General features: G+C 40.0%; 1 protein-coding gene and 1 long non-coding RNA gene across 5 annotated transcripts; one reads left to right on the top strand and one right to left on the bottom strand.

The window, feature by feature from the left end:
- Positions 1–26,323: 26,323 nt before the first annotated feature.
- LOC134323123 (uncharacterized) lies at positions 26,324–73,784 on the top strand. Of its 4 annotated transcripts, XR_010014014.1 has the most exons (8): positions 26,324–27,100; positions 33,546–33,643; positions 41,619–41,712; positions 42,255–42,351; positions 42,597–42,785; positions 42,877–42,971; positions 62,749–62,826; positions 73,569–73,784. It is a non-coding gene; the product is annotated as an uncharacterized LOC134323123 (long non-coding RNA). The 4 variants fall into 4 exon arrangements; XR_010014012.1 differs by lacking the exon at positions 26,324–27,100 and having other exon boundaries at positions 32,867–33,643; XR_010014013.1 differs by lacking the exons at positions 26,324–27,100; positions 33,546–33,643 and adding an exon at positions 41,265–41,349.
- Positions 73,785–82,450: 8,666 nt separating this feature from the next.
- Positions 82,451–125,448, bottom strand: LOC134323518 (spondin-1-like). Its single transcript, XM_063005053.1, has 5 exons — positions 125,419–125,448; positions 109,460–109,593; positions 87,779–87,852; positions 87,363–87,485; positions 82,451–82,623 (listed from the first exon to the last, which is right to left on the bottom strand). The coding sequence occupies exons 2-5, from the start codon at positions 109,564–109,566 to the stop codon at positions 82,451–82,453; spliced, it is 477 nt and encodes a 158-aa protein (XP_062861123.1). The 5' UTR covers positions 109,567–109,593; positions 125,419–125,448.
- Between the last annotated feature and the right edge of the window lie 10,491 nt (positions 125,449–135,939).

Below are 135,939 nucleotides of genomic sequence, written 5' to 3'. Positions count from 1 at the left end.
AAAACTAAGACATAATTTGTTAGACCTGTTTCCATGTTCCAGAAAAAGCTCACCACCACTAACAGCGGAATGGCTTTAAACAGATAAACTTTAGTTCTTTAGCACATTATTTTTATTATTATATACAATTATTTTTATTTACAGGGCACTTGCTTAGGGCTGCCACTGACGACTATTTTCCTATTCATTAATCTATAGACTTTTAGCGATTGGTCGATTCATCTAAACGATAAATTTTTCTCCAAAAATGTACTTCAGAATCTCATTTAAGCTTCTTTTCTTTTAACAACAAACTGTATGGCATAATAATATGGCACAAAACTAAATGTAAACAGGGTTTTGTCTATATCAAATTCTCAAGTGCTCCATATTAAACAAAGTGCAACATGTGTTTCTGGCATTCCATACACAAATCAAAGTGCTTACACTTATAGCAGAAATAAAACAGTTAGAGGTGGGCACGTCTCATTAAGTCCAACGTACAGTAATGACAGAATGAGCCCAGATTCTAACCTACACATTCACTCAAAAATGACTTACCACTGTGTTTACATTGCATAGGATGTGAAGTGTTTTACATAAGAAGTGCTTTGCGCTTTGAGTGCCGCGGCAACCCGCAAAAATCGCGAGCCCAATGCAACAAAGTGTGCGGTGGTCTAACTGAATTCGCTAAGAAATACAGTAATCCAAGATCTCTGCGATTAAGAAGCGTGAAATAATATAGACGTGCAACATTGTACTAGTGCTGCTGTGGTACCATCAAAGCTTTGCACAGTGTACAAACCACCTTTTTGTTTTGTGCCAGTTTTAAGTATTCCTGAACTTTTGATGATTTGGGTGGAAAACTTGTAGCTTTTCTTTGAAAGCTCTCTTCAATCGGCCTCTGACTGCTGCAGACAGCATTTTTAAGACTGCGCTTAATGCCACCAACCAGTGACTGGACTAAATACGACTTAAGTCATGCACACAGCAAGTAGTGGTGAGGAAATCATATGAACGGTTATGAATGAAAACTTTGTAGAAATTAAAAAGGATCATTTATAAGCATAGTTTTAGAAATGATGCATCGACTTAAAATTTTGACTACACTTGCTAAATTAGTCTGTTTATTGATGTAACCTCATAGATAGTAATGTTCATTAATCTGCATGTTAGATTTGCTGTGCTCAACATGAAATTTCTAAATTAATTTGTTTATTTAACTTTGCACATTTACACAAACTCAATGTTGTAAATCTGGGCTTTGGACATTGAACAGGTTAAACACTATCTGGGTAAAAATGATGAAAGAAAAGTAAGAAAAAATAACAAAGCTCAGGGGAAAAGAACAGCTTGGACAAAAGTAAAAAGCACTGAAGTGTATGAAGGTCAAGAAGAAGGGACATAATAAAGGATAAAAAAATTTTGAAGCCAACAGAAGGTTGTAAGTCTCTCCGTCAATCAGAGAGAAATAAATAAATAATGACAGTAGCTAAAGGTGAGGAGGAGAGGCCTGAGAGACAGAGAGGTGGTGAGAGGTCAGAGTAGAGTGGAACTAAAAGAATATCTAAAAGTCAAAGACATTCAGAGAAGTAGATGTACTGGGCTGTAAAATCTGGCCTACATATTCTGATCAACCAATGAATCTTATGATGCACTAATTTACATGCTAATCCTTTTTATGTCAGTGCATGGTATTGTGACTGGCAATGCTAACTAATTGCAAAGTGATTGGAGATTTCTAATTGTAGGATAAGAACTAAAGTGGAAGGCTTTAATTACATAAATTGGTTCTTTTTTTGGATTAGGAAGAAAAAAAAAAAAAATAGGTCTTTAAATTTTGTGAAATTGAACCTTTAAACTATATATGTTTAAATGTCTAGCTTGGATCAAGGTTACTTTAAATTTTTACTTTTGTCATCTGCTGCTGAGAGATAAGTTTGCATTCAAGGATGAAGCGTATGAAGACCCACCCACCCACACATAGTCCAGCCCCCACCTTGCAGATACGGTGGCCAATTAGTATCTGCTGCAGGCACTGCCAAATTATACCTGCCAGATGGCACCCAGCCGACCAGTGGCAACACCAAGATTCGAACCAAGGAGATCAGAAACTCAATGCTGGTGTGCTAGCGGAAAATCCCGCTGCGCCACCTGGGCCACCTGGGCCACCTGGGCGCCGGCCAGGATCCTTTCTGTGTGGAGTTTGCATGTTCTCCCTGTGTCTGTGTGGACTAGAAAGAAACTGGAGCACCCGGAGGAAATCCAAAAACTTGCAGTCAGGGCAATTAGTAGTAGCTCCAGTTGGCCTAATGTGTGTGTGTGTGAATGTGCGTATGTGTGTTTTCCCTGTGATTAAATGGTGTCTTTGGGCCAATAAATCAGACCCTGACCAGAATAAAAATGTGGTAAATCAGAAAATGAACGCACAAATGAGGTCATTGTAATAACGTTTTATGTTCTCACATTATCACATGGATTTACTTGATGGTGTAGTTGTAAATGATACTTCTACCTGTGTCTGTGTAGCGAGCAAATATAGTAATTAGGAACAAGCAAACCTGTGCATTGGTTATAAAAAAAAATGAAGGTCAAGAAGCCAGAACGAAGAAGTAATTACATCTAATGCCAATTCTTTGTGATCTCTGAGATTAAACTACAAATTAATTTGAAATAAAAGACATTTTGCCGTCATCTGTAGCATGGTAACTTGGAAAACTAGGGAAAAGTGACAATGCATAGTGACCATGTATAGTATTGAAACGCACCACTGAATGCGTAAACTAGTGCTGGGCGATTTTCACGATTAATTCGATTAATTCGGTTAATTCGAATGAACGTTTTCACCCGATGTTAGAAATGTCATAATCGCGATTGTTTACATACTTTATATTTTAATTAAAATACGAACATTTCACGAGGCAGAAACTGAGCAGACGCTCGCGGAATATATATCAAGGAAAGTTTAATATCAAAAAGTAATACATACATAAACATAATAGCAAAAACAGTGTACAAAATCAGCGAAAACTAAAACAGTAAACGGAAGACAACAAGCGTCATACACGGTAACGGTTAGATTCAGTAATAAGGAGCGCAAACACAATCTGCAAAACGAGACACGAACAGAAGAGTTTAATTATCATCTGCGTTCAAAACATATTTTCCAGCTGACTCAGAACTGTGTCACATGTTTGGTGTTTTCCATGTTTGTAAATGTGTATTTTATTTATTTTTGCTTAGTAAATGTGTATTTTATTTATTTTTGCTTAGTAAATGTGTATTTTATTTATTTTTGCTTAGTAAATGTGTATTTTATTTATTTTTGCTTAGTAAATGTGTATTTTATTTATTTTGCTTAGATTTTCTATATTTTTATTGTACAGTGTCCTTGGGTGTCATGAAAGGCGCTTTTCAAATAAAATTTTATTATTATTATTAATTAAGATTCACTGAATCGAACACAGCTGAAATTAATCAAAACTCCGGAGCCGATGAGCGCGATCAGGACCGGGGACATGTGATAGTCACGTGACAGTCTGTGGGAGCAGGGGAATTGTAGTCTATACTGTTAGAAGCTGATCTTAAGACCTCCATCCACCCCCCAGACACAAGAGGACAAAATCTAAGCTGAGCTGAGTAATTACTTGATGTCCGCCCCCCCCCCCAAGTGTAGATACTGATACAGACTCATTTATATGGTGGAAACAGTATACAGGCTTGTGTTCCTTTTAAGAAACCTGTAAAGAACGTTTTGTAGTTTTGCACTTTTCTTAATGTAAGGAGGTTCTGCTGCACATTATTTAAAGTGAGTTGTTTGTGAGTTATTGTTATAAAGGATATAGCTAATTAAGATTTCTATTTTGTTTTAATTATTGTTAATTATTGTTATATCGTTACTGTTATAAAGTTTGAGTTCCTTGAAAGGATAATTAAAGGTGGTGCTGTTACTATTTTTGCACTTCCACAGTCTTTTAAATGAAAATGTAAAAAAAAAAAGAAATTTTTTCAATTGCATTATACAACAAAAAAATCGTAATCGAGAATCGGTAATAATTTTAAAATAATCAAGATTTTTTTTTTTTTTTTTTTTTTTTTGCAAAATCGCCCAGCCCTAGCGTAAACATAAAGGATCAAATGCGGTCAGCATCAGAATTATTACAATCCTTCAGGGTGAAAAGGTTTATAAACAATTATTTAGAACATGACTGAAAATTAATTTCCATTTACCCAGGAGGGCAATAGTGGGCTTGGGGACTAATGTTGGGTGATGAGTACTGGCTTTTTGCACTTTCTATGAGCATGCGTGGGCTGCTACATCATGCCTGGGCTGTTTTCATTTTAGATTTTATTTTTTTACTTCAATAATTATAGCATTTGACCAGAACACTTTTATAAACTGACTTGATGATAGGGTGGCTTGCTACAACTGTCTGGTAGGGCAGTGGTAGCTCAGTGGTAGCTCAGCAGTCAGGTACTAGACTAGTAATCAGTAGCTTTAAGCTTTACCAGTGGCAAGCTGCCACCATTGGTTCCTTGAGCAAGAACTCCTAACAGTGTAAATCTCTATGTAAGTCTATTGGCCCACACAGAGTCCAGAACTCAACCAAGAATAAACTGGAACCAATTTTTAACCAGTTTTTTTTGTTTAACATCAGTGTTTTGACTCCTGACTAAATGGGCCATAATTTCAGCATACGCTTTTAAATATTGAGAAACGCCATTTCAGAAGAAGAGTTGTTGTAGCCACAAAGTGTGGGAGCACAGTGACACTGACATGGTGGTGGTGTGTTAGTGTGTGTTGTGCTGGTATGAGTGGATCAGACACAGCAATGCCGCTGGAGTTTTTTAATACAGTGTCCACTCACTGTCCACTCTATTAGACACTCCTACCTAGTTGATCCACCTTGTAGATGTAAAGTCAGAGGTGATCGCTCATTTATTGCTGCTGTTTGAGTTGGTCATCTTCTAGACCTTCATCAGTTGTCACAGGACGCTGCCCATGGGGCGCTGTTGGCTGGATATTTTTGGTTGGTGGACTATTCTCAGTCCAGCAGTGACAGTGAGGTGTTCAAAAACTCCAGCAGCATTGCTGTGTCTCATCCACTCATACCAGCACAACACACACTAACACACCAAATAATACCTACTCTGTAGTGGTCCTGTGAGAGTCCTGACCATTGAAGAACAGCATGAAAGGGGGCTAACAAAGCATGCAAAGAAACAGATGGACTACAGTCAGTAATTGTAGAACTACAAAGTGCTCCTATATGTTAAGTGGAGCTGATAAAATGGACAGTGAGTGTAGAAACAAGGAGGTGGTCATAATGTTATGCTTGATTGTGTACATTCATTATATAATGTACTTTTATACAAAGACTTGCACATGCAATAAAGTTAAGACAAACCATGCTGCTAATCTGAGGCTCATCCTGCTCTGACTATCCATTATTTTTAGTGTCTGCATGTCAGCACCCTGCTCATCAGTGAAACTGCCTTCAACAGCTTGTGCCAAAATGTGTGTGGCACCATTGTGTGCGTTTCCAAAGCACAGTGAGAATCTTTACTAAAAATATTGCCACTGAGTCACAGCCGTAGGAAAAGAGGACAAAGACGACAAAGAACAAAGAAGGTGACTGAAAAAAGGGAATGTCCTATTTTCAGAGCTTTATGGGTTGGAAATACTTGTATAAGAACAAAAAACAAGTGATAGATGTCTTGAGGGTCTGGCCTTCCTTTTCATAACAGTCAGCAGCTGTTTTGTCTCAATAAAAAGTCTAGCCATTAAAGATTAGCAGTACAAAAGTGGGATTCAAAATCATCTCAATTGCTAATAATGACTGGAACTCATAAGTCAACAAATGTCTGGCTGTCTTAACCAGGTAAACATTGATTTCAGTGGAATTGTCAATGTTAAATTCCCTACTATTAAACATTAAAGGATATGCTGTATGCACTTTGTAGATCTATTAAAAGTAGGGCTGGCTCGATACCACTTTTTATGTCCGATACTGATACCAATACTTCAAATTGAGTATCTGCTGATACCAATCCGATACCGTCATTTCTCCTCTCGAACAACTAAGCAATAATAATACATCTCAATGCACCATGGTTAAACTAGCTATCTAAATAACAATGCTCAGAATGTGAAACAAATATTTTAAAAGTATAAATACAGAACCTACATCACACTTATGCAAAACTGCTGTTTTTATTTTCACTTTTACACACAACATTTAGCAGCATTTTTGGCTCGTTTAACAAAAGTGTCCACAATTGGGAGATGTGGATGTCAATCAAACGCGATGGACCAATTAGAATTGACGCAGAGTTGAGATTGTCTGTTAAAGTTCTGTCATGTTTTTAGATTATTAAAAACCAAAGCGCATTTATTATTAAACCCTGCTGGATTTTAAAGAGGGAAACGGTGTAGTTTGTTTATTTCATAACATTAATTAATTAATCGTTGAGGATGTGAGCGATCTCCAACCCGGACGAGATCTCAGTTGAGCGATTTATCATTTATAAAGTGATTTTTATTGTGTTTAAACAGTGTTTTTATATGTGGCAGTAGGAGATGATTTTTTAAAATGCTAAAAGTAGATTAATCCGTGTGTGTTAATTTCTGAATGGCTGTTGGGGATGAGTTGTAGATCAGTGGCACATGGTAATGATGTTAATGATGTCATCAAGAGTGAGTGGCAATAAAACGCACTCTGTTGGAACATATCTCCGTGTGTTATTTGCTTTACACACAAACAATGACCTTATTTACATGAAGTGTTATTTACATTAAGCAACAGTATCTGATCGGATTACACGTTTTTTTCATTCTGATATCCGATTCAGTGATTTGGGCCAATATCGGACCGATACCGAGTATCGGATCGGTGCCAGCCCTAATTAAAACCTAATTATTTTGTACCTTATTCTGGATTTGGTTTTAAAGTAGGCAGATGGATTTTAGTCTAGTGTAGCATTTTTGTTCAGATAACACACTGCTCATATAAAATACATTTTAAAACTGGTCAAAACAATAAAAATGCATTATTTTCAGACCTTTAATAATGTATACATTAGGTCAAATGCGATTGTGCTTTACACCACTCCAGTCAATGCTTGGTATTGCACACAGCAATTTTTAGAACAGTATGATCTTTATTCAATCCTTATCTACTACAGGATTGCTTGGCTGTTTGCATGGTTTTGTGTACTTGTTAGTAATGTGCAGTATAAGCCAGATTCTCTGTTGTAAGGGTAACATCAACATTTTTAAATAATGGCCATAAAGTGTCCATTATTACAAGACTCCGCATCGGACACCCCAAGCTAACACACAAACACCTTCTTACAGGGAAAGTTGCACCAACTTGCCATCTATGCAAAGCTAGACTAACAAAAAATATGGTAAGATGATAAATAAAAATAAAGATTGTAGTTGACTGGTTTGGATTGAATTCCTCCGGGTGCTCCAGTTTCTTCCCACAGTCTGATGAACCTTGTGTAATGAGTAACTACCGTTTCTGTTGTTAATTTAACCAAAGTGTAAAACATGACATTAAAATCTTAATAATAAACAAACAAACAAGGAAAAATGGTCTGGTTGCTTTTAGGAGAAAAACTGAGCATTGTCATATTTTGTGCCCTCCGGGAACATCTTGCAATGATTACACTTTGTCTACATTCAAAATACGAACTAGTGATGTGTATAATTAAAGCAAAGTGCACATTTTGAAATCAGTCTGTGGCTATCCAACCTGATAAAGTATTTCAAGGTGAATGATAAAACATGGTGTGTAAGGATAGAAGAGGTTCAACTCTGTAACACAGGTAGTTCTACTGTGTTTTGACTCAAGGGTGTTGTCGCAAATGAGAATTGTGAGTCATTTGTAGGTAATTATAAAGGTTACATTAGAATTGATACAAATTTTGCACATTTAATGGAAAAGCTTTTAGTGATTAAAATAATATTAGATTCATTTTAATTCCTGATTTAAATGTCTCTGTGTTACACAATAGTGTTAAAAGGAAGTGGGCACGGAGGGACATATATTTTTAAACATTCTAACTGCTGAACACTAATAAGTGTCAAATTGCAATAAAATAAAGCTGGTGGAGGTGGATTAATATTGGACATGTGGGTGTGATATGATGTAAGGATGGAACAGGTCTGGGCATGATATGATGTAAGGAGAAGAAATAGTGCCAACTATGTAATAACCTGACATCCAATACAGGTATATGACTCCAATAAAATCCGATACACCTTGTTACCTTGATCTAATTTTTTTAATTAAAAAATAAATCTGTTGTGTGTTATTCTGGGTGCCAAACCCATCTGGATATAGAAATATAAATTGGTTCATGTTTTTTAAGTAGAGTGCAACTTATCTGACAGATCAAATTGAAGTCATGACTTCTTTTATTTGTTCTGAAGGAGTTTATATAAAGTGAAGGAAAGAAACCAGTGCCATACAAAATCAAATCTTCAGCATGTTCATAGGGCGGCACTATGGCAAAATGGGTAGCACTGTTGCCTTACAGCAAGAAGGTCCTGAATTCGATCACCAGGTGGGTCGGTCCGGGTCCTTTCTATGTGGAGTTTGCATGTTCTCCCCGTGTCTGCATGGGTTTCCTACGAATTGCCCTGTGTGTGTGTGTGTGTGTGTGTGTGTGTGTCTGCCCTGTCCAGGGTGCTAATGTGTGCCTCGTGCCCATGAAAAGCTGGGATAGGCTACAGCACCCCCGCGACCCTGATCGGATAGGTGGTTAAGAAAGTGAGTGAGCATGTTCATAAATGAAGATGTGATCAGCATCACAAAGAAGAATTATCAAAATTGTGTGAACCAAATAGGAAGCCTTGTAACCAATGATGGGTAAACAAGTTATTAACTTAATACTGCATGCTGACTCTTTTTAAAAACAAGTTCATTTGTGTAATGTCATGTTTTGTTATATTTTACTTTTTTTTTAACTTATGTTTTGTGTTTTTTACTTATTTAATGGACACATTTTGCAAAACACCCATATTATATGAATTGCTATTTCTGTATACTCAGCTCTGCCATCCGTCTGGGCTGGGCGGCTACATGAACAACAATTGGCTTGTTGTTCCTACAGGGTGGGAGCTGAAGGTGACCCCATAACTGATGCAATTACAACCTTTGCTGTTGAGGGGAAATGCGTTGATCAGGGTGTGGCTCTCTGGACACAAAGCTGTCTCGCTGTCCTCAATCAGCAGTGGGGATTAGCATCAGTAGAGAGGAAGAGTAATGCAATCGGGTAATTGGATACGACTAGATTGGGAGAAAAATTGGCACAAAAAAAAAATGCTTTAGTGCTCCCAAAAAGACCTGCACCCTGTTTAGTGTGTATGCCCAAACATTGTAGTGCAAAAAAACAACACCGGTAATACAACACTGTTCACAAATTTTAATATTATCCATCACATTGTCAGCCTTTGCCAACTAGCATTTTAAAAAGATCTTGTAAGCAAATATAGTTTAATGAGATGGTTCATGTGCTAAAAAATGATACTTTAACTTCAGCTGAGCAGCATAAATAATAGCCTACACTTTAAAATGCATTATTATAACCCCTAATTTAATTATTGCCAGAGCTATCACAGGCCTATCCACAATCATAAATCTAAACAGGCAAGAGTTGCAACTAACAGAACTGCAGAAGAAATAAGAGAACAGGAACAAAGAACCAGGAAGACACTGTAAATGCAGTATAGTATAGTGTATGTGTTTGAAGTATTTCTATTGTGTTCCTGATTCATAGACAGCTGTCCTCCCCTGCAAACCAGTTGTTACTGGGTATTATCATCTGTTGTTTGGTTATTATAGTCACAGTGCTCTATGGAGTTAAAAAGATACATCATCTTTTCAAAGCTAAAAAGATACATTTTTATAACATTAAAACCACCTCCTTGTTTCTACACTCACTTTCCATTTTATCAGCTCCACTTACCATATAGAAACACTTTGTACTTACAATTACTGCCTGTAGTCCTGTTTCTCTGCATGCTTGTTGGCCCCCTTTGTTACCTGTTCTTCAATTGTCAGGACCACCACATAGTAGGTAATATTTAGGTGGTGGATGATTCTCAGCACTGCAGTGACACTGACAATGGTGGTGGTGTGTTAGTGTGTGTTGTGCTGGTATGAGTGGATAAGACACAGCAGCGCTGCTGGAGTTTTTAAACAGCTCACTGTCACTGCTGGACTGAGAATAGTACACCAACCAAAAATATCCAGCCAACAGCGCCCCGTGGGTAGTGTCCTGTAACCATTGATGAAGGTCTAGAAAATTACCAATTCAAACAGCAGCAATAGATGAGCGATCGTCTCTGACTTTACATCTACAAAGTGGACCAACCAGGTAGGAGTGTCTATTAGAGTGGACAGTGAGTGGACACGGTATTTAAAATCTCCAGCAGCACTGCTGTATCTGATCCACTCATACCAGCACAACACACACTAACACACCACCACCATGTCATTGTCACTGCAGTGCTGAGAATGATCCACCACCTAAATAATACCTGCTCTGTGGGGGTCCTGACCATTTAAGATCAGAATGAAAGCAGGCTAAAAAAGTATGCTGAGAAACAGATGGACTACAGTCAGTAATTGTAGAACTACAAAGTGTTCCTTTATGGTAAGTGGAGCTGATAAAATGGACAGTCAGTGTAGAAACAAGGAGGTGGTTTTAATGTTATGGCTGATCAGTGTATTAATCAGAAAAGCTCCCACTTTTTTTTATCTCTCAACAGTTACTGTTATACAAAGATGTACCGAAAGCAAAAGTGGGATTCATTGTATTTATTAAAAAAATTTCACTAACCAATTAATGCAGGGCGTCAGTATGTTCTAGGTCAAGAAAAACACATTGTCATTAGTCATTTACAACTCACATTGTCGATGTAGAGTAGCCAATTCACATTTTGCAGTTTCCTTACAATTACGGGAAGGATCAAACCTAGGCCCCTTAGGCAACATGTTACTGTGTAACACCCACTCTGCTTACTGCACCACAATCTTGTTCTTAATAGTAATTAATTAAAAAATAATATTAACAAGTCCACCAAATGACGACATTTTCTCAACTTGTCCATGGTGTTACTGGGTTCAGACTCATTATGCACCTGACCAGCATGAAGCCACTATGATGACTAAACGAATGAATTAATAGATTTTGACACCTATTTTTGTCTAAAAAAGATGCAAAAGCTTTGCATGTGCTAAAGAAAAAAGTCATTTTTTACACTGAGACAAAGACTGGACACAATGGTACTTACACATTAAGAGGCTGCCATGCCGGCCACTGTGCCTTCATCTTAATTACTGTCAACACCTCATCACCCTGTAAAGAAAGAAACAGGCAATGTCACTATAATGAAATAAGCAGAACTGGTAGACAGATGGTACAACAAGTGCACAGATTTATTACATCTGTAATGTTAGCATGACTTACAAAGTGTAAGGCAAGAGGCACATTTATTTTGCTGGTGCTAGCTCTCTTTGCATTTCTTGCTGAACTTGATAAATGGAGCTGCTTTCACTTTTTACTGAATAAATAATAGCATGTGAAATATTTAATAAACTGCTCAAGGCATGCCAGTCCACTGTGTGAAGAAAAAAGTACAAAAATAGGGAGAACAAACAGAGCAAGACAGGAAAGTTTATGCTAAAAAGTAGAAGGAAAGAAATACAAAGTTTTTACTTTTAGCTGAGATGGAAATAATGGTCTGTCAATAATCACGGAGTACAAAGAATGCAAAAAGATTTTGAGTGAATGATAATCCTTGGGGCTGTGTGTTTATAACAAATGAGCAGCTAGTCTGTGATCTCACATGGAGAACAATGGATGGTTATTACTTTTAGTAAAGTTTTGGAATAAATTTGTATACTATTCTGTGCATTATATAGTTATAATAAATACTAGGGCTGGAATAAATATTGTCCTGGATCGGATATCGGAGAGAAAAAAACGTGTCGTCCAATCAGATACTGTTGCTTAATGTAAATAACACAATGTAAATAAGGCCATTGTTTGTGTGTAAAGCAAATAACACACAAAGATACGTTCCAACAGAGCGCCATTTATTGCCAGCTCACTCGGCAACTGCCGTAACAAGGTGCATCTTGATGACATCTTTAACATGTGCCACTGATCTACAACTCCTCTGCAACAGCCATTCAGAAATTAAAACTGATCTACTTAAACTTTTAGCATTTAAAAAAAATCATCTACTACTGCCACATATTTAAAACACTGTTTAAACACAATAAAAGACGCTTTATAAATGATAAATCGCTGTCCCGGCTTGGAGATCTCTCACACCCTCAATGATTAATCCATTAGTGTTATGAAATAAAACAAACTACATCATTTCCCGTTTAGCCACAGACGTCATCTACAAAATCCAGCAGGGTTGTAATAAGCGCACTTTGTTTTTAATAATCTGAAAACATGACAACTTTAACGAAAAATCTCAACTCTGCGTCAATTTTAGTTGGTCCATCGCGTTTGATTAACAAAAGTGTCTTCAGTTGGAAGATGTGCATGTCAAACCAGCCATAAATGCTGCTAAATGTTCTATGTGTAAAAGGTAAAATAAAAACAGCAGTTTTGCGTAAGTGTGATGTTGTAGGTTCTGTATTTATTCCTTTAGAATATTTGTTTCACATTCTGAGCATTGTTATTTAGATAGCTAGTTTAACCATGGTGCATTGAGACATGTATTATAACTGCTTAGTTGTTTGAGAGGAGAAATGACCGTATCGGATTGATATCGGTATCAGCAGACACTCAATTTGCAGTATCTGTATCGGACATAAAGTGGTATCAAGCCAGCCCTAATTAATACCTAATAAAGCCAAAAGTATCTTGACATGGTGTCTAATGTAAGTTTCCACTACACTTGCTGCTAACAGGTTTATAAGAAAAAAACATATGAAAGAAATTTTACTTTATAGAAAAATAGAAAATAAAAAAAAAATTTTTTTTTAATAAACAAACAAACCAATACAAACACTACAATGTCAGTAATTTTGCTGTTTTTAAGAATGTTTTACCTCCCAAAAAAGTATGTGGTCATCGTGCTCCTGTTGTTCACAAGCTTTCCAATAATGTTGTCCCTAACAATAACCAGCTATTCCACAAATGACCATCCCTGAATTGAAAAGTATTGAATAACGCTCTGATTCTTTCGCCACCCATTTCACCACACAATAGAACGTCAGTGAACAGGACCTTGGTGTGGAATGCATTATTCATACGAGAGATTTAAGTGTCTTTAACGCTGCTCTTTCATTGACTTTTCCCGCTAGCTTGGGTAGTAATTTTGGTCCATATTTGCCTACTTCAGTTCACTGTCTTTGTGCCGAACAATGGTCTGCCAGGTCTATAAGCATTTCATAACAAAACAGATTATGGTATACAGCCATCAAGCCTTGCTCCATTAGCCTTTACTTGCTGAATAGGCACTATTTCTTTAAAGCTGTCAGCTGATTATTATGATGAAGTTCTTATTATTTTCTATTAATTTTGTGTTATGTTGGTCTTTTCAGTTTGACGATTTGAGATTTATTGGGCGAGAGGGGGCTTTGCTGTTTAGTTTAAGTGGGTGCATTGGAAGCAGTGAACATGAGGTAAATTTTTGGGGAAACAAATCAAAAACTAGCATATAATAGTGTCACCCATTACCCACTGCCATCCTGACAATTAATTGGATATGCTAAAGATGTCTTTATTCTGTTTTTTATTATTTGCTAACAACCAACAAATAACAACTAAATACTACTGATACCCCGCAACTCTACTCTACTACAGTATATACACCGATTAGGCATAACATGCCCCATACGCAACAAACTGTGGTGCACTGTGTACTCTGACACCTTTCTGTCATAACCAGGATTAACTTCTTCAGCAGTCTGAGCTACAGTAGCTCGTCTGTTGGATCAGACCACACTGGCCAGCCTTCACTCCCCACATGCATCAATATGCCGCCCATGACCCTGTCACAGGTTTACCACTGTTCCTTCCTTGGACCACTTTTGATAGATACTGACCACTGCAGACCGGGAACACCCCACAAGAGCTGCAGTTTTGGAGATGCTCTGACCAAGTCATCTAGCCATCACAATTTGGTCCTTGTCAAACTCGCTCGAATCCTTATGCTTGTCTATTTTTCCTGCTTCTAACACATCAACGTTGAAGATAAAATGTTCACTTGCTGCCTAATATATCCCACCCACTAACAGGTGCCGTGATGAAGAGATAATCAGTGTTATTCACTTCACCTGTCAGTGGTCATAATGTTACGTCTGGTCGGTGTATATAATTTCAAAAGCTTAAATAACAGATTCCAATACATTTAAACTGGTACGATAACTGGTACAAACATTATTGGTACCAATTTAATACCACAGCAAAAGCAAAAATTCAAGTAAGGAACATTTTTTAATTTATAAATCAAGTATTTAGCTATTTCTGATTTGTTTTTGATATTTGTCCAGTATACATACTGTACCTATGTCAAATTTACACACAACTCGCATAAGTCTCTGTTGTTCATGCCATTTTAAGTCATTTTACAATTCTGACTACTGCAATTCTTGCCTTAATTATCATTAGTTTAAAAGCACCAAGATAAACCATTTTTGCTTATTCTTAATAAAACATACTCTTTGTTCATATTTATCAGATATTATCTGATGGATATATGATCTGCGATTACAGACTTTGATTATTTTGTGTGTATTTGATTTTGAATAAACACAATTGGCAGTTTTACTTACCAATCTGAACTTAATCTTGAGAATAATCAAGTGAAAATGTTTAGAATTTTTTTTTAATATATGTAAAAATCAAATACTGAACAAGATTTAGACAGTTTATTCTATTCTTTAAAGCAGATCTTCTCGCTCTGTCAGATAGGATGGTGAATGTCTGTAAACTGCAGTTTTCAGGTCTCCCTATCCACTGAGAAGCACACCAAACCCAGTGCTTGCTGATCTGCCGAAAGAGTTCAGTTTGCATCTCATTAAACCAGAGAATTTCTCCTCATGTTTCCAGAGTCCTTTACATGCCACTTAGCAAACCACAAGTGGGCCATCATAAGCTTTTTACTCAACCGTGGCTTTTATCTAACCACTCTGCTAAAAATGCCTGATTTATGGTATGCAGCAGATATGGTTGATTCCTCTTTCTTCCATTTCAAAAATACTCAGGCCACTCTGATACCTTAGGTACTGATTCATATCCTTGCCCTGATCTTTTTTTCTTGTCACAATTTGACCTTTACTTTAACTGCAGTTGACACTCCGCTGGTTCTGTCTGGCACCTGTATAACTTTTTGACAAATGGTAATGCATAATAACATGGGCAAGTTTCCACTCTGCGCATAGGAACTGATGTTTAAATCTTGTATTATATCTGTCGACAGGAAGTCGTTACATGCTGAAGTTAACCCTGATCAGGGCCTTTTATTCATTCAGATTTATTCCAGTTTTTCTATTGCTTTATCAAAGCAAATTCTGTCTGTGTAGTATTTATCTTTAGGAAAATTTGGTATGTCTGTGGGCACTGAAATTACATAGTATACTGGATTATCTAAATATAGAAAGAGATAATGGACTAAAATACTGGAGAACATTGGGTGTGCTGCCTAAAAACATGATTCATTGCTCTGAAACATTTTTCTAAGCACAACATAATTGGGAACAATTTAGTTTCCTTAAAGAAGGCTGAAAAACACCAGTATGCACCAGAATTTACATACATTTGTGGTATGTAAAACAGAAATCTGCCAATGATATCTTGTCTTGGCTACCTATCTTGTCATTAAAACCACATTGTATGTCAGCAGTGCTATAATTAAAGTTTCAAAACGTACAACATTTATTTAATCATTTTAAACTCTGCATACACTATTTAGAGCATAACTGCTCAGACAGTTATGTGTGATTCCCTATCCGTGGAGTGTTTTTCAGGTGGTCAAACAGCTTTTAGGAGGAGAGTTATGTACTCGAATGAAACGGGTTGTTGTCAGTCAATATGGTTTTAGTGTTATGCTGACACACGCCCCAGCCGACGTGTGCAGTAGCTGACTGCTTCTTTTCACCTGCATAAGGTGAGTTCATATGAGGCTCGGTATCACGTACAGAGAGTCATGCGCTGATATTCACTATCCCTCGTTTCTGTGCTGGTGCCATTGATCAGCAGTTATGAGAACTCCCTTCAAGCAGTCTAATCCAAGTCAACCCAACAGATGGAGCCAATCATTGTCCATGTAGGCACCCAGCCTGCTGGTAGCAGAGGTGAGATTCAAACTTGTTTGTTATCAGCTTTGGTGTGTTCAAAAAAGTTTTCTTAAAAAATATAAGTCGCTTGCAAACCAGCACCGTGATTGATTCTGAACTCCCAGGTTCGAGTCTCGGCTCTGCTACCAGTCGGCTGGGTGCCCTCTAGCAGGCATAATTGGCTAATGCCTGCAGCAGACAAAATTGGCCTCCAGTCTGCTAGGGTGGGAAATGGCTGGATTAAACAGAGGGGGGGCTGTGTAAGGATCCTGGTTGTCTAGGGCGCCTGCACAGAAGTGGAGGAGCGCAGCGGTCGGGGCGTGGCTCTCAGTGAGCGAAGCCGGCCTCACGTGCAAATCTACCGATGTGTGGGTGTATAAGAAAGGATCAGTACACATCGGAGGGAGTGATTTGACTAAGGGTCCCCAGCAGCAGATTGACTATGCTAAAATTGGGAGAAAAGGGGGTAAAAAGTAGTTTTTTTTTAATGCACAGTTTAAACTTAAGATAATTTTTTTTGGAAAATTCAGAGTACTTTATTGGCTTGGATTGTCTTGCCCTTTTAATTTAATGATCTCCCTTTGATGCTTTACATTTATTACTGCTTCCTTGTTTTATGTGCTTTTTGCATAAAAATAACAGTTGCAAGAATTACTTAAAACATGTTTGTGCCACGACAAACATGTACAGTAGAACTGTTGGCAACTATAGTCTGCAACTTACCTAAATACACACTTTTTAAAAAAAAGTGCCATGTCTAAATATGGACCTATATAATTACCAGCTATTTTCTGACTGTCTTATTTACCCTTCAGAGTAGACTTTTAATGACAGATATAATTTTCTAAAATGAAAATTAAAGTAAATAAACAAACATATTTCTAATGGACCATATTGTACCAGTCATGCAATTCTGAGATAAAAAGGAAATGCCATAGAAACGTAGCAAAATGTACTGTAAGTTCTGTAATGTTTTAGAATAAGCTTTTTAATGAAGAACCTCTGAATGATCAGATAGCACTTACATATTCCAGCCCAAAAAGCTTTTTATAAGATATTTTTCACAAATGGAGGCTAAGGTTGTCCAGGTGAAGAGGTACTCCTGTAGCTCAGCTTCCAGAAAAGCTCGAGCTCCCTGCTGCATTACAATGCACTTTGGGCTCATAACCACTTTTCTAAGCATCTGCAGCTTATGACCCTGCCACTTTAAAATCCATCAGATTTAATTGACAGAGCACAAGATCCATTTTCCACTATAAAAAAAGCGAGAGAGTGAGAGTAATTGATTTTTTAGCAAAAGGTACCAAATGCGGTCACTGATGCTTCATTGCAGGTTGGAAATTGGGGTAGTTACAAACACCAAGAGTCACAAGGAAAAGAAGATTGGAGAAATTTGTAATGTACATTTTTGGGGGTCAGTTAAAAAAGAAATGCTTAATTAATCTAAAGTAAAATCAAACACCAGATAGCAACTGTATGTCCTTTGTGTGTATTGTTTTGTATATCAGCATCTGAATTTTGTATACAAATTAAAATAGAAAGGTGTATCTTTTAATTTACCTGGATTTCAGAATTTCTTAGAATATGATATGGTTATATTTGAAGTAGGCCAACAATGGCTGCAAATGTATTAATTAAACAAGCTTCGCTCTAACAAGTAGATTAAATTTATATGCTCAAAGCCATTTATGAAGGTGCTTCGAGATCAATTTAAAAAGCTGTGTATAATTTTGTCTGAACAATATGCAGTGAAATTCTCAGGCAGTCATCTACACTCATACAAAAATCCTCTGCTAATAAGCATAGGTAGCTTGTAAGGTCGATTGGGGCTTTGTATGCCAGCATCATTGTTGCAGTTTCAATGTGGGCAGCTACAGGAAGCCAGTGAAGAGATTGCAGCAGTTGGGTAATGTGGGGTCACAGGGGTCTTTGAGATGAAGTGATTGGACATAATTTTGAGTGACTTCCATATAGAGGAACGAATAAACCACTCACTGTGTCCTCACTGTCCACTCTATTAGACACTCCTACCTAGTTGGTCTACCTTGTAGATGTAAAGTCAGAGACGATCACTTAACTATTGCTGCTGTTTGAGTTGGTCATCTTCTAGACCTTCATCAGTGGTCACAGGACGCTGCCCTTGGGGCGCTGTTGGCTGGATATATTTTTGGTTGGTGGACTATTCTCAGCACAACACACACTAACACACCACCACCATGTCAGTGTCACTGCAGTGCTGAGAATGATCCACCACCCAAATAATACCTACTCTGTAGTGGTCCTGGGAGAGTTCTGATCATTGAAGAACAGCATGAAAGGGGCTAACAAAGCATGCAGAGAAACAGATGGACTACATTCAGTAATTGTAGAACTACAAAGTGCTTTTATATGGTAAGTGAAGCCGATAAAATGAACAGTGAGTGTAGAAACAAGGAGGTGGTTTTAATGTTATGGTTGATTGGTGTATATCAGCTCTGTCTTGCTTGTGTTAAGTTCTAGGGAAAATAAAGAAAATTTACTATTACCATATGACATTCATGTTTATTAAATGATGCTTTATTGTTTTTATAAATACAAAATTAAAAGCTCTGGAATTTAATGGAAATATTTACTCTATGAATAGTAAATTCCTTACAAAAAAGTTGAAAACTTGTTTCTCCTGCATGACTGCATGATTATTCTAAGAGGCTGGTGATATGAAAGAGTGTGAAGAAGAACTGTCAACTGAATTTACTGAATTGACAAAATGATGGCTGGCATTTACCAGCTGTGGCATTGTAATGGTAATTATAAAGTCACTTCTTAGTGGCATTAAATGTGACATCCAAATGCCATTCCATCTCCAGAGAGGATTCAGCATTCATCAAGGTTCTAAGTGCTAAGTGAAAGTGCAATGAGGCGATCATAAGACATCATCTTTAGGTGGGCATTTGAATTATTTGGGTAGACAATACACAAAAATGTTGCTTTTCCTAAAAAGGGTATGCAAACAAGAGCGTAAATTAATTTTGAAAATGGAATACAATTACAGCATCCAATTGTAAAGGGATCCAGAATCTCATAGCCATGCTGGAAGATTTACCTTGCTAACCAAATACAATTAATCATGAGCTTCCTTTAAAACTACAGTATTTTAAACCTCACCAACAAGCCAACTCCAGTGACTGGCAACAGATCAGCTATAGCTAGCCCTGAACTTGCTAACTAGCTGGCAAATTACTAACCCAGTGGCCACCAAGTGAACTGGTTACTTAAAAGAAACACGCAGTTTGCATTCAACATTCAACCTCAACTGTGAAATTGTACCAGACTACTAACTTATAAGAACCAAAGCAAAGTTATGAACAGTTTTACTTGGATTGCTGAGAGCAACTCACTACAAACAGGTTTAGCAGTTTACTTAACCAAGTCGCTGTGGTTTGGTGATCAGGGTTACCAGGCCCAGCCCAAAGTCTATCTGAAACCTGCTATACAGAAGCTGAAAGTAGCCCAAAATTTAATATACAGTTTGAGGAAAACAGGCTAGAAAAAGCAAAAGAAAAACTCTTAGTCCGGCCCGCCAAATGAAGTGCTGATGCATTTTTAAATAAATGATGCCGTCACTTTAAATTCACCAGGTAATTCCATGAAATTGCGACTGAAAATACAACTAAAAAGTGATTGCTAAATTAGGTAAATACAAGTTACTTTAGCGGTACCATGTCTTTGTCCAAACCAAGTACGAGTACAAAAAAAAGGAAAGTGGATCTCGAGCATAGGAAATTTAACCCTGAATGGACATACAAGTCTTCTCATGTCTGGTGTGCTTGGAATGCATGGCAGTGGCAAAGGAATATAATTTACGGAGGCATTACAAAACAAAACACCCAAAACTCCGAGGTGAGGACAGAAAGCAAAAGATTGAAGCACTAAAAGACTTGCGACCACCACATTAATCAGTTGGTGTCAGAAAGACGCTGCAATATCTCCCATTGACCAAGACATTTCTTGTAAGTACCTGATTTTATGTAACTGTATTACAAATTCATGTGGACAGGTCTGTAAAAATAAAAATGTGTGGCCCTCTGGTGTAGGTGTTTATGTGAAATCGGCCCTTGGTAAAAAGAAGTTGTGCACCCGTGCTCTAAATATTTGAGCTTGTTGTTTCTTCGTCTTTATTTTTTCTTCTTCTAAATATTTGTGATCTCTTCATTATTCTTAGTAAGTGCTGAGTGGATATTGATTTTCATTTATAATGAAAGCTTTTTGACAGCCACAGTAAATTTGGAAAATAGCCCAAAAAAATCGCACTTGCGTCCATTAAATTTTCACCCGTGACTGCTTTTCAAACAAGCCCAATATGCCGGAAAACTGCATATCTGCCTGTTGGTGATAATGTAAAGAAGGAGCTCTGACTAAGCCCACCCACACATTCAAAACAGCCAACAGGAATGCAGTGCATTTTTGCTGTACTGTTCTGAAGTTTGTTTGTTTTTTTTCTCCCACTTTAGCACATCCAATTTCTACCCATCAATCATATTCTCACTAATGCTTGTCCCTGCTCCTGATCATTCAAACTTGAAACTTCTATTTAAAATGTGATCTACTTTTTATATAAGTATAATAACGGTTCTGTTTGTTTTTCAGGGGTGCCAATATTTGGAGGTCAGATTTAAACCATAGTGACTGTCTAAGTTTGATACATTCTCCTCATATCCACATGAGTTTCCTCTTAGTAAACTGATTTCCCCCACCTTCCAAAAACTTGAAGTTGGGTAAGCTGCTTTAAATTGCAGTTTATATTTTAGGTTTGAGTAAGCCAAAGATTTTTTTAAATGTGATTTTTTTTTTAAGCATTAAAATAATATAAAGCAGAGAGTCAAAATTTTGCTCTCACATTTAACACCACTAGCAAAGTCAAATGTTATTTTATTGTACGATGAATGCCAACAGTGAACCTCTGTTGGATTGTAGATTTGTTTTGGGATTATGTTTGGGATTATAGATTAGAAACTGCACACAGAAAGAAGCAGCTTATAAAACATTTTGCTACAGGAAAGATTTTCTTTTGCAGTTAGGATTCCACCCAGGATGCCTCGAATTAACGTGCATGCAGCTCCAGCCAAATTCATCCTGGCAGCTTTCAAAAACGATCTGGAACATTACGACTTCCATCAAACATAACAGGATAGAAGTGTATAATTTAGTGTTTTATAAATAGCTTCTGGCATTTCGAAGTTTACACCAGTAAGCATTAATATTGCCGCAAGCGCATGAAAATGTAAAGCTTTTTCCGCTTTAATGTGAATATCAGCGCACACAGAGTACAACATAGCTGTGTTATCTGGGTAAGCTGGAGAATTTGATAGTAGTTCACAGTAGAGAATGCATTTTACTTGTTTATGCATTCTTAACCACCATGTGTTCATGTACAACATTCATACCCTTATACACCATATGACCAAAAGTATGTGGACAGTTGTAATTATTGACTTCTGGTGTTTCAGCCTCGATCATTGCAAACACGTATAAATATATAAATTATAGAATGAATAATATATTGTGGCAACAATTTGTATAAGGGCTATTTCTGCTCCAGTATGTACCCCTGTGTGTAAATGCTGTGGTACGTCAATTGGTTCTGGGAGTGGCGTTGAGTTTAAAAGGCATTTCAAGTTTTGTCACATTGTCTTACCTCAGTTTCTTCCAGGTGGTTTGGTTTGAGTTTCCTTCCACCCTTTTATCCACATGCCCTTAAGTAAATTGGCCGCTCTAAATATCCAATTTAGGTGAGTAAATTGGTAAGTGTGCCCTGTAATGGATTTGCATCTAGACTGCATTCCAACCTTTCAGCCTGTGTTATCAGAGAGAGCCCTAGTTATAAGGAATCAAATCAGTGCATGATTTCTATTACATGTTGAACTTTTAGGGTAGATAGAGACATACAAGACCTCAGCCTAGCTTTAAAAACTAGTATTTAAACCCATGGTAGGTGTGACTGATGGCTCATAGTAGTGGAATATGATTACAATCCTGAGTTTCTCCCCTGCAGCAAGGTAAAATGATGTGATTAGAACTCTCTTGCTCTCCTCAGATACAATAAGGAGCTCAGTGTTATTTTCAAAAGAGGCAGTGACATTTATTTATCTGTTAGAAACTGTGATACTGAGACAGCAAAAGTTGATATGCTTGATCGGAAGTCTTTAAGACAGGGTACCTAGATTATAAGCATGCTACATGTTTAGCTGCCTGGTTTATAAACCTTTATTAGAGAAAGTTAAGATGTTTGACTTTATACAACTGAGGATGAAGTGGTACATTTTGTCATGTAAGTTTTATTATAAATAAACCTTTAGAAATGTTATCAGTTCCAGTACAAATGTGCTATTGTATTCAAGTAAGCAACTTTTTTTGCTTTTGTGTTAATATAGACCAAAATGAATTACCCATATAGAGTCAGCCAGTTAGATGCTACTGTTAAAATTCACTATTTAGATATAAAGACTGTCACAAGAAGGTGGTTTTAATGTTATGGCTGATCGGTTGATGTTCCAATTCATTCCAAAGCGGTTCAGTGGGGCTAAAATCAGGTGTTTCTTTAAAACAAGCTTTTCTTCTTTATAGAGAGAGCGAGATTTTTTATAACGGGCATGTTTTGGCTGATCCACTTCATTTGGGTGAGAACAATTCTGTAAATTGCACTTTTTGGCCAAATAACTCTATTAAGGATATGCTTATGCACATTCACATCTCTCCAAATCTGAGTTTTATTAGTTCATTTTTTAAAGTACATCGAGTCCTGGCCAAATATAAAAGATTAGACCCCGACTGGCTCGTGCGTAATAATTAAATCAGTCCCATTTATAAACACTAGGATATTAAATACAAAGTAAAAGCCCATACTTTGGCTGAAAGGGTTTTCAGTTTTCTAATCAGCAGGTTTTGTTCAAAAAGCCTGAACCGGTATAACAAGATTTAAAATGCTTTAATTACATTGTTGACAGTAAGAATAGTGGAACTGTCAAATATTTGCAATGCAGCATTGTTCATTTTTCTATGCCTTCAGACACCACGCTGAAAGCCATTAATTTGTGCACCCTTAGGGAAAGAGTAGTATGACTATACAGGAAATACATGAAGAAACACAACTAACTACAAATGAATAATCTACCAAAAAGTTGTGTTTGGATTTTGTGAAGCAAGATTAGTTTCGTTTAATTTGCACTGTGGTTCTGTGGTTTATTTATTCAATTAGAAAGCAAACAAATGGATGTCGTTGCATCCCAATGCAGTAATTGTGTAATGTGGTGTGTGGTTGTGGATTGCATGATAAGCTAATGATCTGTGCTCCAATGTGTCATTAAGGCAATAAATCCTGGAGATGTTGGTCATTAGTGATAATAGTAAAGCTGGAGAGAGCAATGCTTTAAGCTGAATGTGTTTATGACCTCTGTGTTATAACTGCAATACAAAAAAGTACACACCCTGCCTACCTAGTGAGTTTAGGGGTTTTACATTTACCAACTGCTAATTGGTGTATAAAAACACAGCCATAACATTAAAACCACCTCCTTGTTTCTACACTCACTGTCCATTTTATCAGCTAGACCTACCATATAGGAGAACTTTGTAAATCTAAAATTACTGACTGTAGTCCATGTGTTTCTCTGCATGCTTTGTTAGCCCCCTTTCATGCTGTTCTTTCAATGGTCAGGACTCTCCCAGGACCACTACAGAGCAGGTATTATTTAGGTGGTGGATGATTCTCAGCACTGCAGTGACACTGACATGGTGGTGGTGTGTTAGTGTGTGTTGTGCTGGTATGAGTGGATAAGACACAGTAATGTGTTTAAAACCTCCATCAGCATTGCTGTCACTGCTGGACTGAGAATAGTCCACCAACCAAAAATATATCCAGCCAACAGCGCCCCGTGGGCAGCATCATGTGACCACTGATGAAGGTCTAGAAGATGACCAACTCAAACAGCAGCAATAGATGAGCGATCGTCTCTGACTTTACATCTACAAGGTGAACCAACTAGGTAGGAGTGTCTAATAGAGTGGACAGTGAGTGGACACGGTATTTAAAAACTCCAGCAGCATTGCTGTGTCTGATCCACTCATACCAGCACAACACACACTAACACACCACCACCATGTCAGTGTCACTGCAGTGCTGAGAATGATCCACCACCCAAATAATACCTGCTCTGTGGTGGTCCTGTGAGGGTCCTGACCATTGAAGAACAGGGTGAAAGCAGGCTAAAAAAGTATGTAGAGAAACAGATGGACTACAGTCAGTAATTGTAGAGCTACAAAGTGCTTTTATATGGTAAGTGGAGCTGATAAAATGGACAGTGTGTGTAGAAACAAGGAGGTGGTTTTAATGTTATGGCTGATCAGTGTGCACACACATTCACTGAGGTCATCAGTGCTAGTCAATAAACCTTGCTTATGTGTTCTGAGTATCATAAAGCTGTAATACTATAGTATATGGCAAGAAGTGGCCACCTGATCATCAGCTAGTTGGACCCTATTTCTGCATGATGTTCACATATTCCAGGATGCTACTAAATTAGTAGTTTGACAAACACCAGGATAAAGGCAGCTCATTTTGTTGCTTCCTTTGTGGGAAATTCAGACAACAAAGGAGACCCCTATCCTCATGATTAAAAAAAAAAGATAAATTAATTCTTTACTACTCAAACAATTTAAGATGTGCGTGACAGCATTCTAAAGATTAAAGCTATTCTATATGAAAGCTTGACTCTGCTTCTTATAAGCCTATTATTAATATAGTGTCTGAATTAATCCATTGTCTGTATGATTACATTAAATCTCAAATTAATGAGATTTGTAATGACATTACTGCTCTCAGCTTCCATAAGTGAACCTGGTAGGTTTCAAACCACACATTATTACACAGTAAATCCCATAGTTCCCATCGTCACAGCAGTATTAGAGATTTCGAGCAGAGAATGATATTGTGAGCTTCTTGCAGGTCATTATTGCAATGTGGTTTCTATTCATCACTCGCCTGGAGAGACCGTCAAAGGCTCTCTTCCATCAGCATGACCAACAAATCCTAATAGATGAGATAAAAAGAGGCAGCAGGTATTTGAAGGATTATGTTAAATCTTTAGCTTGTTATTCTGTTTACCTACACAAAGGTATAAACATTCCTTTTTAACATGTAGTTTGGAATCACATTGTTTGGTTTATCAGTTATGGCCAGATGGAGAAAGCCTTAAACTGCTCTGGATTTACAATTACAATATATGGCCAAAAGTATGTGGACACTCCTCCTAATTAGTAAGTTTAGATATTTTAGCTACATTTATAACTAACAGGTGAATAAATGTAGTCATACAAAATACACTATATGGATGAAAAGATTGGACCCCCCTTCTAATTATTGAATTCATGTGTTTTAGCCACACCAATTGCTAACGAATTTAATCAATTATTTAATCAGGTATTCAGGTCTCTGGAGCTGTATGGCACCCACAACAAGTTTCACTTTTTGCCATCATTTTAAGCTATGTATGAGACATAAATCTAACCATTTTTTTCTTTCCCCTTTTTCTCCCACTTTAGCGCATCCCATTTCTGCCCGTCAATCATCCTCTCACTAATGTTGGTCCCTGCTCCTGATTGGGGAGGACGAGGCTGCTCCACGCCCCCTCAGACACGTGCACAGCAATCGAACATCTTATCACCTACACTTGACGAGTGCAGTGCAGTACAGCACTGTGTACAGAGAGCCACACCCTCTACCGCACTCCTTTCCCTTCTCCGTGCAGGCGCCACCAACCAGCCAGCAGAGGTCGTAATCGCACTAGTCTGAGAGAGAGACCCCATCCGGCTTAATCCCACCCCTATCTGAACAATCGATACGATGTATTCGAGATCTCAGCTCTGGTGAACAGCGTGTGTTTCTACTGCTGCGCCACCTGAGCGGCCAAATCTAACAAGTTAATTAAGAAACAAACACAAAATTCATTATTTCTGAAAGGCTTCACCTGAACAGCACAATGTAGTAATGCATCCTGCAGAAGATCCTAATCATTTTTAAGCAAGACAATATATACTAGTACATTTACTTATGGAAAATTAGGTAATACATATACATGTTTTGGGGGGATATGGAGGGAAACAGACGTACCCAAAAGTATGGGAAATAGAAAATGTTTGTATAGTTTTGTGGGTTCATAACAGATTAGCTAAAATGACATTTTAGCAGTCATTTTACAGTTATTCTTTGGTTTGAAACACGGCATGCCACCGGTCGACTGGGTGCCATCTAGCGGGCATAATTGGCAGTGCCTGCAGATAGGGATGACCAGACTATGTGGGTGGGGTCTTCAAACGCTGTGTAAGGACCCTGATTAGCAGATAGAGAGGCGCCTGTGCAGAGTGCATCTGTGAAAAAGGGTTCCGCTAAGGGCTGCACGTTGGTCGGAGGAAGCGTGGATCCCCCAGCAGCGGGAGACAAATTGACTACGCTAAATTGGGAGAAAATGCTTAAATAAAATAGAGAAAAAACATGGAACAAGGGTGCGCCTTCAACAAATAATAAACTAAAAATTTATAAAATCCTTAATGTTTTTGCCAGTTGTGTTCATTAATACATACATTGTGTTAATAAATGTTAATAACAGATCTGAAGGCTTAAGTGGTACATGATTTTTATTACTATTCAATTTAATATTTTCTTATTTTCAGTTCTGCCCACAGGTCCAACTTTTTCCTACACCCTTGCCGGAAGGAAACCCAGAAAAATAAGGAGGACATGCACAACTCCTCGCATAAAGTGGCCAAAGGTAAGGATTAACCTACAGGACTCCAGCTGCTTATGTGACCACATTACCAGCTGCCCCTGGTTGAAAATGCATGTAATATCTCACTCTGTTCATGCTAACACTGTGAACAGCTCCTACTATTTAATTCCATGCTCTCCAGTTGTGTAATAGGAGTAATTTGGCTTTTGGCTCTACTGTGCTTTAAAAACTACTCTTGAATAAATGAGACACGGGCACAGTGTGCCCATTATCACATTATTCCAAACTGAAGTGCTTTAATTGCTTTAACCTATTACGGCTATAGATCCTTCTCATTAAAAGCTTTGAACGAGCTTGACTGAGTGGAAAAACCTTTGCCAAGTCATGTTTCGTGTCGGACACTCGAGTTCTTAGGGTCACACATGCCTGCGAATTAAAGAAGTGCAGTCGGTCATCTATCAAATTTCAAATTAACATCATTATTTAAATGCTCTATTGTCCTTTTCTTTCTATTTCTCCTAAATCATGAATCATTAAGGCTTTTGAATGTCTTGTTTGTAAAATTGAATTCTCATACTTTTATCAATGTATTATAATAATTATAATAATACTTTTACATATTTGCCCAAAAAGATCGAGAGGCACGGTGGCTAAGTGGGTAGCACTGTCGCCTCACAGCAAGAAGGTCCTGGGTTCGATCCCCAGGTGGGCCAGTCCGGGTCCTTTCTGTGTGGAGTTTGCATGTTCTCCCCGTGTTTACGTGGGTTTACTCCGGGTGTTCCGGTTTTCTCCCACAGTCCATACATGCAAGTGAGGTGAATTGGAGACACTAAATTGTCCATGACTAATGTGTCCATGATATAACCTTGTGAACTGATTAATCTTGTGTAATGAGTAACTACCATTTCCTGTCATGAATGTTACCAAAGTGTAAAACATGAGGTTAAAATCCTAATAAATAAACAATCCCAAAAAGATCCATTTTCTTGTTTACTGCTTTAAATTTGCAGAGGAAAACATATAAGCTGTTTACCTGGGTGCTTAGTTGGTGCTAGCTTAGTATTGCCAAGACCTTGTCTTGGGGTTAAAAATTGGCTGTGCTACCATCCTGGTGCTTAACAGACGATTGAAGTGTCTGAAGAATGATTGGTGGGATGGGGAATTGATTGCTGAAAAGGACATTGCTTAAACAGTCCACTACAGAGTCCTACAATCTTAATGCCATCTTTTCTTCAATTTTGACTTCTCCTCAATCATCCTCTCCTCCAGCTGATAACCAGAGATGGGGACTCGAGTTGCACGTAAGTTGCACACACAGAGACTTCAGACTCAACTCGGACTCGTTTCAAATGACTCGGACTCGACTCATGACTCGCAAAAAAAAATTAATCGTAAACAACAAGAGTTCCCCTGTCATTTTCTGCTCTCTAATAATGCTCCGGCCGTCTTAAGCACAGATGATGTCAATGAAACGCTTGATTGCGAGTTCGTGTTTTACTTCACAACCGGGGAAAAGTTTGGAGATTTTCAATTATAAGCACATTTACAAAATAACGGATTATATTCCTAATGGGACACACGGTTATGAATTTAATAGCATCTGGAAGAACATAAGCTAAGGTGAGCAGTGGTTATGATTTTTTTGCTGTGTTTTGGATTTTGGCCGCTGTGTTGTGATTTATCGCGCGCTTTTGTTTTGCAATGAAAACAAAACGTATCAGTTTAAGCTTTTAACTGCTACCTTCTTGTTACAGAAATTACATTCATTTGCACAATGACTAGGAAAGTAAAGGCACTAAGTAAAACGGCAAAATACAGTTGCTAATCTGTTGTTGTTTTTTTATCTGAACGTACATATTATTTGTTTATTTCTATGCTACATTTCCAATATATGTTTGGTGTATATTACCCTGTTTCCCCGAAAATAAGACGGTGTCATATTAATTTTTGCTCCCAAAGATGCGCTAGGTCTTATTTTCAGGGGATGTCTTATTTTTCCATGAAGAAGAATTCACTTTTATTGTTGAACATTTATTATATACTGTGTGTATATATACAGGGGTTGGACAAAATAACTAAAACACCTGTCATTTTAGTGTGGGAGGTTTCATGGCTAAATTGGTCTGGTGGTCTGGTGGCCAATCTTCATTAATTGCACATTGCACCAGTAAGAGCAGAGTGTGAAGGTTCAATTAGCAGGGTAAGAGCACAGTTTTGCTCAAAATATTGCAATGCACACAACATTATGGGTGACATACCAGAGTTCAAAAGAGGACAAATTGTTGGTGCACGTCTTGCTGGCGCATCTGTGACCAAGACAGCAAGTCTTTGTGATGTATCAAGAGCCACGGTATCCAGGGTAATGTCAGCATACCACCAAGAAGGACAAACCACATCCAACAGGATTAACTGTGGACGCAAGAGGAAGCTGTCTGAAAGGGATGTTCGGGTGCTAACCCGGATTGTATCCAAAAAACATAAAACCACGGCTGCCCAAATCACGGCAGAATTAAATGTGCACCTCAACTCTCCTGTTTCCACCAGAACTGTCCGTCGGGAGCTCCACAGGGTCAATATACACGGCCGGGCTGCTATAGCCAAACCTTTGGTCACTCGTGCCAATGCCAAACGTCGGTTTCAATGGTGCAAGGAGCGCAAATCTTGGGCTGTGGACAATGTGAAACATGTATTGTTCTCTGATGAGTCCACCTTCACTGTTTTCCCCACATCCGGGAGAGTTACGGTGTGGAGAAGCCCCAAAGAAGCGTACCACCCAGACTGTTGCATGCCCAGAGTGAAGCATGGGGGTGGATCAGTGATGGTTTGGGCTGCCATATCATGGCATTCCCTTGGCCCAATACTTGTGCTAGATGGGCGCGTCACTGCCAAGGACTACCGAACCATTCTGGAGGACCATGTGCATCCAATGGCGGTGCCGTGTATCAGGATGACAATGCACCAATACACACAGCAAGACTGGTGAAAGATTGGTTTGATGAACATGAAAGTGAAGTTGAACATCTCCCATGGCCTGCACAGTCACCAGATCTAAATATTATTGAGCCACTTTGTGGTGTTTTGGAGAAGCGAGTCAGGAAACGTTTTCCTCCACCAGCATCACGTAGTGACCTGGCCACTATCCTGCAAGAAGAATGGCTTAAAATCCCTCTGACCACTGTGCAGGACTTGTATATGTCATTTCCAAGACGAATTTATGCTGTATTGGCCGCAAAAGGAGGCCCTACACCATACTAATAAATTATTGTGGTCTAAAACCAGGTGTTTCAGTTATTTTGTCCAACCCCTGTATATATATATACAGTGTATCACAAAAGTGAGTACATCCCTCACATTTCTGCAAATATTTCATTATATCTTTTCATGGGACAACACTATAGACATGAAACTTGGATATAACTTAGAGTAGTCAGTGTACAGCTTGTATAGCAGTGTAGATTTACTGTCTTCTGAAAATAACTCAACACACAGCCATTAATGTCTAAATAGCTGGCAACATAAGTGAGTACACCCCACAGTGAACATGTCTGACATGGTGGTGGTGTGTTAGTGTGTGTTGTGCTGGTATGAGTGGATAAGACACAGTAATGTGTTTAAAACCTCCATCAGCATTGCTGTCACTGCTGGACTGAGAATAGTCCACCAACCAAAAATATATCCAGCCAACAGCGCCCCGTGGGCAGCATCATGTGACCACTGATGAAGGTCTAGAAGATGACCAACTCAAACAGCAGCAATAGATGAGCGATCGTCTCTGACTTTACATCTACAAGGTGAACCAACTAGGTAGGAGTGTCTAATAGAGTGGACAGTGAGTGGACACGGTATTTAAAAACTCCAGCAGCATTGCTGTGTCTGATCCACTCATACCAGCACAACACACACTAACACACCACCACCATGTCAGTGTCACTGCAGTGCTGAGAATGATCCACCACCCAAATAATACCTGCTCTGTGGTGGTCCTGTGAGGGTCCTGACCATTGAAGAACAGGGTGAAAGCAGGCTAAAAAAGTATGTAGAGAAACAGATGGACTACAGTCAGTAATTGTAGAGCTACAAAGTGCTTTTATATGGTAAGTGGAGCTGATAAAATGGACAGTGTGTGTAGAAACAAGGAGGTGGTTTTAATGTTATGGCTGATCAGTGTGCACACACATTCACTGAGGTCATCAGTGCTAGTCAATAAACCTTGCTTATGTGTTCTGAGTATCATAAAGCTGTAATACTATAGTATATGGCAAGAAGTGGCCACCTGATCATCAGCTAGTTGGACCCTATTTCTGCATGATGTTCACATATTCCAGGATGCTACTAAATTAGTAGTTTGACAAACACCAGGATAAAGGCAGCTCATTTTGTTGCTTCCTTTGTGGGAAATTCAGACAACAAAGGAGACCCCTATCCTCATGATTAAAAAAAAAAGATAAATTAATTCTTTACTACTCAAACAATTTAAGATGTGCGTGACAGCATTCTAAAGATTAAAGCTATTCTATATGAAAGCTTGACTCTGCTTCTTATAAGCCTATTATTAATATAGTGTCTGAATTAATCCATTGTCTGTATGATTACATTAAATCTCAAATTAATGAGATTTGTAATGACATTACTGCTCTCAGCTTCCATAAGTGAACCTGGTAGGTTTCAAACCACACATTATTACACAGTAAATCCCATAGTTCCCATCGTCACAGCAGTATTAGAGATTTCGAGCAGAGAATGATATTGTGAGCTTCTTGCAGGTCATTATTGCAATGTGGTTTCTATTCATCACTCGCCTGGAGAGACCGTCAAAGGCTCTCTTCCATCAGCATGACCAACAAATCCTAATAGATGAGATAAAAAGAGGCAGCAGGTATTTGAAGGATTATGTTAAATCTTTAGCTTGTTATTCTGTTTACCTACACAAAGGTATAAACATTCCTTTTTAACATGTAGTTTGGAATCACATTGTTTGGTTTATCAGTTATGGCCAGATGGAGAAAGCCTTAAACTGCTCTGGATTTACAATTACAATATATGGCCAAAAGTATGTGGACACTCCTCCTAATTAGTAAGTTTAGATATTTTAGCTACATTTATAACTAACAGGTGAATAAATGTAGTCATACAAAATACACTATATGGATGAAAAGATTGGACCCCCCTTCTAATTATTGAATTCATGTGTTTTAGCCACACCAATTGCTAACGAATTTAATCAATTATTTAATCAGGTATTCAGGTCTCTGGAGCTGTATGGCACCCACAACAAGTTTCACTTTTTGCCATCATTTTAAGCTATGTATGAGACATAAATCTAACCATTTTTTTCTTTCCCCTTTTTCTCCCACTTTAGCGCATCCCATTTCTGCCCGTCAATCATCCTCTCACTAATGTTGGTCCCTGCTCCTGATTGGGGAGGACGAGGCTGCTCCACGCCCCCTCAGACACGTGCACAGCAATCGAACATCTTATCACCTACACTTGACGAGTGCAGTGCAGTACAGCACTGTGTACAGAGAGCCACACCCTCTACCGCACTCCTTTCCCTTCTCCGTGCAGGCGCCACCAACCAGCCAGCAGAGGTCGTAATCGCACTAGTCTGAGAGAGAGACCCCATCCGGCTTAATCCCACCCCTATCTGAACAATCGATACGATGTATTCGAGATCTCAGCTCTGGTGAACAGCGTGTGTTTCTACTGCTGCGCCACCTGAGCGGCCAAATCTAACAAGTTAATTAAGAAACAAACACAAAATTCATTATTTCTGAAAGGCTTCACCTGAACAGCACAATGTAGTAATGCATCCTGCAGAAGATCCTAATCATTTTTAAGCAAGACAATATATACTAGTACATTTACTTATGGAAAATTAGGTAATACATATACATGTTTTGGGGGGATATGGAGGGAAACAGACGTACCCAAAAGTATGGGAAATAGAAAATGTTTGTATAGTTTTGTGGGTTCATAACAGATTAGCTAAAATGACATTTTAGCAGTCATTTTACAGTTATTCTTTGGTTTGAAACACGGCATGCCACCGGTCGACTGGGTGCCATCTAGCGGGCATAATTGGCAGTGCCTGCAGATAGGGATGACCAGACTATGTGGGTGGGGTCTTCAAACGCTGTGTAAGGACCCTGATTAGCAGATAGAGAGGCGCCTGTGCAGAGTGCATCTGTGAAAAAGGGTTCCGCTAAGGGCTGCACGTTGGTCGGAGGAAGCGTGGATCCCCCAGCAGCGGGAGACAAATTGACTACGCTAAATTGGGAGAAAATGCTTAAATAAAATAGAGAAAAAACATGGAACAAGGGTGCGCCTTCAACAAATAATAAACTAAAAATTTATAAAATCCTTAATGTTTTTGCCAGTTGTGTTCATTAATACATACATTGTGTTAATAAATGTTAATAACAGATCTGAAGGCTTAAGTGGTACATGATTTTTATTACTATTCAATTTAATATTTTCTTATTTTCAGTTCTGCCCACAGGTCCAACTTTTTCCTACACCCTTGCCGGAAGGAAACCCAGAAAAATAAGGAGGACATGCACAACTCCTCGCATAAAGTGGCCAAAGGTAAGGATTAACCTACAGGACTCCAGCTGCTTATGTGACCACATTACCAGCTGCCCCTGGTTGAAAATGCATGTAATATCTCACTCTGTTCATGCTAACACTGTGAACAGCTCCTACTATTTAATTCCATGCTCTCCAGTTGTGTAATAGGAGTAATTTGGCTTTTGGCTCTACTGTGCTTTAAAAACTACTCTTGAATAAATGAGACACGGGCACAGTGTGCCCATTATCACATTATTCCAAACTGAAGTGCTTTAATTGCTTTAACCTATTACGGCTATAGATCCTTCTCATTAAAAGCTTTGAACGAGCTTGACTGAGTGGAAAAACCTTTGCCAAGTCATGTTTCGTGTCGGACACTCGAGTTCTTAGGGTCACACATGCCTGCGAATTAAAGAAGTGCAGTCGGTCATCTATCAAATTTCAAATTAACATCATTATTTAAATGCTCTATTGTCCTTTTCTTTCTATTTCTCCTAAATCATGAATCATTAAGGCTTTTGAATGTCTTGTTTGTAAAATTGAATTCTCATACTTTTATCAATGTATTATAATAATTATAATAATACTTTTACATATTTGCCCAAAAAGATCGAGAGGCACGGTGGCTAAGTGGGTAGCACTGTCGCCTCACAGCAAGAAGGTCCTGGGTTCGATCCCCAGGTGGGCCAGTCCGGGTCCTTTCTGTGTGGAGTTTGCATGTTCTCCCCGTGTTTACGTGGGTTTACTCCGGGTGTTCCGGTTTTCTCCCACAGTCCATACATGCAAGTGAGGTGAATTGGAGACACTAAATTGTCCATGACTAATGTGTCCATGATATAACCTTGTGAACTGATTAATCTTGTGTAATGAGTAACTACCATTTCCTGTCATGAATGTTACCAAAGTGTAAAACATGAGGTTAAAATCCTAATAAATAAACAATCCCAAAAAGATCCATTTTCTTGTTTACTGCTTTAAATTTGCAGAGGAAAACATATAAGCTGTTTACCTGGGTGCTTAGTTGGTGCTAGCTTAGTATTGCCAAGACCTTGTCTTGGGGTTAAAAATTGGCTGTGCTACCATCCTGGTGCTTAACAGACGATTGAAGTGTCTGAAGAATGATTGGTGGGATGGGGAATTGATTGCTGAAAAGGACATTGCTTAAACAGTCCACTACAGAGTCCTACAATCTTAATGCCATCTTTTCTTCAATTTTGACTTCTCCTCAATCATCCTCTCCTCCAGCTGATAACCAGAGATGGGGACTCGAGTTGCACGTAAGTTGCACACACAGAGACTTCAGACTCAACTCGGACTCGTTTCAAATGACTCGGACTCGACTCATGACTCGCAAAAAAAAATTAATCGTAAACAACAAGAGTTCCCCTGTCATTTTCTGCTCTCTAATAATGCTCCGGCCGTCTTAAGCACAGATGATGTCAATGAAACGCTTGATTGCGAGTTCGTGTTTTACTTCACAACCGGGGAAAAGTTTGGAGATTTTCAATTATAAGCACATTTACAAAATAACGGATTATATTCCTAATGGGACACACGGTTATGAATTTAATAGCATCTGGAAGAACATAAGCTAAGGTGAGCAGTGGTTATGATTTTTTTGCTGTGTTTTGGATTTTGGCCGCTGTGTTGTGATTTATCGCGCGCTTTTGTTTTGCAATGAAAACAAAACGTATCAGTTTAAGCTTTTAACTGCTACCTTCTTGTTACAGAAATTACATTCATTTGCACAATGACTAGGAAAGTAAAGGCACTAAGTAAAACGGCAAAATACAGTTGCTAATCTGTTGTTGTTTTTTTATCTGAACGTACATATTATTTGTTTATTTCTATGCTACATTTCCAATATATGTTTGGTGTATATTACCCTGTTTCCCCGAAAATAAGACGGTGTCATATTAATTTTTGCTCCCAAAGATGCGCTAGGTCTTATTTTCAGGGGATGTCTTATTTTTCCATGAAGAAGAATTCACTTTTATTGTTGAACATTTATTATATACTGTGTGTATATATACAGGGGTTGGACAAAATAACTAAAACACCTGTCATTTTAGTGTGGGAGGTTTCATGGCTAAATTGGTCTGGTGGTCTGGTGGCCAATCTTCATTAATTGCACATTGCACCAGTAAGAGCAGAGTGTGAAGGTTCAATTAGCAGGGTAAGAGCACAGTTTTGCTCAAAATATTGCAATGCACACAACATTATGGGTGACATACCAGAGTTCAAAAGAGGACAAATTGTTGGTGCACGTCTTGCTGGCGCATCTGTGACCAAGACAGCAAGTCTTTGTGATGTATCAAGAGCCACGGTATCCAGGGTAATGTCAGCATACCACCAAGAAGGACAAACCACATCCAACAGGATTAACTGTGGACGCAAGAGGAAGCTGTCTGAAAGGGATGTTCGGGTGCTAACCCGGATTGTATCCAAAAAACATAAAACCACGGCTGCCCAAATCACGGCAGAATTAAATGTGCACCTCAACTCTCCTGTTTCCACCAGAACTGTCCGTCGGGAGCTCCACAGGGTCAATATACACGGCCGGGCTGCTATAGCCAAACCTTTGGTCACTCGTGCCAATGCCAAACGTCGGTTTCAATGGTGCAAGGAGCGCAAATCTTGGGCTGTGGACAATGTGAAACATGTATTGTTCTCTGATGAGTCCACCTTCACTGTTTTCCCCACATCCGGGAGAGTTACGGTGTGGAGAAGCCCCAAAGAAGCGTACCACCCAGACTGTTGCATGCCCAGAGTGAAGCATGGGGGTGGATCAGTGATGGTTTGGGCTGCCATATCATGGCATTCCCTTGGCCCAATACTTGTGCTAGATGGGCGCGTCACTGCCAAGGACTACCGAACCATTCTGGAGGACCATGTGCATCCAATGGCGGTGCCGTGTATCAGGATGACAATGCACCAATACACACAGCAAGACTGGTGAAAGATTGGTTTGATGAACATGAAAGTGAAGTTGAACATCTCCCATGGCCTGCACAGTCACCAGATCTAAATATTATTGAGCCACTTTGTGGTGTTTTGGAGAAGCGAGTCAGGAAACGTTTTCCTCCACCAGCATCACGTAGTGACCTGGCCACTATCCTGCAAGAAGAATGGCTTAAAATCCCTCTGACCACTGTGCAGGACTTGTATATGTCATTTCCAAGACGAATTTATGCTGTATTGGCCGCAAAAGGAGGCCCTACACCATACTAATAAATTATTGTGGTCTAAAACCAGGTGTTTCAGTTATTTTGTCCAACCCCTGTATATATATATACAGTGTATCACAAAAGTGAGTACATCCCTCACATTTCTGCAAATATTTCATTATATCTTTTCATGGGACAACACTATAGACATGAAACTTGGATATAACTTAGAGTAGTCAGTGTACAGCTTGTATAGCAGTGTAGATTTACTGTCTTCTGAAAATAACTCAACACACAGCCATTAATGTCTAAATAGCTGGCAACATAAGTGAGTACACCCCACAGTGAACATGTCCAAATTGTGCCCAAATGTGTTGTTGTCCCTCCCTGGTGTCATGTGTCAAGGTCCCAGGTGTAAATGGGGAGCAGGGCTGTTAAATTTGGTGTTTTGGGTACAATTCTCTCATACTGGCCACTGGATATTCAACATGGCACCTCATGGCAAAGAACTCTCTGAGGATGTGAGAAATAGAATTGTTGCTCTCCACAAAGATGGCCTGGGCTATAAGAAGATTGCTAACACCCTGAAACTGAGCTACAGCATGGTGGCCAAGGTCATACAGCGGTTTTCCAGGACAGGTTCCACTCGGAACAGGCTTCGCCAGGGTCGACCAAAGAAGTTGAGTCCACGTGTTCGGCGTCATATCCAGAGGTTGGCTTTAAAAAATAGACACATGAGTGCTGCCAGCATTGCTGCAGAGGTTGAAGACGTGGGAGGTCAGCCTGTCAGTGCTCAGACCATACGCCGCACACTGCATCAACTCGGTCTGCATGGTCGTCATCCCAGAAGGAAGCTGACGCACAAGAAAGCCAGCAAACAGTTTGCTGAAAACAAGCAGTCCAAGAACATGGATTACTGGAATGCCCTGTGGTCTGACGAGACCAAGATAAACTTGTTTGGCTCAGATGGTGTCCAGCATGTGTGGCGGCGCCCTGGTGAGAAGTACCAAGACAACTGTATCTTGCCTACAGTCAAGCATGGTGGTGGTAGCATCATGGCCTTGGGCTGCATGAGTGTTGCTGGCACTGGGGAGCTGCGGTTCATTGAGGGAAACATGAATTCCAACATGTACTGTGACATTCTGAAACAGAGCATGATCCCCTCCCTTCGAAAACTGGGCCTCATGGCAGTTTTCCAACAGGATAACGACCCCAAACACAACCTCCAAGATGACAACTGCCTTGCTGAGGAAGCTGAAGGTGAAGGTGATGGACTAAACCCAATTGAGCACCTGTGGCGCATCCTCAAGTGGAAGGTGAAGGAGTTCAAGGTGTCTAACATCCACCAGCTCCGTGATGTCATCATGGAGGAGTGGAAGAGGATTCCAGTAGCAACCTGTGCAGCTCTGGTGAATTCCATGCCCAGGAGGGTTAAGGCAGTGCTGGATAATAATGGTGGTCACACAAAATATTGACACTTTGGGCACAATTTGGACATGTTCACTGTGGGGTGTACTCACTTATGTTGCCAGCTATTTAGACATTAATGGCTGTGTGTTGAGTTATTTTCAGAAGACAGTAAATCTACACTGCTATACAAGTTGTACACTGACTACTCTAAGTTATATCCAAGTTTTATTTCTATAGTGTTGTCCCATGAAAAGATATAATAAAATATTTGCAGAAATGTGAGGGGTGTACTCACTTTTGTGATACACTGTATATATATATATATATATATATATATATATATATATATATATATATATACACACACATACTGAGCCACTTGTACAGCAGGGACAGTATTGCAGCTTCTGGCCACCAGGGGGAGCTCACCACAGCACACTCGTACAGCACAGCAGGGACAGCGTACGGTCCAAACAAAAACTTTGCTAGGTCTTACTTTCGGGGGAGGCCTTATATTTAGCAATTCAGCAAAACCCTCTACTAGGTCTTATTTTCAGGGGATGTCTTATTTTCGGGGAAACACTGTATATTGACTCGTGACTTGACTTGTATTTTGTGACTTGTGAACATCTCTGCTGATAACTGCCAACTCATTCAGGAAAAATTAAAAAAATTACAGATTCATAACTCACAACTACTCATGACCAGAATTTTTGAATGGGTAGTCTACAATCAATCAATTTTTCTACCCAGAATGACCTCCATGATCTGCCTGACTTCAAGACAGCTCATTTTACAGAACAGCCCTTGTGTATGTCTTGAAAAACTTCATGCTGTCAGAGCAGTCAAACTATCATCTGTCCTGATCTTCCTCGACCTATCTTCAAACACTGAAACAGTAAATCACATCATTTTCCAGTATGTACTCTCCAACCTTGAAATAACTGGGTTTAGCATGGTAGTGGAGTGGCTTCCTACCTGAACAGGCATTCTTACCAGGTGTTATGGAGGCAATCGCCTTCATGTAATTTTTCAACTGGCGTCTGTACGTGGTCCACTCCAGTCGCAAATTTGGTAAAATCTTTTCTTACCCATTCCTATGCTGATGATACTTAGCTTATCCTGTCATTTTCTTTCCAACACCCAGTTCTCAGCTTGCATCAGCATGTCTGGCAGATATCCCATTATAAATGTCAGCTCATCATCTGAATTTTATCCCCAGGAATATTAGCTTAGTCTTACTAGGGTTATGTTTCCATGCCAAGATTTAGTCATTTAAATTACTCTCTGATCAAAACATTCAAAATCTCAAAACCTTGTTGTCCCGGTAGCCAGCTATCTTGTCTGGCTCACGTTGCTAACTTGACCTGATTATGCCAGTTCTTCCTCTACAACAAGGCGGAACTATCGAAACTCCCTTCCAATAGGTCTTTATATTGCAGGCATCTCTTACAAATTAAAAATGCAGCTGCATGATTGAAAAACAATTGGGTTGATTTGCTTTTCAATCACCCTGCTGCTCTTCTGGCTTCCTATAGCTGTCCGCAATCGATTTAAAAATGATTATGCTTGTTTACAAATACATATATACCACATGTTCTTTGAGTCACAAGTCTGGCTCATCTGGATCCTTCATCAGAATTCGAGGAAGACTGGCATTAAGGCTCTTCACAGAATAGAATTGAATGTCATATGTACACACACCAATCAGACATAACATTAAAACCACCTCCTTGTTTCTACACTCACTGTCCATTTTATCAGCTCCACTTACCATATAGAAGCACTTTGTAGTTCTACAATTACTGACTGTAGTCCATCTGTTTCTCTGCATACTTTGTTAGCCCCCTTTCATGCTGTTTTTCAATGGTCAGGACTCTCCCAGGATCACTACAGAGCAGGTATTATTTAGGTGATGGATCATTCTCAGCACTGCAGTGACACTGACATGGTGGTGGTGTGTTAGTGTGTGTTGTGCTGGTATGAGTGGATAAGACACAGCAATGCTGATGGAGTTTTTAAACACCTCACTGTCACTGCTGGACTGAGAATAGTCCACCAACCAAAAATATATCCAGCCAATGTCCTATGACCACTGATGAAGGTCTAGAAGATGACCAACTCAAACAGCAGCAATAGATGAGCGATCGTCTCTGACTTTATATTTACAAGGTGAACCAACAAGGTAGGAGTGTCTAATAGAGTGGACAGTGAGTGGACACTGTATTTAAAATCTCCAGCAGCGTTGCTGTGTCTGATCCACTCATACCAGAACAACACACACTAACACACCACCACCATGTCATTGTCACTGCAGTGCTGAGAATGATCCACCACCTAAATAATACCTGCTCTTTGGGGGTCCTGACCATTGAAGAACAGGGTGAAAGCAGGCTAAAACAGTATGTAGAGAAACAGATGGACTACAGTCAGTAATTGTAGAACTACAAAGTGCTCCTATATGTAAGTGGAGCTGATAAAATGGACAGTGAGTGTAGAAACAAGGAGGTGGTTTTAATGTTATGGCTGATCAGTGTATACATATACAGACGTACAGCACAACAGAATTCTTTTTTCACGTATCACAGCTTGTTTTTTGTAAGCTGGGGTCATAGTGCAGGGTCAGCCTTCATACAGCACCCCTGGAGCAGAGAGTGTTTAGGGCCGTGCTCAAGGGCTAGGTATCTATAGGACAATTCAGTGTTTCCAATTAGCCTGGTGGCATGTTTTTGGACTGTGGGAGGAAACCGGAGCACCCGGAGGAAACCCACGCAGACACGGGGAGAACATGCAAACTCCTCACAGAAAGGACCCGGACCGCCCCACCTGGGGATCGAACCCAGGACCTTCTTGTTGTGAGGCGACAGTGCTACCCACCAAGCCACCGTGCCACCCTACTAGGACTATGATGTTTGAACGATAATCCTTTTTTAGAACAGCTGAGTCTCTTGCTGTATTTGCACTTTGTACTGTAAATGTGAATGTCTTCTTATCATTGCAACAATGACAACAGTGACTCCCACTGTGGAGGGGTTATCTGTAAGAAACTTCTGCTGGTCGATGCAAAAGAAGAAGGAGGAGGTGCGCGCTACCCAGTGGCCCTTTCTCAGCCATCAAGATTGCTGTAGAGCACAGGGAGGTCACAGGGTAATTGAGTGTATCAAAAATTGAGACAATGGAAAAAAGTTTTAATATTCATGAACACCTTGTAGAGGGCAGAAAGTAAAGCAAGTGGGTGTTGTCAGGTAACATAGGTCATGTGGACCCATCAGTCCTTTACCTCGACTTGCTTTTTAAACACGACTTGCTTTTCTAATTTGCTCTCAGGTGTGAGGTAGTGAATATGTGATTGTGTTTTGCCTCATGCTGGATTGGCATTGTGCCCACAATGTATTCCTGCCTTGTTTTGTTTCTAGGTGGCCCTGAAACCAGCACAACTCTAACAGGCTGTATTAAACACCTCCTAGGGGAGATAATCAAAGGTTCTGCCTAAAAAGCAAAAACACCAAGGTAAAACTTTGTCATTTGCATATTATCCAGGACAAATCCTGAAATCAAAAGTAAAATATGGTTCAGTTTTTCCCCACACATTTTGTACTGGTGTTTTCTGACTATACCAATTAAATCTTAGCCCTTATCTCAAAAATCTTTTAATCTTCTTGTTTTTGCCGTCCCAAACACGTTCTTTCTTCTCGAGCACCATTTCTAATTCATGCCTTCATTTAAATACAAATATTCCACACATTCTTTCAGTCACAGGTCTGGCTCATCTGGATCCTTCATCAGAACCTGAGAAAGATTGGCATTAAGACTCTTTACAGTACTAGTGCCATGATGTTGAAACGCTCATCCTCTGTATGTTTAAACAGCTGAGTCTCTTGCTGTTTTTGAAGATGTTTAAGGTGGACCCATCAGTCCTTAACCTCTAAAAACATGACTTGCTTTTCTAATTTGCTCTCAGGTGTGAGGTAGTGAATATGTGATTGTGTTTTGCCTTATGCTGGATTGGCATTGTGCCCAAAATGTATTCCTGCCCTGTGTCTTGTTTCTAGGTGGCCCTGAAACCAGCACAACTCTAACAGGATGTGAATGAACACCTTCTAAAGAAAATAATTAAAGGTTCTGCCTAAAAAACAGAAAAACACCAAGGTAAAACTTTCAGTCATTTGCATATATTATCCTGGACAAATTCCTTAGAATCAAAATTTAATTATAGTTCCTTTTCCCCACATTTTGTACTGGTGTTCTCTGACAATAGCCCAATTAAATCTTAGTCCTTATCTCAAGTCTTTTAATCTTCTTGTTTTCGCCGTCCCAAACACGTTCTTTCTTCTCGAGCACCATTTCTAATTCATGCCTTCATTTAAATACAAATATTCCACACATTCTTTCAGTCACAGGTCTGGCTCATCTGGATCCTTCATCAGAACCTGAGAAAGATTGGCATTAAGACTCTTTACAGTACTAGTGCCATGATGTTGAAACGCTCATCCTTTATGTTTGAACAGCTGAGTCTCTTGCTGTTTTTGAAGATGTTTAAGGTGGACCCATCAGTCCTTAACCTCTAAAAACATGACTCTCAGGTGTGAGGTAGTGAATATGTGATTGTGTTTTGCCTTATGCTGGATTGGCATTGTGCCCAAAATGTATTCCTGCCTTGTGTCTTGTTTCTAGGTGGCCCTGAAACCAGCACAACTCTAACAGGATGTATTAAACACCTCCTAGAGGAGATAATCAAAGGTTCTGCCTAAAAAACAACAAACACGAAGGTTAAACTTTCAGTCATTTGCATATTATCCTGGACAAATCCTGGAATCAAAATTAAATTATAGTTCCTTTTTCCCACATTTTGTACTGGTGTTCTCTGACAATAGCCCAATTAAATCTTAGCCCTTATCTCAAAAATCTTTTAATCTTCTTGTTTTTGCCATCCCAAGCATGTTCTTTCTTGCTGAGCACCATTTCTAATTCATGCCTTCATTTGAATTGAAAGACCTTCTGTAGTCGGTCCTACATTGCTCCCAGCATGGTAAACAAAACAAGTCTGTTCCTATGCTTTCATGTGTATGTACATGCAAACGACAAGAGCACAACATATTAAAAATCTAAGCAGAACATTCATCCTTTTTAGAAGAACCACAGGGATGTATGGTATGCAGTACATATTTGTTATCCTAATCTCATTAAAAGAAAAAAAAAATGTCCCCTGAAGTTATAAACTAAGACAATCCTTTTTCTTATCACACATTTTGTTTCTGTCTTAGGCTATTGTAAAGCGCTCAGAGTATAGCCCTCGGAAACTAAAGGGATTTTCAGTCTTCAATGACTGGATGATAAATGGTCATTGCAGAGACAGACACATAGGGGAGAATCTAATGGCAGAAAATCTGATAAAAAAAAAAAAAACCCAGTGATTTTCGTTTTGTTTTGTTAAACTTTTGATTTAATTGTTGGTCATTCAGACTGTAAATTCCAAACTGCACCTGAAAGCAGAACTAGCACTATGACTTCCATAGCTGCACAAAAAGCTTAATAAGTGCCTACAATGCCAAGCTTAATCAAGTAATCATATGCAATGCCCATATGCAGGTGTCCCAAGTCACGAGTCTTTAGGCTAGAGTCCAAGTCAAGTCCCGAGTCTTTAGGCTAGAGTCCAAGTCAAGTCCCGAGTCTTTAGGCTAGAGTCCAAGTCAGGTCACGAGTCTTTAGGCTAGAGTCCAAGTCAAGTCACAAGTCTTTAGACTAGAGTCCAAGTCAGGTCACGAGTCAATATAATATACACAAAACATATATTGGAAATGTAGCGTAGAAATAAACAAATAATATGTAAGTTCAGATAAAAAACAACAACAGATTAGCAACTGTATTTTGCCATTTTACTTGCCCTTAGTGCCTTTACTTTCCTAGTTGGCACAGTGGCCAAAATCCAAAACACAGCAAAAAAAATTCATAACCACTGCTTACCTTAGCTTATGTTCCTCCAGATGCTATTAAATGTATGACCATGTGTTGTCCCATTAGGAATATAATCCGTTATTTTGTAAATGTGTGCTTATAATTAAAAACCCATGTGACGCAAACTAAATAAATGCAACCATTAGCGGCAATTTTGTAGGAGCATTCCACAGATAATTGTCACATGTAACTAATGTTAACACATGCTGAAGCTAGGGACTCTTGTTGTTTACGAGTCATTGTTGTTTACGAGTCATGAGTCTAGTTTGAGTCATTTGATACCTGAGTCGAGTCTGAAGTTGCTGTGTGTGCGACTTACGTGCGACTGTGTGTGCGACCACGGACTTTATTTATTTATGCATTTTCTCCTGATTTAGCGTAGTCAATTTGTCTTCCGCTGCTGGGGATCCCTGATTGCATTCGAGGAAGGTATATTTCCTGCTCACGCCTCCTCCGATCTGTGCACAGTCCTTAGCGGATCCCTTTCTTATTCACCCATGCTTCTGCACAGGCGTCTCTATCTGCTAATCAGAGTCCTTGCACAGCGTTTAGAAGACCCCACCCACATAGTCCGTCATCCCGCCCTTGCAGACACGGTAGCCAATTAGAGTCTGCTGCAGGCACTGCCAATTTTGCCCACTATATGCCGACCGGTGGCAATGCCGAGTTTCGAACCGAGGAGTTCAGAATCTCGGTGCTGGTGTGCTAGTAGAATATCCCACTGCACCACCTCGGCACCAAGATATTGGATTCTTAATCAGAGAAACATTTTCTGGATTGACATTTAACACATAGCACCTAGTGGCAGCTGTAAAGTATGGTGGAGGAGGACTTTCTTTGGTTTGGTTTCATGATTATTAAAGCTCCAAAAGCTCAGAATCTAGAGATTCCTCTGCTCCCAACAGTAGTTTTATGAAGTATTCTCCTTATGTGAAAAATGCAAAGTCTATTAAAAATGGTTTGCTGTGGTGGGTGAACAGGCCTGACCTCGTCCCTGTGCAATATAATTTGGGTGTGCTTGAAGTCAGTATTCTCAGTAAACCCAATCACACCAATGCTCTTATGGCAGAAGAAAATTAAATATATGCAGGCTTGTTCTACTGCTACAACCACCTACACGTTAGAACGGCAGTGACTCTATATTACTGTTCATGGACTTAATCTGAACCCTCAGATTAATTTTGGAATGGCAAATTTCATTCACAAAGCAAAGAAAACCAAATATATGCTAAACGTGCATATCAGTCATATCTAGAATGTGTAGCGCACATGGAAGACTATTTTCAGATTATTTTTCTCAGTATGAACCTGACCAAGGCACTTGTGGCACAAAACACCCTGGTAATGGAACTTGGTTTTTTATATTTTATAGTAATATATAGCATTTTCAGTATTGCTTTTAAAATGTAATAAACATTGTGACTAATAATTCCTTACATAAACCTTGTCCTATGTCTGAAAGAAGTGCATTAATACAAAGGATGGAGGTATAAAGTGATGAGTAAAACCAGATGTCCATAATAAATGACAACTTGTTCCTGCACAGCTGGTCAGAGATGTTATGCATCCCTGGGGAATAGGGATGTAACGATACACTGTACCCACGATGTGATGCGATTCACGATACTGGATGCACAATACGATTTTTTTTTTTTTTTTTTTTTTTTTTTTTTTTTTTTTTTTTTTTTTTTTTTTTAAACTGAAATTGAAGAACAATTATGACAAAGTTTCCTTTTATTATTTCTCTTTAAAAAAAAAAAAAAAAAAATATATATATATATATATATATATATATATACTGTATATATATATATACAGTATATATATATACTATATATATATATATATATATATATGTATGTGTATATATGTATGTAAAATACTATATTTGTAATTATCTTTTATTTATCTAAATAATGAATGTCCTTTTATTTCTGAGGTAGGTACAAACTATGCAAAACAATTTTGAATTAAGCCCAATTTGGCTGAAAAACCCTGAATTTGGCAACCAGGCATATAGCACCAGTGACGTCAGCCAGACGCGGTGTATAGCACCAGTCACCTCTGCTGTTTAAAGTGAATATCGATTCATTTTACATGTCAAATCGATTTGAATCGTGGAATTTTTGAATCAGTTATTAACTGTATTGAGCTGATTCGTTACATCCCTACTGGAGAACAATTTTTTGGGTACACCTCCAATATAGGTGCACTTTTAAACTAGAATAGAATGCCTTTATTTGTCATATATACAAATACATGTGTACAAACACATAATTTTTTGCATATCCCAGCTTGTGTGGAAGCTGGGGTCAAAACTCTGGGTCAGCCATTGTAAGCGCCCCTAGAGCCGAGAAGGATAAGGGACAAACAAGTGGCTGCATGGCAGAGCTAATTGCCAAATGCTCTACCCACTATCACTATCCATATAATATAAACACATACAATATATGTAATTTACATTTACATTTTTGGCATTTAGCAGGCACTTTTATCCAAAGTGACCTAGTTCTGACAGAATACAATCTAAGCAATTGAGGGTTAAGGGTCTTGCCCAAAGTCCCAACAGTGGCAACCTGGCAATGGTGGGGCTTGAAACGGCAACCCACTGATTGCTAGTCCAATACCTTAACCGCTAAACTACAACTGCCCCTGCTCTGTTGGAGTACAGTCTGTAATCATATACCCACAAGCACCTGTGTGGTGTGTTTATTATCTTGGATACACATCGGCGCTTTAACCAGTTCCAAATTTTACATTGCATCAGTGAGAAGAGACCTCATCTGACCCTCTGCCCGGCTACTCGAGTGCCATATTAAGAGTGAAATTTTTTTATTTTTTCAAAAATCCCTGTTGTAAATAAACAGTAGTTAGTCCAAGCCTAGTCTATATACCTGAATTGTGTCCATATTACACCTGAAAACAAGTGTATTCATCCACAATACTAGTTTTTGTTCATTCTCCAGCCACTTTTGACTATCTTATCTAAAACAAAACACAGAGAAATAAAAATTTACCGGGGCATTTCATTGTTAGCTGTGGGACATACATTTGTGCTGCTCGTGTGTCTTATTTGGATTGCATGGCTGTTGTTCTTGCTAAAATGCTGTGATCTACACACCGCCAAGGTTAGCAGCGAGGTGAGTTTAGGTGGTAGAAATCAATGCTTAATTGATTGTATATGCATGCACAATGACTTACTAATGATCTCTAATTTGTTACATCTGTTTCTTGCTAAAAGACAAAACAAAGACAATAAGTGAACAGATGCAGAGCTGTGTTTGGCCTGAACTGTCATCTAAAATATTCTCTTAGTTTGTTTTACAGAAATAACAAGAAGAAGAGATGTGATTCAAAGCCAATAATTAAGGCAGCAAAACCAGTTCGCAACGATTTGTTAAAAAATTGCATTAAAATATACACCGATGAGGCATAACATTGTGACCACCTTCCTAATATTGTGTTGGCCCCCCTTTTGTTGCCCCACACACAACAAACTGTGATGCACTGTGTATTCTGTCACCTTTCAATTAGAACCAGTATTAACTTCTTTAGCAATCTGAGCTACAGTAGCTTGTCTGTTGGATCGGACCAGCCTTCGCTCCTCACGTGCATCAGTGAGCCTTGGCCGCCCATGACCCTGTCGCCGGTTCACCACTGTTCCTTCCTTGGACCACTTTTGATAGATACTGACCACTGCAGACCGGGAACACCCCACAAGAGCTGCAGTTTTGGAGATGATCTGACCCAGTCGTCTAGCCATCACAATTTGGCCCTTGTCAAACTCACTCAAATCCTTAAGCTTTCCCATTTTTCCTGCTTCTAACATCAACTTTGAGGATAAAATGTTCACTTGCTGCCTAATATATCCCACCCACTAACAGGTGCCATGATGAAGAGATAATCAGTGTTATTCACTTCACCTGTCAGTGGTCATAATGTTACGCCTGGTTGGTGTATATAAATATATAGGAATTTTTGTGGGGCACTCGGGTAGTGTTGCAGTAAATTCCACAAGCCCATGACTGCTGGGATCCAGAAATTGAATCCCCACGTCTTAGGGTGCATTCACATGGGAAGTGGCAAAACCACAATGCTCTGCGCAAACCGCCGCTTTGCTCACCGCTTGGCATGAGCGGTGCGGTAAAACATCAAAGTGCACCATGACACGAATATGCATTTGTGTGAAATAACTGTCAACTACACTCTGAAAGCGTCTACATGTATTTGTGTTTAGCTGTATTTAGCTGTTTCACTTTTAAACTTGTGTTACAGCTCAGTGTGCTGAGAAATCGTAAAACATTCTAAAACATTTAATAAGATAAGATAAGATAGCCTTTTATTATCCCACAGGGGGAAATTTGTAGTGTTACAGCAGCTTTCAAGAATACAAAAAATAGAAAATTACAAAATGTTTACATGTATGTACACATATACTAAATAGTAAGAATATGTAAAAATTACAAAAATATAAACAGTATTTATAGAGGAAGTTAAACCAAATATTGCAGTTATTAGAAATATTGCACAAAGTACAGCAGTAAAGTGCAAAGTTACAAAAAAATTACAAAAGTAAAAATTACAAAAATATAAACAGTATTTATAGATGAAGTTAACCAAATGCACGGTTATTAAAAAATATTGCACAAAGTACAGCAGGTACAGCAAGTATTGCACATAATTTAAAAGTAATTGCACAGAGAAGTACTAAAAACCAAGTGAATTATTGTGATGGTAATTGTCTACGTTTGGGACGGTGCTGGTTGTATAGCCTGACAGCAGAAGGAAGAAAGGAGCTGCGATATCTCTCCTTTGAGCAACGCGGGTGATGAAGCCTACTAAAAGAACGACATAGGAACACTAAACTAATTATTACTGGTCAAATGTTCTCCCCACTAATTGAATTCCTTGCTCGTTGTTTTAATACAATAAGTTACAAGTGAACAAGTTTTGATCACGTTAAGCGTTTGTACTGCCTGAGTCGCTTTTACTACGTCATATCGAACAGTTCGTCGTTTCATTGGAGGCGCTTTAAAAAGGTCAGCAGCAAACTGGGTCACAGTTCAATTAGGTGAACTTTGAGCGGCAAAATAGCCTGGTGCACACCGCTTAGGGAACGCAGCAACAAGTTAAACAGAATGGAACAATGGAACAGCCGGCGCGAAAACAGTTTTGACGCTTCCCATGTGAATGTGTCCATAGGGGGTTGGGAGAGGGTAAGACCCCACAATGGTTTGGCGTCCTGTCCGGAGTGTGTTACTGCACTGCGCCCATTAAATCTGTGAAAACAAAACACACCACCACTCTGACCAGGATAAAGCCTGACCAGTGCTAAAGCATGTAAATGAAATGAATGAAATAAATAGCAATGAATACTGACTAGATATTCACTGTTAATGTGAGAAATCACAGCTCGGTGTTGTAGCAGCAGATATGATTGAGTGGGACGATGAATAGAAAGACAGATTGGACACCATAGACACTTTCCACTCAGCACATACTCAGCCAACACTTCATTTTCAGTGCCAACTCTGACACCATTTTTAAGCCGAAACAATTACTTGAGCCAATAAAGAACTCCGAGTCGGGGTCGACAAACAAGCACACAATGCACCTGTCATATAATGCTAGAACAGTGGAATACTGCACAGCAACGTGGGTTCTTGAGATCTGGGTTGATTTTATAATTATGTCTCAATTAGAGCTGGGCGATATGGCCAAAAATGTTGTCACAATAAATATTTCTGTATTGATCAATATCACTATTTATCATGATAAAGATCTTGGTAACACTGTCAGTTTTTAATGAATACAAATTAAATAGTACTGTTTTAAAAATATTTTAATATTTATTATAAGAACATAATATAGATGAAACATAGTATGCAAATTACACAAAGCAACGCTAATAGTAAAAAAAAATACTTGGTAATACCTTAAGTCATGTACTTTCCAAAGGTTTTTGAAGCCTTCTTTCTCCATTGTACTAACAGGCATCATGTCTTTAGCCATGAAATACAGTAAGTGACAAATGCTGTTATGTCAAGTCCACTGCTTGATGGCACTGCTAGAGGCTGGTTAACAACACTTTAACGCTGTTTTTTTTATACTCTGTCTGCTCGATTGGGTGGTATTTTTTCAAATGATGAAATAAATTGGTAGCGTTTCCCAACTTAGTACTGACATACACTATATTGCCAAAAGTATTCACTCACCCATCCAAATCAGTGAATTCAGGTGTTCCAATCACTTCCATGGCCACAGGTGTATAAAACCAAACACCTAGGCATGCAGACTGCTTCTACAAACATTTGTGAAAGAATGGGTCGCTCTCAGGAGCTCAGTGAATTCCAGCGTGGTACCGTGATGGGATGCCACCTGTGCAACAAGTCTAGTCGTGAAATTTCCTCGCTCCACTGGACTCTAGAGCAGTGGAGACGTGTTCTCTGGAGTGACAAATCACGCTTCTCCGTCTGGCAATACGATGGACGAGTCTGGGTTTGGCGGTTGCCAGGAGAACGGTACTTGTCTGACTGCATTGTGCCAAGTGTAAAGTTTGGTGGAGGGGGGATTATGGTGTGGGGTTGTTTTTCAGGAGTTGGGCTCGGCCCCTTAGTTCCAGTGAAAGGAACTCTTAATGCTTCAGCATACCAAGAGATTTTGGACAATTTCATGCTCCCAACTTTGTGGGAACAGTTTGGGGATGGCCCCTTCCTGTTCCAACATGACTGCGCACCAGTGCACAAAGCAAGGTCCATAAAGACATGGATGAACGAGTTTGGTGTGGAAGCACTTGACTGGTCCTGACCTCAACCCGATAGAACACCTTTGGGATGAATTAGAGCGGAGACTGCGAGCCAGGCCTTTTCATCCAACATCACTGTCTAACCTCACAAATGCGCTTCTGGAAGAATGGTCAAAAATTCCCATAAACACAGTCCTAAACCTTGTGGAAAGCCTTCTCAGAAGAGTTGAAGCTGTTATAGCTGCAAAGGGTGGACCGACATCATATTAAACCCTATGGATTAAGAATGGGAGGTCACTCAAGTTCATAAGCGTGTGAAGGCAGGCGAGCGAATACTTTTGGCAATATAATGTATTTTGCATTTTGGGGTGAACTGCACTTTGTCAGAATTAAAAAATTCGAACCATTGGCCTTTCGTTGGAACAATGTCATCAAAATCAGACGGCTCACCTTCGCCTTCTTTTTTACTTTCAGGTTTCTCTCCACTGGCCATCTTCCCGTGGCTTGCTACTGTTTAAGAGTTATTTCTTGTCTCGTTTAGTTCAGCGTGCAGCCTGATTGGCTATGTGCTGCGTCTTTAGGCTGCTTTCTGTGCTGTTCTGCGCTAGTGAGGAGGAAAAATAGAATCAATAATATGCCCAAATCTTATCATCGTTATTGAGGAAAAGTTTATCGCGATACATATCGACATCGTTTTATCGCCCAGCTCTAGTCTCAATAATGTCTTTAGTCTCAGCCACTGACTTCTAAATTTCTGAGAAGATTAAGTCAGGTTAATAGTATCACAGGAGCACTTCTAGCAAATTGACTTTGTTAAAATGTACAGCCTGACCTAGGCATTGCGGCTGTAATTTTTAAAATTTAATTTATGTTAGAATAAAGTGAATTCCGAGTTATGTTCTGTGCATTTGTGATTGCTTTGTATTTTTGAATCTAAACTGTGTGACCTCAGGTAGCCCATCCTAGAGTGCTATAGACTAGTCAGCCATCTGCATGGACATAATTGGCTGGTGTCTGGCGGTTGGGAAATGGCCAAAACAGTCTAGCCATTGGGAGGTGCACTTGTCAGCCCGGATAAATAATACACACTCACTCTTTTTCTTAACCGCTTATCCAACTTGGGTCGCGGGGGTGCTAGAGCCTATCCCAGCTTTTCAATGGGTGCAAGACACAGTAACACTCTGGACGGGGCACCAGTCCATCGCAGAGCAGGCACACATACACACACCCATTCACCTATAGGGCAATTCAGTGTCTCCAATTAACATGACTGCATGTTTTTGGACTGTGGGAGGAAACCGGAGCTCCCGGAGGAAACCCACGCAAACATGGGAAGAACATGCAAACTTCGCACAGAAAGGACTCGGACCACCCCGCCTGGGGATCAAACCCAGGACCTTCTTGCTGTGAGGTGACAGTGCTACCCACCGAGCCACCGTGCCGCCCCCGGATAAATAATAGGAGGATTAAATCAGGAATGCCTTTAAATATGGAAGCAGCCAGAAGTTGTGTTTTGACTTTATTTGATTTGATCTGTGAAGAGTTTATTGTGGACAGACTTAATCAAAATTCCTTTGTTAGTAAGTAAATCAGCTGATCCACAGATTTTATACACAGGTTGGATATCAACAAATTGAGTTGACAAGATAATGTGTTGCACAGGATCAAAGCTAGTCTTAAAATGACAAAAGATGTGAATACTTTCTTTAAATCACTTTCTAGTTTTAAATTTTAATAAATTGTTAAAAGGCCTTGGGTTTTTTATTGATTAGTACAATCTGAGAATCAAGTTTGAAAAAAATTCATTATTTTTTTTAATTAGTCATAATGAATTACTTTTAAAGCACTGTAACAACCCTGGTCCAAATGTGGTCTAAATCTTCAGGAAGCTGGACACTAAACTGGCATCATCCATTTACAATAAATCCCTGAGGCACATGCCTGGAGCAAAGCCTGAATGGATAAATGTGCCCAATTATTTCTCTCCGCCATGAGTGTTTGTCCAGCGCTTTCTCCTGGCAAGCCCAAGGCATTAGTCGACAGTTGCCATGAAATGCCGTACATCCTGACTTCAACAATATGGGAAACAGTCTGGAGAAATCTGCTTCACTCACATGGGAGTTAATAGAGTCTGAACTAATGGACACACACACACAAACATACCCAACTGACAGTCTTGCTCCCTGGTCATAATACATACAACTACTATGCCTGCAGTCAGTGACTATATAGAGATTATATAAGACTATATAAGAGATATCACTTGCATTCTTGCACACTGTTGTCTAATATCGCTGGTGCTATACAAACCCTACACTGATGCTTACATATCAAAGTATGTTGTATGTTCCTTTGTTCACTTTAAATTCACTCAGTACTGTTTACTGGCCAACACCACACGTGTCCTGGTTCCACTTTCTTTACTTTTTAAGGTCTAAAAATGTACCTTGTATTTATTATAGGTTCTTATATTTATTATAGGTTCTTGTATTTATTACACTATTGTTTGACTGCACTGTGTATATTGTATTGCCTCCAGTTGTGTTCTTTGTTGCACCCTGGTGCTGGAGGACCATTGTTTAATTTCATTATGTACTTGTACATAACTGAAATGACAATAAAGCAAGGACAAAGCCATGAATTAAAGGTTGGGGGGACCGAATGTACGAGGATTGGGGGAGTGTGCATACTAAAACATTACTGCCATATTAACAACTGAGTAATTTTAAGATCCATTAGAGTTTTCATCAGAGTTAGTGAGTGGAATATACACTACACTGACAAGGCATAACATTATGACCACTGACAGGTGAAGTGAATAACGCTGATTATCTCTTCATCACGGCACCTGTTAGTGGGTGGGATATATCAGGCAGCAAGTGAACATTTTATCTTCAAAGCTGATATGTTATAAGCAAGAAAAATGGACAAGTTTGACAAGGGCCAAATTGTGATGGCTAGACGACTGGGTCAGAGCATCTCCAAAACTGCAGCTCTTGTGGGGTGTTTCCGGTCTGCAGTGGTCAGAATCAATTAAAAGTGGTCCAAGGAAGGAACAGTTGGGAACTGGCGACAGGGTCATGGGCGGCCAAGGCTCATTGATGCACGTGGGGAGCGAAGGCTGGCCCGTGTGGTCCGATCCAACAGACGAGCTACTGTAGCTCAAATTGCTGAAGAAGTTGATTCTGGTTCTGATAGAAAGGTGTCAGAATACACAGTGCATCACAGTTTGTTGCATATGGGGCAGCAAAAGGAGGACCAACACAATATTAGGAAGGTGGTCATAATGTTATGCCTAATCAGTGTATATTGGGGGAGCATTTTGCAATTCTCTTGCAATTGATTTTTATACACTAAATTCATGTTCTGAACAAGGATGTGGAATTTACTATAGTAAAAAATGATTAAAAGTGCAGATAAAGTTACAGGTTTATTAGGAAAGCAAAGAAGGAGACTACAGTTGTAGCGTGTGGTGCATACCAACAAGCATTAAGCAACAACAGCTGGGGCTGCTGGCCCGTTGGGTCATGGCTGATTCCCAGCTGAACACCAGGAACTTAATCACCATGCTTAAGATCATTACCACTAATTACCATGCAAATACCTCATTATTTATTTACCCTGTTAATATTTCGAGTTAAACCTCTTTGCACTTCAAGCATTCATTGTAGCCATATGGTGCGGTCTGTGTCATTTGTTGAAATGATCTGTACAGTGGGGAGATTCACATATTCATTACATTCACTTTCGTTATTTAATATACTTTATACTTGTACATAGTAACAAAACGGGGTGGCAGTATGGCTCAGTGGGTAGCACTGTTGTCTTACAGCAAGAAGGTCCTGGGTTTAATTCCTAGGCAAAATGGTCCAGGTCCCTTTTGTGTGGAGTTTGCATGTTCACCCCGTGTCTCCATGTCCGGTTTTCTCAAACGAGTCCAAAGACATGCAGCCAGGTTAACTAGATATGTAATTATAAATTATCAATAATAATAATAGTTGAAAGCAATAACAATGATTGGATACTGTCAAATTATGGTAAATTAAGAATATAAATGCAATATAAGTACAATGCACCTGTCCATAATTCCATATTTTAACTACCTTTGCTTTCCAATAAAAAACTTTAAAATGGGTTCTAATAGCTCAGAGAAAAAGGCTCTGTGCCCACTGCCAGAACAGCAGGTTAAAAATATAGGACTGCGGCCTCTCGGGTGGTGCAGTGGTAAAAACACATGCTGGAACCAGAGCTGGGATCTAAAATACATTGTATCGAATCTCAGCTCTGCCTACCGGCTAAGGCTGAGCGGCCACATGAACAGTGATTGGCCTGTTGTTCAGATATGGGCGGGACTAAGCCGGATGGGGTCTCTCTCCCATGACTGATGCAATTACGACCTCTGCTGGCTGATTGATGGTGCCGGCACAGAGATGAGAAAAGAGTGCTCTCAGGGTGTGTCCTCTTCGTACACAACGCTGAGCTGCACTGCACTCGTCAAAAAACAGGTGATAAAATGCATACGGCATGCTGCCCACGTGCTGGAGGGGGGCTTGGGTTAGCTTTGTTCTCCTCAATCAGAGCAGGGATCGGCATTGGTGGAGAGGAAGCATGGCACAATTGGGCAATTGGACGCGCTAAAAGGGAGAAAAATATATATTAAAGCCCTAATATATACAGTGTATCACAAAAGTGAGTACACCCCTCACATTTCTGCAGATATTTAAGTATATCTTTTCATGGGACAACACTGACAAAATGACACTTTGACACAATGAAAAGTAGTCTGTGTGCAGCTTATATAACAGTGTAAATGTATTCTTCCCTCAAAATAACTCAATATACAGCCATTAATGTCTAAACCACCGGCAACAAAAGTGAGTACACCCCTTAGTGAAAGTTCCTGAAGTGTCAATATTTTGTGTGGCCACCATTATTTCCCAGAACTGCCTTAACTCTCCTGGGCATGGAGTTTACCAGAGCTTCACAGGTTGCCACTGGAATGCTTTTCCACTCCTCCATGACGACATCACGGAGCTGGCGGATATTCGAGACTTTGCGCTCCTCCACCTTCCGCTTGAGGATGCCCCAAAGATGTTCTATTGGGTTTAGGTCTGGAGACATGCTTGGCCAGTCCATCACCTTTACCCTCAGCCTCTTCAATAAAGCAGTGGTCGTCTTAGAGGTGTGTTTGGGGTCATTATCATGCTGGAACACTGCCCTGCGACCCAGTTTCCGGAGGGAGGGGATCATGCTCTGCTTCAGTATTTCACAGTACATATTGGAGTTCATGTGTCCCTCAATGAAATGTAACTCCCCAACACCTGCTGCACTCATGCAGCCCCAGACCATGGCATTCCCACCACCATGCTTGACTGTAGGCATGACACACTTATCTTTGTACTCCTCACCTGATTGCCACCACACATGCTTGAGACCATCTGAACCAAACAAATTAATCTTGGTCTCATCAGACCATAGGACATGGTTCCAGTAATCCATGTCCTTTGTTGACATGTCTTCAGCAAACTGTTTGCGGGCTTTCTTGTGTAGAGACTTCAGAAGAGGCTTCCTTCTGGGGTGACAGCCATGCAGACCAATTTGATGTAGTGTGCGGCGTATGGTCTGAGCACTGACAGGCTGACCCCCCACCTTTTCAATCTCTGCAGCAATGCTGACAGCACTCCTGCGCCTATCTTTCAAAGACAGCAGTTGGATGTGACGCTGAGCACGTGCACTCAGCTTCTTTGGACGACCAACGCGAGGTCTTTTCTGAGTCGACCCTGCTCTTTTAAAACGCTGGATGATCTTGGCCACTGTGCTGCAGCTCACTTTCAGGGTGTTGGCAATCTTCTTGTAGCCTTGGCCATCTTCATGTAGCGCAACAATTCGTCTTTTAAGATCCTCAGAGAGTTCTTTGCCATGAGGTGCCATGTTGGAACTTTCAGTGACCAGTATGAGAGAGTGTGAGAGCTGTACTACTAAATTGAACACAGCTGCTCCCTATGCACACCTGAGACCTAGTAACACTAACAAATCACATGACATTTTGGAGGGAAAATGACAAGCAGTGCTCAATTTGGACATTTAGGGGTGTAGTCTCTTAGGGGTGTACTCACTTTTGTTGCCAGTGGTTTAGACATTAATGGCTGTATATTGAGTTATTTTGAGGGAAGAATAAATTTACACTGTTATATAAGCTGCACACAGACTACTTTTCATTGTGTCAAAGTGTCATTTTGTCAGTGTTGTCCCATGAAAAGATATACTTAAATATCTGCAGAAATGTGAGGGGTGTACTCACTTTTGTGATACACTGTATATATATATATTAGGACTGTCAAACGATTAACATTTTTAATCGCGATTAATCTCAGAATTTCATATAGTTAATCGCGATTAATCGCATTAAAAAAAAATCTGTGTAAATGTTATAGAAAACAAGGATTTTTATGTGAAATGTTACAATTAAAATGGTGAACACATTTTATGCTAAATGTACTGATGTTAAAAACTGCTGGGACAAGAGAAAACTGTAAGGGAGTTTATTCACTCACATACTAGGCAGTAAATGTCAGATTGTAGTTTAGAATTTCTCCATCAGCAAACATTGTAGATCAGCGGTGCTTTAGGTGGGATAAGGCGTAGTTATTGTAACAGACTTTTCTGTGGTTGTATTGTGACAATGGTTTGATGGCCGTTTCTACACGAAGTGAGTGTGTTTTGACCCTTTGGGGCTTCCATAGTTCATGGACTAACGTGCTTGACTCAGCTTTCCGGTATTTGGTACCTTAACAGAATAAGTTAATAAAAGTGTTCTGCTCCCGACAACTTGTGAATATAGCGTGTATTTATTTCTTTATAAGTGCATCACTACAACGCTCGGTTACATTATGCTAACAAACCGCAAATGAAAAACGGTGGCAAGTCCGACATTAAAACGTTTGTTTTAACATAATGTTAACATAATGTAACCGAGCGTTGTAGTTCTACCAGTCAAGTCTCAACATTAACTAGAATTTGCGTTAACGGCACTATTATTTTTAATCGCGTTAAATTGAAATCGCGTTAATGCGTTATTATCGCGTTAACTTCGACAGCCCTAATATATATATATATATATATATATATATATATATATATATATATATATATATATATATATATATATATATATATATATATAGGACTGCCAGGGATATAGACAGGTATTTCACTAGACAGGTACTGGTGACCTACCTTGGAACTGAAGCACCAATAATAGAGCTTTGCTGTTAAATGTAAGAATGGTAAATTTACTTCCAAGTACAAACAGCTGACATTTAAAATAAAAGGAGAGTTGCCAGTATCACACACACATACATATTAACACCATGTAGAGAAAGCAGGTGTTTTACTGAGGCCTACGCAGAAAAAGCATAACTGATCCCCTGAGTGCACATGCAGCACAATGTTAATCCATAACATCTCGGATGCATCTCTTTTTTTGGTTTTAAGTCAAACATAGAAACTGTTATACTAGTAAACAGACTGCTTATGGGCATTTTGTTATACACTGTGCATATACAGTGTATCACAAAAGTGAGTACACCCCTCACATTTCTGCAGATATTTAAGTATATCTTTTCATGGGACAACACTGACAAAATGACACTTTGACACAATGAAAAGTAGTCTGTGTGCAGCTTATATAACAGTGTAAATTTTTTCTTCCCTCAAAATAACTCAATATACAGCCATTAATGTCTAAACCACCGGCAACAAAAGTGAGTACACCCCTTAGTGAAAGTTCCTGAAGTGTCAATATTTTGTGTGGCCACCATTATTTCCCAGAACTGCCTTAACTCTCCTGGGCATGGAGTTTACCAGAGCTTCACAGGTTGCCACTGGAATGCTTTTCCACTCCTCCATGACGACATCACGGAGCTGGCGGATATTCGAGACTTTGCGCTCCTCCACCTTCCGCTTGAGGATGCCCCAAAGATGTTCTATTGGGTTTAGGTCTGGAGACATGCTTGGCCAGTCCATCACCTTTACCCTCAGCCTCTTCAATAAAGCAGTGGTCGTCTTAGAGGTGTGTTTGGGGTCATTATCATGCTGGAACACTGCCCTGCGACCCAGTTTCCGGAGGGAGGGGATCATGCTCTGCTTCAGTATTTCACAGTACATATTGGAGTTCATGTGTCCCTCAATGAAATGTAACTCCCCAACACCTGCTGCACTCATGCAGCCCCAGACCATGGCATTCCCACCACCATGCTTGACTGTAGGCATGACACACTTATCTTTGTACTCCTCACCTGATTGCCGCCACACATGCTTGAGACCATCTGAACCAAACAAATTAATCTTGGTCTCATCAGACCATAGGACATGGTTCCAGTAATCCATGTCCTTTGTTGACATGTCTTCAGCAAACTGTTTGAGGGATTTCTTGTGTAGAGACTTCAGAAGAGGCTTCCTTCTGGGGTGACAGCCATGCAGACCAATTTGATGTAGTGTGCGGCGTATGGTCTGAGCACTGACAGGCTGACCCCCCACCTTTTCAATCTCTGCAGCAATGCTGACAGCACTCCTGCGCCTATCTTTCAAAGACAGCAGTTGGATGTGACACTGAGCACGTGCACTCAGCTTCTTTGGACGACCAACGCGAGGTCTGTTCTGAGTGGACCCTGCTCTTTTAAAACGCTGGATGATCTTGGCCACTGTGCTGCAGCTCAGTTTCAGGGTGTTGGCAATGTTCTTGAAGCCTTGGCCATCTTCATGTAGCGCAACAATTCGTCTTTTAAGATCCTCAGAGAGTTCTTTGCCATGAGGTGCCATGTTGGAACTTTCAGTGACCAGTATGAGAGAGTGTGAGAGCTGTACTACTAAATTGAACACACCTGCTCCCTATGCACACCTGAGACCTAGTAACACTAACAAATCACATGACATTTTGGAGGGAAAATGACAAGCAGTGCTCAATTTGGACATTTAGGGGAGTAGTCTCTTAGGGGTGTACTCACTTTTGTTGCCGGTGGTTTAGACATTAATGGCTGTATATTGAGTTATTTTGAGGGAAGAATAAATTTACACTGTTATATAAGCTGCACACAGACTACTTTTCATTGTGTCAAAGTGTCATTTTGTCAGTGTTGTCCCATGAAAAGATATACTTAAATATCTGCAGAAATGTGAGGGGTGTACTCACTTCTGTGATACACTGTATGTGTAATGGTGTGTAATGTGTAATGGCCCTCCTATTCCCCAATATTAAGGTAGGATACTGCTGATCACAATTGCATCCCTAATAATTGATCAGCCTAAAAACCGCTTTATCCTGGTAAGAGTTGGGCGGTACTGTCGCCTCACAGCGAAAACAGGTCCAGGTCCTTTCTGTGTGGAGTTTGACATTAAAACTTGTGAACTGATAAATCTTGTGTACTGAGTAACTACCTGTTCTGTCATGAATGTAACCAAAGTGTGTAAAACATGGTGTTAAAATTTGAATAAATAAATAAATATCCTGGTAAGAGTCACGACAGGTCGGGAAACACTGGCCACAATGCAAGAATACCTTGGACAGTGTGCAGATCCATGTCAAGACTTAGGCCATTTCTCCGTCAGGCACAGTTAATCATGACTGGTGACTTTCTTTTTTATTCATTGTTTATGCTGAGCAAGTCCTGATATGATGTTTATGTTTTACGTTACTGCCACTTTCACCACATTAAGCAGTTTAGGCCTAAAGCTTCATCATAAAACCCAGTCATAGTCAATGTTTTAATGTTTCACAGAAAGCCTAACAGTTAAAAAGCTTATCCGTTGACATGATGGCTGGTATCGATTAAAACTGTTAAGCTACATTTACACCCCTCGTTTAAAACTATGTATCTTAATATACTGTCACAATTTATACATACTAACATTATAAACATTAATTATGCTATATTTCTTAGCATTTTTATGCATGCTTATCTAAAATTGTATTTGTTGTACATGGTCTGTGGTTGCAAAAACTCTTCCGGCTATTTTCCCCATTAGAGCTTAAAAACTGCTTTCACATTTTGTTCTCCAAAAAAGCCAAGGTTACAGTGTGTCCCAAATTGAGCAGTCTGTCTTTGCCTCAGGAGATGACGGAACACCTGGCTCGCCTTTCTTCAAAATAAATTGGCATGCTTTCTCAATATTCTTAATCTTTGATCAATAATATAATCAACAGTTTTGTAAATCAAGTGATTAAACATACAATCTTTAATAGTACTGAAATTCAGTCATATGATTAAATGTACATTAAATAAAGTGTGAATTAGAGTAAGATTTGACTGACTTTTTAATTGTATTCTTTTCCAGAGAAAGGAAAATGATTTGTCACCTACAGTAGTGCCAGTGGCAAGTCATAAATCTTCAGTGAAAGGGTCTAGCTGTACATCGCAAAGGCTTGTTTGGCTTTGACAAAATAAAATATGGGCCTTCTATAAATTGACAGGTTACAGTAATTGCATCCTTCTCTGCACATACAGCATGTATAAAGCATTTTAATTAATTAGGGGAGTCGTGGCATCCAAGGCAGCCAAAGTCAATGTAAGCAGTCTTACAAAAAATGTATGATCACAAGAACCACTGAAATCATTCTTCAGAGCTGCACTAGTGGCAATAAAGAAAGCTAAAGAAGAAGAAAGAAGATATGTAGGTTATTTTTACACTTAGTTTCAATTTGGACAGAGAGTTTAGTGAATTTGGGTGCAAACTACGCTTTGTAGGTAAGCAAACTGCTGTCAAGGCTGGAAATAGAGTAATGTGATTGGTTTAAAAGTCAGTTAACTTTCTTTAATGTTTCACATTGGTAGGGAACAGGATGCTGTATGGAAACTTTGATAAAATAGTATGATGTAATAAAACATATAGAGCAGGGGTGTCAAACTCATTTTCACCGAGGGCCATGTCAGCATTATGGTGGCCCTCAAAGGGCCGACTGCAACGTATCTTGCTGTGATTGCAGTCTGTTTTTCTTGGAGGCTAAATTCTGTGTTCGGTGTCAAGATGTCAAATTTATACTGTATATCTACATTTACATTCTACCCCTTTACCACAGACACGGCCTCATAACACAAGAGACGCACCCGTTTCTCTTCTTAAAGCACAAACTTGTATTCACTTTCCCATCTTTCATTAAATTACCTCCTTCTGCTTCAATTTCCCTTCTTTGTACATTTTGGGATTATTTGTAAATATTTCTCAACATCACTTGTTGGAAAACCGCCTCAGTTAAACACTGATGTAGAAACACTGCCATTTAGTGGTGAGATGCGGTCACTCTGCGGGTCACAAAATCGGCATGCATTGTGGGAGATGCAGTTTATGTACGATGTTACAGTGTATTTTAAGACTCTCGCAGGCCACATAAAATGACGTAGCGGGCCTTGAGTTTGACACGTGATATAGAGCAAGTAAAGAAATAACAACCCTGATGCTGCTTTGACCTGCCTGGCTGAATTTAAGATATTTGCCTTTCTCAATACTTCTAGCTCTACTCCCTGTTGGATCTTTGTTCTTTTTAACAAGTCAAAGTTTCTCATGGCCTGGGATAGTAAATGAATTAGAATTTTAATTAAAAATAAATGACACTTCTTTTTTCACATCTTATTAAAAAAAACATGCAGGCACTATGGTAGCATCTAAAATAGTTGAGACCAATATTATAAATTAATGACTGAATTGATTTGAAGACATTGTTGAATAGAGAAATTTGTATTTTAGTTATTTAACTTTGACTTCTTAAATTTATTATTATTTTTTTTTTAACCTACAGTGTTTCACAATTAATTAATTCATTGTCTGTTTTATCTCTGTTTTATCCTTTCCAGGCTCACAGTGGGTTTGATTCATTAAGCAAAAGACAGAAAATACCCTGGAGAGGTCGCCAGTCCATTACAGGGCAGAAGGTTTTGATTCACACTGACCTTTCTCTTGGTTTCTAAAACCCTTTTTTCATTCATTCCGATTGCTATCTGTAAATCATTCAAACATGTGCACAGTCGTTGACCACTTCTATTCACCTTCCACAAATGAGGCATCATAGAGAGCAGTATTGTGTAGGGAGTCACATATGACTGTCTATGAATCGTGCAGGTGTAATAACCAGCCAACAGATCAAATAGCACATTTGAGATTTGAACTTAAAAGCTTGAGAACAGACTCCAAAAAAGTTGGGATGAGGGCAAAATTAGTGTAAAAAGTCTATGCATTTACATTTTTGGCATTTAGCAGACGCCTTTATCCAAAGCGACTTACATTACAGTTACAGTATACAGTCTGAGCAATTGAGGGTTAAGGGCCTTGCTCAAGGGCGACCTTCTAATTACTAGTCCAGTACCTTAACCGCTAGGCTACAACTTGCCCGACTCTATAGAATACTGAAGTTACAACAATAAGCAGATACATTGGTAACAGGTTAGAGGATCATGAGTGGGTATAAAATCTTTACAAGTAATGATGGGACGTGGCTCACCACTTGAGCCAAACTTCAGGAGAGAATTGCCAATCAGCTCATTGGTCTTTCGCCATTTACTGTTCATAATAGTCTGAAAAGATTCAGGGAATCTGGAGATACCTCAGTCTGTGTAGGGCAAAGCTGGAAACCGATGTTAAACGTGCATGCCATTTGAGCTGTCGGGCGAAACGGTGGCTCAGTGGGTAGCAATGGGTAACAAGGTCCTGGGTTTGATACCTAGGTGGGGTGGTCTGGGTCCTTTCTGTGTGGAGTTTGCACGTAACCAAAGTGTAAAACATGATGTTAAAATCCTAATTAATAAATAAATAAATAAACATTTGAGCTGTCAGACGGCATTGTATGAGAAACCATCATGCATCATCACAGTGATAAATATTTTCACATGAGCTTAAGGGTACTTTAGAAAACCATTATCACTTAACACAGTTTACCACTGCATCAAGAAATGCAACCTATAACTGTTACACAAAGAAAAAGCTGTACATCAATTCTGTGCAGAATCGCTTCAGCACAAATCAGATGGTCCGCAGTGGAAACGTGCTCTTGTTAGATGAGTCCCTGGTTCAGTTTCAAGTCTGTGATCAGTGAAAGGTGCAGGAACATCTATGCACCCTGTGCATCATCATGGTATGGGGTGCATTAGTGGCCACGGCATGAGTGACTTGCATACATGTGAGGGTACCATTGACTCCTGATTACTGAGTTTAGGTATTTCAAACACATTCATTGCTGTGAGGTCTTTAGAAACAATTCTATACAATTATTTAAATGCTTAAAGCTTTGTTTAAACAGTGCCTGCACAAATAAATACCCATAAAGACTTTTTTGACATGTTTGTTGTGAAAAAACTCCACTAAACACCTTTGGGATTGTTTGGAATGTCATTCACGAGCAATGCCTTTCATCCAGCATCAGTGCCTGCCCTCACAAAAGCTCTTTGGACTAAATGGGCATACATTTTAAAAGAAAGACTTTAAAAGCCTTCCCAGAGGAATGGATCAAAATTGAAATCTGTAGGAATATTAAAAAATGTCCTTTTACACTTTATTGTTTTATTAAAAAAAATAGTCAAGTCTAGAATCTAACAACACTGGGATATGAGGGTGAAAAGCTTCCTTTAAAGAAATCAAATTATTTATGCAGCCGTCAATCATATTCTCTCTCACTGCAGGACATAATCAAGACAGTGGAAGGGAATTATTTTCCACTGATATAAAAATGATCCCAGAGACTTTGGGTCATATTAGAATGGACATGCTATAACCATCAAAACAACTGTGGGTCCAAACTATTAATTATTTATCTGCTGTCAGTTTCTGGGTTTGTTTTGGTTTAGGTTTATTGTGGGACCAAGAGATGCTCCAAATGCCAGCTAACCTTCCTCTCTGAATAAATCAGATGCAGATTACACTTAATAAAGACTGTCAAAGTCAAAGGCTTATTTACATATCGAGCAGGTCTGGACCACGTCAGTAAACAGATTTATGAAAAGGAACTCATGAATTAAACATCGACTAGTACAAAATGTTCAGGTGTGTAGTGTTTACAAGGGCAGTGAGTTTATAGAGACTTTAACAGGAGGAAAATTGCAGGTAAGAATTACACTAATCAGCCATAACATTAAAACCACCTCCTTGTTTCTACACTCACTGTCCATTTTATCAGCTCCACTTACCATATAGGAGCACTTTGTAGTTCTACAATTACTGACTGTAGTCCATCTGTTTATCTACATACTGTTTTTAGCCTGCTTTCACCCTGTTCTTCAATGATCAGGACCCCCACAGGACCACCACAGAGCAGGTATTATTTAGGTGGTGGATCATTCTCAGCACTGCAGTGACACTGACATGGTGGTGGTGTGTTAGTGTGTGTTGTGCTGGTGTGAGTGGATAAAACACAGCAATGCTGCTGGAGTTTTTAAATACCGTGTCCACTCACTGTCCACTCTATTAGACACTTCTACCTAGTTGGTCCACTTTGCAGATGTAAAGTCAGAGACGATCGCTCATCTATTGCTGCTGTTTGAGTCGGTCATCTTCTAGACCTTCATCAGTGGTCACAGGACGCTGCCCATGGGGAACTCTTGGCTGGATATTTTGATTGGTGGACTATTCTCAGTCCAGTTTTTAAAAACTCCATCAGTTCTGCTGTCTCTTATCCTCTCATACCAGCACAACACACACTAACCCACCACCACCATGTCATTGTCACTGCAGTGCTGAGAATGATCCACCACCTAAATAATACCTGCTCTGTAGGGGTCCTGACCATTAAAGAACAGCATGAAAGGGGGCTAACAAAGCATGCAGAGAAACAGATGGATTACAGTCAGTAATTGTAGAACTACAAAGTGCTTCTGTATGGTAAGTGGAGCTGATAAAATAGACAGTGAGTGTAGGAACAAGGAGGTGGTTTTAATGTTATGGCTGATCAGTGTATGTTTCCCTGACTGGGTATTTTATGTGTTTTAAATAGTTTTAAAAAAAATCAGAATAAGCAGGCAACACATTTAAGGCCATTTAATTTGGTACTCTTGTGCATTATCTATGGTCTTTTAAGGACACTTTATTTTTTCAATTATATTGAATAGCATCATACATATGCTTTACTTACAGCTCCTGCTCAGGTTACAGTCAGGTTAAGTATTCAACTTTCCCATGTGAAGCATGGTTAGCATTGTATTGTACAGCTTTGTATTAAATAACCGCTTTTGAAGCATTGCGGTTTATTCTTGACCCATTGTCTTGGCAAATGGTTGCTCTTAAAAGCATAAAATAAGTAGTTTTCGGCCTCATTAAAATGTTTTATAATAAATGGAGACAGATTGATACTTTATTAATTTCAAAGGAAATTAAGGCCTCAGTAGCAATCAAAAGTAATAGTACACACTATAAAGTTTTACATTATACAAACAAGTACATGCAAATTCACAGCAACACACTTTAACAACAGGGCCTGTGGGTACATATGGAGGCTGACATAGATTATAAAGTGTCAACTGTAAAGTATAAATTATAAAGTGTACTACAGTGCAAAGTAGTACAGTGATGTTTCCTAATGTATTGGCACTATCATTTATAGAGTAGCTGCACTATGTCGTGATGCTCCCACTGTGGAAATGGTGTTCATGAGATCATACAAGCAACCCTTATTCTTTCAGATATAACATGCTCAATCCTTGCCAGACAGTTCTATTTTTGTTTCATCAGACAATTGTTCTGATTTGTCTTATTATTCATATGCTAATCAAAGATCCATGTGCTTCTTTTTAGCGTTTAGAGTTTTGCAAAGTATGTAAAATGGAGAAGACTGTGGTGTACTTTAATGCTTATTGTGCTTTGTTGTGGTAGCTGCAAGACTTTTTAAGTGACTGCTGGCTTCTCTTTATCTTTCTTATCATTAGTCTGGGAGCAAGAGATCTTGTGGTGCCTGTTCAGGAATGATTTGTTGTTCTATTAACTTTTCACTTATGAATGATCACAGCAATCGTACAGATAGGGATTTTTTTTTTCATTTGCTATGGCTCTCTGGCTTTTTCATTTAACTCTTGTTTTTAATTGTGTCCCTGAAAAACTTTAGAAAGCTCCTCCACGGCGCTCAGGTGGCACAGCGGTAAAATACGCTAGCACACCAGAGCTGGGATTTTGAATACATCGTATCGAGGCTCAGCTCTGCCATCCGGCTGGGCTGAGCGCCTACATGAACAACGATTGGCTGTTGTTCACAGGGTGGAAAAGCCAGACCGGGTTCCTCATAACTGGTGCAATTACGAATTCTGCTGGCTGATTGATGGCGTCTGCGCAGAGTTGAGGAATGATGAGGCTGATCTGCATATGAACTCGCCTTGTGCAGGTGAAAAGATGCAGTCGGTACTGCATACGTGTCAGAGTGGGCGATTCTGGGGCGTGTGTCATTTGCGAAGCTCCTCAGTCAGCAGTGGAGGGTTGTGTCGGTAGAGGTGAAGCATAACATAATCAGGGTAATTGGATATGACTAAATTAGGGGAGAAAATTGGGGAAAAAAGTTGCTTCACTGTGATTGCTATTACTATTCCTAACCCCGGTAACATATTTATAAAGGAAGTGGATGTATTTTCCAGAAAAGCATATTTCATTTTTATTTGCAGTATTAATACACATTTCATTTCAGTTTCATCAACTGTGTTACATTGGTCAGAGATGTGGCAGGTCTGGTTCCATTGGGAACACTGGGCGAAAGACAGGAATGCCAATTAATCACAGATCCACCCTCCCCCCAAGACATAGCCAGTCTCTGTATGTCTGTGTAGACATCCAGCTCGCCCATAGCAGGTTAGAAGAGGTGTTTGGTGTGAAGTGTCAGGGCTTAAAAAATAATGGCTTAATTAGAGTTAGTGTCTTACACTGAGAATTAAAGTACATTTTACAGGACTGATGGTTTTAGAACTAAAAAACCTTTTAAACCAACTTCTAAAACTAAAAATGTAAGCATCAGCGAACATCTGCTCAGCTGAACTTGCCTGAACACTGCAATCAAAGCAAAGAATGGAACAGCAATTTCCCTTGTGTCAAAAATAACAGCACATGCGGCTATACTTTTAAATATAGAAACTGCTTACCTGCTTAAGAATAGACTCCAGATTATAATGGCACTTCTGCTTGCCAAAGCATTTAAGGTTTTGTTAGCTTAACTCTTTATTTTTCCTCGTAACGACAATCTCTAGGCAACTTTCGAATTACACTTGACACTTTCTCTATGAGCCGTCAAGCTGAACAGAATGAAACTGTAACGTTCAATGATGTGCAGGGCAACACTGCGCAAATAATGCAGTGGCCTGAGGCAAAGAACAGCTCAAAAGTCAGAAGAGTGGCACCAATCGCATGCATAGAACTGACCAGAATATAGAGAGGCGAGAGCAGGAGGTACAGACCCAATCAGCTTGATGTCACAGGCCAAGAAAACTGTCTTCCATATTCTTCTGGTGTGCCTCTTTATCCATTATTTTCACATCTGTTTTGCTGTGTTTCGGTCGTTTATTAACACAGACATGAGAGCTGGGGGGTGAAGACCCTGCGATGGACTGGTGCCCTGTCTAGGAAATTTCTGCCTTGCGTCCCTGTAAAAATGGATCCACCATGTTTTACACAGTCCCTGTGTCTTTAAATGCACACTAAGGTATCAATGGTCCTAAAAGATGCATAGCTTAAACATCACATAACAAACACCATATAATACACTATGTGGCCAAAGTATATGGACACCTGACATTAAGCATATTGGTTATTTTACTGGATACTCTATTATGTGCAGTAATATGAAATCCCAACATTTATTCCTGGCTTTAAGAACCACAATCCTTCCGAATAAAATTATTACATTTGTGATTTTTACATGTGTGAGGTCAGGCTCTGATGTTTAATAAAATGTCTGGCTTGCATTGAACAATGAACTGTTTACTCCAGATGTGTTAATTGGGGTTTAAGTCAGGGCTCTGTTAGCACGCAAGTTATAAACAGGCAATACATTTGAAGCTATTTGATTTGGTACTATTGTGCGGGCGGCACGGTGGCTTAGTGGGTAGCACTGTCGCCTCACAACAAGGCGGTCCGGGTCCTTTCTGTGCGGAGTTTGCATGTTCTCCCCGTGTCCGCGTGGGTTTCCTGCGGGTACTCCGGTTTCCTCCCACAGTCCAAAAACATGCCACCAGGTTAATTGGAAACACTGAATTGTCCTATAGATACCTAGCCGCTAGATGCACTAGTGCATTGTAGTGCCGGTCCCAAGCCCGGATAAATTAGGGAGGGTTGTGTCAGGAAGGGCATCCGGCGTAAAAATTGTGCCAAATCAATAAGCGATCATGAGGATGACTCGCTGTGGCGACCCCTGAAAAAGGGAAAAAGCCGAAAGAAGAAGAAGAAGATTTGGTACTATTGTGCATTATTTGAGCTCCTGCTCAGGGTACAGTCAGGTAATGCAATAAAATGTCTGAGGTCCAGGTCCTTTCTGTGCGGAGTTTTCATGTTCTCCCCGTGTCTGTGTGGGTTTCCTCCCACAGTCCAAAAACATGGTCAGGTTAATTGGAGACACTGAATTGCCCTATAGGTGAATGGGTGTGCGTATGTGTGTATGTGTGTCTGCCCTGCAATGGACTGGCACCCCGTCTAGGGTGTTACTGTGTGCCTTGTGCCTATTGAAAAGCTGGAATAGGATCCCAAAACCATGGGGTGTAGACTTAATTTTGACCTCATAGTGTATTATTTAGTTAGTGGACTCATCACTGTGTTTTAGTTTTTTGAACCAGTTCATAGAGTTCAAGGTCTGATCCTCTTCAATTGTTCAAAAACTTCAGTATTGAAGAAGCTGCTCTAAGCCTAAGGAAGAGGAAACTGAAGCATGCAGAGCTTAAAAAGACAGAATTTATTAAGCTTCCCTTGATGTCAGGGACTCTAGTGAGAGTGCTTTGAGGATAGTAAATGGTTAGTGCCAGTATGTCATCCATTAGTGAAAGAGTGGAAAGAGAGTTGATTGCCCGACTGCGGAGACATGACCTGATTCGGTGCTGACAACACTCTCGAGAGAATTAGCAATAAAAGTTTATAAAATGCAATAAATGGTTCAGTTTTCATGTCACAGGCCTGGATGCTGGGTCATGGCACTGGCAGATGCTGGTATTGGTAACGAATAACTTACAATCTGCACACAGTTTTGCACACTACCAATATAGACACTCACTAGGAACTTGACTAGGTACGCTACTCTAATACGTGTTTTAATGATCCATTGATTAAGCCATACAGATCAACTTTGTAGGTATACAGTTACTCTGTGTAGCCCAGCTGGTGCTCTGTACACTTGGTCACTCCATGTACCGTATTTATCAATTAAAAAGGACCCCTGTTAGGACACCTATTGACCAGATGACACTCGAGTGGTGGATAAGACAAGACTTGGCAAGGCAAATAATTGTGTTCTTGTATGAATGTATCATATGAGTGTTGTTGTGATTTTAAATACTGTTAAAAGTACTGGCCTGTTTATTAGGAACACATCCTATTAGCACTTTAGTTGTACAGTAAGAGACTATGGCAAATTATTTTTTTAAATCTTCCTTAATCTTCCTTTAATCAGCCTTTCTCATTGCATGGTGCTGTTGTTTGGATGGATGGATGGATGGATGGATGGATGGATGGATGGATAGATACTTTATTAATCCTGAGGGAAATAATTAAACATATATTATTTATTTTATTGATTTAGGTTGAAGCACAATTCTCCTACTGCTCCTCTATCATTGACTCTTAAAATCCCAACAACACTAATGCACCTGATACACACATACACCGATCAGACATAACATTAAAACCACCTTCTTGTTTCTACACTCACTGTCCACTTCATCAGCTCCACTAACCATATAGAAGCACTTTGTAGTTCTACAATTACTGACTGTAGTCCATCTGTTTATCTGCATGCTTTGTTAGCCCCCTTTCATGCTGTTCTTCAATGGTCAGGACTCTCCCAGGACCACCACAGAGCAGGTATTATTTGGGTGGTGGATCATTCTCAGCACTGCAGTAACACTGACATGGTGGTGGTGTGTTAGTGTGTGTTGTGCTGGTATGAGAGGATCAGACACAGCAGCACTGATGGAGTTTTTAAACATCTCACTGACACTGCTGGACTGAGAATAGTCCACCAACCAAAAAGATATCCAGCCAACAGCGCCCCGTGGGCAGCGTCCTGTGAACACTGATGAAGGTCTAGAAGATGACAAACTCAAACAGCAGCAATAGATGAGCGACTGACTTTACATCTGACCCTACATCTACAAGGTGGACCAACTAAGTAGGAGTGTCTAATAGAGTGGACAGTGAGTGGACACAGTATTTAAAAACTCCAGCAGTGCTGCCGTGTCTGATCCACTCATACCAGCACAACACACACTAACACACCACCACCATGTCATTGTCACTGCAGTGCTGAGAATGATCCACCACCTAAATAATACCTGCTCTGTAGTGGTCCTGTGGGGGTCCTGACCATTGAAGAACAGCATGAAATGGGGCTAACAAAACATGTACAGAAACAGATGGACTACAGTAAGTAATTGAACTACAGAACTACAAAGTGCTTCTATATGATAAGTGGAGCTGATAAAATGGACAGTGAGTGTAGAAACAAGAAGGTGGTTTTAATGTTATGGCTGATCTGTGTAAAAGAACAATACACACAACCATGTGAACTGTCGTGTTAAAAATTACTTTAAAAACCTTTTTACTCAACAAGTACATCAAGCAATGTGAAATTTGCAGTCCATATAGATAAAAAAAAAATAAGATGGTAAGCTGTTAAACTCAAACAAATATGAACACACAAAAACACAAAAAATCTGGACCACAGCAGCCACTCCTACAGGGCTTCATTGTTACCCATGCTGCAGTAAAGTACCACATTCTTTTAAATGTTAGAGGACATTGAGAGAAACTCATCAGAGGAACACCAGTGTCCTGTACCAGTTCACCCTGAGAGACGGTGCAGGCTGCCAGTACAGCAGCCATACCAGCAGCCTTCTCATTAGCACCACACTGAGCAAACTTAATAGCTCACTGCATACACAAATTACTGACTGCTACTCAAAGGAGGCAATGAAGGGTTGAAAAAGAGATGCAGTGCCAGTACTTTCAAGCATCTTGTAGCACTTTTCCGCGTTTCCACCAGTTTTTGGGAACCAAGCATGCGTCATCAACGGTGGGCGTTACATAAAGAAAGTAAAGAGCAGTAACAGTATTTGTGCTGTTGTTACAGATGTTGTTTTTATGTAAAAAGCATCGATCAGCTGTTGGTGATGAGAAGACGTAGACGTGTTTGTTGCAGTTGTTGCTTTCTTTAGTTCACTGACGTGAGAAGCGTTTTGCGCTTCGCTTTCACCGCGACCCTCGGCGCAAATAGCCGATTTACTCAGCAGCGCTCGGCTTGAGCGATAAAACATCACTAAAGTTCCACGACACGAACAAACATTAGTGTACAATAACCATCAAATCCAGTATAAAAGCTCCACATGTGTCTGTGTTTAACTGGATTTACTTCACGTGTGGTGTTTATACAGATCTGGGTTCTGAATCCCCAAAAAGCTTCACCTAAATAAAGCATAACGTGGCTTAATGTACTAAAAGTACCACACAAGAACACTCAATCTCTCTGTTATTATTGGTTATAAGTGCTCTGTGCTGCCCAAATTCATCGCTCATTGTTACGCTTTATTTAAGTGTTTATACTGTCCGGGTCACTTTTATTACGTCATATCACACAGTTCATCGCTTTGAAAATATCAGCGAATATCAGCGGCAAACTGGCTCAAAATTTTATCAGTTGAACTTTAAAATATGAAAGTGGTTTAAATTCTATATAATGTTATAATGTCTCATGTGAAAGCGTCCACTCCAAAGCTCTACACTGTGACACGCCCACAGATGGACGTCACGGTTCGCGCTGAAAAACCAAGTATTCTGTGGTGCCAGATTAGAACACAAGTTCGCTGTCTGGAACCTCTTTTTTTCAGTGGAAACATGCAGAACCGGTTCGGGAACCGGAACAGAACCGGAACCGCGTCGGTGGAAAAGGGGTATTGATGTTACTTTATTATTATTTATTTATTTATTGGGATTTTAACGTCATGTTTTTTACACTTTGGTTACATTCATGACCGGAACGGTAGTTACTCATTACACAAGTTTCTTCGGTTCACAAGGTTATATTAAACACAGTCCTGGACAATTTTGTATCTTCAATTTACCTCACTTGCATGTCTTTGGACTGTGGGAGGAAACTGGAGCACCCAGAGTAAACCCATGCAGACACGGGGAGAACATGCAAACTCCACACAGAAAGGACCCGGACCGCCCCACCTGGGGTTCGAACCCAGGACCTTCTTGCTGCGAGGCGACAGTGCTACCCACTTAGCCACCGTGCCGCCCCACTTTATTATTATTAAGTGCAATCAAATATATTCTGACCCATGGTGACCATATGGATAGTTTCTCCAGAACATCCTGTTTGGCTTAGTGATTGGAATAAAAGATATTGTTGTATTTGCTTTCTTCTTTATTTTATACCAATTAATCATTACCTTGCATACAAACTAGCAGGTGATAAGTTGCTGATGCTTTTGGTCTGTCTCTGCTGTGTGTGTAGGGAGCTGCTGTTGTTTTTTACTTGAGGAAGGGCACTGACCAGAAAATCCTTGAGGCCAAAATGTATACAGTCTACAAAAAATGCACAAAAGAGCTTAGTTCAGCAAGAGACTAGAGCTGGAGAGGATAATATCAGAAACATATGCCATATGATTGGACAACTGGATCTTACCAGAGCCAATCACAGGGACTTGCTAATAAAATGAATCTAACTTCAGCATTGTCCATTGCTCTGTCTGTGTTGTTTGCTGATGTCACTTGGTTCTCAACTATGTGTAATGCTTCTACATAGGAATGGACTAAGGAACAATGAACATACCTATGAGGGTATTCAGAGTGTCAGGTTTAAGTCCAGACCACCTACATGAATCCTATTAAAGTAATTTAATGCTTTTAGCTATGCTACACAAGCAGTGATATTTGTCACCTAAAGAACAGTCAGACAATAAAATATGTATGTGGTCAATTTGTGTGGTTAACCACTTATCAAATGTATAGAGAAATGTTAATGACAAACACAATAAGTGAAGTAATATTTGTTTACTATGTTAATATACACCGATTAGGCATAACATTATGACCACCTTCCTAATATTGTGTTGTTCCCCCTTTTGCTGTCAAAACAGCCCTGACCTGTTGAGGCATGGACTCCACTAGACCCCTAAAGGTGTGCTGTGGTATCTGGCACCAAGATGTTAGCCGCAGATCCTTTAACTCCTGTAAGTTGTGAGGTGGGACCTCCATGGATCGGTCTTGTTTGTCCAGCACATCCCACAGATGCTCGATTGGATTGAGAGCTGGGGAATTTGGAGGCCAAGTCAACACCTCAAACTCGTTGTGCTCCTCAAACCATTCCTGGACCATTTTTGCTTTGTAGCAGGGTGCATTGTCCTGCTGAAAGAGGCCACAGCCACCAGGGAATACCGTTTTCATGAAAGGGTGTACATGGTCTGCAACAATGCTTATGTAGGTGGTACGTGTCGAAGTAACAGCTACATGATGGCAGGACCAAAGGTTTCCCAGCAGAACATTGCCCAAAGCATCACGTTGCCTCCACCGGCTTGCCTTCTTCCCATAGTGCATCCTGGTGCCATGTGACGCACATGCGCCCGACCATCCACGTGATGTAAAAGAAAACGTGATTCATCAGACCAGGCCACCCTCTTCTTATTTCTGTTATATAAAGTATTGTTTTGACAAGACTAGTGTATTATTTAAGTGTATAAGTGCTGTTGGGATTTTAAAATACTGTTAAAGTTACCGGTCTCAAATTGAAAATCCATGCAAAAAGTTTTAGTCAGCCGGAAAGAAAGAATCAAATGGTTGCTTCTAAAATTTGTGCGATGGTGGGGAAACTTATTGGGCAGATAGCCATCCCTGCTGCACCCCATAAATCAAACCGTTATGACAGGGTGGCATGATGGAAGTCGCTGATGCTGAAAAGGCATATGACAGGTCAACCTGAGAAAAAAAAATCTGATCTCTTTTGGTCTGACTAGACAAAAATTCTACTCTTTGAGCAGAACAGCATAGACCTGGCTTATACCTCTCTACTGTGAAACATGGTGGTGGCAGCATCATGCTGGGATAGAGAGACTAGTAAGAACTGAAGGATATATGCAGCTAAATAGAGGAGCATCGTAAACCTTAACTTCTTTAACAGCACACACAAACCCACACTGGGGAAACAGTCTACTTTTTACCATGACAGTGCAAGTCTTTGAATGTTTATTGTGCTTGAGTGGCCAAATCAAAGCCCAGATTTAAACCCCATTGGACATCTGTGGAGAGATTTAAAGATGGCAGTTCATTAATACTTACCTTACCATCCAATCTGATGGAGTTTAAAACCATCTGCCATAAAGAATGGGATAAACTGCCCAAATCTGGGTGTTTAAAGCTTGTAGCGACGTATCCATGATATCCAGATAGAACCCTTTGTTTGACATCATATTAAAAACACTCCACTTCACTCACTCACTCACTCACTTTCTTAGCCACTTATCCAGTTAGGGTCACAGGACGGGGTGCTGGAGCCTATTCCAACTTTTTAATGGGTGCAAGGCACACAGTAACACCCTATTGCACCTTAATTTCGTTATACCTGGTATAATGACAGTAAAGATATTCTGATTCTGGAGGGGGTGCCAGTCCATCGCAGGGTAGACACACATACACACACCCATTCACCTATAGGGCAATTCAGTGTCTCCAATTAACCTGACTGCATGTTTTTGGACTGTGGGAGGAAACCGGAGCTCCCAGAGGAAACCCACACGGACACGGGGAGAACATGCAAACTCCACACAGAAAAGAACCCGGACCGCCCTGCCTAGGGATTGAACCCGGGACCTTCTTGCTGTGATGCAACAGTGCTACCCACCGAGCCACCGTGCCGCCCTCACTACACTCCAGTCAACAAAAAGTAGTTTTTTGACTGACAGTTAATCATTGTAAGACACTGTGAGTTCTGATTTTACAGCTGTATAGTGCACCAAGTCTCAAATTTGTCTTTTAAAAAATTAGAGGCAGGTATTCTCCCCCGATGATTTGTCCTTGGCGCAGTGAAAAAGCACAGGGAATCGAAGAGTTCAGCCCCTGAATTGTGAAGAGGTGTTTCATCACAGATAACACATCTCCCTTCATTCCGTCGCCTCTGGTTCCTGCCACAGCTGTTCGAAAACAAACCCCCTGATGCAAGAGCTATCAGTCTAGCTCAGTGTGTGAGCTACTTACTTCCCCCTCTTTTCACCTCCAGGATTCATAGCCAATGTTGCATGAGAGTTGATAAATCAGTGCTCGTGGCGCTAACATTAGGTTGCAGCGTGCATGCTGCCAGATTTTAGAATAGGTTTAGTCAGAAGGAAAGAGATTATCTGTGCTATTATATAATAATACTACAAGTAGAGATTTAGAAAGCGATGCAATAATCACACCCGTGTGTACATCGGAAATCCAAGCACGTGTGCACTTAAACCCGACGAGGCTACAGTTTCAACTGACATTACTGTCACTTGTTCAGCTTTGAATGTGCCAGACAAGTAGCATTTATACAGCATCAAATTAAAGAACACAGTAAGGTGTAGGTTCGTATTATGTTCTTGGGCATGATTTAGAGAGTGCTGAAGAGATAATTGTCCTTCCAACAGGTTCTCTCATCTCTGCACAGGATTTTTAGAGCTCTTTTAAAGTGACCGTTGGAAATTGTGGGCACTAACAGACCCAAGTGTGTGCCTGTCAAATCAAATCAAATTACACCAGTTGGACTCCAGTCCACCAGTTAAGTTCTTGACACATTGCAAGAATAATTGAAGCAAACAGGATGTACCTGACCACAATTTTAAGTGTCACAGCAAAAATGTTAGCAATTTCAGATAGTCATTTCAGATAAATTAATATGAACTAATGGGTAAAAATTGCACAACACAACGTGTGCAAAAAGTCAAGGGAGTGGTCTTAATACTTTCTAAATACAGTGTTACCTTGTAACTTAACGTCCCCTAAACTTGAAATCTTTGAAACTCGACAGCCTTTGTTGAGAAATTTGTACCCCTAAACTTGACGTGTGCGACTGCCGTTTTGTTCAGCGCTCGGCAGTGCAGTAAAACGTCATCAAAGTGCAACTATGAGACGAATCTGCATTTGTGTGGAATAACCATCAGATTCACCGTGAAAGCATCCACATGTATCTGTGTTCACCTGGATTTTCCTCCTGTTTCACTTTTAAATTTGTGTTATAGCTCGGGGTGCTGATACATTGTGAGAATCAGCTTTTCCGAGAGTCTTAAAAAAAAAAAAAAAAAAGCTTAATGTGACTTAATGTATTAAAAAAATGACACAGTAACACTAAACCTCTCTTAATTATTACTGCTCATGAGTTCTCTCCACTAATGAAATTGCTCGCTTGTTGTTTTAGTACAATAAGTCACGTTAAGCTTTGTGCACCGCCACACTCCATAGGAAATAACAGTGTTTGATGAACCTCGTATGGAAGGGCGAGGTGGTGGTGTTGCTGCAGTCTATAGGGATGATATTAAAATAACCACTTTGTCTTTTCCTGCTGCTCTTTCTTTTGAACACCTGGCTTTCAAGTTGTCAGGGCCTACTCCTCTGGTCACTGCTGTAGTTTATCGTCCGCCAAAGCCAAACGCTTCCTTTCTCTCTGATTTTTCAGATTTTTTAACCCAGCTTAGTGCCCTCTCATCCTCTGTACTGCTTATGGGTGATTTTAACATCCATATTGATGACAACAACTGTAAATTTGCCAGGGAATTTTTGGAATTGTTACAGTGTTTTAATTTCACACAACATATAAATTTTCCAACTCATAAAAAAGGTCATACTCTTGACCTTGTCTGCTCTACTGGTGTCCTAGTTCATCAGCCGTCCAGCCATGACCTTACTGTCTCTGATCATTTGACAATCATCATGGACATTGAGGTCACTAAGCCCATCACTAGAGCTAAACATAAAATATCCTTCAGGAATCTTCAATATATCTCTCCCTCTCTCTTGTTAAAAAGATGTCTGTCTGTCCTGTACTGTCTAGTAATTCATCTGACCTTGTCGATTACTATAATGACATACTCGCCTCATGTCTTGATGAGCTGGCTTCTTTGAGAACCAAATTTGTTTCATTTAGTCATTCTGCACCATGGTACACAATTGAGCTTCACCAAATGAAATCCCGTAAACGCCAGCTTGAAAGACTTTATAAGAAAACCGGTCTAACAGTACATTATCAGATTTATTCTGATTATCTTCAACATTACAAAGACGCTCTTACAGCAGCCCGATCCACTTACTATTCCGAACTCATACATGCTGGATCAACAAATCCTAAGACTCTCTTTTCCACAATAAATAAACTTCTCAAACCAGTTGACAATACTACCAATTCCTTTACAGTTGACAAGTGTAACTCTTACCTCTCATTTTTTCAAACAAAAGTTGAGAATATCCACAATTTTCTGACAGTTTCCCCTGTCATCTCTGTTTCTCCGCCTGTCTCACCTCAATTTATTACCCAGCCTCTGTCTCAGTTCTCACCTGTGTCTCATTTGGACCTATCTGAGATCTTGACAGGGATGCGAAGCTCCACTTGTGTTTTGGATCCTGCTCCATCAAAACTTGTTAAGGGTTGTTTTCCAGTTATCTCATCACTTATCACAGAGATAATCAATTCCTCTCTTAGTTCTGGCTCAGTCCCTCAATCACTCAAATTGGCTGCTGTTACTCCCATACTTAAAAAACCTGGACTTGACTCTAACATTATGAGTAACTTTCGGCCCATTTCCAATCTTCCATTTCTGTCGAAAATACTGGAACGTGTTGTTGCCTCACAGCTCAAAGATCACCTAAATTCCAATAATCTATTTGAATCATTTCAGTCTGGTTTCCGCCCCGCAGCACAGCACTGAGTCAGCCCTCCTCAAAGTCACAAATGACCTTCTTCTTTCCTCAGACTCTGGACAAATTAATATTCTCGTCCTCCTTGATCTTACTGCAGCTTTTGACACCATTAATCACTCCATTCTTCTGTCCCGCCTTGAATCCTCTGTCAACATCACTGGTACTGCCCTTTTGTGGTTAAGGTCATATCTCGTAAACAGACAACAGTTTGTTAATATCAACAATTGTAGTTCTGCCATTGCTCCACTGTCCCAAGGCGTTCCCCAAGGCTCAGTGTTAGGTCCCCTTTTGTTTATTCTTTATATGCTCCCCCTTGGTGACATCATACGTCGGCATGGTTTACATTTCCACTGCTATGCTGATGATATTCAGCTTTACATCTCCAAATCCATTAATACTGAACTTCACTCCACTCTGACAAATTGCATCACTGAAATTAAATTGTGGATGAAAGAAAAATCTGATATGATCATCGTAGGTCCTACATCCCTGGCAAAAACCACAAAAAATGTTCAAATTACCATTGATAATGACACTTTGTCTCCGTCTTCTAACATCCGAAATCTTGGTGTAATTTTTGATAGCAACCTCTCTTTTGACCTCCATGTAAATCACATCACCAAAACTGCTTTCTTTCATCTAAAAAACATAGCACGTCTACGTCCATCACTCTCCTTTTCTGCCGCTGAAACCTTGATTCATGCTTTTATTACATCCAGAATTGATTATTGCAATAGCATCCTTTATGGTACATCTAACAAAATCCTAAAAAAACTTCAGTATATCCAGAATTCAGCTGCTCGCCTCCTTACTCATACTCGCTCCCGTGATCATATTACACCTGTTCTCCAAAAACTTCATTGGCTTCCCGTTGCTTAACGCATTCAATTCAAAATTCTTCTATTCACTCACAAAGCTCTTCATAATCAGGCCCCATCCTACCTCACCGACCTGCTCCATCAGCACATTCCCTCCCGTAGCCTTCGCTCTTCTGAGGCTAACCTACTGTCCATACCCTCTAGGACCAAGCACCGGACCTGGGGTGACAGGTGACTTTTCCATAGCTGCTCCATCTTTATGGAATGCTCTCCCCAAACACCTACGAGATTGTCCTGACCTGTCCAAATTCAAGTCACTTCTCAAAACTCATCTATTCAGAGTGGCATTTAACTTGTAACAACACGAAATAAGTGCTTTTATTTTTGCTATTCTTTTTAAATAGTTTTTATACTTAGATCACGACAGAAATGTGAAGTCCTAGATCCTAAAATTTGTAAAGTTTTCAGTTTCCTGATTGCATGTGAATCTGTCCTGTTTCTGTCTAATTTTAAGAAATTGTTCTATATTTGTTGTTCTCTCTCATAATTTAGCTAATTTTTAATGAACTGTCTTATGCTGCTCTCTTTGTTTTTATCTTAATTATTCTTGATGTTGATGTACTATTTTGATTTTTTACTATGATTTGTATGGTGTATGTATTTGTTTTGATTATTTGTCTTATGTAAAGCGTCTTTGAGTATCTTGAAAAGCGCTATATAAATAAAATGTATTATTATTATAAGTGCTCATGTGAATGCGCCCTCACTGAACTCGCTAATTACGGTATTCCAAGACCAAGCATCTCCATGATTAAGAAGCATAAGGAAACAAAAAATAAGTAAAGGTACAGTGCAGGTTTTATTATATTTTTATATTGAGGTTTAACTCTTTTCAATTGTATTTCAGTGTTTTTTTTTTTTTATATTATATTTGTATTATTTTAAGTGTATAAGTGTCAAAAACAACCCCATTATTATACATTAGCCTAAAATATATCCATTTATATGGGACCATGGAATGCATTAACAGGTTTCCCATACATCCTTATAGGGAAAAATACCTTGAAACTCAATGCCACCCCCAGAACCAATTGATGTTGAGTTTCAAGGTACCACTGTGCACAATATACACCTACTTAAAAAATAATGTCTTCCTGTATACTGATTCAAAATTTTCATATTTTTTTATTAACATCAACCTTTAAAAAGGTAAAAACTGGATTCATTTGTTAACAGCAGCACTTAATTGCTGACTTCAGGTTAGTAAACTTAAGTAAGATCGTCAGATGTTATTTTAACCAATAGCTAAACTGCTATAAAAAAAAGCCAAACTCTTTTCAAAAAGAATTACAGATTAGAGCAAAAAACGATGGATTAGTATAAGCAACAGTTTTAATTATCTTTAGACACATGACATACGGCTTAATAAAAGAACGTTCCCCACAGGCCACTGTGACGGTGTTTATTTACCTCTTTGCCATACCTTAAAGGCTCGTCTTATATTTGCCGGAGAAAAAAACACACCAAGATCTTTGGGATAAAATTCTGGGATCTGATTAGTCAAAGGTGGAACTTGTTGGAACCACAGTCCCATTACATCTGGTACACCTGGTGTCAAGCAAACACTATTAGTTGAAAGATCTAAAACATTTCTTATATATATTGTTTATGCATTTTCTCCCCTTTTTCTACCTTTTAGTGTGTCCAATTGCCCGATTGCGTCATGCCTCCTCTCCACCAATGCCGATCCCTGCTCTGACTGAGGAAAACAAAGCTAACCCAAGCCCCCTCCGACGTTTGGGCAGCATGCCATATGCATCTTATCACCTACACTTTGACGAGTGCAGTGCAGCTCAGCGTTGTGTACGGAGAGACACACCCTGAGAGCACTCTTTTCTCATCTCTGTGCAGGCGCCATTAATCAGCCAGTAGAGGTCAGAATTGCACCAGTCATGGGAGAGAGAGACCCCATCCGGCTTAGTCCTGCCCATATCTGAACAACAGACCAATCGTTGTTCATGTGGCCGCTCAGCCTAGTAGGTAGGCAGAGCTGAGATTCGATATGATGTATTCGAGATCCCAGCTCTGGTTCCACCGTGTGTTTTTACCGCTGCGCCACCTGAGCGGCCAAAAGATCTAAAACATTTCAATGTGACAAATGAGCAATAACTTTCATGATTTGATTATTATCTGGTTTTTTTTTTCATGGACTTTCCACCTCCACTTTCCAATTTTCTCATGGATCCATAATTTAAATTTTATTATTTGCAGTTGCAGTAGAATTCTGGAGTCCATTATAATGCCCACTCAATTAGAAGTAAGGCCAGATGTTTAAAATCAGATTGAAAGCTAACATAATTTTTACTTCCAGGCCAAAAACTACATAGACTAAATATTAAACAAGTTTCACCCTTCGCTAAATCCCTAAAGACACTCATCCAGCGCTATTTCAGGGAAATAAACCCATTATAATACCCATTAAAGTCTGATTTTGCCAACATTATGCAAAATTCAGCTGACAAAGCATTCGATTTTTATCACCAGACAACTGCACAGTTCTTTTTAAATATTTAAGACACAAAGACCCTGTTCTGCCAAAAAAGAATTATTTCAAACTAATTTCAATACTGTACACCATGCAAAATGTATATTCTTACACCAACGTGTGCCCTCCTACCTTTTGTCGAATCTCTTCCTCCATTTTTATAGGCGAGCCCAGCTCTGCGACCTGTTTGACGCCATCACTGGCATAACCTCCGTATTCCCACAGCACGTAGTTTTTAGAATGAGATGCTCCAATGAGAGCTGACCAGTGATTGGCTTTTCCTGAAATTTAAATAAAAACATAACCTTTGTTAGGCTGAATTAGTTTTAACAGCAGAGTCAATCTGATCCCTCACAAACTGTGAAGTAATTCTAAGGTGGTGGGTTACATTTGTAGCACTTTATTTGAAGTACTAATTAATGATAACCATTTTTTTTAAATGTATCCCATTATACACCAATCAGCCATAACATTAAAACCACCTCCTTGTTTCTACACACACAGTCCATTTTATCAGCTCCACTTACCATATAGAAGCACTTTGTAGCTCTACAATTACTGACTGTAGTGCAGCAGGTATTATTTAGGTGGTGCATGATTCTCAGCACTGCAGTGACACTGACATGGTGGTGGTGTGTTAGTGTGTGTTGTGCTGGTATGAGTGGATCAGACACAGCAGCGCTGCTGGAGTTTTAAATACTTTGTCCACTCACTGCCCACTCTATTAGACACTCCTACCTAGTTGGTTCACCTTGTAGATGTAAAGTCAGAGACGATCGCTCATCTTTTGCTGCTGTTTGAGTTGGTCATCTTCTAGACCTTCATCAGTGGTCACAGGATGCTGCCCACAGGGCGCTGTTGGCTGGACATTTTTGGTTGGTGGACTATTCTCAGTCCAGCAGTGACAGTGAGGTGTTTAAAAACTCCATCAGCGCTGCTGTGTCTGATCCACTCATACCAGCACAACACACACTAACACACCACCACCATGTCAGTGTCACTGCAGTGCTGAGAATGATCCACCACTCAAATAATACCTACTCTGTAGTGGTCCTGGGGGCTAACAAAGCATGCAGAGAAACAGATGGACTACAGTCAGTAATTGTAGAACTACAAAGTGCTCCTATATGGTAAGTGGAGCTGATAAAATGGACAGTGAGTGTAGAAACAAGGAGGTGATTTTAATGTTATGGCTGATCAGTGTATATGAAATGGTTAGAAAGTAGCAATAGTGTACGTTCAAGGTAGGGTCAAGCTCCGGAGTTAAAATCGCAGCAGTTCTACCATCCCACTGACACAGCTGACCAAAGGAGATATGTTGGAAACGTTGGTTTCGCCTAATTGCTAGTTTGCTCAAACATCATAGGAAAAGTGAAAAAGTGTAAAATAGAATCAAAACTTACTAAACTAGGAGTAAAAATCACAAAAGAAAAAAAATAGTTGTATTAATGCATATTTTTGCCATTATTGACATTTCACAAAGCTTGCTAATAGCTCATTTGCTTTTGTTATTATTTATACTGACAGTAGATACAGTTATTTGTAAATATGGTTCAGTTATATGCAAATGTTTGGGCACCCCCGGCTGTTTTTTTGGATATAAACAAGAATACACATTTGCAGCAAATTACAGTAAGTAACTTCCCACTGATTTCTGACAGACAAACGTAATTCTTCTTGGCCAGAATGTAACAAAAGTAACATTTATGATTACATGGCAACACACTGTGGCTTTACAGTTGTATTATGTATGGCAGAAAAAAATCTATTGACTGTTGAATGCAAAAACGTCACTAATCTAAGAAATGCACTGATGAGCCAAAATATTAGGACCACCAGCCTAAAATGCTGTCAAAACAGCTCTGACCCACTGAGAAATGGACTTCCCAATACATCCAAAAGGAATCCTGTGGTATTTGGTACCAGGACATTACCAGTACGTCCTTTAACTTTTAAAGATTGCAAGGTGGATCGTCCTGCATTGCATCTTGGATTCCTCTCTTTTGGGTAAGTGATGCACACACACCTGGCCGGCCGCATGATATTGCAATAAGCACGATGTCCAGCTGTAATGCCTGAGTGTCCACAGCTTTTAGTGGCAAGGGTCTGTACTTTGACTGGCCTGCAACTATGCAGCCCCATACACAGAAGGATTTGATGCACTTTGTGTTGTAATAAATCATCGCCAGTATTGAAATCTATTGAAAGGCTTGTCCCTCCTCGGTAAGGACCACTGTCGGTAAGTTCTTAAAATGACTGTCTGTATTTTAACCTAGATGTTTTAGCTCTAATCAAAGTCACATTTATTGGAAGTGGGTCTGTTTTGGTTAAGCAGTGTATTGGTTATTACAAGATGCACTTGTTTATGCATTTATAACCTGTTGTAAAATGCTGTTAATGTAACTGCTATAACCTCTAGGATGAGGAGTCTACATTACATCCCCGAAAATACAACATTTGATGCTAATCTCTGGGATATAGTTTTGCCTGACATTATCCTATCAGGGATATATGTTCCTTTTTTGCTCCAGCTCTGGAGCTATGACAACGGCTACTGTAATGAACAGTGATTACAGAAACCTAGCATGTCCGGTACAAATGCTTGATTTAACAAAGCTTTACTAGACCAAATGGTCATTTTGTACCTGATGTTCTGTAGGTTAAAATGAAAGTTTGGTGTTCCACAAGGCTCAGTTCAGTTAAAAGTGTAAGTAAATGTGTGTCAAGGGGATTTTAATGATTTCTTTTACTGAATGGCAAATTATTTGATTTCTGACTGAATAACTGAAACATACTATTTCACTGTGCACTTCCAAGAAGGAGGCTGTTCGAAATCCTAGGTGCCTTAATATGCTCACTAGCAAGGCATCCTAACATTTTAACGCTATTTTGACTCAAGAACGAGTGAGCATCCGATGCTGCCTTAGCGTCGAAGGCAATCCCAGCATTCAGTGTGGCACAACTTTTCTCACAGAAAAATAAAAACATGGCGGACTGTGCGGAGAAACAAACAGAGTTATTTTCAAACGTAAATTAATGATTATTGATTTTTAATTTGTATAAACTTGCACAAGTGTTTTTATTTGCAAATTCGGGCTTTTCCACAAATTTAACCATTTTCGGTACACAGAGGGAGATGTTAGTTGACATGCTAGTGCGTTGTGCCACCCCATCCCATTGGTTTGAATGGCATGATGCTAACTGTGTTAGCTTAGGAAGTGAAAACTGATGGAATTGCTGTCTAAGTAGTGCGTTCGAATAAACCTGCCCTACAAGTTGATGACTTATTAGAATCCTCTAGACAGCAAGGCAGCTCACTAGGTTTTCAAACACACGCATAAAGTAGATATAAGTAGACATGACTGTAAAGAAAGAGTAATTCTTAAATTTTAGGGCAATAATAAGAAAAAAAATCTAAATCTTCAACCAGACTCCTCATCAGATCTGCTAAAGTCAAGCCAGTCTGCGATGGGATTTTAAACCCTCTGATGTAATTTCTTTCAGCAGTTAAAGCTATTTCAGGATAACAGATTAAGAACAAACATCCTGGGTACAAAAAAAAGATGATCACACTCTGTCTGTTTGCTTAATCCCTGTAGCTAATTTATCAGCTGAGATCTTGGATGCTCTGATCTTGGATGTCCAACCTTTATTTTCATATTTCCAGTGAAACACTAAAGTTTCTTTAATTTAAAAAGTGTTTAATCCAAAGTAAGCCAGTTGTAAAAAAAAACATTAAAATGAATCTTACACTACATGGCCAAAACTATGTGGACACAAATAGGACAGGAGATTTTTTGCCAGGAGATGAATGGACACAGAAATAAATCTGAGAAATATGGCAGAAAATAACCTTCACTATCTGAAAGTAAGGCGATGCATGTACTTGCTCTATGTCTGGAGGACATGATATAGAGGGGTAAAATTAGCTAGACGGCAGGTGGCATTGCATCATTCTAAAGCTTCACGCTGCTTCCCCTTCCTCATGCTGTTTTTAACCATCCACTTAGCAACTACTCTACATAGCGACTTTTTCCTCAGTTGTTATGTAAACGGGTTCATGAATCAGACTGACCCACCAAGCCTAAACATTTATCCCTTGTAAAATATGTGGCCAGAAATATTTAGACAGTTTTAAATTATTAATTCCAGGTGTTTCATTCACACCTTTTGTTAAAGTTTATTAAATCCGTTTTATAGTAAAAAATCATAAACAGGCGCCCACATGGTGCAGCGGTATATTGCACTAGCACACCAGCGCCGAGATTCTGAACATCTCGGTTCGAATCTTGGCTCTGCCGCCGGTCAACTGGGTGCCATCTAGTGGCCACAATTGGCAGTGCCTGGAGTAGACAATAATTGGCTACCGTGTCTGCTGTGTGGGATGACCGGACTAAGTGGGTGGGGTCTTTAATCGCTATGTAAGGACCCTGTTTAGCAGATAGAGGCGCCTGTGCAGAAAGCATGGGCGTAAAGAAGGGGTCCGCTAGTACTGCGCACGGGTCGGAGGAAGCGTGAGCAGCAATATACCCTCCTCAAATGCAATCAGGGATTCCCAGCAGGGGAAGAGAAATTGACTACACTAAATCGGGAGAAAAAGGGGAGAAAATGCATAAATAAATAGAAAAAAAAATCATACGCTTCCAGCTTTGTGGTAACAGCTTTGATCAGCTCTGATTCAGCTTGAGCGTTGCCCATAAAATGGCGGCACAAAGCCCTGACCTCAACCCCACTATACACCTTTGGGATTAAATGGAATTTTAATTGCAAGCTAGGCCTTTTAAACATCATTGCCTGACTTTTGTCAAATGCTCTTTTCACTATTGGATCATGATTTCCAACATGAAATACCCCACCCCATTTTTTGTCTGGTCCTTTCCCATCCAGCAGACTAGTGGCCAATTTTCTGCTGTACCACCTGTGGTTTTAATTTCTGCTATCTCTAAACACATTGTATTAGTACTGCACATTATATATATTATACTGTAATTGTGTATGCAGTTGCTGTATTCTAACTCACTGGGATAATCCTTAGGATGCAGCTTCTCTGACCAGTTTCCATAGAAGGTGACTCTGTACTTTGCAGTTCCACAGGCACAACAATCCAGCAGAGGTTTTTCTGTGGTCTCTCCATATAATAACTCTAAAGAGCAGAAAAATACCCCATTTATTTAGAGAAGTATGCTTCTGACACACACATAGACACACTGACAAATAGTTAATGGCGGGCAGCATTCTTGGCCATGCACAGCAGGGTGCCAGTACTCACTGAACATCATTTTCACACAGTTTAAAAGTGGGAAGATAAAGGTGTAGGAGACAAAAGTGAAAAGAAAAAAATGTGTGATATATCACAAACAAAGAGAGGACACCCTAGTGGGAGGTGAAGAAGAAATGCTTATATAAAAGACTCGGCGATGGGAATGGAAGGCTTACCTTTCTCGCACATCCGCTTTGTTAGCGAGCCATCATCCTGAAAGGAGATGATTTTCCTCTGAACAATGCTCGCCCTGAAAGAAAGAATAAAAAGAGAAGATAATAACATATAAGAAGACGAAGAAAAAATAACATGAATGTGAAAAAATGCAAAGAAAGAGAAGAGAAAAAAAAAAAAGAAAATACAAGTAGAACAGTAAAAATAAAAAAGGTGCAGAGGGCGCAGTGGTAAAAACACACGCTGGAACCAGAGCTGGGATCTCGAATATATCGTATCGAATCTCAGCTCTGCCTTGCTGGCTAAGGCTGAGCGGCCACATGAACAACGATTGGCCTGTTGTTCATATGGGCGGGACTAAGCCGGATAGGGTCTCTCTCTCATGACTGGTGCAATTACGACCTCTGCTGGCTGGTTGATGGCACCTGCACAGAAATGAGAAAAGAGTGCTCTTAGTTTGTGTCCCTCCGTACACGGAGCTAGGCTGCACTGCACTCGTCAAAGTGTAGGTGATAAGATGCATACGGCAAGCTGCCCACATGTCGGAGGGGGTGTGGGTTAGCTTCGTTCTCCTTAATCAGAGCAGAGATCGACATTGGTGGAGAGGTAGCATGATGCAATGGGGCAATTGGACGCGCTAAAAGAAAGAAAATGCATAAAGAAAATATATTTTTTAAAAGTTGCAGAGAAAAGTGGAGGGATAAGAAAAAAAAAAAAAAAAAAAGAGTAGAAGAGGAGATGTAAAAGTAAAGAAATAACGATAAAACAAAACAAGATGAGAGAAAAAAGAGAGAAAAGAAAAAGGAGACAATTCGAGGTGGATGAGATACAACAAGTACTCAAAATTAAATCAGATTTTTTAGAAAATATATCCCGCTAGCACACCAGCACTGAGATTCTGAACACCCCGGTTCGAATCTCGGCTCTGCTACCGGTCGGCTGGGCGCCATCTAGCGGGCACAATTGGCAGTGCCTGCAGCAGACAAAATTGGACACAGAGTCTGCTGGGTGGGAAAAGACCGGAGTAAATGTGTGGGGTCTGCAAACAATGTGCAAGGACCTTGGTTAGCAGACTATCATGTGCGAATCCACCAAGGTATGGGTGAAAAAAAAGGAGTCGAGGGACTGCGCACGTGTTGGAGGGAACGTGGAAATATACCCTGCTCGACTGCGATTGGGATCCCCAGCAGGGGAAGGGGGCGGCTCGGTGGGTAGCACTGTCGCCTCACAGCAAGAAGGTCCTGGTTTCGATCCCCAGTTGGGGCGGTCCGGGTCCTTTCTGTGTGGAGTTTGCATGTTCTCCCCATGTCTGTGTGGGTTTTCTCCCAGAGATGTTCACAAGTCTCAAAATACGAGTCCGAGTCGAGTCACTAGTCTTTAGGCTTTAAGCTAGAGTAATTTTTTGCGAGTCACGAGTCGAGTCCGAGTCATTTGAAACGAGTCAGAGTCGAGTCTGAAGTCGCTGTGTGTGCAACTTACGTGCGACCCGGACTCGAGTCGCAGACACAAGTCCCCATCTCTGTTTCTTCATGCAGTCAGGTTAATTGGAGACACTGAATTGCCCTATAGGTGAATGGGTGTGTGTATGTGTGTCTGCCCTTCGATGGACTGGCGCCCCGCCCAGGGTGTTACTGTGTGCCTTGCGCCCATTGAAAAAGCTGGAATAGGCTCCAGCACCCCTCCGCGACCCAGTAAGAGTTAAGCAGTTAAGAAAGTGAGTGAGAGTGAGAGAACAGGGAAAGGCTAATTGTCTTTGCTTAAAAGGGAGAAAATGCATAAACAGATAAAGAAAAAAGAAGAAGAAAATGGAATGAGACAAAATTGAAGAGAAAAAAGAAGGAAAAGACTAAAAATGAAGAAAAGAAAAGCAGAGTATAGATGAGACAAAACTAATCTAGTAGTGAAGAGATTGAAGAGAAGAAGCAAAGAGACATGAGAGGATATAAGAACAAGAAGAGAACAGAAAAGAAGAAAATAAGGGAACTGAAAACCCTCTATTATGAGCAGCCAGCGATGTGAACAATAGTGCAATCAGGACCCCCTACTGACTGATTGTACTCGCTGAAAAGGTGACACGTGTCACACTCAATAGCTCCACAGTATCAGAGAGAACAGAACAGCAGGATTATAACTGAAGCAGGTGCCATATATTTACATCCTCCCTGCCAATTCTAGTGCAATGATAAACTATTCTACAATATTAGATCTCAATCACGGGGCAAATTTCTCAAATTATACAGAGACGCTTAAGCTAACCCTGTTTCACTGTCTTTCGAAAAAAGCAAAAGTGTAATAAGGGATTAGACATGAAAGCAGTGGCGGCTCCTGCCAAATCTCTCAGGGGGGGCAATTGTTGCGATGATGGCCAAGGTGACCCGTTCAATGGGTACATTAAAGCTTAAATAATTAACATTTTAAGTCATCTGTCAGTTTGCCCTCACAAATAACTTTGAACATGGAGAGAGACCAGCTTTACCATTAATCATAAAATTAAGTAAAGCCTTCACACTAACAATTTAATTCAGTCTTTATCAGATAGCATTTTATTTTAGGTGCAGCAGATCCAATTAGGGTTGCCAACTTTCGGAACTGGAAATAAGGAACACCCTGGGCTGGCGGGTTGGCGGAAGGCATAGGGTGGGGGGTGGTATGTTGGGTGTTTACCTGAGCGGGAGCGGGGGGGTAGGCGGTTAGGGTTGCACCTATAAAAATATAACGGCTCTTACACCGTCATGGGAACATTATCAAAATGTTTTATTTAAGCTGTTTAACATTTATTATTTTCATTCTTTATAATAATAAATCAGAACCATATTTTAGACAAAACAACATAAAGAACAGTGCAAACAACATTTTTACATAATCCATCTTCACACTGACATGCAGCCCCGGTTCTGGACTGCGTTGCTTAGGGGGGCAGTGAGAAAAGTGCCGGACCTGCTTGTGTTACTTTACTTTCGCCCTACACACGGCGTTACTAAGACTAAAAGTGAACACTACTTAAAATAATAACCAAACACTTTCTAATTCCCACGGTAGCAGCAGTTTCCTTCTGTTTCATACACATCGCCCTGTCTCAGTCTAATCTGCAGCATTTCTCTCCCATTGATAAAAATACAGAACATCACCTTTAGTTTCCAAATAAGGAACGATTACGTGTGACGCAGGCACGTAGGTGCGTGCCCCCCGGAAGTCATTCAAAATGCATTACAGTGCCTGCAGTACGAAAAAAAGAGCCTTAACATGAGAGTCTATGAGAGCGATCTGGGGCGAATTTCAGTCAGAGTGGAGTTGCCCCAAAAGGGGCGGTACTGTATGGAACACAACTCAACGCTGATTGGACTACGATATTCAGAGACAAGACTGACTCCAGAACACACAGATAGTTTAACACTGGTTGAATGTGATAGAAAAATTTCTTCCCTTTCGCCCTTTGGTGGTGCGTCGCCCGATCGCCCTAATGAATGAGCCGCCCCTGCATGAAAGTGATTTGGAGATTTCTTCCGACTTTTACCGCTCAATAAGAGCGCTAGATTACAGGTCAGGAAAATATTAACCATCTTACTGAACGATACAAAGTCATTTGTCATTTTATTAAGTACACTTACCATCTGCAGTTGACGTCAAAGTGCTCTTGTGGTTTCAGTGATTATAAAGTGTTCTTATTATGAGTTCTTCCTTCGGTGTATTGGGGGTTTTCTACTGGGTCACATGCACACTCTAATGCAGCGGTCCCCAACCTTTTGTTGCACCACGGACCGGTTTCATATAAGATATCATTTCACAGACCAGCGGGGGCGGGAGTATTTAATATAGAATAACTATAGAATGGAAAATCAGTGTGACTTCTAGGCTTTTTATGCTGCAACGAGACACTGCTCCCACCTAGTGGTGATAAGAGACAATAACACTCGAAGAGATAATATATTTTTGTTAATGCATTTTCTCCTTTCTCTCCTTTTTAGCGCATCCAATTGCCTGATTGCGTCATGCTTTCTCTCAACCAATGCCGATCCCCACTCTGATTGAGAAGAACAAAGCTAACCCACGCCCCCTCCAACACGTGGGCAGCAGCTGTATGCATCTTGTCACCTACACTTTGACGAGTGCAATGCGGATCAGCACTGTGCACGGAGAGACACACCCTCAGCACTTTTTTCCCATCTCTGTGCAGGCGCTATCAATCAGCCAGCAGAGGTCGTAATTGCATCAGTTTTTGCAGTTTTGCAATTGCAAAGTCCCTATCCGACTTTTAATATCCCACCCCTATCTGAACAACAGGCCAATCGTTACATCTGTCCTTATATTTGAGTTGGCTTGTATAAAGTAAATTACACTATACTGCCAAAAGTATTCGCTCGTCTGCCTTCACACAGATATTAACTTGAGTGACATCCCATTCTTAATCCATAGGGTTTAATATGATGTTGGCCCACCCTTTTACAGCTATAACCGCTTCAACTCTTCTGGGAAGGTTTTCCACAAGGTTTAGGAGTGTGTTTATGGGAACTTTTGACCATACTTCCAGAAGCGCATTTGTGAGGTCAGACACTGATGTTGGACAAGAAGTCCTGGCTCACAGTCTCCGCTCTAATTCATCCCAAAGGTGTTCTATCGAGTTGAGGTCAGGAGGTGCAGGCCAGTCATGTTCTTCCACACCAAACTTGCTCATCCATGTCTTTATGGATCTTGCTTTGTTCATTGGTGCGCAGTCATGTTGGAACAGGAAGAGGCCATCCCCAAACTGTTCCCACAAAGTTGGGAGCATGAAATTGTTCAAAATCTCTTGGCGTGCTGAAGCATTAAGAGTTATTTTCACTGGAACTAAGGGGCCGAGCCCAACTCCTGAAAATCAACCCCACACCATAATCCCCCCTCCTTCTGTTCTAGTATTACTCGTGCACAAAGTAAGAAACAAGAAGAAATGGTCTGACAAGTCTGACCTCAACCCCATTAACACTTTTGGAATGTCCTGCAAAGTTGATTGCAACCTCTTGTTTAACATCATTACCTGACCTCACAAATGTCTATATTACTAAATGGGTGTAAATAACTACAGACACACTGAAAAACCTTTAGTTATAGCTGCAGTTGGGACTCCATATTATTGCTTATGGTTTTGGAAAAATGGTAAGGTGACTCTTAATTTTTATACAATGTTTTAGCTATCTAAAGTACAAATTTGCACCTAGCTTTTTGTCTGCTGCTCCTTATAACTGAGATGAATAAACCTGGTCAGCAGTTTTCATTAGTCTTTAACAAAGGAGAGACGATAATAGAAAGAAAACCAGGAATAATTACCAAAGCATCTAGGAATACAGTGACGGAATGACAAAATGCTGTGCAATATTCTCCATAGGAGGTCTCCGGAGTGCCAGTGCCAAGGGATTTTTATACAGCTGCTTCCATCAAGACACAAAACCCCTCAGGTCCTCTCCGAGAGACACTTTACATTCTGTATTCCATTACCCTTTCAGCTCACTCAAATGTGCCAAAGGTAAGTATACTTATTACAAAGCACTCTCTCAAGCTCATATGTCCTCTTCAACCCATTATAGAAGATGCCCCCCAAAGAAAGAAAAAAAAAAACACAACAGAATGGGGAGGGGAGAGGAAAAAATATAATAAGCTGAAAGACGACCAGGGTTGCTTGGGCATTAATTCTGAGAGGTTTGTTTAGATGAAAACATAAATGACAACTTCTATATTCAGAGAAAAATCAAAAATAAGCAACCAGCTCTAAGATAAAATGGGTTCAAAACCTACTAATAAGGTTTGTATGCAGACTACAAAACAAGGAAGGTATGTCTACTAAACCACTGAGATATAGGTGTGGGTAATTCAATCATTCAATTAATTAATAATAATAATAATGTCGATTTATATAGCGCCTTTCACATACCCGAGGACACTTTACAAAGTAAATGTTAAGGAAAAGAACATTAGAAAAAAGAACGCAACTAAGTTAAGACATAGAGAAAGAAGAATAATGTGCAATAAAGAGTAAAGTTTTAAGTTGACCTTTGAAGAAGGAGGTGAAGGAACAGTTGCAAAGAGATGCAAGAGGGTTCCAGACTTTGAGGGCTGTGGAACTAAAAGACCTACCGCCCACAGACACAAGTCTAAAACGGGACTGCTATAAGGCCAGTGCCAGAGGATATAAAAGAGCAGTTGGGACAGTAAGGGTGATGAAGTGCACAAAGGTTGCTAGGGGCGAGAACATGAAGGGCTTTTAAAGTAAGCAAAAATACTTTGTACTTGATATGGGCGGCTGGAAGGCAATGAAGCTGGCGAAGGATGGGAGTGATGTGGGCAGACCACTTAGTAGATTTAAGGACTCTGGTTGTTGAGTTTTGAATGAGCTAAAGACGGTTTACCAGCTTAGCAGGAAGACAGTTAAAGAAGGGAATTGCAATTTTCAGGCATGAGAAAATGAAAGCATTTACTTGCATTTTAGCATCGTCATTGCTGAGCATACTGCGAAGGCGGGCAATGTTGCGCAAATGGTAGTAGTAAGTCTTAGTGATCGACTTAATGTGGGCCTCTAAAGAAAGTAAAGAGTCGAATATAACACCAAGGTTTTTAACTGTTTTGACAGGATTGACAGGTACACCATTCACATTAACAGAAAAACCAAAAAAGTTAGAGACCAGTGCCTTGAGCCCAACAAGCAAAACTTCAGTTTTACTAGGATTGAGTTATTAGTAATGGTTATTCAACCAGCATTTTAAGTCAGCAACGCACGTACTTAGTAGCTGCGCTGATGCAATAAGAGAAGAGCTTATTTCTGTGATTGTGAATGATCTGACCTAAATAAAAAGATATATAATATAAATAAGATGGGTCCAAGGACAGAACCTTGGGGAACCCCCTGAGTGATAGTGGTAGTGGATGATTTATGGGCACCAATACAGATAAATTGTTGCTGTTTTCAAGATAGGAACAGAACCAATCAAGGGCTAAACCTGAAATACCAACCAATGAGAGTCTAGAAATAAGTATATTATAGTTAACTGTGTCAAATGCTGAGGTGAAATCTGAAAATATAAAGATATTTAGCAATCCAGCATCTGTAGAAATAAGGAGGTCATCAACAATCTAATAAAGCAGTCTCGGTACTGTGCAAGTTCTGGAAACCAGACTGGAGGTCTTCATATACATTGTTTTCGCTAACGAAGTCCTGTAGTTGGGAGGCCAACTCTTTTCATCAACTAAGCTAAGAAAGGATGGTTGGAAATAGGTCTGTGGTTCATATATAGGAATAGGAGCAGCACTAAACCAGCATGTCTTAAATATCTGGCTTATGGTTGGGACTTTAAGTTCATACATAAGCATGGAGTGGGTGTGGCTTTGAAGGCATATTTTGTATAAGGTGTAAGATGTTATTGATTCCATATATGAAGTTAAGAAAAGACACTGAGTCTGCCGTTTTTAGTAATAGTACTTCTTAATGCGCCAAAAATGCTAGTGGATTAAGTAACATGGGATTGCTATCTAAAACGCAAACCCAGTCTTCATGTTTTACCCTACGTTCAAACTGGCAGCGATTTTTTTTTTTTTTACCTACTGTCGCCTGAATTGCTGATTGCTCACTACCCTGTGTTCACACTGGAAGCATCATCATCACCTGTAAGTATTTGGTTGCTATGGAACTATTATATTGGAACCAAAACCTTGAATGTATTATTTTACAGTGATAGAGATAAGGCGGGTACCACTCTGCTCAATGCTCAATTCCTATTTGTAATCGCCACATCGCTTCGCTCCTAATTTCCATAAAGTTAAACTTTGCTTAGACTCCACCCACTTCGCTTCGCTGACATTTGCTCAACCTCCTGTCGCTGGAAATCGCCAGCTCTAATTAAAAATGAATGACAGCCGGTCGCTTTGTCGCGACCCTTTGCTGCCGAAGCTGAACAAAGGGTTACAGCTTACTAGTCGCTATGCTGATTTTTTCTCACAATGTGATAGTTTTAATATGAGGTAAACCATAATAGTTTTTGAACCAGTTAGAATCAGCTTCTCTCCGTCATGTCTGTGCTTCACTTTTGCCTTCCTTATTTAAACAATTTGACTCATTGTAGGAGCCTTGAAAAGGTCAGAATCAAAGTGGGTCAGGGTTCAATCAGATTGGATTGCCGATTGGATTGTTCAGGGTGTGTTACTGCATTGAATCTGGGTACACCTGACCCATTGCAACTCTGACCAGGATAAAGCGGTGATATAACACTCACTCACTCACTGTCTTAACCGCTTATCCAATTAAGGTCACGGGGGGTGCTGGAGCCTATCCCAGCTTTTCAATGGGTGCAAGGCACACAGTAACACCCTGGACAGGGTGCCAGTCCATCGCAGGGCAGACACACACACACACATATACACACACCCATTCACCTATAGGGCAGTTCAGTGTCTCCAATTAACTTGACTGCATGTTTTTGGACTGTGGGAGGAAACCGGAGCTCCCGGAGGAAACCCACAAAGACACAGGGAGAACATGCAAACTCCGCACAGAAAGGACCCGGACCGCCCCGTCTGGGGATCGAACCCAGGACCTTGTGCTATCCACTGAGCCACCATGCCGCCGGTGGTATAACATAAAAATAAAATGAAAACATGAAATCAGTCAATAAATAAATGGCCAGATAGATAGTGCAGTAGGTAGTGTCATGAGGACCTGGATTCAAACTTAATCTTTAGTCACTGGCTGTAAAGCTGTATTTTAGCATGTTCTCTCCATGTCCATGTAGGTTTTCAGTTAGTTTTCTAATTTCCTTTTGAAACCATGCAAAAAAGATAGGCTAGCCTTTACATGCCCTAAGTGTAGGGGTATAAATAGGGTAAGTATGTCATGCCCTGCAATAAATTGATGCCTTGTCCAGAGTGTTTTCCTGCTATTCTTGTCTGACCCCCTGCAACCCAGAGCAGCATTTAGCACTTACTAAACATACATTAATAAATAATAAAAATAAATTGAAAGAGACATGGTGAGATAAATGTAACCACTCTCTTGGTATCTTCGCTCTGAAGTACGATTATTTTCTGTTTTCTAATTGGATGGCGTCTAGAGCCATTACAGCTGCATTGGCCTTGCTGTCAGCCACATTATATTTTATAGCAAGAGGGTTGTATAAACGACAGCTCCTTTATTTATTCTTTTATTCCCTCTATTGTTTTTTGGCAGCCGTTTACCAGTGAGCAGTATTTCATATATCTCCAATGGCAGGTAGCTGGCAGCTATACAGTATTATCTAGAACGTCTTTTTTCAATGGCCACAATGCATTTATGCATCCTGTAGTTCTTCACGGTTAAAGAAATGAGGGTGAAGTCTGGCTAAACCTTTGGCAGCTCATTGTTGTGCTTTCTCTTATAATACTACAAAAAGTCAAACCTTTCAATTAATTTAAGAGAAACACATACTTGCTTAGGCCATTGGCCAATTGTATGAGAACACTTTACCATAACCTTGGCAGGTCATGGACATCCTATTCCAAAAAGTGAGCATTGTAGCATTGTATCTTTTTGTGGCTACAACAGCCCCAACTCTTCAAGAAATAAATTACAAGATTTATTCAAAAGAGCTTTGTGAAGCTAGACAATTATGTAGCAGTTTATTCAAGGGTGGTAAATGTGAGTCCTCAATCCCTATCATCACAGACTTTGCTAACAGTAATTGAGGAACAGAAAATGGCCTTCCCCAAACTATTACCACAAATAAAATGTATTTTATATCATTTTAAACATCCATTAGCAATACCTTGTCGTATAGTGGCCATACACCGATCAGCCATAACATTAAAACCACCTCCTTATTTCTACACACACTATCCATTTTATCAGCTCCACTTACCATATAGAAGCTCTTTATAGTTCTACAATTACTGACTGTAGTCCATCTGTTTCTCTACATACCCTTTTAGCCTGCTTTCATCCTGTTCTTCAATGGTCAGGACCCCCACAGAGCAGGTATTATTTAGGTGGTGGATGATTCTCAGCACTGCAGTGACACTGACATGGTGGTGGTGTGTTAGTGTGTGTTGTGCTGGTATAAGTGGATCAGACACAGCAGCGCTGCTGGAGTTTTTAAATACCATGTCCACTTACTGTCCACTCTATTAGACACTCCTACCACCTTGTAGATGTTAAGTCAGAGACGATCGCTCATCTATTGCTGCTGTTTGAGTTGGTCATCTTCTAGACCTTCATCAGTGGTCACAGGACGCTGCCCATGGGGCGCTGTTGGCTGGATATTTTTGGTTGGTGGATTATTCTCAGTCCAGCAGTGACAGTGAGGTGTTTAAAAACTCCATCAGCGCTGCTGTGTCTTATCCACTCATACCAGCACAACACACACTAACACACCACCACCTTGTCAGTGTCACTGCTGTGCTGAGGATGATCCAACACCCAAATAATACCTACTATGTAGTGGTCCTGTGGGGTTCCTGACCATTGAAGAACAGGGTGAAAGCAGGCTAAAAAAGCATGCAGAGAAACAGATGGACTACAGTCAGTAATTGTAGAACTACAAAGTGCTTCTATATGGTAAGTGGAGCTGATAAAATGGACAGTGCGTGTAGAAACAAGGAGGTGGTCATAATGTTATGACGCATCGGTGTAGACCGTACATGCAAACAGACCATTTTTTAAGCCTCTACCAGGTCTACTGTAATTGTCTATGCCTTAATTTAATCTCACTCCAATTTCACAGATCTGGGAAAAAGAGGCGATGGAAGCTTCCTTCTACTCTACAGCCGAGCAGGCAATCAGTAGCGGTAATGGTTATTTAACATCCAATTTAAATTCTATCAATGAGATGTTATTAAGGGCCGACTCACTTGCCTGCATTTACATGGCTGATGCTAATAGATTGTGTGTGTGTGTGTGTTTGAAGGAGAAAGAATTTTCTTAAGCCAGTGCAAAAGCATCAATCTGATGAATCTGAGTCTAGCAGGGTGTATCAGTTTCATAAATCAGTCCAAGTTAGTTTAACCTCAGGTCGTTACAAGTGTTGCAATGCACTAGATATCTAGATAATAGTTTCTACTAGAGATGAAATGGAAGAGAATCACATTGTCGCAGAGTAAAACGTCTTTATTTATTTATTTTTTTGCTTGGCAACCAAACACCCACAGGAGATGATGACGCTTCCAATGTGAACACAGGACGATGAGCGTCAGCGATTTAGATGACCAGAGGCGGAAAATCACTGCCGGTCTGAACATAGGGTAAGAAGTGATTTAACCTTTCAAACAGTAAATTTTTACTGTTGAGTCTAATGTGCTTTACACCGCTTCAATAAATACCTAAAGTTGTGTATAATGATGAAAAACCCAATTCATACCCCCCTGAACTGAGTGGTCCTTAACTGTAAGTTTGTGAGGCATAGCGCTTGGTCGAGCTCCTGTTGCTCCTAAAGGTTTCCCTATCAGTAATTACAATTTACAGCAGGAGCTTTAGTAGAGCAGATATTGAATTGTCTTATTAAAAATTTGATATCTGCTGCTCAGGTGGCGCAGCGGTAAAAACACACGCTGGAACCAGAGCTGGGATCTCGAATACATCGTATCGAGTTTCAGCTCTGCCTGCCGGCTGGGCTGAGCAGCCACGTGAACAACGATTGGCCTGTTGTTCAGACAGGGGTAGGATATTAAAAGCCGGATAGGGACTCTCTCATAACTGATGCAGTTACGACCTCTGCTGGCTGGTTGATGGCGCCTGCACAGCGACGGGAAAAGAGTGCTGTCAGGGTGTGTCTCTCTGTACACAGAGCTGATCTGCATTGCACTCGTCAAAGTGTAGGTGAGAAAATGCATATGGCTGCTGCCCACGTGTCAGGGTTAGCTTCGTTCTCCTCAATCAGAGCAGTATCGGCATTGGTGGAGAGGAAGTATGACGTAAATGGGCAACTGGACTCGCTAAAAGGGAGAAAAAGCATAAACAAAATATAAAACAAAAAAAGGGACAACCCATTCTACTCGACATGTTTGTCCATAGGAATAACTATGACAACTGATAAAATGTAAAAGCTGAAATAGCAACTTGTGTCTAAGATGTGTCTACTACAGCCCTGTTCATGGGAGGGTAATGATACGTCTGGCAGACGGAATTTCCACTTCTGGCCTTCAGTGGAGTCAGTGTTTGAATGAAAGCTACTATTTACTGAGATTCACTCAGTCAAGGCATAAAAACGGTCACGCTCTGCCATTACTCCACAATTATATCTGCCCATGACTAAAGCAAAATGCTTCAAAACTTTCACACTGCCATTATTTTACTATTATAGCTGTCCATGTCTAAAGCAAAATGCAGCGAGCACTCAGTAGCGTGACCACACAGTCTAAAAACTAACTCTAATAGAAGGGACGTTTTCCATAAATGCAGACATGCAGACATAACCACTGAAATTATCTGTACTAAAACAGAAATAACAGTGTGTTAAATGGGTATGTTAAAAGCAAACACTTTTAATAAATATGTAAAGGCAGACTTGTGCTTTTTACTTTTAGTTCTTTTCACCCTGATTTATTCACTGTACCAGTGATTATATCTGTACCAGTTTAACATTTGTTTTTGATACTCATCCTGTTGAAACAACCAACTGCGTCCAACATTTGAGAGCTTAGCCTTCGTAATGTTTCTTTTCGTTATATTCTGTTTATTTTCAATACAATGCACCAGTTCCACTGGCAGCAAAATAGAATAAAAGCTTATCTACTCCTCAGACATTCTTGAAGGTTTTCTACACATATCTAATAGTTTCAGTAAGTACTTAGACTTATTGACATTTTAAGATTTTTTTTAATTGATTAAAAATTACAAAATAAAATCTCTTATTCACTAATGTTTATTTTATTTATTAGGATTTTAACTTCATGTTTTAAACACTGGGCAGCACGGTGGCTCGGTGGGTAGCACTGTCGATCCCCAGGTCCTTTCTGTGCGGAGTTTGCATGTTCTCTTAGTGTCTGCGTGGGTTTCCTCCGAGAGCTCCAGTTTCCTCCCACAGTCCAAAAAAAAACATGCAGTCAGGTTAACTGAAGACACTGAATTGCCCTATAGGTGAATGGGTGTGTGTATGTGTGTGTATGTGTGTCTACCCTGCGATGGACTGGCGTCCCGTCCAGGGTGTTGCTGTGTGCCTTGCGCTCATTGAGAAGCTGGGATAGGCTCCAGCACCCAGCGACCCTAATTGGACAAGCGGTTAAGAAAGTGAGTGAGTTTTACACACTTTGGTTACATTCAAGACAGAAACAGTAGTTACTCATTACACAAGATTCATCGATTCACAATGTCAAGCACAGTCATGGACAATTTTGTATCTGCAATTCACCTCACTTGCATGTTTTTTGGACAGTGGGAGGAAACCAGAGCTCCCAGAGGAAACCCACACAGACAAGGGGACAACATGCAACATCCACACAGAAAGGTCCCAGACCGCCCTACCTGGGGATCAAACCTACTTGCTGTGAGGCGACAGTGCTACCCACTGAACCATCTTGCCGTATTCACTAATGTAATCAGACCCTTTGCTGTGGCACTCCATATTGTAGTCAGGTTCATCCTGTTTCCTTTAATTACCCTTGAGATGTGTCGAGAACTCAATTTGAGTCCAACTATTGAAAACTAAACTGACTGGACATAGTTTGGAAAGGCGCACACCTGGGTCTATAAGGGCCCACAATTCATACTGCATTGTCAGGACGAAAACTAAACCATGAGGTTCTCTACAATCAAATTGTGGCATATAATTAATCTGGACAATGATATAAAATAATATCTAAAGCTTTAAGTGTTTACAAGGTGTAAATAATATTGAAATGGAAGAGGAATTGGAAAACTGTGAATCTTCCAAGACCTGGCCATGCCAGTGAGGTAAGAAAAACCCACAGCCATTCTAAAAGAGCTCCAAAAGTCCTGTACAGAGATGGAAGAACATGTCGGATGGACTCAGATAAGTGTGATAAAAATTAGAGATGTACCGATCGGGGTTTTTGACGCCGATTTCGATCTCCGATTTCTTTTCAGAGCGATCGGCCGATGGCCGAACAGTGAAGGTAAAACGCTGAAAGAAGCATTGACGTGTGTGTGCCTTTAAGAGAGACGCTCTGTTCACAGTATCGATATAAGTGATTCATGAGTCGATTCATTTTATGCGAAGCGTAAGTTTCTTTTCTCAGTTATCTCTCCGTGTTTACTGTTATTAATTAATGTCGTGGTTTTAAATAAACACCAGCTACTACAGAACATTTTGTGTGACTCTCTTACATTAAAAAGCTTAATTAAACTGCTATTACCACAGATCTGTAACCGAGTCAGACTCGTTCCGTCTGTGGAGCTAAAAGTTTTCTGTCAGTCAGAGAAGATGATCCTGAACTATGTATGATGCACAACGTTACTTATGTTATTTTAGGTCGTGAAGAGCTTTCACAATGGTTTCTGTACGATGGTTGATGAATGGTGATGTGATGGTTGGTCCTTTGTAGCTCAAAGTCTGGATCAATCCACTGAGCTATTAAGCTTAACGTGGTCTTTATATATCACACGATTGGATCGGCTACATTTGGGAAATATCGCCGATAGCATATTTTGATTAAAAATCGGCCGATATCGATTTACAGCCGATCGATCGTTCCATCTCTAATTAAAATCATCATTAGATATATTAGTTGATTTGGCTGCTCAGGTTCGCATAAAAGGCATCAGTTATGACGCAGCGTTATGGGACCATACATAATAAATACCAAAATTAAGTCGGCTTCTTTATTTGCCAGATTTAAACTTTTAACTTCTATGGAAAGTTCTGAAGAGCAGACCTCCAAGTGTAACTCCTTAATCATGAAGAACTCGGAGATTATCTTTGAGGCAGCCGAGTTTTTGAATGAGCTACCTCTAAGCTGCAAGCAAGCTAATGTAAATTGACTTGAAATCACAAAGGCAAGGAATGAAGCCTCCACTTAATTAATACCTCATAGTGTATCACACACCTACAGCAGTGCTGCTGCAAGCAAGGAAATCTGTCTTTTATGTACTGAAGGCACAGTTGTTGGATTTCCTGCTAAGGTCATATTTCATTATTCATACACACACAGGCCTGGTGGGAGTGCAGTCTTTGTGTTTAGGTTCCTCTGTATTATTCAGGTCACATGTTGCAATTCCACAGAGGTACTTCTTTGTCACAGTTACTGAAAAGTCATTACCTCATTGAATAAATTAATTTCAGCCTCTTTATTCAATACTTCAGTTTCTCAACATTGCTGATCAACATTAGTCATATGGTGAAACATGGTGCAGGTAAAGAAAAAAACCCTTGATTATTTAAAGAGAATGTACATTTCTTAACAAACTGTTATGGGCAGTGGAGGCTCTGCTGTTAAGTTACACCGATCAGCCATAACATTAAAACCACCTCCTTGTTCCTACACTCACTGTCCATTTTATCAGCTCCACTTACCATATAGAAGCACTTTGTAGTTCTACAATTACTGACTGTAGTCCATTTATTTCTCTACATACTTTTTTAACCTACTTTCACCCTGTTCTTCAATAATCGGGCCCCCCACAGGACCACCACAGAGCAGGTATTATTTAGGTGGTGGATCATTCTCAGCACTGCAGTGACAATGACGGATGGTGGTGTGTTAGTGTGTGTTGTGCTGGTATAAGTGGGTCAGACACAGCAGCGCTGCTGGAGTTTTTAAATACCGTGTCCACTCACTGTCCACTCTATTAGACACTCCTACTTAGTTGGTCCACCTTGTAGATGTAAAGTCAGAGACGATCGCTCATCTATTGCTGCTGTTTGAGTTGGTCATCTTCAAGACATTCATCAGTGGTCACAGGACGCTGTTGGCTGGATATTTTTGGTTGGTGGACTATTTTCAGTCCAGCAGTGACAGTGAGGTGTTTAAAAACTCCATCAACATTGCTGTGTCTTATCCACTCATACCAGCACAACACACACTAACACACCACCACCATGTCAGTGACACTGCAGTGCTGAGAATCATCCACCACCTAAATAATACCTTCTCTGTAGTGGTCCTGTGGGGGTCCTGACCATTGAAGAACAGCATGAAAGAGGGGTAACAAAGCATGCAGAGAAACAGATGGACTACAGTTAGTAATTGTAGAACTACATAGTGCTCCTATATGGTAAGTGGAGCTGATAATATGGACAGTGAGTGTAGAAACATGGAGGTGGTTTTAATGTTATGGCTGATCGGTGTATGTTAAGTTCACACTACACAACTTTCAAGGGATTCAGATCGCTGTACAGTTCACACTACACAACTGGATCTCTAATCAGGAGACTTTTAAGTCATCATGGTTTTCACACATCACATCGGTGATAGGGGGTCACACACTACACGATCTGTCACCAGGGGGAATATCAGATAAGTCTGTCTGGTCTCCCAAACTACATTTTGTCACGAACACACACGCAAGAAGGGACAAGGGGTTTAGTGATACCATGTCCAAACATGCATGTCAACAAGATGCAAAGGATTAATGTTGTTTGTTTGCTGATACGCAGCTAAAAAGCAAGGAGGAAAAAGAAATGAATCTGGGTGAAGGAGTGGATTTGGCTACGCAGCCAGCAGGGATTGTCTGTTCGGCGTGGATGATAAGGTCACAAATACTGTAAAGCTTGTTTGTATGTTGATGTATTCTAATAGAAACTATATTACGCACCTGTTCCACACACTCTGTATCTTGCGTTCACAACAATAATAACCTGATCGCAACACCTTTCACACTACATGATTCTGAGTCGCTGACAGGTCCAGATATTTAGCATGCTACATATTTTTCTTGAGTCTGTGATTGATTGGCGAACCGCTTGGATCGAGTCATAGAACAGTTCACACTTAGCAATCAAGAGCCGATTTACAAGCACATAGCGAACGGCAATTTGCCTCCGAGTTGCCACATCTAGCGGCGACCTGCAGGGCAAAAATGTATAGTGTGAACTAGGCATTACTGGACTGATTCTAAAGCTTACTGGTTAACGCCCCACCACTGCCATTTTTTAATAATTGGACTGTATTTTATCATAATTGTTAGTTATTTTCAATAAAAGTGTCTAGGAAATGCCAAAAGTGAAAAGTGAAAGTAAATATATTTACTAAAAGTATATTTTAATAAAAAAAACCTAAATGCTTTCATTTAAATTCTAAGCTATTTATAGCCAGTTTAACTAAACCAGTTAAAACTGACTTTTCTGGCCATGTAGTGTACACATGTGTAAAGACACATCCTAACATTACATTTCTATGCACTTGTTTATTATGGAGTTCCAAAACCATGAGAATTATTTGTTCTGCTGCTGAACGAGTGAACAATGGTTGATTTCTCTTGCTGGAATAAGACAGCATTCTGTGTTATTGTCTGCTGCTAAGGATTTGCATAAACCTCTGATCCAATTTTACCTGTTTCACACACAGTATGACAAGAAGTCTAAATAACACAAGAAATATGAATAAATACAAAAAGTCTATTTTTTGTAAGATTAGATCTAGTTCAGGGAACCATGTAGCATCATGTTGTTTCAGTTATACCAGTTATTTTTACATTTTTATACTTGTTATATCAGACTTTTTGGTATTGATATACTCTTTAAAAAGAGGTTTTCTGTGTTAGGGACACAGCCAAAGTCATTAAAAAGCTTTTCACTTGTTTACACCCCACCACTGAAATCATAATACAGTGGTACCTTGAAACTGACGTCAATTGTTTCTGGGACTGGTGTCGAGTTTAAAAGGCGATGAGTTTTAAGGTATTTTTCCCCATAAGGATGTATGGGAAACCTGTTAATGCGTTCCATGGTCCCGTGGAACTGCATATATTTTAGGCTTATGTAAAACAATGGGGTTGTTTTTGACACGTATACACTGAAAATAACATAAATATAATATAAAAACACTGAAATACAATTGAAAAACAGTTAAAATCAATATAAAAGTACAATAAAACCTGCACTTTACCTTTACTTCTTTATTGTTTCCTTATGCTTATTAATCCTGTAGATGCTTGATCTTGGATCACTGTATTCCGTTCAGTTTGTGCACCGCCTGTGAATGCACCTTTACTGAACAGAATACAGGCTGAACACGTCAAGTTTAAGGGTAAAAATTTTGAGTTTCAAAGATTTTGAGTTTAGGGGACTTCGAGTTACCAGGTACCACTGTACTCACTTGAAGCCTTCATTGATTGGGAGTCCATCAAATACGCCACTTTTTTAATCTTTACAGTTTTAAATAAACATTCATCATTATTTATTGTCTGTAGCCTTGCAGCTGTCTTGAGGACCATCTGTAAAATAGCCCTGTCTACCATATTGTTCACACATGCTTTATGCTTCATTATACATGCACTTAGATAATAACATTGACACTTTGTATTGGGGGTAGCTCAGAAAACCAAAATCTCTGCCCAATTTTGCAGTGATTGGTTAATAAAGATGTCTGTGCATGAACACATAGGTAGTAGATGCTCTTATCCAAAGCAACTTACAGTACTGAGACAGTATATTGTCTAAGCAATTGAGGGTCAACAACCTGGCAGTGGTAGGGCTTGAACCAGCAACCTTTTAAGTACTAGTCCAGCACCTTAACAACCAAACAACATTCTGCTTAACTAAGTAATACACCAACTAATTATAAAATTATAGAAAATCAAATCTGGATGTTTCAGTATAACGGCAAACCTAAAGCCAAAGTTTTTTTTATTTAATAGAAGAAGGCAAGGTGCTTGCTTGGCCCAGCCAGTTTTCAAGATTAAATTCCAGAATCACAATTATAATAACAATTTACTTAGCAAAGAGAAACAGAGTATGTTTAAGAGATAGAGTTTTTAACTTATGTGAAATACCCAATAACAGCCTAGCTTGAGCTCATGGACAGATGGCATTACATTCTCCTATTTTATAAAGAGTAATGTCTAGTTTACACTACACGATTTTTGCCCTGATTTTTGCGACTGAAGAGAGATATCTTGCCTGTTAAATATCTGGATATCAGTCGGCCGAATGACAGTGAGTGCAGTGTCGAACTACAGCCAATTATAACGCAAGGTACAGGGTTTGGAAACTCGGGGGAGGAGTGTAAAAACATGGGACAGGGGCATAATATAGTTTCTATCAGAATACATCAGCATACACTCAAGTTTTACAGTATTTGTAACCTTATCGTCCACGCCAAACCATAATACCAACAAAGCATTGCAAAAAATACTTATTAACCTCCAACTCACTACAGAACAGACAATCCCTTATTTTTCCTCTTTGCTTTTACGCTGCACATCAGCGCACAAACAACTTTGATTGTTCGCTTCTTGTTAACATGCATGTTTGGACGTGGTATCATTAAACCCCTCGTTACTTCTCGCGTGTGTTTTCGTGACAAAACGTAGTTTGGGAGACCAGAGGAGCTCATCTGCGATTCCAGTTGGTGATAGATCGTATAATGTGAAACCCCCTATCACCGATCAGTCGTGTAGTGTGAAGCCACACTGACTTGAAAGACTCCCGATTACAAGAGATCCAGTTGTGTAGTGTGAACTGTACAGCAACCTGATGACTTGGAAAGTCATGTAGTGTGAACTTGGCATAACTGGTATTATTTCTCCATTAACAGCATCACGTCCTCATTTCTTTTTCAGCTTTTCTGATACTTTCTCATATTGAAGAAAAGTGTTTCCACAGAAACTTTAACTTAAAACATAAACAAAATAAAATAAGTAAGATTTATATTCTACAGAGATGGCTAGAAAAAAACAATATTGGTAAATAACCCATTTAAATTAATTAAATGAATTCAGTAAATAAACATTTTAATTATTTGTTTTGCGCTGAAAGTGTTTCACTTAGGTCTCCAGTGTGTAACATCCAATTTCCAGTATGCCATATTTTTTTCCATTTTTTACACATCCACTTCTCAGCATCATCATTTCCCTCATGTAGTCTTCATTTCCCCTGCTGTCACTCAATCCCACTCCATAATTCTTCCTTTTCTACTGTCTGTCTTCACTCTTCAGTTTTGAGACTGATATGAACCTAGGCACTCTAATCCCCCAATTTGAGAGAGAATGAAAACTGGTACTGGAAATGGGAAAGACAGGAGGCTCATCATTCATCAGGACAGCCAATGTACATTGATAAGAGATGCAGCTACCCTAAATAGAAGTGTGTCTTCCTAGCCTGGAGTGACAGGCTCACTTCATGCTTTCATAATACAGTGATCAAGATGTCATGTAATACATATCCCTGCTATTTTTCTCTCTGTTTCTTTCTCTTTTTGTCATGCATTCTGCTAAAAAACAATGTTGCAACGTTGCCATCCAGCTCACAGTTTTGTATTACTTGGACCAGGTTTTTTTTTAACAGTCCTAGTAATCTACATATAAAATAGGCCAGATAATGATTCATTCACAGGGTAGCTTACACCGATCAGGCATGACCACCTTTCTAATATTGTGTTGGTCCCCCTTTTGCTGCCAAAATAGCCCTGACCCATCGAGGCATAGACTCCACTAGACCCTTGAAGGTGTGCTGTGGTATCTGGCACCAAGATGTTAGCAGCAGATCATTTAACTCCAGTAAGTTGTGAGGTGGGGCCTCCATGGATCGGACTTGTTTGTCCAGCACATCCCACAAATGCTCGATTGGATTAAGATCTGGGGAATTTGGAGGCCAAGTCAAAACCTCAAACTGGTTGTTGTGCTCCTCAAACCATTCTTAAACCATTTTTGCTTTGTGGCAGGACGTATTATCCTGCTGAAAGAGGCCACAGCCATCAGAGAATACAGTTTCCATGGAAAACATGGTCTGCAAAAATGCTTAGGTAGGTGGTTCAGAACCAGCATTAACCTCTTCAGCAATTTGAGCTAAAGTAGCTCGTCTGTTGGATCGGACCACACGAGCCAGCTCCCCACGTGCATCAGTGAGCCTTGGCCGCCCATGACCCTGACGCGGTTTACCACTGTTCCTTCCTTGGACCACTTTTGATAGATACTGACCACTGCAGACCGAAAACACCCCACAAGAGCTGCAGTTTTTGAGATGCTCTTACCCAGTCGTCTAGCCATCACAAATTGGCCCTTGTCAAACTCACTCAAATAAGGTGGAGGCAGGAAGGTAGTGGTTATATAACTTTGTCACACTGTCTCTCAGTTTCACTTTATACATCCAGATTATCTGGACACCTGACGGTGAGGTTGGACATGCCATTCCAATACTGTAAGCATTCATTTACAATTGATTGTTTCTTTTTGTGGCTTGCACTCTTCTGGACAAGCTTTGCACAAGGTTTTTGGTTATATATTTGGGAATTTACCATTTATGCAACAGAGCATTTGTGGGGTCAGTCACAAGTCAGCTTGGCGCCCAATCAATGTTCATGTTTCAGGCCATCCCAAAGGTGTTCAGTGGAAACTCCACAACAAACTTTTTGAACCATGTCCTTGTGGCTTGTGCTTTGTGCACTGGAGCATAGTCATGCTGGAACAGGAAAGAACCCTTCTTAAACTTTGCTACAATCATCAAAAAAACCCATTTAGAATTAATTTACTACACCTGGCTTTACGAGTCTCAGAGGAAGCATGTGTTATCCCTGACCTACAAGTTTTCAAACTCTTAAATTTTGAACCCTGAAAAGTTAAGAGGTTTAAATTAGCCACTTACTTTATCACCACACAGCCGCTGCCTGATGGAGGCGCTGTCCAGAACACCTGTATTTTAGTCCTCCTGCGAGGGGTGCTCTCAGTCACAGCAGGGGGGCAGTTGGTCATAAACTGAGTGTCCTCTTCATCAATGATCTATAAAACAGACAAAAACAAGGTTTTGATATTTTTATAAGAAAAACACACTGAATACAAATGTTTTATTGTAAAATTCTATCTGGTACTCACTGCAATCTCCAATAAAATTATTATAAAATATTTCCATGAGTTGGTTCTGTTCCTAGTGACACAAATTTGTATGAAACTTCTGTTCTGTTGCATGAAATATTAATAACAGCTATTTCCCACTTTTTGAAAGCTCATTTTATGTCACTTTGGTTTTACAGAAGTATGAAGGACACATTAGTACCAGTTTTCACTAAGTAAAAAAATCCAAAGAGCTGTGTGCTCTTTGTCTTATTAATACAGAGAAGTGAGTACATTCACTATATGGTCAAATGTACTGAAATGCCCCTTCTAATTGTTTTAATTTATGTGTTTCAGCCACAACAATTGCTAAATCAATTATATTTAGGAAATTATATGCTGCAAACTTTGCAGCAACAGTTTAGGGAGGGTCCGTTCCTGTTACAGCATGACTGTGCCCGTGTACACAAAGCAAGGTATATGAAGACTTAAAAAAGATCACATAAAGGGCACTCAGGTGGCGCAGTGGTAAAACACGTTAGCACACCAGAGCTGACATTTCGAACTCATCGGTTCAAAACTCAGCTCTGCCATCTGGCTGGGCGCGGCGCCTACGTGAACAACGACTGACTTGTTCATACAGGGTGAGAAGCCGGATAGGGACTCTCTCATGACTGATGATGATTGATGGCGCCTGCACAGAGATGGGAAAAGAGTGCGTTGATCAGGGTGTACAACAAGCTCATGCTCAGGTGTCCAAATACTTTTGGACAAATAATAATCATAGAATTCTTGCTTTTACTCTATTATTGTTATTTTAGGTTTTATGTATTATTTGGTGGGGTTTCTTGTGGGGTCTGGAGCAAGTCAATTTTTTCCCCTTATCTTAGTCAATAGTGCAAGTGTCAATTGGGCTTACAAATGGTTTCATAGGAACACTATATTTGTGGATACAGAGAAATCCTGTAATACATCCTAACACTGGTTTAAGCAAAATAAAGTTTTTATTTTATTTCATCAACTACTTTGTCCTGTTCAGGGTTGTGGCAGATCTGGTTCCATTGGGAAACACCAGGCACATGGCAGGACAGGGCGCAAATACATTGCAGGGCTTCGGCCATCAACAAATATGGCCAATCATGTCTGTGTAGACGCCCGACCGGCCGATATCACCACCAGGATTCGAACTTGGACCTCAGTGATGATGGGCTAGTGTAATAAACAAGGCTGGCAACCAAAAGAAAGTGTTTTGTCATGATGACATCAATTTAACTGCTTTTATACAACAGGCTTGCAAAGTAAAAATAAGAACAAATCCAAAAAAACTGTTAGCAACAAACAGGTTAGACTGTCCATTTAATTCATTATTAATAAGTGAACAGTTTGCCAAATTTACTGAACACTGACTGTCAGTAACCAGAACATGGAATCATACATGTATGGTGCTGCTAGACTTTATACTTTGCAGGGCAGTGAATTACAAATATATTACACTGTGACATGCGGCTAGCTCGCAAAAGCTAACATATAAACAGTAGCAACAGTATGTTGGATTTCCCATGATGTGCTGCTGCTTGCTCTGGACAGCCATTGGGTGTGGTATTCTTATAATGAAGTCAGCTACTGGTTAAATAGAAAATAAGTGCAAATAACCCAGTAAATGTTAATTACATTTGTTGATGTTATTGAAATAGTGAACAGTGGTGATTTATAAAACATTTATTGTAGTTAGTTTAATGATTCGTGTGCTTGAGTTTATTTACCACAGTTCATTTCTGTGTGTTTGGTATGCTGCTAAAGTCTGCCTGTTTGTTTGCTCCTGTTCTCCGATTCATATCAGTGAACGATTCTTTTTAATAAAAGAGCAAAATGATTTCTTCTGCCCTGTCTTGGACTAAGTCGACGGCACAACACTAAAGGTGGTGACTGCAGGGAACAGTTTTAATAATACTGATATACGTAAAAAGGACTACACCACCAAATCACCTTCATCATCAAAAACCTCATCATCATCGTTCTTAAAATAACAAGGGATAAATTTCTCCCATCTGTCATTCTTACACAATCTGCTTTCTTATTAAAGACGTTACATACAGTGTATCACAAAAGTGAGTACACCCCTCACATTTCTGCAGATATTTAAGTATATCTTTTCATGGGACAACACTGACAAAATGACACTTTGACACAATGAAAAGTAGTCTGTGTGCAGCTTATATAACAGTGTAAATGTATTCTTCCCTCAAAATAACTCAATATACAGCCATTAATGTCTAAACCACCGGCAACAAAAGTGAGTACACCCCTAAGAGACTACACCCCTAAATGTCCAAATTGAGCACTGCTTGTCATTTTCCCTCCAAAATGTCATGTGATTTGTTAGTGTTACTAGGTCTCAGGTGTGCATAGGGAGCAGGTGTGTTCAATTTAGTAGTACAGCTCTCACACTCTCTCATACTGGTCACTGAAAGTTCCAACATGGCACCTCATGGCAAAGAACTCTCTGAGGATCTTAAAAGACGAATTGTTGCGCTACATGAAGATGGCCAAGGCTACAAGAAGATTGCCAACACCCTGAAACTGAGCTGCAGCACAGTGGCCAAGATCATCCAGCGTTTTAAAAGAGCAGGGTCCACTCAGAACAGACCTCGCGTTGGTCATCCAAAGAAGCTGAGTGCACGTGCTCAGCGTCACATCCAACTGCTGTCTTTGAAAGATAGGCGCAGGAGTGCTGTCAGCATTGCTGCAGAGATTGAAAAGGTGGGGGGTCAGCCTGTCAGTGCTCAGACCATACGCCGCACACTACATCAAATTGGTCTGCATGGCTGTCACCCCAGAAGGAAGCCTCTTCTGAAGTCTCTACACAAGAAAGCCCACAAACAGTTTGCTGAAGACATGTCAACAAAGGACATGGATTACTGGAACCATGTCCTATGGTCTGATGAGACCAAGATTAATTTGTTTGGTTCAGATGGTCTCAAGCATGTGTGGCGGCAATCAGGTGAGGAGTACAAAGATAAGTGTGTCATGCCTACAGTCAAGCATGGTGGTGGGAATGCCATGGTCTGGGGCTGCATGAGTGCAGCAGGTGTTGGGGAGTTACATTTCATTGAGGGACACATGAACTCCAATATGTACTGTGAAATACTGAAGCAGAGCATGATCCCCTCCCTCCGGAAACTGGGTCGCAGGGCAGTGTTCCAGCATGATAATGACCCCAAACACACCTCTAAGACGACCACTGCTTTATTGAAGAGGCTGAGGGTAAAGGTGATGGACTGGCCAAGCATGTCTCCAGACCTAAACCCAATAGAACATCTTTGGGGCATCCTCAAGCGGAAGGTGGAGGAGAGCAAAGTCTCGAATATCCGCCAGCTCCGTGATGTCGTCATGGAGGAGTGGAAAAGCATTCCAGTGGCAACCTGTGAAGCTCTGGTAAACTCCATGCCCAGGAGAGTTAAGGCAGTTCTGGGAAATAATGGTGGCCACACAAAATATTGACACTTCAGGAACTTTCACTAAGGGGTGTACTCACTTTTGTTGCCGGTGGTTTAGACATTAATGGCTGTATATTGAGTTATTTTGAGGGAAGAATACATTTACACTGTTATATAAGCTGCACACAGACTACTTTTCATTGTGTCAAAGTGTCATTTTGTCAGTGTTGTCCCATGAAAAGATATACTTAAAAATCTGCAGAAATGTGAGGGGTGTACTCACTTTTGTGATACACTGTAGATTACGTGGTACTATTACCAGGCACAATGGGAACCTCACAAAATTACCTTTACCTGTTATGTACTGGTAACACAGTATATGGTCAAAGGTTTGTGGACACCCATCCTAATTCTTGAATTCAGGTGTTTCGGCTACACCAATTGCTGAAAGGTATATAAAATCAGTAATTTAGCGCCCAGGTGGCGCAGCGGGATATTCCACTAGCACACCAGTGCCGAGATTCTGAACTCCTCGTTTCGAAACCCGGCATTGCCACCGGTCAGCTGGGCGCCATCTAGCGGGAATAATTGGTAGCAGACACGGTTCTGCTAGGGCGGGATGACTGGACTGTGTGGGTGGGGTCCTGAAAACGCTGTGTAAGGACCCTGATTGGCAGATAGAGAGGAGCCTGTGCAGAGTGCATAAATGATAAAGGGTTCTGGAAAGGGCTGCGCGTGAGTCGGAGGAGGCGTGAGCAGCAATATACCCACCTCGACTGAAATCAGGGGTCCCCCAGCAGCAGAGGACAAATTGACTATGCTAAATTGGAAGAAAATGCATAAATAAATACAAAGAAATCTGTAATTTAAAATAAATGATATATTTTCAACTTTCAGCAAACAGTCTGAAGAAGTAGTGCATGAAGCAAGGTCCATGTGGTCCAAGGTTGATGTGAAGAAATTCCAATGGCCTGCACTGACCCCTGACCACAAACCCATTCAACATAATTTAAAAAAAGCATCCACTGCAAGTAACTGTGAGAAGTTTTAATTCTCTTCTCCGGGTACACCAGTTTCCTCCCACCTCCCAAAAATATGCAAAACATGAGTTGGCAAGTAAAGGGTTTAAAATGCTAGCAACAATAAGTTACCCATGTGTGCGTTCTGAATCTCCATGGCATCTTGTAAGAATGCAGTAGGTCCAGTTCTTTAAAAAATGGCAAGCTGACCTCTGACCTGCAATGTTTGACTGACTGAATATGGTGAGTCTGTTGTTCCAGCTGAGACAACAACAAGACCAATATTAAACAAAACCAGAGCTGAGTGCTGCAGGGCTGCTCAAACACAGATAAATTACTTGCACATAGCTTAGATTTTAAGAGGGTTCATCTTCAATGAACCTCAAACTAATTCAGCTACAGGTCACAAAGGCCAAGGTAGATTCCAGCTGGTTGAAATCATGGTCAAAAGACATAGTTTTCAGTTTACCAAACCACACTATATGGCCACCTGACTATATGACCACCATCAATAATAGAGGATATGAAGGCTAAGGCATCAGGTATGGACCAACAAATGAACTACTGTGGCTTAAGTTGCAGATCATTCTAATTCTGGTGATAAGGTAAATGTATTACAACAAGCAGTGCATCACACCCTTCTGTACGAGGTCCCTTCCAGTGTTGAAAGCACCTACAATCAGCATGCAGCCATTGAAACTGGAAATTGCTGCAAGATGCACTGAGGAATGATCCACCTCGCAAAATGCAGAAGGTAAAGGACCTGCTGGTAAAGTCCTGGTACCAGACACCACAGGACTCCTTCAAATGTATTTACATTTTCAGCATTTAGCAGACACTCTAATGACTTACAAAAGTGCTTCCACAGTGAACATTACCATACTCTAGTTTAAGTAGTCCACGAATACAAATCTGCTGAAACCCTGTTAGAACCGTTTTGTGGGCAAATAAGAGCATTAGTAAGTACATGTCAGCTTAAGTGCTTAGTAAAGATGTGGGTTTTTAATCGTCTTTTGAAGACAGCGAGAGACTCGGATGTTCGAACAGACAAGGGAAGCTCGCTCCACAACTTGGGTGCAAGTACAGAGAAGAGCCTTGATGCTTGTTTTCCTTGAAGTCCATGTCTTGACAGGTCAGAGCTTTTTATTAAAAAAGCTTATTAGGCAAGTTGTCAATGTTTTAGCTCACTGGTGTAGATATTCATATGGAGTTGCCCCCCATGTAGCTATAACAGTCTTCCCAACAAAGATTTTGGTGTATATACAGTGGGGGAAATAAGTATTTGATCCCCTGCTGATTTTTTAAGTTTACCCCCTTACAAAGACTTGAACAGTCTATAATTTTTATGGAAGGTTTATTTTAACAGAGAGAGACAGAATATCAACAAAAAATCCAGAAAAAAAACATTAAATAAAAGTTATAAATTAATTTGTATTTAATTAAGGGAAATAAGTATTTGATCCCCTACCAACCAGCAAGAATTCTGACCCCCACAGACCAGTTATGTGCCCATGAGGCACACAAATTAGTCCTGTCCCTGTATAAAAGACTCCTGTCACAGAATCAGTTTTTTTCGTTCAAATCTCTCGACCACCATGGGCAAGACCAAAGAGCTATCAAAGGACGTCAGGGACAAGATTGTAGACCTGCACAAGGCTGGAATGGGCTACAAGACCATCAGCAAGAAGCTTGGTGAGAAAGAGACCACTGTTGGTGCGATAATTCGAAAATGGAAGAAATACAAGATCACAGTCAATCACCCTCGCTCTGAAGCTCCATGCAAGATCTCACCTGGTGGGGTAAGAATGATTCTGAGAAAGGTGAGGTCAGTCCAGAATTACACGGGAGGAGCTTGTCAATGATCTCAAGGGAGCTAGGAACAGAGAAATGCTGGATATGACCCCAAGAACACCATCCCCACTGGGCATTTCTTTGCCTCCAAACACGGCGAGTGGAGTTGATGCCAAAGAGCTCAATTTTGGTCTCATCTGACCATATCACATTCTCCCAAGCTTTCTCTGAATCATTCAGGTGTTCATTGGCAAACTTCAGACGGGCCTGTACATGAGCCTTCTTGAGCAAAGGGACTTTGCGGGCACTGCAGGATCTCAATCCATTACGGTGAAGTGTGTTACTAATGGTTTTCTTGGTGACTGTGCTCCCAGCTCCCTTGAGATAATTGACAAGCTCCTCCCGTGTAATTCTGGACTGACCTCACCTTTCTCAGAATCATTCTTACCCCACCAGGTGAGATCTTGCATGGAGCTCCAGAGTGAGGGTGATTGACTGTGATCTTGTATTTCTTCTTTTCGAATTATCGCACCAACAGTGGTCTCTTTCTCACCAAGCTTCTTGCTGATGGTCTTGTAGCCCATTCCAGCCTTGTGCAGGTCTACAATCTTGTCCCTGACGTTCTTTGATAGCTCTTTGGTCTTGCCCATGGTGGTCGAGAGATTTGAATGGAAGAAACTGATTCTGTGACAGGAGTCTTTTATACAGGGACAGGACTAATTTGTGTGCCTCATGGGCACATAACCGGTCTGTGGGGGTCAGAATTCTTGCTGGTTGGTAGGGGATCAAATACTTATTTCCCTTAATTAAATACAAATTAATTTATAACTTTTATTTAATGTTTTTTTTCTGGATTTTTTGTTGATATTCTGTCTCTCTCTGTTAAAATAAACCTTCCATAAAAATTATAGACTGTTCAAGTCTTTGTAAGGGGGTAAACTTAAAAAATCAGCAGGGGATCAAATACTTATTTCCCCCACTGTATAATGTCAGGCACGGATGTTGACTCACAATTTACATTCTAATTCATTCTAAAGGTGTTCAGGGTCTAGGGTCAGGGCTCTGGGCAATGAGTAATTAGTAATTCCTAAACAGCAGACTCATCAATCCATGTCCCAATAAACCTAGTTTTGTGTACCTAATTATTATGTACATAATAATAATAATAAGTTCAACTTATATAGCGCCTTTCACCAAGCTCAAGGTCGCTGTACAGTAATAGAGAGTGGAAACAAAACAAAAACAAACAGAAGTGAGTGAGGATAGGTTAGAAATATAAGTTCAGGAAGTAGAATGAAAATGTTGTGAGAAGAGATGGGTCTTTAGAGACACCTTGAAAACAGAAAGAGAAGAAATAGAGCGAAGAGTCGAGGGCTGAGAGTTCCAGAGTGTTGGGGCGGAAACGCTGAAGGATCTGCCGCCCATAGTGGACATCCTAAATCTAGGAACAGAAAGCTGATTTGTGTCTGACGACCTTAGTCTGCGTGAGAGTGTGCGACGTGTGAGAAGTTCAGTAAGATAGGTGGGGGCGAGACCATGAAGTGCTTTAAAAGTGAGGACCAGAATTTTCTATTTAATACGCATGGAAATTGGCAGCCAATGTAGTTTTTCCAGAACAGGGGTGATGTGGTCAAACTTTCAGGTAAATGTCAGGACCCTAGCAGCCGCATTTTGTATAGTTTGCAGGGTAACGGAGGGTTTTTTACCGGGAAGTCCGTGCAATAAGGAATTGCAGTAGTCCAAACGGCTGGTGACAAAAGCGTGTATCAGTGTTTCCGCCACCAAATGAAAGAAAGGGACGGAGACGAGTAATATTGCGAAGGTGAAGAAAGGCTGATTTGGATAGTGATTTCACATGAGGTCTGAATGAAAGCAGAGGATCAAACAGCACACCAAGATTTCGTACCCAGTTAGAAGGTGTGATGGAAACATTCCCAATGAGGAGGGGAGAGTTTGTGAAGAAGGAAAGTGACATCTACTAGAGCCCTAACCTCTAAGCTACTGCTGACCCTAATATGACCTGACCTACGAGCACCTTTGAGTATGAACAGTAAATCCAACAGCCAGGCTTTGTCGTCCAACATCATTTCCTGACCACACTAATACAGACTGTGTAAACAGTAAACTGGGGCAGGGTAATCTCTAAATTCTTGCCCATTCTTTTTACTTATTAAGACTTTAAGTTTTGGCATACTCATATTCAAATAGAAAATGTTGGCACATTTGACACGTTCCTCATCTTTCATTGGTTTGAAGGAGTCCTGTGGAAATTGAATCTGACTTTCTTTTACAGCCACATAGCTACCAGCAAACATTTTCACTATTACACAATATAAACCATAATTTCACCCACATCCAGTCTTAACCCCTGCGGCCCAGTTTCAATAAACATCCTGAGAGTGCCTTCCAGACAGAGACATCCTTGACCAATTGCATAAGTGGTAAATTGTACTGGCTGACAAAAGAAGGGAAAACAGTGAAATGTTCCCTGGTCTCTAAAGTGAGGTAGTGCATAAGAACCTGACTACAGTATGATGAAGGACAATAGACAAAAAGAAAACCAAGCTTGTGGACCAAAAGACTCTCAAGAGGATTAAGGGGTTTTCATTTGTAGCTATGAGTGGAACCTATAAGCTGTTTCATGTTGTATATAAAAAAAGCACAATTGCTTTTACCCCTTTACTCGTGGCTTTACTTTCTTAAGGCCAAAACAGTTTCTCTAGGCTTTTAAACTTGATAAAGTCTGCTTTGGGTTACATCTGGCAAGCCATTGCCTAGTGGTTAAGGTACTGGACTCGTAACCAGAAGGTCACTGGTTCAAGTCCCACCACTGCCAGGTTGCTGCTGTTGGGCCCTTGAGCAAGGCCCTTAACCCTCAATTGTTCAGACTGTATACTGTAACAGTACTGTAAGTCGCTTTGGATAAAGGCGTCTGCTAAATGCTGAAAATGTAAATGTAAATCTGTGCTTAGAGAACTTACTGTACTTCACCATTCAAAGGCATTTATCATCTCCACTCAGCATCATCATCATCAATCAGCAAGACAATAATTCTAAACATGATGAGTTACAAGCTGTTGTTTGGGACTGTCCCAAATTTCTGATGTATTTATTAGCATGCCAAAATACACTGATTAGGCATAACATTATGACCACCTGCTTGTTTTTACACTCACTGTCCATTTTATCAGCTCCACTTACCATATAGAAGCACGTTGAAGTTCTACAATTACTGACTGTGGTCCATCTGTTTCTCTGCATGCTTTGTTAGCCCCCTTTCACCCTGTTCTCCAATAGTCAGGACCACAGAGTAGGTATTATTTAGGTGGTAGATTATTCTCAGCACTGCAGTGACACTGACATTGTAGTGGTCTGTTAGTGTGTGTTGTGCTAGTATGAGTGAATAAAACACAGCAGTTTTTAAACACCTCACTGTCACTGCTGGACTGAGAATAGTCCACCAACCAAAAATATCCAGCCAACAGCGCCCTGTGGGCAGTGTCCTGTGACCACTAATGAAGGTCTAGAAGATGACCAACTCAAACAGCAGCAATAGATGAGCGATCGTCTCTGACTTTACATCTACAAGGTGGACCAACAAGGTAGGAGTGTCTAATAGAGTGGACAGTGAGTGGACACGGTATTTAAAACTCCAGCTCTGCTGTGTCTGATCCACTTATACCAGCACAACACACACTAACACACCACCACCATGTCAGTGTCACTGCAGTGCTGAGATTTAACCAACACTCAAATAATACCTCCTCTGTAGTGGTCCTGGGAGAGTCCTGACATTTGAAGAACAAAGTGAAAGCAGGCTAAAACAGTATGTAGAGAAACAGATGGACTACAGTCAGTAATTGTAGAACTACAAAGTGCTTCTATATGGTAAGTGGAGCTGATAAAATGGACAGTGAGTGTAGAAACAAGGAGGTGGTGTTAATGTTATGGCTGATCGGTGTATGTAGTAATGCAATTATGAATAAGGAACTACGTTAGCCTAATATTAAGTGCTGAATTATGTGATTTGGGATGCAGACTGAAAATTCTTTGATCAGAGTCGATTCTATTAATTTTCTCACACTGGCAAATAAACAATTTCTTTTCATCTGACTATTATTCAGATTTAGTGTTTGTCATAAACATGGCTGCTTGAATGGTTGTCATGCCAACACTGTCTCTAGCTCAAAGCTGAGTGTTATCAATCATTGTTTGCTGACAACTGGGGGCTAAAGCCAAACTTTTAGGCTGAAAAACAAGCTGGTGCTGATAGTAAGCTTTTTTCAACTGACTGGTGGTTAATTTAATGTTGGTTCATATGATTAGTATACAAACTTTTACAGGTTTTTACGTCTGTGTATACACCATGTCGCCAAAAGTATGTGATCTTCCGAGCATGAGATTGCTAGACATCTAATTTTAAAACCATAAATATGGTGCTGCACCTAGAAAAACCTCTAATCTTGTGGGAAGATTTTGGGGTGTGTCTGAAAGTTTAATGCTATTCAGTCAAAAGATTGATGTTGGAACTTAAAGTACATGTAAGGTCAAACCTGAACACTAATGGGTCTGAAGGCATAACAGATATACTGTATAATTAATTTATATTATTAACCTATATAATTAATTTTATACTCCTGTTAACAATAAATGTTTAAACGTTTTATAAAGGACACCTCATTCATGTATTTATTTAATCAATTAATCTTGTAGTAGCAGTGCATAAAATCAAGCAGATACGGGCCATCAACTTTAGAAATAGAGAAAAAATGTGATCTCAGTGATTTTGACTATGGCATGACTGCTGGTGTCAGATGGGCTGGTTTGTGTACTGCTTATGAGCTAAGACTTTCATGCATAACAGATTACTCAGAATGGTGCAATAATTCAAAAAACTTCCAGTAAGCAGCAATCCTAAAGATAGAAATGCCTCGTTAATGAAGTCTACTGTAACTCAAATGTCAATTCTGTACAACTGTGGTGAGCAGAAAAGCATCTCAGAATGCACAACACATCAAACTATGAGGTAGCTGGACTACAACAGCAGAAGAACATATCAGGTGCAACCTCTGTCAACTTAAGAACAGAAAGCTGATGCTGGGGTGGGAAGAATTCCATCTAAACTGGACAGCTTAACATTGATGGCAGGGTCAGATTTTGGTGCCAACATCAATGGGCCCATGAATCCATGGAGCCAACCTGTCTTGTCTCAACAGTCCAGGTTGGTAGAAAGTGTTAGTGTTAATGGCCATTAGAAATATAAAAGGCTACTTCAAGCAAAATACTATATCACAAACCAAAAAAAAAAAACAGGTTTCATAACCTTTTAACTAGGGCTGTCACGCAATTAAAATTTTTAATCGAGATTAATCGCAATTAATCACGTGCAAAAATAACAAAGCACAATTTGAACAGTTATGCATATTTTTATTGCAAGAACATGTTTACCAATAAAAAAAATTATAAAATTATAATAAAATTATTAAATCTAAATTATTTTTAGAAGGCCAGCCAATGCCTATACAGAGTTGTTAACAGTTACCCATCTTTCAGCCAGTTATTTAAAATGACAAAGTGAGGATCTTTTCCTGTTCGTAACCCTGCCACTGAAAACAGGCGCTCAGGGTACTAATATAAACCATTTCTAGATGCAACACCAGTGGAGTAACTAGGAGCTCATGGGCCCCAGTGCAAAAAGAAATTTTGGGCTCCCTCCACAAATTGCATATGCTGATAGCTGATCAGAATGAATTAAAAGTACTCACTCAGAGGTTACACTTCAAGTACAGATTCCTGGCTCTGGTATTTTTAATGCACAGTTTTAGTTATTTTAATTTTACTTAAAGAAAATATTGTAATATATTAATAACGACCTGGCGAGTGCAGCCAATGGGGGGGCAGTGAGGTCAGTGGTTGAGTTAATGTCGTGGAGGGACCCCCCTCCCCCCCACACCATGGGCCCCAGTGCACCTGCCACACCCCCCGCCCCCCCCTGTAGTTACGCCCCTGTGCAACAGTATAACATCCTGTCGACCCACACTGTTAACTATGTTAAAGCGTTTATACAGTCCTTTGAGATCCATTTAACAGCAGTGTTTGTAATGTTCCGTGTACAGTCCACGGGCTTTCCATCCAAATAAAGTTAGGTTATGAAGTCTGAGCTCATTTAGCCTGTAACACGTATCCGTGCGCGCAGATGCCCGACGAGACACATGCGTGCTCTGACCAAAGATGATATTAAAGCGTCAATTAATAACTGTAATTTTGTGTAGTGATGATTTTTTGTGTAGTGATTTTGTGTAGTGATTTTCACGCTTTTTTAAAACAAAAATTATTATTTAAAATACCCTTACATTTCGCAATATGTAGCAGCAGCAGCTCAAGTCATTTCTAACTCACAGCGCAAATTGGAAAAGTTGTTATCTCTATACAGTATAAACACAATGTTACTTTGATAAAGCAGCGCAAATTAAAACAGAGACACATGGCACAAACATAGCCCAATAAAAATTGTTTGATTAAAATTTTTAATCTCAATTAATTTTTGTAATCGCGATTACAATTTAATGCGTTAATCGCGTTAATTAAAGCAATTAACGACAGCCCTACTTTTAACATTACAACAATGTTCTTTAGTGGTCTTCTCAGTCACCAGATCTCAATCCAACAAAACACCTTTGGGATGTAGTAGAAAGGGAGTAACAATTTGCAGTTATCAAGTCAAGTCAAATTAAGTATAGCCCTTTAACAATAAAATACTGTTTTCAATGCAGGTTCAAAACCTATAATGAGCAAGCCAAGGGCGAGAATGAAAAACCACTCTGTAAAGAAATCTTCATAAAAGCAAGACTCAAAAGTAAGCCAAACTACCAGGGTCTAGACTGTATTTTAAAAAATTAAAAGAAAATTAAGAAATCACTCATTACTAATATGTAAAGCCTAATAAATGTAATAGCAAATCATTATTTTCAGTTTGACAAAAAATAACTCCTTTTCTTTTTCTGGAAACCAGACCGGTTTATACCCTTCCCTTGCCATCTAGCTGGTATGAGGTCAGAGCTGGGTCTTTTGCTTTCTCAGAAAGCTTGATTTATTTCTACATAAAACCCAATTAAGCTGTACAATACTGCAAATGTAGTACAGGGAAGAATAAAAAGTCTACCACAGAGAGAAAGACAAAAAACAGTGTACAGACGGAGCTGAAGAACTATGGTGCCAATTTGGTGATAAAATTCCAGATTCTCTGTCTGAATATTAGAGCTTGTGAACAAATAGAAATCTGGGCACCAGGGTGGGAGTTATTAAACCTCCTCAACCACCTGTGTACAAGGCAAGAAATCACTTGTGTGCAGAAGAAAAACCTGCGATGAGAAGCTCTATCAGATTTACTGTTTATGAGGCAGTTTAGGGGGCAATTTCTGCTTCTTTTCCTCTCTGGTGTTACGTGAGACTCATAAATTGAGCAGTACAGGCAAGTAACAGCATAAGGTGAAGTGGGGAAGCTGCTACAGTTAAGTTGAGGAGTCTACAAACACTTTTCAGAGATATGTACTCTATATGGCCAAAAGTACGTAGACACCAGACTTGAGCTTGAGGGCATCTCATTCCAAATCCATGGATGTTAATATATTAACCCTCCAATGTGGCTTTAAGTGTCTACTCCTTTTTACTAGATGTTGTAGTGTGTATGCTGGAATATGTCATTCATGTGACCCATTCAGTCCACAAAGCATTTGTCAGGTCAGGCACTGATGTTGAACAAAAAAGGCTTAGCTCATAAATGAGGGCGGCACGGTGGCTCAGTAGGTAGCATTGTCAGCTCACAGCAAGAAGGTCCTGGGTTTGATCTCCAGGTGGGGTGGTTGGGGTCCTTTCTGTGTGAAGTTTGCATGTTCTCCTCATGTCTGCATGGGTTTCCTCTGGGAGCTCCAGTTTCCTCCCACAGTCCAAAGACATACAAGTGAGGTGAATTGGAGATACTAAGTTGTCCAAGACTGTGTTTGACAATAAATTTGTGAACTGATGAATCTTGTGTAATGAGTAACTACCATTTCTGTCATGAATGTAAAAAAAAGGGTGTAAAACATGACGTTAAAATCCTAATAAATAAATAAATAAATAGCTCAGAAATTACGTTCCAATTCATCCCATAGTTGTTCAATAGGAGGTCTGGGCTTTGGATTTTCCTCCTAACCAAAATCATCAAATCTTGTCTTTATTAAGCTCAGTTTGAGTGCAGGACACAGTCATGTGACTGAATAACTGAATTGAATTTGTTCTTTGTTTAAAAATAATAATAAATGTTCTAATAATAAAACATATTCAAATATTGAAGCAGGTATTAAAAATGAGCAGTGTTTTTAGCTTCTATTCATTAAATTCGTGTTTCAGGCACCATAATTGTTAACCTGTTAATTATATAATTATAAATTATAAGCTTCCAACTTTGCAGCAACAGTTTAGGGAAGGTACTTTCCTGTTTGAGAATAACTGTGCCCCTGTGCACAAAGCAAAGTCTATAAAGACAGGAAGAAAAGCTTGGTTTGAAGAAACTCCAGTGTTCTGCACAGAGCTCTGACCTCAGCCCCACTGAACATCTCTGGAATTAACTGATATATCAATTGGGGCTTTTTTGACCCATCAGAGCCCAGCCATACAAATGCTCTGACTGAATGGGAACAAGTTCCCACAGACATACTTCAAAGTCTTGTGAAAAGCCTTCTCAGAAAATTTGTTTTTGCAATGTAATGTCCAGCAAGCTCATGGTCAGGTATCCAAATACGTTTGGTCATATAGTGTAACAGACATAATAATATAACAGCAAAACACAGAAAACCTAGCTGCAGGCCTACAATCATTTTTTGCCATCTTTGTCTCTGGTTTTTCTTTTTGTTTTGAGCTGTTAAAGTTCTGGTCCCAGAAGCACTAAAACAGACTGAAAAGTTTTTAAAACACATCACTATGTGTTTAGTGACCTCAAACCATAGTTTTTATTCTAATCATATCCAATTACCCGATTGCATTACGCTTCTTCTCTACCGATGCTGATCTCCACTTCTGATTGAAGAGAGCGAGACTGACACACGCCCCCTCCGACACGTGTGCAGTAGCTGACTGCATCTTTTCACCTGCACGAGGCGAGTTCATATGCGGATCAGCTTTCTGTTCAGAGAGCCACACCCTGTCCACATTATTCCTCGACTGTGCAGGCGCCATCAATCAGCCAGCAGAGGTCGTAATTGCATCAGTTAAGAGGTCCCGGCTCCGGCTACCACACTGTATGAACAACAGCCAATTGTTGTTCGTGTAGCCGCCCAGCCTGCCAGATGGCAGAGCTGAGCTTCGAACCAACAAGTTCGAAATGTCACCTCTGGTGTGCTAGTGTGTTTTACAGCTGCGCCACCTGAGCGGCCCCCTCAAACCATAGTTTTGTGTGAATCTTTTTAAAATATATTTATATTCATGTGGCTGGAGCCTAAATCTAACCCTGTCACTGTTTATGATGTGCATTGTTTTTACACTCTTACCTGAAAATTGCCAGCATAATCCTCTTCTTTTTCTCCATTTCGTCCGTCCTTTAAAGCAATTAGTGTAAAGCCTCTGAAGTAAGCAGTGTTTGTGGTATATAATGTGACTACGAAAAAAAGGACAAACAAAACAGGTAAATGTTTTAGAAACTGATCACATGGACAAAGGGTATTGTAAAATATTAAGATTAAGACTTCACATATGCATCGTCTTTTTGGTGTAAATTATTCTGCAACATTCTGCATTTGCTGCATGAAACAAGGTTTAGTGTGAATATAAATGTAGGCTGAATATTGGTTAAGTTAAATATTTATTTACATTTCCAACATTTAACAGACAAGTTCATTCAAAGCAACTTACAATTGTAGCTATAAACATTTCAAGCAATTAAGCGTTATGGGTCTTGTTTGAGGGCATCGTCGTCCGGGGAGTGTTAGCACACTGTTCCCAATTATCCCAGGAAAACCTGACCCGCTGTTACCCAGACCAAGACAAAGCGATGGTAAAACATGAACATGGATTAAAATTAGGTCCAGTTAGGTCAGCAGTTTTCGAAGTGACTGCAGTTTATTTCAGTATTAATTTTTACAATTACTGCAAATGACAAACTACATAATTCTAACATTAATATAAAATAAATAAATATTCACATAAATAAACTGAATTAGTAAACTATGAAACTGGGTGCTCGTGTGGCTCAGCGGTAAAATACGCTTGCTCACTACCGCTGAGATCCAACTATCTGCCAATCAGGCATTTACACAGTCATGATTGGCTATGTTTGGGTAAAAGGGGATGGCTGAACAGCCTAGGCATTGGGAGGTGCACTTGTCAGTGTGCTTCAGTGCTGCTCCCAGGCCCAGATAAATTAAGCAGGGTTGTTTCAGTAGGGACATACGATGTAAAAACTGTGCCAAATCAGGTATGAGGACCAGAACGATCCACTGTGGATAATGATCTATTAAGCTGGGACAGCTTCTTAAATCATTTAATTGACGTTTTAGAGAGATCATGTGGTCGTTTACTTATAAGCTTATACATTTACATAAGCAGCACAGTGGCACAGTGGGTGCTGCACAGCAGCATGAGTCCTGGGGACATGGGTACAATCTCACAGTCAATGTCAGAAAGTTTGCCTGTTCTCTCTGTCTCATGTGGGTTTCCTTTAAGTAATGTGATTTTCTACCACCTTTACAAACATGCAGTAGATGGACTGGCTACTTTATATTGCCTTTATGTGGAAGTGAGTTAGGTAATAGGTGAGTGTGTGTGTGTGATCCGACGATAGACTGACGCCCTGTCCAAGGGGTGTTCATTTATTTATTTATTAGGATTTTAACGTCATGTTTTACACTCTTTGGTTACATTCATGGCAGAACAGATAATTACTCGTTACACAAGATTCATCAGTTCACAAGTTTAATGTCAAACACAGTCATGGACAATTTAGTATCTCCAATTCCCTCACTTGCATGTCTTTGGACTATGGGAGGAAACCGGCGCTGCCGGAGGAAACCCTACGAAGACACGGGGAGAACATGCAAACTCCACACAGAAAGGACCCAGTCCGTCCCACCTGGGGATCAAACCCAGGACCTTCTTGCTGTGAGGCGACAGTGCTACGCACTGAACCACCGTGCCGAAAGAAGACTCTAATGAGAGCACATTTCCTTTGTTCCATTCCCGAAAGCACCAGAACCGACTAAAAATTTTGTACTAGATGCATTTTCAGTATTTACAAAGGGTTGAAAGGAATGTTCGAATTGAAGCCATGATGGCTTCAAACAATATTTTAGTGCATATGGGTATGTTTTTTTTTAGAAATATATATTTTATATAATTACAATTATGTGGTCAGAGCTTAAATCTAAACATGATGCTGTTTTTGCTAAATACTGAACAAATGACTGACTTTTACTAGAATTTCCAAGCATCACACTGTGAAGGTAAAGGTGTTTCATATTTTCATTATAACAAAATATTTTGTGAGTAAAAAGACAGGTAATTTTGTGTTTTGTATTTCTTACTTTTGAATGTAATAAATAAGAAAGTTAAAAAGAAATAGAAAAAGTGATACATAGAATGTATTATTAAAATCAATCAACATCAACATGCACTCTATTTTACAATAGTTGCAAGAAAAATGACTGAACATGCAGGTCAGGACATTGAACCAGGGGTCCAGTCCATTCGGATGGGATGCCAGGACAGGCAATGCCAGGACTGCTGCTGAGTTCTAAGTGGAAGATGTTGGGACTTTAAAGATGAACGATACCTCTGTAAGTGCTCCCAGGCTGGTAGGTCTCCGGTTCTCCTTCCACGCGGAGTCGAAACTCGGAGTAGCTCTCTTTTTTGGCACCGTGTGCCCGTAAGATCCAGCTGCAGTACCCATCCGACTTGTGCACCCTGTCCGACGGTTCCTCGGTGAACGCGAACGCTCCGAATACAGATCCGACCAGGAGGCACAGCAGCATCATAACACACACTGCCGGTCCTGCCGTCATGCCAGCGATGCCCGTGCAAGCCCCCTCCCGAAAATAAAGTTGTCCTCGGTTTAAAAACTCCTGCCGATGTTCTGCCCCGCTGACTTTAGGGCACGAAAGCGACGGTCCAATCTCCGCCTCTGTTAAGGAGGGACTGCTGCCGCCATGCCGGACTGCACACGAACGGAATACTAAGAACCGTTCAAGCACTGACAGGAACCCTGAACACTGACTGACTCAGTGGGAGTGAATGTGCGGTTCAGAGATGCTGAATACACGCTGTGGGTCACACACATGCGCTCAAACCCGCAGCACTGACATGCCAGTCTCATCAGAGAAACATAAGTACTGAACTGCTACTACAGTCCAGGATCAGGAGCAGCCTGTTCTAAACCATCATGCCCAGCTCAACCATTCAGTAGATTCTACCTCCTCATCTGTGTCTCATTTACACACACACATATGCAAGCCCACTAGCAGTGCCAACACTAACAGGTGCAAAGTGATACATTCTTTCTTATCCCAAAACAATGGCAAAACAATATTTATTTATTTATTTATTAGGACTTTAACGTCATGTTTTACACACTGTGGGGGTGGCACGGTGGCTCCGTGGGTAGCACTGTCGCCTCACAGCAAGAAGGTCCTGGGTTTGATCCCCAAATGGGGCGGTCCGGGTCCTTTCTGTGTGGAGTTTGCATGTTCTCCGTGTCTGCGTGGGTTTCCTCCGGGAGCTCCGGTTTCCTCCCACAGTCAAAAGACATGCAAGTGAGGTGAATTGGAGATATAAAATTGTCCATGACTGTGTTCGATATAACCTTGAGAAGTGACGAACCTTGTGTAACGAGTAACTACCGTGTGTCTGTCATGAATGTAACCAAAAAAGTGTAAAACATGACGTTAAAATCCTAATAAACAAACAAACAAACACACTGTGGTAACATTCATGACAGAAATGGTAGTTACTGGTTACACAAGTTTAATGTCAAACACAGTCATGGACAATTCTGTACCTCCAATTAACCTGCATGTCTTTGTGCTGTGGGAGGAGATTGGTGCCCCCAGAGGAAACCCACGCAGACACGGGGAGAACATGCAAACTCCACACAGAATGGACATGGTGACATGGTGGTGGTGTTAGTGTGTGTTGTGCTGGTATGAGTGGATCAGACACAGCAGTGCTGATGGGACTTTTAAAACACCTCACTGTCACTGCTGGACTGTGAATAGTCCACCAACCAAAAATATCCAGCCAACAGCGCCCCATGGGCAGCATCCTGTGACCACTGATGAAGGTCTAGAAGATGACCAACTCAAACAGCAGCAATAAATGAGCGATCGTCTCTGACTTCTACAAGGTGGACCAACTAGGTAGGAGTGTCTAATAGAGTGGACAGTGAGTGGACACAGTATTTAAAAACTCCGGCAGTGCTGCTGCCACTCTTACCAGCACAACACACACTAACACACCACCACCATGTCAGTGTCACTGCAGTGCTGAGAATCATCCACCACCTAATAATATCTGCTCTGTGGGGGGCCTGATCATTGAAGAACAGGGTGAAAGCAGGTTAAAAAGGTATATAGAGAAACAGGTGGACAACAGTCAGTAATTGTAGAACTTCAAAGTGCTTTAATATGGTAAGTGGAGCTGATAAAATGGACAGTGAATGTAGGAACAATGAGGTGGTTTTAATGTTATGGCTGATCAGTGTAGTTTTGCACGGTATTTTCCCAATTGCATTTCAACTAAGATATATTGATATAAAACTATAACCTTACAAGAAGGATGTTTTAATTATTTAATCATAATTGTATCACTTTTTGAAGAAATTTAAATAGTTGCAGAAATAACAGAAATTCCAAAACTGCTTTTATATGCGGTACGTTTCTTACAAATACGTGTAAACTATTGACCCTTACTAAAAATCCCAGCACTAACGACAAATCGTATCCATAATATTTTTATCTTGGCTCTTTTTCATCCATATCTGTACTGTTATGGCATGTATAGCTGCTAGTGGACCATCGGTGAGGTAATACGTGGTGTGCTGTGGGGTTTTTTGACAGATCAAGTGACATTATGTGCAAGCCTGTAGTCATACCTGCATATCTCATCCTCCAGAAGTCCTACCATCTGCTGCTGTGCTGAAGGTGTGTGTCTTTCCCCTACTTAACTTTCTGATTGTTTTTTCTGGTGTCATTCAGTCCCATTGGATGTGAAATGTCTCAGGCTATGTTTTGGAAATGTTGAGTGAACCCCTAGTGTTTTATCTGGTGCTGTGTGTCTTGGAAGGATAAGCTTAGGTGTAGTGATAAGGTAAATAGGAAAGCAGAGCTGGGGAGTGGCAGGGGACCTGACATCAGTTCAGATCTATCGTGACTGACACAAAAGGTGAATGATCAAGACCAACAAGTCAATGATATCCTATTACATGATAATATTTGAACTATGCTTTTATTTAAAGCAGCATATAGTCCAATCAATCAAGGGTTAGGGACTTTGCTCAAGGATCAAACAGTGGTAACTTGGCAGTAGAGGGTGTTGCATGTATTTACATCACAGTAAGCAAAATACAATTGTGTCCTTATGTATTGAAAATCATTGAGGGTTAATGGCCTTGTTCAGGTGCTTAACAGTGGCAACTTGGCAAAGGTAGGGCTTGCCAATAGCTCAGTGCATGAACCAGTGAGCTAACACTGCCCAGTCATTTTAAATTTAAGCACTTGGCAAACACTTATATCCAAAGTGGCTGGCAACTGATTTGTAATACAATCGAATAAAAGAAGTAAAGGTCTTGCTCAAGGACCCAGTAGTGAGTTCATACTGTAAAATTAAAGATTTACAATGTAATATATTGAAATGGAAGTAAACTAAACACTCATTGAACACGTTATTGTTCATACCTATCACCTACCATATGAATGAACTGGGTATACAAATAGTCTAGACCATCTGTTGCTTTGCATGCTGTACCCTATTAATCATTTGAAAGACTTGTCATGACGGTTTATAAATGGTTTAACAAACACATATCAAATTATATGAAGAAGTGACACTCTAGAAGTGATATCACTTTTAACTGGAAAAAATCTTATCTTGAATTACTCCCATTTTGAACTGTGTTGGTCATTCAAATGTATATAATTGTTAACTGATGTTGATTACAAACAGGTTATGTGTAGCAACTTGGAAAAAATGTTTTTAGTAGCAGCAGATACTGGCAACTGTAACTGTCAACAATAACATTTGTATATATTACCAACACGGTTTTCTTGTGAATGTGGTTGTCATAAATTTGTCATCTGCAGTAAGTAATGCTGAGACCCAAGTTTCTCAAGATGATGCGCACAGCTGTCAGATTGTCTTATTTGTTTTGATTAAACCAGGAGAAATTCAGTAAAAGCAAAAGGACTGACATCTGTTTAAATGACTAACACTGGATGTGCAGTATTTTGCATGGTGAATCCTTCTAGTAATAGTAGCAACTTTTAACCTTTAGTATGAATCTGTAATCACAATATAGCGGTAAAACATGCTAGCACATCAGAGCTGATATCTCTAAGTCAAATCAAATTAAATCAATTGAAATCTTAGCTCTGCTACCGACAGGCTGGTAGTCTACACGGACAATGATTGGCTCATCCATTAGGGTTGGATGCTGGAGGGGATTACCTATAACTGATGCAAATACAATCTTTTCTGGCTGATTGATGTGCCTGCACAGAGATGGGGGATAGTGGAGATTAGTGCATGACTCTCTGCGCGAGACCTCGCGCAGGTGAAAAAATGTAGTCAGCTACTGCACACATGTCTGAGGGGGTGTGTATATGTCGTGGCTCTCCTCGGTCAGGGGTGGAGGTCAGCAGCAGTAGAGATGACTAGATTAGGAGGAAAATTTTTAAAATGCAAACAAGTTGATGTATCTGTAGTTAGTCTGATATGTAAACCTGCAGAATGATACCCCTACTGCCCTGGCGCACCAGACATTTGCCACTTCTGTCCTGCTCGTGATTCTGCCCTGTCCGGCACCACACCAGCAGCACCGTGTGACACCAGACATTATGCCAGTTTCACACAGGCCACAGCTGATGCAAAAACAAAAATGGTGAAAGTACAGATGCTCAGCACAGTGGTGGCAGTTTTATTGAGACATCATGAGGAAGATCAGCAGTGAAGCAGATGTTTAATATTCTGTCCATTCTTCCTCTTTCTGTATCTCTGAGAGTGCATGTCAGCCTTCTGATAAAGCTACCCACCACATCTTATCTCAAATGTTAAACCTTAATGTTTTTCATGTGCCAGGCTTTCATTTTAATCCCAGTTCTGCCTTTTAAATTGTCTTGACTGTTAGGAATTCATATTGTTGGATACCTTGAGGTTTATTGTTCAATGTTAAGTGCTTTAATGTCTTGGTTTCTACCTATCCATTTTTAATTAAGTACTGATGATTTATATGTAAATTAGTCATCCATGTAACAAAAATGACACTTGAGGCATTTAATATATTAAGTTAAATAATGTAATTGTTCTCTTTTATATTCATTCTAAAAAGGAGATTATAAGAAAATGGTTCAAATACAGCAAACCCAAGTTTTACTTAATCAAAAGTATTTGGACCTGACCATGAACCTGATCAACAGCCCATTTTAATACCATGGACATTAATTTGGGATCTCACCCTCCCCACCCCTTATCTGTCAGCTATAACAACCTCTATTTAGACTAGATTCAGAATTTATACAGCCTGGAACTGATCAATGATTTATTATAGGTGTTAAGTGAGGTTGAGGTCAGGGATCTATGCAGGCCACTGGAGCTCCTTCACAGAAAACTAATTAAGGGCATTAAGGGCCTCGTTAGAGCTCTTGCTTTTCACCAGAGCACATGCAAAAACCATTTCAACACATTTTTTGTAAAGAGCAACTACTACATTTGGAATGGACTTGACTGGATTGTACAATCCACATACCTTTGAGAGGCTTAAGGTGAGATATTTGGGAAGCCTAATTTTAGTCTAATCAAGCCTTTAGAAACCAGTTTATGTGTCTTAAGCCATTGTTCTGTTAAAACATTGAATTGCTTACAATATTTTAACATCTGGCTGATGGTTTGAAGTTGTTTTCATTTTTCTGTAATGCACCAGTTCCACTCATAGCAAAACAGTCACTGAACTTTTTACCACCACCATCATGCTTCAGATTTATGGTAGATCTGTTTTTTATTGGTTCTTGGATTACATCGGCACATTCGGACAAAGCAGAAATTGACAGCAGGGGTTGTCTCCCTGTCCATCGGCAAAAATGTTACAGCATTATGTTAAAATCCTTTGACTGCTACGACATACATGTCACATATGCACTCCTTTGACATGTCCTTGTCAGGTTACAAACCTTGAACTAATTCACTTTTTCAATTTCTTTTTTCTTTCGATTGCTCCCGTATTCAGGGGTCGCCACCGCTGATCTGGTCTACATAACAAACTCGGCACTGTCTTTATGCCAGATGCCCTTCCTTACACAATCCTCCTATTTATGTGGGCTTGGGAACGGCACTGAGAGTGCATGGAGCAGTGCACCTCCATATGGCTAATATAGCCAGTAACACTGCTAACATTCAAACCTACCTACTTCCCAGATTTCAGCAGTAGTGGGCTAATGTAATGTACCACTGCTCTACCCAAACACTTTCCAAAATACATATATGCCCACAGTTGCTGTGTATTCAGTTTACAATATACACTAGCTCTGACCTTTACTGAAGACATGATCTTCTGTTTGTACAGATGACCTTTGATCTATTTGTACAGATGACCTTTCACTGTGTATGGAAAGAATGCATCACCATGGTATATGTGTTCTTCCAACAGACTCTACTGGTATCTTCAAGCAGTCCAGATTTACAGGGAAATAAAAGAAAATGAATAGAAAAGCTAACAATATGTAGCTATATGTTTTTACTTTAATTTTAAAGTACAAGGTCAATTACAGGGAGATCTAACAACTGTAAATGTAAGACTCTTTATTAAAGTTTAAGGAGCGCTAAATTAACCCCTGCTTATGGTGCTATTCAACAAAAATTAATGGTCAGTGAAGCATATGCTTAGTAAAATAAAATGTAATTGTAGCTCAGCAGAACAAGTGCACTTGTTCCTGATTCTGAATTGTACCGCTATAATTTGGGAACATCTCTGAGCAGTGAGATCTGAAATTGCCTGAAATATATTTTTTTAAATCAATAGAAAGGACAATAAAATCTAATATTAAGCCAAACCAACATATATTTTTAACATATATATTTTTATTTATTAATTCTCAAATAATATAATTTTACATTTTTATAATTTTCAAATGATTACATAGATAAGACACCAATCCATTGCAGGGAAAACAAACTTACCAATTTGTTTACATCTAAGGACAATTTGCAAACACATGGAAATGCAAAACGTCTCACAGACAGTAAAATCTTTGCAGACAAAAACATAAAATGCCAGATTTCACACAGATTGTGACTAGAGGTGGGGATTGAACCCAGGTAACCAGAACCCTGGTGCTGTGTGGCATGCACTTTAATATATATACACTGACCAGCCATAACATTAAAACCATCTCCTTGTTTCTACACTCACTGTCCATTTTATCAGCTCCACTTACCATATAAAAGCACTTTGTAGTTCTACAATTACTGACTGTAGTCCATCTGTTTCTCTGCATGCTTGTTAGCCCCCTTTCATGCTGTTCTTCAATGGTCAGGACTCCCAGGACCACTACAGAGCAGGTATTATTTGGGTGGTGGATCATTCTCACCACTGCAGTGACACTGACATGGTGGTGGTGTATTAGTGTGTGTTGTGCTGTTATGAGTGGATAAGACACAGCAGTGCTGCTGGAGTTTAAAAAAAAAACACTATCACTGCTGGACTAAGAATAGTCCACTAACCAAAAATATCCAGCCAACAGCGCCCCGTGGGCAGCATCCTGTGATCACTGATGAGGGTCTAGAAGATGACCAACTCAAACAGCAGCAATAGATGAGCATCTACAAGATGGACCAACTAGGTAGGAGTATCTAATAGAGTGGACAGTGAGTGGACATGGTATTTAAAAACTCCAGCAGCGCTGCTGTGTCTGATCCACTCATGTCAACACAACACACACTAACACACCACCACCATGTCATTGTCACTGCAGTGCTGAGAATGATCCACCACCTAAATAATACCTGCTCTGTAGTGGTCCCGACCATTAAAGGACAGGGTGAAAGCAGGCTAAAAAAGTATGTAGAGAAACAGATGGACTACAGTCAGTAATTGTAGAACTACAAAGTGCTTCTACATGGTAAGTGGAGCTGATTAAATGGAGTGAGTGTAGAAACTAAGTGAGTGTAGAAACTAAGAGATGGTTTTAATGTTATGGCTGATCAGTGTATATATACTGTATATATATACAGTATATATATATATATATATAATTGATCTTATATTCCTCTATATAATATACCTAAGCCCTGTATACCTTCCAGAACCTGAAGCAGAGGTAATAAGACAAAAAGACTGATGGATCCTCCTACCACCCAGAATTAATGTTCCGTGAGCTGAATGCACCAATTATTCATTTCTTATTTCTTTAAAAGTGCTGAGTAACTCCCATTGTTATTTATTTTTAATGTATTTGGTGTTGACCTTTCACAATTATACTGAGCAACCTAGAAAATTTCCATCTCAGAATCAGTGGGTGTTTACATTTGGTACTTTTTTTTTTGTTTTTGTTTGTTTATGCATTTTCTTCCCTTTTCTCCCGACTTTTAGTGTGTCCAGTTGCCCGATTGCATCACGCCTCCTCTCCACTAATGCCATCAATGGTGCCATCAATCAGCCAGCAGAGGTCGTAGTTGCAGCAGTTATCCGGCTTACTACTACCCCACCCCTATATAAACAACAAGACAATCGTTGTTCATGTGGCCGCTCAGCCCAGCCAAATGGCAGAGCTGAGATTTGATACGATGTATTCGAGATCCCAGCTCCAGTGTGCTAG

Source organism: Trichomycterus rosablanca, chromosome 11 (genome assembly GCF_030014385.1).
Source record: "Trichomycterus rosablanca isolate fTriRos1 chromosome 11, fTriRos1.hap1, whole genome shotgun sequence".
In the NCBI taxonomy this organism is placed as follows: domain Eukaryota; kingdom Metazoa; phylum Chordata; class Actinopteri; order Siluriformes; family Trichomycteridae; genus Trichomycterus; species Trichomycterus rosablanca.
The sequence above is the reverse complement of the archived record's forward strand: the minus strand, read 5'-3'. Positions and strand labels throughout refer to the sequence as shown.

Excerpts from the sequence above, each read along its gene's own strand:
- LOC134323518 (XM_063005053.1), bottom strand. The coding sequence starts at position 109,566 with ATGACCAACTGCCCCCCTGCTGTGACTGAGAGCACCCCTCGCAGGAGG. Across the intron at positions 87,486-87,778 it reads AAAGCGGATGTGCGAGAAAG|AGTTATTATATGGAGAGACC; the intron begins GTAAGCCTTCCA and ends TCTGCTCTTTAG. Across the intron at positions 82,624-87,362 it reads GCATCCTAAGGATTATCCCA|GAAAAGCCAATCACTGGTCA; the intron begins GTGAGTTAGAAT and ends TTTAAATTTCAG.